The sequence below is a fragment of the Aulostomus chinensis genome, chromosome 2, assembly GCF_037954235.1.
Source record: "Aulostomus chinensis isolate RoL2024-O1b breed Wild chromosome 2, RoL_Achi_v1.0, whole genome shotgun sequence".
Lineage (NCBI taxonomy): Eukaryota > Metazoa > Chordata > Actinopteri > Syngnathiformes > Aulostomidae > Aulostomus > Aulostomus chinensis.
The window spans coordinates 11280516-11424694 of record NC_141321.1 but is presented as its reverse complement, the minus strand read 5'-3'; the positions used below and the strand labels follow the sequence as shown (position 1 = coordinate 11424694).

At 42.2% G+C, this 144179-nt stretch overlaps 6 protein-coding genes across 7 annotated transcripts in view; 2 read left to right on the top strand and 4 right to left on the bottom strand.

Moving 5' to 3' along the window:
- Positions 1–6829, bottom strand: part of hsd17b12b (hydroxysteroid (17-beta) dehydrogenase 12b) — a 13973-nt gene extending 7144 nt beyond the window's left edge. Inside the window, exons 1-3 of the mRNA XM_086179258.1 lie at positions 6495–6829; positions 1321–1367; positions 1123–1198 (exon numbers count right to left, since the gene is read on the bottom strand). Of these exons, the coding sequence (XP_086035384.1) occupies positions 1123–1198; positions 1321–1367; positions 6495–6672 (301 nt within the window). The 5' untranslated portion in view covers positions 6673–6829. The remainder of the gene's footprint in view (positions 1–1122; positions 1199–1320; positions 1368–6494) is intronic.
- Positions 6830–23199: 16370 nt separating this feature from the next.
- Positions 23200–36975, bottom strand: ttc17 (tetratricopeptide repeat domain 17). The gene is made up of 25 exons (XM_086179248.1): positions 36765–36975; positions 36133–36222; positions 35632–35801; positions 35211–35322; positions 34867–34998; positions 33730–33839; positions 33488–33635; positions 32791–32930; positions 32018–32178; positions 30804–30916; positions 30483–30635; positions 29995–30110; positions 29674–29830; positions 29438–29509; positions 28971–29195; positions 28498–28717; positions 27046–27162; positions 26378–26676; positions 26133–26286; positions 25921–26041; positions 25639–25798; positions 25436–25519; positions 24521–24640; positions 24276–24419; positions 23200–24144 (listed from the first exon to the last, which is right to left on the bottom strand). The coding sequence occupies exons 1-25, from the start codon at positions 36933–36935 to the stop codon at positions 24013–24015; spliced, it is 3621 nt and encodes a 1206-aa protein (XP_086035374.1). The 5' UTR covers positions 36936–36975; the 3' UTR covers positions 23200–24012.
- A 47-nt stretch (positions 36976–37022) lies between these two features.
- traf6 (TNF receptor-associated factor 6) lies at positions 37023–43458 on the top strand. Of its 2 annotated transcripts, none has more exons than XM_086193744.1 (8): positions 37023–37099; positions 38290–38618; positions 39147–39297; positions 39943–40101; positions 40200–40271; positions 40588–40665; positions 40750–41064; positions 41377–43458. In XM_086193744.1, exons 1-8 carry the CDS (start codon positions 37037–37039, stop codon positions 41980–41982), a joined length of 1773 nt encoding a protein of 590 aa, XP_086049870.1. In that variant the 5' UTR covers positions 37023–37036; the 3' UTR covers positions 41983–43458. The 2 variants fall into 2 exon arrangements, with proteins under 2 accessions (XP_086049870.1, XP_086049880.1); XM_086193754.1 differs by having other exon boundaries at positions 37064–37195.
- A 1709-nt stretch (positions 43459–45167) lies between these two features.
- trpm5 (transient receptor potential cation channel, subfamily M, member 5) lies at positions 45168–65508 on the bottom strand. The gene is made up of 26 exons (XM_086192432.1): positions 65338–65508; positions 61490–61557; positions 60720–60876; positions 60359–60539; positions 59628–59794; positions 59333–59510; positions 59115–59179; positions 58608–58793; positions 58225–58324; positions 58000–58118; positions 57273–57614; positions 56366–56509; positions 52200–52323; positions 51897–52042; positions 50765–50877; positions 50591–50692; positions 49683–49941; positions 48496–48614; positions 48169–48301; positions 47913–48087; positions 47610–47778; positions 46615–46793; positions 46359–46491; positions 45871–45943; positions 45669–45759; positions 45168–45538 (listed from the first exon to the last, which is right to left on the bottom strand). Exons 1-26 carry the CDS (start codon positions 65506–65508, stop codon positions 45402–45404), a joined length of 3831 nt encoding a protein of 1276 aa, XP_086048558.1. The 3' UTR covers positions 45168–45401.
- A 1135-nt stretch (positions 65509–66643) lies between these two features.
- Positions 66644–67637, top strand: LOC147269063 (uncharacterized). Its single transcript, XM_086193734.1, has 2 exons — positions 66644–67099; positions 67206–67637. The coding sequence occupies exons 1-2, from the start codon at positions 66694–66696 to the stop codon at positions 67304–67306; spliced, it is 507 nt and encodes a 168-aa protein (XP_086049860.1). The 5' UTR covers positions 66644–66693; the 3' UTR covers positions 67307–67637.
- Positions 67638–74274: 6637 nt separating this feature from the next.
- kcnq1.1 (potassium voltage-gated channel, KQT-like subfamily, member 1.1) lies at positions 74275–121258 on the bottom strand. The gene is made up of 17 exons (XM_086179238.1): positions 120612–121258; positions 113105–113195; positions 104927–105053; positions 104390–104468; positions 103762–103858; positions 99057–99197; positions 95849–95959; positions 93870–93965; positions 93605–93721; positions 91011–91149; positions 85166–85222; positions 83902–84025; positions 77907–77982; positions 76035–76129; positions 75846–75892; positions 75355–75416; positions 74275–74831 (listed from the first exon to the last, which is right to left on the bottom strand). The coding sequence occupies exons 1-17, from the start codon at positions 120971–120973 to the stop codon at positions 74562–74564; spliced, it is 2091 nt and encodes a 696-aa protein (XP_086035364.1). The 5' UTR covers positions 120974–121258; the 3' UTR covers positions 74275–74561.
- Positions 121259–144179: the final 22921 nt, after the last annotated feature.

Genomic DNA, 144179 nt, shown 5'->3' with positions numbered 1-144179 from the left:
GGAATACACACAGCCGTCAGCTCTGGCTTGGGTTTACTGTATACATCATGAATTATAGCATTTCTGACTAAACAAACCTGAAATAATCCCTCTAAAATGCACAGAAAAAAAGGTCAAAAAGGACATCATCTCAGTTTTCCCATTGGATTTAAAATTCCATGGAGGGATTACCATAGAGTTGCAAGAAGGTCTGTGTACCTCACCAACTGATACGCACATCTGATACACATCTAGATACATCTTTTTACATTCTAAAAAGCCGACAGTTGAGCGACATGCTTCAGTCCTGCCTCAGACCGTCGTGACCCATGTATTCAACCTAGTAATGAGAGAATATTTACAGTGGTGTTGATGAGGAATCCCATTTGTAGCTTCATGAGCTTCTGGAACTTCAAAAGTGTGTGTTTTTCTTTAGATGAAGTGATGCCCAGTTTCAGAGGAAGCATGCTGTGGTGTCGAGGAAGATGTCTGGATGGGGGTCGGGGGATCGGTGACGCTGCAGTTCACTGCTTCACACTTTGCCACGTTTTTCTTTGTCTTCCTTAAAAACTAAGTTTAATCCAACCTTTATGAATATTTACTAGCGTGAAGTCAAATCTTCAAAAAAAAAAATGCACGTATGTCATATTGAGACATATTAGGTTCAGTGCATGGCCGAGTAATTCATCCAGCTTGACTCACCTGGGCTGTCTGAAACCAACCCAGAGGTAAAAGGTTTTAAAAATAAAGGTTGAGGAGGGGAAGAAGCACCCCCCCCCCCCCACACACACACACACACACACCCATCCCCACACACACCCACAAAACACAAGAGCTCTGCTGAATTTCCATTTAATAATGGATCACTTGTGTTACACATGCAATTCAACTGCAACGTCTCATTCAGTCCTATTGGACTGCTGGACGGCACACCAGTGAAATAGGAAGGCAACATTTCACACTCAGCACGAAAGATAGAGCGGTTAATCTGCTGACTGCCTGGCTAAAAAGTTTGGGATTATTTGGAATTTATTTGTTAATTCTTCCATGCAGTGAACATTTTCATGCATTAGACAAATACATTTGGCTTAAATGTAAACTATTTTCAAACCCGTACGCCATTTTATTGAGTGTTCCACTTACCAATGGCTTTGGCCACATCATCCAGCTTCTCCTGAGACCGACTGATCAACACGATGGCAAAGCCTCTGCGTGCCAGCTACAAAGACAGAGCACATTACTCTGGCCTGTGGTTATGATTAACCTCTTCTAATTAAACACTCCCAGTAGAAATGACCTGTACGTAGAATTAAATAGAAGTGTGTGTGGACGTAAACGTACCTCCTCTGCATAGGCTTTGCCAATCCCATCTGTGGCTCCCGTCACAACTAAAGGGATAAAAATGACACACTGATTTTGGAAAGGTCAGGTACACATTGTCACGGTCACAAGAAACTTCTCCAAAATTTTTCAGACCCTAACTTGGAGGTCCCAGATAGCGACACATCTGGGTTCTTTCAGTTTGCTGGACCATTCATCTGAGAAAAGGCAGGGAAACCAGGTTTGTGTATTTCTATTATATTTACTTGTGTCATTTCAAAGATCCTCGAAATGTCTGGGTTTTTTTTGTTGTTGTTGTTGTTGTTGTTTTTTTCTTGATGTGAAATCAAGATGAAGACGGACGATGGGAAATATTTCAGCAGTGGAAGATCAGTGTAGAAAACTGCAGTCAATACTAAGAAGGATCGTTGCTACGGACAAAGAGCGCCACCAACAGACACACAGGAAAAAGATATATGACGTGAAATACACACTCCCAGACACAGACACACACACCCACACCATCAGAGGGGTTGAATGTGAGGCAGAGGTGTTGGGAGCAGCTGAGATGGGGGGGGGGAGTGGCAAGGGGAAAGTGAGGTCCTCTCTGTCATCTGTGGCAGCTGAGCAGATGCCCTGGAATTGCCTGGCACAAACAGCAGCGGCGGCAGCAGCAGCAGGCTATTTTTAGCACGTCCCATCTTTCAGAACAAACCATTCATCATACCTCTGGCTAAATTTAACAAAAAAAAAAAAAAAAGAGGATGAGGAGTACCACGGAGAATAGCAGAGGTACTACAAGTCCCTGCGTTACCTCCAAGACTGGCTTAATGAGCGACATTCCTCCTGGTTTTGTGTGTGAAGCACTTTCTTGTTTGCCTTTGTTTTTAGCGTGTGTTCTAAAAATGTCGGAGGCCGACAATCAGCCAGCAAGAATGCAATGAACGAGGCAGCCTCAAGGGGTCTGCTAGTGGGGCTTTCAGCATCTTGAGCTCTTTTATTACCTAACAAAAGGTGCATCGACGTGATGAAATTACCAGAGACAAGTTGGTCTTAAGATACACCGTGACACGATACACAACATTTCTGTCAGAAGATTCGGGGTTTTATCATCTCAGCTGAAAGGAGTAGTCAAATATGCCTCGAGCACTGGTTCAAAAACCACAATTTGGACAATTTCAGACAACTTTGGGAGGTTCTGCTGTGGCGTGTTGAGCTGATTGTGGTGACCTGAGTATTCTGGGGTTGGCGGACGTGATTTTTTGTACCATGGAAGCTAAATTCTTGCTATGTATTCAAATATCCCTCCAAATGAGTAAAACAGTACATTAACAGATGGCTGTTAATGTACTGTTTTTTGGGTTTTTTTTGTTTGCTTTTTCCAATATTGTTTACTTATGTTGATCTTTATTCACCCTTTTATGGCTGGTTAACAAAAAAAACCTTTTAGTTTGTAATTTAGCCCTTTATCAAAATTACCTTTACATTTATAATAAGCTCTCAACACATAAACGCTGACCTCTGCTACCTATTGTATGAATGCTTATTAGCCGCTGGAAGGCAGCCTGACAAACATCCTACCACTGCTGTGATATGGCGACGCCGTTATTAGCGTCCTGCCTCTGCTGCTTGTACGTAGCTGTGTTTTTGTTGTCATCTTGGCACGCTGATTATGTAATTGGTGCAGTAATGTCAATATCTCAATTCATCCCCTCTCTTATTCATCCATCCATGTACTCTTAGCTGTACCCATCTGCCCGCCGCATCTCCCTGAGTGCAGATGATGCTGAGGTGCCGAGCATCCTCTAGGGCTGCAGCCCAGCCAAACCAACCAGAGTGAGGGGGGGGGGGGGGGGGGGGGGGGCGCAACACGAACATGGGGGATCCTAGGGGCAGCTAAAAATAGCACAGAGAAGAGGAGTGGGAGAGAGTCTGCGGGCACAACGATGAGGGAACCATAAGCTGGGTTATTTTTAGTTGTTTTAAGAATGAACTGTTTGGCTTTTACAGCTGAGTGCATGTTCCCTTCACTCAAATAAAACAAGGTCTATTTTAGGAGCCGCCGTGTTTTGTAAATGTAGGTTAGACTGGCAAGGAAGCGCCGAGCAACACACCACCGTTTGGCTGCTGGATTTTTAAAAACGAAATTGTTAGGAACTATGACAGGACTGAGAATAAATCCCACTTTAAAAACATCTCTCATTGTTATATATTCCAGTTTACATTAAATGTAGCAACACACACACACACACACAGATTTAGATGATCAACATGACATGCACAAGTACGCGTATGACTGCTCTCCACCATTCAGCTCTGCCCTAAAAACTGCTCAGCGACGTAAAATCATACAAGACCCGGCCAACCTCCACACGCAGGTATCTGATACAGATATCCTCATTGGGGGGGAGATAATGATGATAACCCACAAGGAATTATTCTTAATTTTGCAAAATAGGACATTTTTGACATTTTCAGGAAACCCTTTCAGTTGGTTTTTTTGTTTGTTATTTCTTCGAAAGCATATTTAAAAGGTAAACAATTCCGTTTTGGGAAAAATATCCCCACGTGATGATGTTTGTGGCTTGAAATAACTGAGGAGTGGGCTACTGGCCTTGATGGATTTAGTAACTGTAAAGTTACAAAGAGCCGATTGCATCAGTTTGCATGAGTATGACATCATTACATAATCATAGAGAGGATTAAAAAGGAATGACGACTTTTGAAGGAGGGGGGGGGGGACTCACCAGAGGCTCCACCATCAGATCACCACCACAGAAATCTTGCAGAAACACACGATTGGCGAAACTCTCAATATTGACATACACACCAGTTTGGTTTGGTTTTGCCTTTTATGCAACTGAAAACTGTGTCAACAACATCCGTTGTTTGTTCAACAAAGGAAGGCTCTCAGTCTTCTCACCTCACTTCAGTCTTTGTTTTCCTGCAGCAGCCAAGACCGAACAAAAAACAACAGGGTGAATCTGCACCACCTAGTGGACTGAAAAAGCAACTGACTATCATTCTGGGACCTGAGGTTGTAGATTTGGGTACTGTATATAATGAAATACTGATGCTAGGCGGCCATTTATTGATGTAAACTTGCCCCCCACCCCCCATCCAATATTAAACATTATAAACATTCAATTTACATAGCAGTTACTGTCTGCATAACCAGCTGCTTCATTGTAGTGTAAAAATAATACAGCAGATGAATAACTAATGATAGAAGCACTGCCTCAGATAGAAAGAGGCCATTTGGATACAACTACAATGTTGTTATATAAGTGTCACAGTCACTCTAACACACACACACACACACACACACACACATATACAAGTGTGACGTGGGAACCAGTGATCCAGAATCACGAGGATCAGGCGTCTCATGTGAAACTCATTCATGAATGGCTCTGGTCCTGTTACATAATCAGGCCGTCCGCTCAATCAAGTCCACTTCAGTCAGGCAAAGTTTGTGAATGAACGAAGCAAACAAGGCCAACGGGTTCCTTCGTCTCACTGCATAGTTTGTATCATTTTGCATGTGTAATCCAAAACTAAAAAAAGCTCTGACGCGCTTCCATTTATAGCTGCACACAAAGACATCAAAGGCAACTTCAACAACTCGCATCCTCCAAACATGCAGGTTTCTAAGGCAGACTAAGGGGACTGCAGCTGTTCAGGTGGGAAAAGACCACTCAGATTTCATAATTCATTTAAAAACTAATAAAAGCCCTTCTTCTAAGCGACTAGATGAAATGGAACAAGAGCCAAATGCCAAGTGTCAACCTGGCTGACACACATGTAATCTAAAATAAGACTAGTTCTTGATGACGACTGTAACCCAGAGAGCTTCTTCTGCCTTTCATGTGACGGCAAAGGTTCTCAAACTTCTCCCTTTTTTATACCAGATGTCACTAACAACCTTTTAGTGTCACGTGAACCTTGAACGCTGAACCTGACAAACGACAAGGCAACCGGTGGACAGGGTGGACAGATGGACAAGTACTCCATCTGATTTGATAATCCCCTCGTGCCATAATCCCGTCACAAGGTTTACTACGGTTTACGCCCGCAGACAACACACTGACAGTGACCATTCTCTGCCCATTCCACAGCTGACGCTGGAGGAGCGGAGCTGGAGCACACGTGTGCCGCAGCGACAAGCAGGGCGTGGAGGCTCCACTATCAGCAGGTCTGACCCGTGGAATGACAGCTCACTAGTGCTGGTTCAGGTTCACACTTCACTTCACACACCTTCAGGAATGACAGACAATGAGACCGTAGGACTGACTGCACCTACGTAGAGTATTTGTTTTTAGAACTCGCACACTCCCGACTTCTCTCTGTGTGCTACGTATGTCACCCACTGGGACGAAGTCAAAATTGTGTCTTCCTGCCAGAGGAGGTCAGTCAGCAATGGCACTGTGCGTTACAATACAATATAAATGAACCAATATTTGGAAATGTGACTAAGAGTAGCCACAAAATATAAGATGTGTAAAATAGAGAGATTTCTGAATAGTTTGTTTTTATATTGGATATTTGTATAAAAACAACAGAACACGTAGGAAGATGATTATCCTGCTCCATCAAAGGTCAGGAAACTCCGAAATTGTCTTGAACAATTGGAGTTTGGATTCACACTCTTATAACTGCAATGCGACTCCTTCTTCTTTCCTTTTGTTAATGTTATACATATTGTATAAGACAAAAATTAAATCTTAATCAATATAATTCAAATCAATACAACATTACCAGAGATGATTAGACTCGGATAATATCACCTGCCCTTTGTGTCAGTATAGATTTCTATCAGCTGATTAAACAACTTAAGTCATGTTGCGCTTCACTGGGCGGCAGTTCTGACTGACTCATGATTTTCTAGTGAATGGTAATTGTTGCAATTTCATAATCTCTTCAAATTGATTTTAAAATGATGGTTATGTGACGTCTAGCTAAGGTCTGTAAATAAGGGTGAGAATAGGCGAGGTAATGACCTTTGGAACGCCACACTGCTTCACGCGTAACGCGTTTCTAGAGAAACAGTCCGTAATGCCCACGGCACCTGTCAACATTTGAAGTCCTAACGTCTCTCTTTATTCGTGACATTATATTGATCCTATATGCTACATGGCGGAGAAACACTTGCTTACTGACGTTGGTAGGACAGCCAGCCGTCTCTACACACTCACCTGCCCACTTCCCAAGTTTAGCGGGTGACACGAGCCGTCCGTTGCCCAGCACCCACACCCTGATCCCGGACAGCAGCCGGCACACGGAGCACACTGACAGCCAGGCCGCGGTCAGAGCACCGAGCCAAAACAGCGGCGTCTCCACGGCCCGAAGAGCTGCTTCTCCGCTGGACGACATACCTGGCCCGACACACCTTCGTCCGTGGTACCAGATAAGGCTTCGACTAGGACTTCAACTCTCTTAATTACTGAAACCAGTAAAGAACAATAAGCAAGTGCATGCGTCAGTGTTTTGGAGACTACTTCCGGGTTGGCTGCTTAGCCGTTTGTGATTGGTTCCTCTTCTTCTTCTTCTTCTTCCCGTTTATAGTAGCATAATTCAATAAACCAGGACATTAACGCTGCCTGCTGTTGTATCGCATTCATCCCTGACATCGGTCTCGTATTTTGTCTAAAATCCGTTATAGAAATAAAATGTTTCTGTGACTGTTACGCATTTATATTCGTCGTTTTTGTTTTATTTTGTGTGTCCTTTAATTATCAATTTAGACTCTGTTTTTCAAAACAAAGCGCTGTGGCAGACAACGCAGGAAGCAGTCTGAGTCCTGTATCAGAAGTAAGCAGTGGTGGAAGGCATCTTAGAAATACATTCATCCTCAGGTTTGTTGTTTTTGAGTCTCTTAATTGATTATTTAGCAGGTGATGTATCCGCCTCATTTGCCTCAGATTGTGTTGCAAACTATCATTCACTCTTCATTAAGTATTTTTCATGTTCAAAAAGGTATGCCAGAATATGAATAAATGAAATTTGGAAATTAAATGATTTCCCTTGCTTTGTCAGTCATGATCAGTCATGTTTCATGCCATTCATACGTAAAATGGATTATGTCCAATTATGACTTTGACTCAGATTAATTATATAATGAAGATGCACTGCAAAACTGTTCACTGAAGTTAGTGGACAAGGAGACTTCCCTCGTGTTTGGTATTCCATCCATCCCGGGAAAACAGACATTTTCTGGATCGTTGCTTCATGTGCCTCTTAAATTCATCTGACAGCCGTGTAATATTGTACTTCCCATTTTCAAGCTTTCTCCTTTGCATTCATCATCTAAGATATCTGTATTTTCATATATATACAAAAACATTTTGGAACTCTGTTTCAAAATTTTACATTCAACTCAAACAACCCGTTGACTTACTGAATGTTTGAAAATGTGTTTGTGTTTTATCCTGGAGAGCGTGAGCGCTTGTTATTCCAGGCTGGTTCTTCCTCTTCTGCTGATAGTTCCTATCATAAAACACACTTTGTGATTTCTTGCAATGAGGTTCACATGTCACAGTGACAGGCGGAATTTAAAGTGCTCTGTGGAAAAGACTTGTCCGTACTCAACGACGGCTGCGCTTGCTTGAGTTTAAGATTGTTTTCATAATTTGACAATTTGACTTTCTTCATTTGAGCGCTTTCTCCAGGGTCTATTGACTGACAACCGTTACGATCACGGTGATCTGTTTTCAGATTTAAATTGACATGTCAGCAATTCAAAATGATATACTTGATGGATGAATTATCACCCCATTTTGGGTAAATTAATTTAAAAAAAACTTTCTTATCGTGCAAAAGTCCTGTTTCACTTTGCACCCCCTTTTTTAATGAAAACAGGAACCACAGAATGAAACTCAGCTAAACTTCCTTTCCTTTAATTATTACCTATTTAATGTAAACACTATATTTAAGATGAACATTTTGCAGGCAATCAAATGAGGTGTTAGTGACAGGCTTGATCTACAAACACAGCAGTAGTGTAAATATTCAACAAAAACAGACTTAGCAATTTCAATTGAAAAATGTAATAAATAACACACAGAAGACTCTTATATGACATTTTGCCGAGAATTTTATTTTTGTGAAATGTTTCATTTCAGATTTTTCTCCTTTTATTCATTCTTTTATTTTGATCTATGGAAACTACAGCACACAAGACATAATTGAATTTAACATAGTGTGTGTGTGTGTGTGTGTGTGTGTGTCACACACACACACACACACACACACACACACACACACACACACACACACACACACACACACACACACACACAGATTCAGCCAAGTGGAGCAGACAGCAGTGGTCCATAATGTGAGAGTGAGCGTTACGTAAGAGCTTTGCATCTAAAAATAGAAATGCAGCAATGGTAAACAGGAGTCTCAACTGTTGGCTCGGAGCTTTCAAAGGAACCTGAATGAAATCTAGATTAAAGCGTCATCTCGGACATGAACGGGCCAGCTGCTGATCGTGTCTGCGTACGCTGATCCTGGTGAACGTGGAGGTCCAGAGCTCAAACTGAAGCAAAGAGAAGTTCTCTCGCAGGACAGACATGACAGTAGTTGATACACTTGTGTTCCTTGAAGCAAGTGAACATCCTTCAGTCAGATCTGGCATGATTGACAGCTAACGGTCTGGATGTTTTGTCTCCACTATTTTTGAAATTGGACCAGATATAGATGTGAGTGGAAGCACCTTATCACTGAAACTAGACGCGAGCTTCACAAGTCACTTTTATTAGAAAACTAAGCATACAGTGAAAAGCACATCGTCACCTTCTTAAAAATAATTGCCTGTCATTTTTTTGACAATTTTCTTTTGCTTAAATCAACTCCTCATGATGTCTTGTCTCCAGTTTTTTGTGTTTTCTGAAAAAAACTTGAAAAAAATGACTCGTGATTATTTTAAGAAGGCGACGATATATAATCAGCAGAACGTTTGACTATAGGGTCCATCAAAAAGAGTCAGATGAGCAAACAACATGGACATCTTATCATAGATCTGTTTCTTTTATATAGTAATGGATTGAACATCTTCAACAAAAGCTGGTGTGTACTATAAAGGAGAAGGCGTTCAAAAGAATAGAGGGTGAAATAAAAATTCGAATTTGATTCGACAGAAGGACACGGGAGCACTCGCCAGCAGCAAATGAAGGTGTAAAGTAAAAGTGAAACTGAGGATAAAACGTAGAAGTGTAACTACATTTAAATTACCTTTAAATTAGTTTAAGATTTTACCCAAATTTTTGTCTTGTTTTTCTCTCGAATTCAAGGTAATTTAAGGTAGGGTGAGAAGAAAAGGTTGGAGATCTATTCAGTGGCGTATACGTCTCAAATCTAGAGATGGATTTCGATGGTACGAGACAAGTTTATCCAAAATAGATCCGTTAAGCAAGTCATCAGCATCTAAGAGCTTGTGTGGATAAAACACACCTTAAATTTCAAAGTTCGACAGAGTGCATGTGGAGGGAGAGTTGTCTGGATCGGTGGGAGTGTATTCATGCTGTTCTGTTCTACGAATTGTATTTTATTTCTGCATTTTCATGTTGCAGATCTCCCTAAAAAGGAGCAGGAGGTTTTTCTTTCAAATCAAATGTAAATTATTTGATCATTATTATTCAATTCAGGGAAAACAAACCCATTATATAGCTTTAACAGTCATTTACTGCTGCTCAACAACTTGCAGGATTTCACTGTACGAGTAAAACATGAATTAACACGCACACGCACTCAAACACACGTATACACACACAGGGCTCTCAGTGTCATGACCTTTCAAATTAAAATATCTTGTCACACATGAAAATGTAAAACACAGGTAAAAAAAATGTTTTTTTAAAAAGGACCAAATGAACGCAACATTCCAGTAAATCACAGGGTGTTGAGTCTTTAGTTGTTAACCATCTGCAGCAGGGTCGTCCTTGTATGAAGGAGTCTGCTTCTTACCATATGGCCGGCTGTGGTTTCCCCCCCGTTTGGGGACCTTCATTGTGCGTCACACCACCTCACTCCCTCGTCATCCTCCTGGCTGTCAGCTGGCCAATCACAGAAAACATGCAGAAGAAAAAAAGAAAGACTTCCATCACCAAAAAAAAAAAAACCTCAAATCACTTCTTCATGTACATGACAACTATGGGAAGTATGAAATGAAAATGGTCTTAAAATAAACCATCACACTCACACACTGTGGATAAAAAAAAAAAGACCAGAATCATTTTGGAGAAATTCCTGTAACTCAAGCGAATCCTTCACCCTGCACATTCAATCATCATGTTGTCGTCATTGCCACACCTCACAGGACAAAAACCTTCTCGCCGGTGTGTGTGTGTGTGTGTGTGTGTGTGTGTGTGTGTGTGTGTGTGTGTGTGTGTGTGTGTGTGTGTGTTCTGTTCTAACTTCTCCGTCATGTAGTTGCACTGAAGATGACCATGAGAGTAAATTCTCTTTTATGTTTCTCTGTGATGAAGAGGGGTCCCTACCCGAGAGGCGAGGGGCCCCTGGGTGAAGTACAGATCAACTTCTGTAGCTTTCCCGAGAGACGTTCAGGTTTCTGCATCTTTGTGGATGCTCCGCAACTCTGACATCACCCAAGCAGAAAACTTTGGTCCGGACACAGCAGCGTGTGCAGGTTCTGAAGGTGCTGTGTTTCCATCTATGTAGTTTGATAAGAGTGAAGTGTGTGTGTGTGTGTGTGTGTGTGTGTGTGTGTGTGTGTGTGTGTGTGTGTGTGTGTGTGTGTGTGTGTGTGAGAGAGAAAGAGAGAGAGAGAGACACCTGCTGAGCTCCAATTAAAGAAAAACCAAACGTTAAATGTGACCTCAGAGAAGAGGGAGCTGGTTGGCCCTCCAGCTTCTTGTGGTAAAAATAAGGTTCCTGGAAAAACTGACTCACGTTATCAGGACTAAAGCAGCAAAAAACTGGGCTAAATGGATTGAACCTGAGCCAAGAGATGAGTTCTGGTCTCAGCTGATGTGACGCACGGAGAACGGTGGTCCTTATATACATCTGTATAAATATTACTGCCATTTATCTGGTTTTATAGTCTTAATGAACGATTTTCTTTCACTTTGTTTTTGAAGTTGTGTTTGTTTTGTGCGTTCTCTTGGTTTGACTGATGCAAAAATGAATAAATAATTTTTAAAAAATCCAATTAGCAAATGCGACATGACTTCTGCGAAAAGCTAGTTAAGAAAAAACACACACACACATTCCTTTCAACACGTTGACAAGTTGTCTGTGTACACGATGGAAAAGTGTTGCTTTTTTTCCATCTCACACACACACACACACACACACACACACACAGAGTCGCTGTCCTTCTTCATGTGATGTGGCCAACCTGTGAGTTTGGAAAACACAAAAAATTAAAAGTCTAAACTTCTTTTTGGTATATTTTGTAGGATGATGTCCATAGAAATATCCATAAATGCTGTTCATGAATTTGCTCGTCACAAACAAGAATGGGACCTGAAGGTGTAGTGACGTAGGCGGCATCAGCACACCTCTCTGAGAAACACTACCATGTCAAACAGAAACTCACTCTAAGGATTAAAACCCTGAAATTCCTAATTATGAAACAATCCATGACGTGGTTGAGAGCCTTTAAATGCAAAAAAAAAAAAAAAAATTGCAATTCAAAGCCTACACCTGCTTCATCTCTTCCCCGCTCACACCTGGATGTGTCCTACATCCATTCCAGATGTTTCCCTCATCACAGAGAGACTTGATGCTGCGCAAAATAAGACATTCTACTACAACCTGGAACTGCCTGTGTGTGTGTGTGTATGTGTGTGTGTGTGTGTGTGTGTGTGTGTGTGTGTGTGTGTGTGTGTGGTGATGTAATTTTGATGCTGAATAATAGATGAGACTTGAAAATGCACTATTTTCTGCTGCGTGATGAACAGTCCTCCGCATCTGTTCTCCTAACAAACATGTTTATTTATAGCACAGAAGAAACAAACATTGTGGATAATGATATCACAGCTGGACCATGAGAGCTGAGGACAGACGGGTGTGTGAGGAGGCGGGAGATGGTGGTCAATAGTGGCCTGAACACACTCCTTCCTTTGTGTGTGTGTGTGTGTGTGTGTGTGTGTGTGTGTGTGTGTGTGTGTGTGTGTGTGTGTGTTTTCCTCTCAGACCTGTGGCCCTCTGTGACATTGTGTTGCACCACAGCTGGAGACGCAAATGATAATCTACATCTGTGTGCGTGCGTGCGTGCGTGCGTGCGTGCGTGTGTGTGTGTGTGTGTGTGTGTGTGTGTGTGTGTGTGTGTGTGTGTGTGTGTGTGTCAGACTTGTAGTGAGACCAGACATGAGCGACGTTCTTGTCCTCCACAAATGCTTTTTGGGGTAAGGGCTTCCCACTTTCATATATGCACAGCAAGCCCAGACCGCAAAAAGATTCGTGACGGACACCACATCCCCAAATCCACATCATCCGCTCCGGCTCCTCGGGGTCTTCTTCACCATCAAAGTGTGTTCAGCTCACACACTCATGCATGTGCAGAGAGGTGCATTGCTGGTAAAAGCTGGATTGCTTTGCAGCAACACGCAGCCTTGTTATTAAAAAAGAGCGGCGGTGAGGAGAGGCGGCATCTCATCGCCGTTACAGACTTTAACGCGCAGCAGAGGGATCGCCGCGATCTCATTGGACGGGAGGCTCGTCGTCCTCCAATAGCAGCGCGAGGAAAAGGCTACCTAAGCAGGAGGCTGAAGCACCTGACTTGCTTCACTCCCCCTTACATACTCGGACACAAGTGTGACTTCACTGTAAACTATCTGATTTTAGATTTTTTTTTTAAACACACGCACACACGCACGCACACACACACACACACACACACAGACACACACTGACACACACAGTGTCCCAAGTTTTCTTCCATCTCAAAGGGTTAATCTGGCTCTAAAAGCTCCACGCAGAGCGCGCAGGGCTCCACCCTCGCTCCGCTTCCACTGGGCCGTCCAGTCTTTCATGCGTGGACGCGTCTCCCAGCCGGTCACGATTCCTCCCCATCTGTCTCGAGCGCAACCGAGCCAGACGCCACTGACGCAGCACGCGCCTTACTCACTTTGAGCAGTCACGACTCAAGACTCGCCGTCGTGCACAAAAGAGAAAGGGGGGGAGAAAAAAACGGCGAATCGTAGCTGCGATTTGGCTGTAAATTCAGTTGAGGTACAGAAATTTATACCTACAAAAGAGAGAAAATCAACGACATCTGAGTCGCTGCGCGCGTTTGGCTCTTCATCCATAAATCTTACAAATATGAGAGGAGGTTCCGCGTAAAGAGCAGTCACAGTAAAGCTTTTCAGCACCACGGCAGGTGGACAGCTCCCCTCTCTGCAGCCGATAAGTCCCGATTTTATTCGAACATCAGCAGCTGCAGCGCCCCTCTGATGAAGCACACATCCACCCTTTTTAACCACAACCGAGGGAGATTCCCTGATAGCCGCACACATCACACATCATCTCCTGCCTCCATCAATCCGTCACATCTGCCGCTGCCGCCCGACGCTGCGCACTGGCGTGAATATCAAACACACAAATGTAGCAAATACCGTTTGAATAAGAGGTGCAGCGAGACAGAGGAAGCTTTCCACAACTCACCCTCCGCGGAGCGTCAGTTCCAAGCGACAAGGAAAAAAATCAAAAAAAGAAGTGCCACACACACCAAAATATGGTAAAAATATAAAGACGGCGTCTGCATTTCGGTGCTTCAAACTGTGCACACACTGTACTCTTGAATGGTGAGCCTTTTATAGGAGTGATGCCCCCTATCTATTTCTGGATCACGATCCAACCCCGTTTCTATTTTTAGCTCGCGCGTGATGAAAAAAGAAAAAGCTCGCAGAGGTTCCTTGGAGGAATGTCGAGCGTGCGGCGTTTCACTCCGCTTCACCCCCCCCCCCCATTCCGTGTGCACGGTACATGCGCGCGTGCACGCTCGCAGCATCTCCCCGATAATGATGCTGTGGGAGCTCATATTTAAACTCAGTGATCGGCGTGTCTGTGTGTGTGTGTGTGTGTGCTTGCGTGCGTGCGTGTGTGTGTGTGTGCAAGTGCAAGCTTTTTTATATTATCAATTCATGCTTCTGAACGCGCGCACCCAATAACCAATCAAATTATAAAATTGATTTTAAGTGCACACACACACACACAAACACTCTCTTTCTCTCTCTCTCTGACACACACACACACACACACACACAAACACACACACACACACACACACACACACACACACACCTCCATTCTGAAGCTCATATTGAACGCCAAAGAACTGGAAAAATAAAACTAGACCAGGGGGCTGCGTCAGTATTGACGTCAGGCAGGAGAATCTCCCACTTTGAAGGTGGAAGCAGGAGCGTCCATTGCTCCTTCTATGATGGCAGCAGTAGCGAGGAAAGATGGCTGATGTGGGGAGGAGGACGGGAGCCTCCTCCTCTGCTCTGGAAAGCCCTTCATGTGGCTCGCTCTCTGATAGTGATGGATAACCGGGAGGACAAACCATTTAATTGACGCTTCCCTGTAAGCTGTGGGTTTCCCCTCCAGCAGGGCTCCAGAAGTGGCCCCTCGATCAGCGTGATGATGCAGAGCTACACCCTCATGAGGGGCGGAAGGCTCGTTCTCCGTCCTGCAGACTCTCCCTGCCTGCACAGGGCAGAATGCTGAAACGCGTAGTAACGGAGCGGCGCTCGGCCGACTCATGATGCTATTTTTAACTCCCGTATTCAACACGCCTGCATGGCGCTGCATGCGGGTCGCTCTGCTCAAGGTGGCCTACTACTGTAGCACACAACATAAACACAGGCCAGCTTCAGGTGCGACAACCGCCGTGGATTCGGTTGCACGGAATAATAAATAATAATTAAAAAAAAATGAAACTTCCGTTTTTCTCGATCCCCTCAAGAGTGCGACCCTCCTTCATTAAAGCTGCCACTTGTAGGATTTTCGAGCAAGTAGGGATGGTTTCGTGATGCGGACTTTTGTATGTTTTACTTTTATTTTTCATTCATGATCCATATATAATAAATCTTTGACAGGTTATTTCAAATAAAGGCTCAAACATCAGCGTGATTCTTGGCCTGTTGTGTAAAACATGTCGGATGTTATCTGCAGGAGGAAAAAGAAGGACACAGACTGCTGCATTTATCTTAGTTGCTTTGTTGACACGTGAACTACTTAATCACACATATGATCTCACTCCTACTGGAGTTTTGGCAGCATTTTTTGCGACATGCACATCGGTCGGACTGCTGTGTGATGATCCAGCTTTCAGCCAGTGCTACCCACTTAGCTCCAAGGACATTCTTTCAGCATTATTGGCAAGAAAACATTCAAAATGCACCAACTTGACAGAAGTGGTTTCAGGTCATGCGGGTGTAGATCGGGGTCATGGTATCATGAGTGCTGTGTCATAGTCACAGGTCATAGCTCACACTCCACAAGGACATTCCAGCGTAGGACGCGGTGATGTAATGCAGGCAGGCGTCTTCAGTCATTAGTCAGACTTTTCTTTTGTAGTATGTTGATGGGGGTACGACAGGAACACTGTAAAAACAAAACCTCATATGAACACCATAGTGTGGTCAGCAGTGGAGTTGGATTTTGGGTCACTGTGTAAAATGAGCGCTGTGCTTGACCAAAAATTATGAGACGAGTTTAGCGCTTCTTGTGTTTTTGCCTATTTCATTCACTCGATATCAACTAATACTCTCAACCCTAGAACAGCGACGTCAGGTGATTCTCACCCGCACGCTGCTTGTCATGTCACTTTCTAGGCTCCCCCCGTGGTTCCGTTTTTTTCTTTTCACGTGACATTGCATTTTGGGAAATTACAGTCGAGTCCTTCAATTTGGCACGCAGTGTTGTACTTTAATACGTTTTGATGGAAACTGTGTTTTATCAGGAGCATTATATCAGGTGAAATATACCCAACGCCAGTGACGGCGTTACTAATTTTAACGTAAGTGTTGTAAGGTTAAGACCCATTAACGCTTTAAAATTCTAAACTTTGTCTTGAACTGCTCTACTTTAGGTTTTAAAACAAAATCTTAAACTTAATCACAGGGTTTGTTTCTGGTCCAAGAGAGCTGGGTCGTGGAGCTGTCCACGGTACCAGAGAGGGAGGGTCCCTGTAACAGGGACCATCCAACCAATATGAAACAGGAAGTGACCAATTCAGATCGCACATTTCTCACAGGAAGCAAATGGTGTTGGTGCACAGCTGAGTAAAATATTAAGAAAATCCATCAAGGTTGAAAACAGATATTTAAAGTTGTGTAAAAACAAAACAAAAATCGAATATGGCTGCCACAGGAAGTTAGCAAAAGAGACCTGCGTTGATTAAAATGCTGCTTATAACATATTGAAAACTTAAACTTGTAAGGTTTCTACTCTCCTTCCTCACTAATGGAAGGTAAGGTGAAGGTTTTTAGTCCGCAAAACATCGCTGGGGTCTCACAAGAAGAGGCGCCGCAGTAATCTACCAAACAAAGAAAAGGAAAAGACATTTTTTTCAAGCATAAAAAAAGGAAATAAACCCAGAAAATGCTTCAAAACTGAAGTTATCCAAGGAAAAACATCCCTGATGCTACTTGACGTTAGCACATCCAGGAGCTAACTATGAGATTCACGCTACACCTTTGCTCTAAACTCAGGATTTAAATGAATTCAACTCAAAATAGAAATGGAAGAAACCATAATTCACTGTTTATGTAGGATGGTCACTAACAGCCGACTGCACCAGTTTGCCTGTAAATCGGTTGACCACTGTATTGGCCTGGAAAGAAAGAAAGAAAGAAAGAAAGAAAGAAAGAAAGAAAGAAAGAAAGAAAGAAAGAAAATAGTAAACACACTACAGAAGCAAACTAATGCAAGCTGAGGGGAAGTACAACAGTAAAATAGGGACATGGAGACAAGAAGAATGGATAATGGTGCTAATAGCAGTGAAAACTACTGTCCCCACAGGACCAGTACATTATTATGTCACTGAACTGGGAAGAAAAGCCCAGAAAGGCCCTGGAGGACTCGGCGTAGCGACACATAATGCGTGCTGTGTGAATGTCCATGTATTTAGATGAAACGGGAGAAAAAAGGGTTTCTGCCGTCACATTAGTTTAGTGCACAGTGTGGACGACCTGCATGTGTAGACTCTCGTGAATTGTTGGGTCAATATATGATCTGCTGCTTTCCAGAGTTTTCTAACTGAAGCAATGAACCAACAGGAGAATTCAGCGTACACTCTGAAATCAGGTCCAGTATTATTTTGCTGCAGCAACTAAAAAGTCACTAACACTCACTTATGTAATATCTTGCAGTAACATCCATTCAGTGTTACTATATTCAGCTGTGGTGAGCTAAATATATCTCGATATTGGGATGTGAAATAATTCATTGTAGCACAAGATGGGAGACATGGAAACAGTTTAGCTTCAGAACAAATGCAAACTTCAGGTCATCTGCCTTTTTTCTTGCTGCCATCACTACAAGTTTATCCAGCATTTGAAGGACATTTGCAAATAAACCCCAGCAATAAAGACAGTAATTTAGTTTAGATTCTCACTCTACATGTAGACCTCTGTGGCAAGTGAGCCAAAGAAAGGTAAAAATGTGGCACTTTAGGAAAGTAACCTGGATGGTCTGAGCCTTGGACATGTGACTAATTGATGTGACCCTTAAAGAAGCATTCCAAATATCCCATTGCTAAATTTTGAGAAATTCGCTTATTGCCGATCCTCTCCAGGGTCTGTGCTGCATTTGAGAGCTTATATCCACAGGGACAGGCTGACGGATAATTAGCTTAGCACAATGAATGGTGGTGGATGGGAAGTGTTAGCATTACTCTGTCAAAAGTCAACAAATAGATCAGGTTCAGGATCTTGGTTTGTCCAGCAGAAACCCTCCTCATCCTCTCATACAAACTAGACCATAGTAGCAGCAGTCGCTCTTCTAGACGCCAACATTTGGTTGGCCGAAGTTACAACAGGTCTTTTGAGTCATTTTAAATTATTTCATAGCAAATATTGTGCACATCGCTTGTTATATAAAAGCCTTTTGGAGAAAAGTGCATGGGAAGACTTTTGACAGAGATACGCTAACTTGCTCATCCGCTTCTATTCATTGTGCTACGCTAACTGGCACCCAGCAGGTCTCTGAGGCTCTCGGCTCCTTAATACAGAAATTTCTCATGTTCCACATCCAAAAAAAGTTTTAAATTTTTTTTTTTAAAAAGTAAAAAAAGATATCTTTTGTAATGGTCATGATTTTCTCCAAGAAGTCAACTGACATCAACAGTGTTTTGTTTGACCTGCAGTTCAAGATCCTAAAATTCTGATACACGAGACAAGAAGGCTCATCTCCTACTGGAGAATTTTCGGATTGGTTATAGCAGAGACTTTTATTGACTCCTGATGCTGATCCAGATTTGTGTGGGACAACAACAACTGGAGCTCCACGTTATTATTCAGGCCCATAAGATCTCCATCCATATTGGCTGAGCTAGAACACTGCTATGCATTCTTACTTCAAATGTATCTGAATGTGTGTGTGAGCAGCTGATTTTTAAGCCAAATGTTGATTTCATCAGTGTCCAATACTGCGATTCATTTATGCATGTAGACATGCAATGAGTAAAATCAGTGGAGTACACAATGAGCTGCATAAACGCTACATGCAAGTTCGTGTACTCGATAACAAAAATTAGCTGCCTCAGCTGCAGCAGACTTAACAAAGGACTCCCAGTGAGTATACTATCACTCTGAAAACACTCAATGGGTACAGATTCTCACACACGCTCATTCAATGCAGTGTCTCTGTGGTGTGCCAAGTCACATGCCTATTACATAACAAGGCTCCTACTCCCAGGCCTAACGTCCCTGACAAATCCATGCACGCTTTGCTGCACATGAGCTATTTATATACTGCACCCAAGACGGGGCTGGTCAAAAATACCCCTCCATTCAATTATTCATTGAGAAATCTTCTAAAACAGAGCGGGCAGTGCACAGGAATAGACGCAGCTGCTAACAATAAATAAAGCCCATTAGCAATGCAGCAGTGTGTTTGCCCTCAGTGGGTTCTGAAGGCGAAGGACGGGAAACATGTTGCTGCAAATTTGCCCGCTATTCGTATTTATAGGACTGTGTGCATACACTTCAGCTTCTCTGCAACCGTCTTGTTCCTTTACAGGAGTCTAAAAATAGCAGGCAGCACTGTGCTTGTGCAATTTTTAGGTCTTGCGATTTGGGGGGCGGCATTAAAAGTGCTGTTTCACACTGATGCTATGCGGATCCACTTGAGCGTGTGAATGAATACACTGTTCTAAGATGCATCACATTCAAGTTTTGAAACGCCAGACTTCAAGTGCCCAAATATTTACTGTTTGAATTATTGCATCAATGCAAACACAAAAGTCCCAAAAGTTTAATACTATGCTATTAAATTCTTTCAGTGTTGATACTGTATGTATTTTCCTTTTTCGTGCCTGAATGAGAAGAGGAGATTTGTTGCATGGATACTCATGTGACGTCCAGTTGTGACGTAAGCCGCGTTAAAACGATGAGCGTTGTGCTGCAACAAAAGAACATCTCACAAAAGCAGTTGCATCATTTTTGCCAAATTTAAGGCTAAACATATCCCCTCTAGAACAAAAGCTAGACCCTGTTTTTTTGGTCCCAAAGAATGTCTACCAGAAATTGCGGCATCATAATTTTGCAGCAGTGAAATCAAAGCAAAAGAAAATTCTATAATGAACCTTTCTCGTTACAGTGAGCGCGGGTGAACATGTAGATATCCTCACACTTAAATGAGTGTACACCAAAAAAAAAAAAGGAAGGTTCTGTTTTATTGATTTTAAGACAACTTTTCAGTTTTTCTACAAACGAGTTCATGAAGAAATAACATCTGGTTAAAATAATGTTTGTTAGGGAACAGAGAGCAGCAGAGATGACGTATTCTTGGAAGCTAAAGTTAGCATCACCGTGGGTTCTCTCAACCAAAAGAAAATGGGATTTTTACATTGGATTTAAAATAATCGCTGAAAATAATCTGTGCTGAACAAAAGTGACACACATTTGGTTGAGCAAGAAAATCTCTACTGATGAACTCGTTTATGATTTAGTGATGTAAATAAAGCGTGATGCTAACGTGAGGCTAACGAACAGCTCAGCCGATGCCCAACTTCAATATCACCACGGTGATGTTAAATGTCCACAACAGCGTCTGCAGTCTCACGTTCGCCACCTCCATTTTAAGACACCATGAGCTTTGAATTCAACAAGCATGCAACTTACTGTGTATTTTATTCATCAGACTTTATTTCAGGCATTTCACGGAGCACCCGTTAACTTGGTAGATGAAAGAATCAGACTTCAATCATGCTATTTCATTTCCAGGTTTTAAGATTCATCCTGTGCCCCTCTGGTGTACTTTTAAATGACTCAGCCCCCCCACCACACACACACACACACACACAACATCCCTGCAAAAACACTAGAATGAATAACGAAAACTATCGTGTTTGTGTGATTTTTTTTTTCCGGGAAAAAATATATTAAAATTAGAATCAATGCGTAACGATCCTTAAAAAGCACGTACATCTTCTCCCACATTAAAGGTCACAGGATATATGATTGGACAAAACATGTTATCAAATGGTGGCCACAAGATTTCTCCTACTTCAGTTTTCATTTTCTTCTGAGCCTCAAACCAGGTCTTCATATTTTCCTGGTGTCTGTAATTCAGTGTAATATTTGGATAATGTCGCCAGTGTTCAACTCAAGCGCCACACAATTCCCCCAGTTTTGTCTTTTTTTTTTCCTCTCCTAGTTGTGTGGTAGGCACTGAGAGCATTACAGAGAGAGCTACGGATAGCAAGAGCCTTGTAGCTGACCGGTAGTAGCTTGTTAGCTTGTTTTAGCAGGAATATTGTTTATGGTGTATTGGAAATCCACTGCAAAAGTTCAGTTTTGAGAATCTAAGCATTTCAATTGTTTATAAAATGAGAAAACAAAAGGAAATCTGGAAGTTATTTTAAAATGAATTTAATTTACTTTTATGTCAAACATCGTCTAAAGTGTCAGTTTTGATTTCCAAGCAAATTATTCTTTTACTTTGTGTATTCAGATTCAGATTCAGATTCAGATGACTTTATTTATACCCGAGGGACAATTAAAGTACGGTACAACTGAGCAGCATGACATTAAAAAAACAATAGAAAAAAAAAACAGGGACATGACAGTGGGAATAAATAAGAGAATAAAAATAAGATTAAAGATAAAAATACAATAAATATACTACATACAGTATGTACACAATGTAAAATGAAGAGTAAGGTGACTGGAGTGAGTGAATAAAGTGCAGACAATGTAAACAGTATAAACAGTGTAACAGTGAAGACAGGATATTGAGTAGTCCGGGGAGAGTATGTAGGTGTGTGTGTGTGTGTGTAGGGTGTTGGTGTGGGGAAGCTGTTAACAGCTGGAGTTAAAGAAAAGTTGTCGAAAATGTTGTAGGTCCAAATTCAAGACTTTGATGAGATCACGTTTATTTTAGTTAGTCATTAGTGTCAGTGGTAAATAGTAAATAGTAAATAGTGGTAAATAGCTACATGCTGTCATCATAAGAATTTCTCCCCAAGATGAGTATGTAGATACAGGTAGGGGTTGGGACACATTTTATTTCCATCCAAATTTCCATGATGTTTCCAAACCTTTCAGGAAACATTTCACAACTTTACACTCTCTGAAACAGCAGTATACAGGCCAAAATTTACCACAGCATATTTAACTGAAACCAATAACAAGCTGCTCATTTCCATCCATCCATCCATTTTCTACCGCTTGTCCTGTTAAGGGTCGGGGGGGGGGGGGTGGAGTCTATCCCAGCAGTCTTCAGGCGAGAGGCAGGGTTCACCCTGGACAGGTCACCAGTCCATCACAGGACCAACACATAGAGACAGACAACCATTCACACTCACAGTCACACCTACGGTCAATTTAGAGTATCAATCAGCCTCGTCCCCTCTTGATGTCTTTGGACTGTGGAGGAAGCTGGAGTACCAGAGAGAACCCACACAGGGACAGGGAGAACATGCAGACTCCAACCATGATGATTGTCTTGCTCAATTTTTTTTTTTTTCATAAAACCATTCCAGGATTTTTATAACCGTACGAACCCTGACGGGATTGTGGGTGACTTAGTACTGCAGTGGATACACAGATGCATCCTTGAAAATTCTCTGGAAGAAGGACCAAGACTCAGACGAGTTCCCCGGCAGGATTAAATAACATAGCACCCTTGAAATGAAGCAAGTTAGGATCCATCGCGGGCATTTAAAAATACTGCATGTCTCAGTTATAGGAGACAATAATATAATTAATAATGAATGATTGATTACAGAATGACACCGAATTTGGGAGACCAACTTTCTTTGGAGCATAGGTGACAAGTGGTACTGTCATCAAGTGTGTATCACCAAAGACATAAATATTGCCTTTCCACTCAATACAGGGGAAAACCTCAACCTGGCCTGACTCAAACTAAATTCCCACCTGACCTAACCTTTCAAAGTAAAAGTATCTGTTATCTGAGCTAAGAAAAGGATCTGATTTGACAAATGACAATGACAAAATTCCCTACAAGTGCCCATAAATTACACCCCTGAAGAAAGGAGCCTAAAAAGGGTGGACAGTGCCACCATTAGGTCAGTTGTAAAATGTAAATGTCGTTTTCCAAGCATGTTTTTAAAATATATTTTTAGTGGAAATATAGATTAATTACTGTTATTAATGGTCATAATACTACAGTTCTACTGTTAGACAAGGACTCCAAGAGGAAAAGAACTGACACAGACAAACAAATGGAAGACATTCACACACTGCCTTTAATACTGTACATTTAATACAGATTCCACTTTTGAGTTTTCTTTTTATGGATGGTCATTGGCAAATTCCTTTTTCTGCCTGATGATTTCCATAAGTTAAGAAGCAAATGTTACATAACATTTCTCTATTTTTGTCATTAAATTAGCTTGGAGCAAAATCAAACAGTTTGCAGGTCCCATATAAATAGGAATGATATAGAAACAAAGTGCAAAAAAACTAAGAATTCCCATCCATTTTATGAAGCGGAAATAATGAGGGCATACATTGTTTAATTCAAACTTATTCAGCCACTGAGTAGAGCAGCTCATTCCTTAACATCTTAAGAAATTATGTATTATTGTATGGCAACACTTTCAATTAAAAGTTCTGATTAAGTTAAATTAAAACACCGCACCGTCTCCAGGCCCCCTACATGATATTATCCATGAGAACAATTGTACACAATATAGGAATTCCCTTTATTTCAGGTGCGACTTGTTCTTACCAAAAAGCTGAAGTGTCTTCAAGGACAGTGTTTTGTAAGTCAAGCAAACCTTCTTTTTCTTCTTGACTATTAGGACAACAAGAGTTCCTGCATCCGCCAGAAAAATTGTTGAGTAAAAATATCTACAGTTGTACTTGTGACGTTTCAAGTATAATTCTTTGGGCAGTTAAAACAAAGCCAGGTTCTACGGGATACCTTTTTTACACTTTTTCTGTGGTCTACAAATGAGTGGGTGTTTGTGTGTGCGTGCATGTGTTTGCGTTGTTTATCCGTTGTGTACATGACTGCGGGCTACTCCAGGGGTCCAACTGGTTCAGTGCTTTAGGGCTGACGGCGCTCCCTCTTGGTAAGCAGGTAACACTGGATGGTTCTTAACCGGTCTTTGGCAGGGGCGAACTCCGGCTGCAGCTTCAAAGTGGACTCGTACCAGCGCATAGCTTTCTCAAACTCCTCCTGTTCCCAAAGAGCACAGACACCATGTGAGCGTTAGCACCCATGAGCTGCACCCTTGTTTCTGTTGCAGCACTGCTTGTGTCTCATGCAAGTAAACAAATGACCATAAAAGATCTGATTGTTGTCATCACCATTGCGATGTAGACGTTGGCCAAAGTGAAGTGGTTCACCACAAAGTGCGGGGCAATTTCGACGGCCATACGAGCGACCGTTAGAGCGTCCTCCCACAGCCGAGCATTCTGGAAGATGTTGGCCAGGCTGATGAGGGGCACATCCTAGTTCACAGGCGAGAAGGAAAAACAACATATTTCACTGCGCTGAAGGCAAATTTTACCTGAAAGATGAGATCTGGTGGTGTCCTGGTGTGGATACTTGCCTTCATGTGATGGGGGGCGTAGTTGAGGGCCTGTCGCAGGCAATCAATGGCTCTCTTGCCTTGACCTTTCACTCGCCAGTAGAGTGCAGCCATGCTAGAAAGAACCCACGATGTCTGATTCTGCATATTCAAGGAGGAGAAAACTGGAATCACGGTCTTATCCACCACCAGTCACGAATGGTGACATGGAGGCAGAAAAATACGCTTAACTATCCTTTACTGTTCAGAAAACCATCAAGTCAATATTGACATCGAGGGCTTGACAGCATGACACTTCTGGAGCAGCCTTGACAAACAAGAGGTCTGTTTCACAAGTTAAGAGTTGTCACCGGTTTTCCCCTCGTGGAGTTCATTTTTTTGAGAGCTCTGGGCTGTCCAAGCTTTCAGTGTTCAGGTTCTGACTGCATTACTATTCTAATGGGGTTGGTCTACTTTACTGTCAGAGAGCTGGGGCTTATGAGCCTGCTATTGGGGGACGATTTCGGTCAACATTCTCTGCTTCTTTTACTTTTTAAGCTGCCCTGTTCAAAGTCCCCCTGACAACCGTCATCAAACCCAGACCTAACAAGCTCGTAGCAACCTACACACTGGAAATAAGGCAGGGCTGTTTGGTTTTCTCAATGAATATTTCTCAAAACGTACATAAATACGAATATATAAACAAGTAACAACATGACAATTAAGATTAACTTACAGAAATACAATCATGCCAGAAATAGTTTTCCACTGTACTTTTCTGACACAATGAAGGGATGTTTGACTAAACTGCAAGATTAAATGGTGAATAACTGCAGAAGGATGCCTGATAATATAGAAAGGCTTGAAAAACAAAAGATCTCCGCAAATGTTTGTGTATGTATTTGAAAGTGATTTGCCTTTTTAAATTGAAATCTGTCAAACACCCTGAATCGTTACCTTCTCCAATACTTTGGCAATGCGAGTGCCCACTTGTTCAAAGGACTGGGGGGAGAATTTCTCCTTGCCAAGGTTTTGCAAGACCTGAGAGATGACAAAAGGGAGGAGATGTTTTGCAATTTAGAAACAAGTTTAGCGATGATGATTGTAGATTATGATCATAGTTCCTGCCATTGTTAGGTCTGGCCTGTGCCTCCGCCCACCTCACGTAGTTGGCTCTCTCCTGTGTAGTGGATAGCGGCTCGGTTGGCCACCCCTGCAAGGTGGTCTAGGGTGTGCATACTTGCAGCCAAGTTAGCGTTGCATAAAGGCTCAGCGGCTGGCTCCTGGAGCGGAGTGGCAAAGTCTATGTGCTCTGTAATGCTGAAGTGGGCAGTGAGGGGAAAATGTCACTGTCTCAGGACCAATTCCATAAATTAAGAATCCACTTCTCTGTTACATCCTATGAAAATTTCACTACGATCAAAGGACAGAGTGAGACTTACTCAATGTTCTTGGCAGAGACGGCCAACCAGGTGCTGGCTACAGTGGTGAGGTCTACCCTTCGTGTCCGCTGGCACTCCTCTGGCCCAGGCCAGCCAAGACTTGTGTAATCCCTCCAACGACCTGCACAAAGCAAAAACAAGATACAAACATCTTTAGTGCCTCATTAAGGTTTTATTTCATTCATCAAGTGCTAGTAAACCTAATATGGTACCTGAAGGTCCTGGCGATGGGATAGTTGGTCCACTGATCTCTAAGACTGAATGTCCTCCAGGTAATGCGTCCCCATTCTGGCTGTCATCACCAACAGCCACAGTCTCTGTCCCGTCCACCTTTGCCTTCCTGACACGCTTTACTTGGAAGGTGATCTGATGATTAACAACAAATATACTCACACCTTCAGATCAGCAGGGGACACACACCAGATATTGTTTTTACTGTCTTAATTTATATTGTTACCCATTCTGCTCCCTCGTCATCCTCACAGTTTCCAAAGCAGGGCCCTCCGCCAGCACGTGCCCCCATGACACGGTCATTCTTTAGCACCCGGATACCTCTCAGATCACCCCGTTTGCCTCCGACATCCAGGGCCCCTTCAAAAGCTCCCATCAGGTCTTCCTTCAGCTGCCACTCCTCTTCCTCCCCTTCAACTCCTCCACCTCCAAATGGAGTGGCCATTTTAGTTGTTCCTGCGGAAGAGTGGGAAGCTCGCTGTTGTCCTGCTGCCTCACCGGACCCATTAGTATCCAAGACGACCTCTGGATCGGTACAAGAGAGTAGATTAAAATAGTGATGCTGAAAACGCACTTTACTGATTGAGACATACAATTAAGAGTCTGATCTATTTCCTCAAACTGCGACTGATAAAGTCAGAGACACTCATACGGCAGCCATGTTCCTCTGATGTCATGCTCAGGGTTGGTAGCTGGTATGCTGGATAATGTCATACCCGATATGTTTCAGGCTGCAACTACTACTCAGAATTTGCTATTTATATTTTCAGTGATTACATCACTCAGTCTGTATACTACAAAGTTGAGTGCTTTCTTGTTTTCAGGTTACTGCAGGGGAGATCACCTTCTCTGATTCACACAGTCACTGAAGGTGTCACTCAGTGATATTCTTACTTTCAAAGAGCAACGAGTCGTCCATGGCGGAGATGGCTGGGGGGTCCTGCTTCTCCTCGCTGCCCTCCCATGCCTCCAGCTGTATACCGAGGTCCTCAGCAATGCAGGCTGCACCCTCTACATTAACACATGTTCAAGCACACACATCAGACAACTTCACTTAGAACAAATGTCTGAAGGTAGTAATTGTACGCCTAATAATAGCTAGAATCGGAGGAATTGCTGTTTTCTTAAAAGTTCAGTTCATGAGCCTTTGAATATAGACTTCATGTATAACACAGCCTTCTGCCTTACCAAAGATGTGTGAGTGGGGGGGTTTATTTGTTTGTGTTCGCACATGTAGTCACTTTGGTTTATGGGAAGAATATTTAGCTTGGGAGAGTAAAATAAAGACCCCTCTAAATTTGGCATCAGCTATTTTCTGCAGCTTAAATTATTGAGTGGCAAAATTTCTCCACTTCAAAGCACTTTTCACTTCACTCCCACGGATATGAATAAAGAAGTAGGTGCACTGTCTCCGTTCACATCAGAAGTGCAACCTACTACTTGTTCCCCACAGCCACTCTTGCAGCTTCAAGGGACAACATTGGCAGGGGGGGGTTCTCATTTAAAGACAAGCACTGTCTCTGCCAATTGAGTCCATGTATAAAAAGAACACTGCTAATAATAATTACATAGCGTAAACCATTAACTACATACTTAAGAGGACAAGATAGAGCCTTACTCTAAATGCCATTATATTGCACAAACCAGCACAAACAGTTTGCCATTGAATACCATAAATAACTTTTAGTAATATTTTAAAATAGTGGAATAAAGTTCAGTGACAACATTTTCTGATTCTGCCAGTGGCTGTAGAGAAGCTCAGTATGTTGTGACCAGTGCTGAGCTCTTTAAATCAATCAGCCCATCGCACACACTCTCTTAATAAGCCCATGGTTAGCTGGCTCCCCTGAGTAGGGCATTACTCTGCTGCAGCTTGACATGTAAACAATAATCATAAGGATGTTCTTTGAAACACATGGATCAGATAATGATGATTGAGCCAAAGTTTCATGATGAAAGCATTGTAATTTTGAGACAAACTGAGTGTTGGTGGTAGCATTCCACGAAAAAGGCTGTATTAAGATCCTGCTAATGCAAACCTAGCATTTCCTACTGCTGCAGCTTCACATTCACATCCTTCACCTTCACTCACAGGAAATTACATGTAATCATTATCATTCATCAGAAAGTCTGAACATACAAAGCTGTTTTTTTTTGTTTTTACTTCCCAACAGTACATCTGTATCTTGAAACATTCCTTTGGGTCACTGCTGATGTTTTGACCCTGAACCACAGTTGAGGTCTTTGGAGTGTGGCTCTCTAGAAGGTATATTCTAAGAAGTACAATCAAAATCCATTCAACATAGGAGACACATTAATATACTTCTGAGTATGTTAGTTACTCACGAGAGCAGGGCTGTCGGTGTGAAAGATTGTACAGAAAGGGGTAGAACTGCAGGCAGCGCAGCAAAGGTATGCCATTACGACATTGTTCACAGCCGGAAAAGGATGCGATGGAAGCGCTTGAGGAAACGGCCGTAACCAGGATGTGGCGGAACAAGGCCAAGGCACCTGTCACATTTCCCTGGGCCAACTGCAAGCTCACCAGGCTCAGCAGGGTGTGGGGCTATGGAAAGACAAGGCAAAAACCAGGGAAAGATCGATGGATTGACCATACAGCAGCTGTTTTGAGACTGCATTCTATGGGGTGAAATACACCGTGTAGTGTGCTGTAGGTGAACAAAAGCTAAATCTGCAGTGTGCAAAAAAAAAAACAAAATATTGTACTAGTCTGGAAAACTCACATTTCTGACATACAGAATAAGACTGAAACTGGCTGGAATCTCACCCCAGCAGTGGATATACAGATGTGCCTTTACCTCTGATGCATTAAGAGCCAAAGACTGTTCCATGAGGGTCTGTGCGTGGGTGGTCAAGCCATGGTGTAGAAGCAGATTAGCAGCATTGGTGAGGGGCAGCTGGCGGTAGGCAGGAGGAGCTGAGATCAACACTTGGCGCAGGCACTGCAGGGCACAGCTTCCATTGCCTTTGGCCCGCCAGAAAAGAGATGCCTCATTGTGGAGCTGCCAGCTGGGAATAGTGGCCTACATATACAAATAAAACTTCTGTTAATTCAGGAGATGAGTAAGAATGGGTAACTATCCCATAATTTACCACAAACATGCTAAGACACCAATCTGTGGATTCAAACTTCCGAGGAAGCCACAGTTCTGGGAATGCGACCAACGATAAATAGAGCTGCACAGAGTAGAGCAACCATAGTTTTCTGTTCTTAATGATCCAGAATGGATGGATGTGCATACTGCAACTATGAGGAAAAACTCACTTGTTTCATAGCTTGAGCTATTCTGGAACCAATTTGCTCCAATGTCCATCCTCCGCTCCGGAACTGCAATACCTGTAATAAGAAATGCTCATATAAATAACAATTTTTGGATATGCTAATGCACCACTGCTATCACTATAGGAAACACTAGCATACTTGACACAGATTACTACTTGTTTCACATCTTCTTTGTTATTCCAAAACACACACACATTAACAAAAAAGTGGACAAGTACCTGGGAGGCAAAGGGATCTGGCAGCTCCTTTTCCTCCAGGGGCCAGTCTAGTGAAGTTGGCAGGAGGGCTGGGTGTGGTTGGGGGACAGGACCACAGTCTGGCACAGAAACCATCTGAGGAGGACTACTACTCCCATAGAGGAGAGCTGCCACTGGGCTGAATACACACAACCAGACATGTAATTTTTCATCTCAGTTCTTGGGTGTTTGCCACAGTTCTTGAGTGTTTGCCACAGTTCTTGAGACTGCTGAGCAGAAAGCATTTAAACTGCTACAATACACACACCTACAAATTAACCCCCACCAGGAATGTGTACTTACCTGAGACCCTGTGTTTCAGGTGGAAGGTAGTATGTTGGTAACAGGTGAGCAGGGGGAACACTTGGGTACTCATGAGCGCAGTCAGTCCTCTGAGGCCACAGCATTCTCTGCACATCCTACAGCAGAACAGCAGCAAATCAGAAATTCTTGTACTGGAATTATGTCAAAGTTTAATCATGAAAATACTGGAATGAATTTGTGATTCTTTGATTGCAAATCAATGCCCGAAGCATCTTCAAAATGCTGAAATGTTCTCATGAACATGTTTTTAAATATTTTTTCACTGTCTTTATAACCAGGAGACAAAAAGTAATAAAGTATTTTTCTCAAGAAGAATTACTCCTGAAGGGTATATAGTGTGCATAAGGACAGCAGAGGTACTTTCTCCTGCTGTTTTCAATTCAAGTGTGTGCCCTGTGGTCACCAAGGTAATTTTAAAGTAAAAAAAAAAAGGATTAACTACAGTCAACAGTACGTCTCTGTCTTGCCTGTGTGTAATCATGATGGCCACCCCAGAGTGCAGTGACGGGGTCCTGGTCTCCAGACACTGAGGGATGGAGCTGAGGACTGGCTGTAGTCTGGTTTGAGTTGCGCTCTGAAACAAGTGCGACACTGGATGCCACAGATACCTCTTCTCCAAACTAAGAACCGAGAGGAAAACAAAAAGGCCCATGAAACCTTTTTCCTGAATTATTTCTCAAAAGAAAAACTGTTGGTGTGACAGTGAGAATAAATTCACTGGTATATTGTTGAGGCCTTTACATTTTTTAAAAATATTAAGTGCAGTAACCCAGAATTAGAAGACTTACTTGGACATAGTGGACGTGTTCAAACAGATCGCCACGGTGATAACGCACAGGCAGATCAAAGGGGCAGAAGAGGCTGCGCTGCTGCTGGCCCAGTCGACACATCTGATGGTTCCCTGAGGTTGAAGAGGTACACAACACACAGCTGTTGTTTAATAACTCATGATCAGAGGATGTGCAAAAAAGGGATGTGCATGACTATGAAAGACAGATTAATGAGTCAACATTTTTCAAGTCATACAGTAACCTTACTAAATCTTACATTTTTGTTTTAGTGTTGTGTTACAGCACCCACACTTTTTACTGAAAATGCTATGTTGTTAATTTATACTGTCACTTCCTTAAAACTGTTCTTATGATAAGTGCTGCTGACCTCTTGGCCAGGTCACCCTTGGGAAAGAGATCTTGATCTCAATGGGTTCTTTTCTGGTTAAAGAAAATAAAATTAAAAAGAAAATAGTTGCATTTACTGTACCACAGAATAGACAAGCCCACATATTAGACATTTGGCTTTAGCTCCTGTTCATTTCATTGTAATCCTTTTTTTAAAAAAATTTCACTTCTGCCAACATTAAATCACAGAAAAATCTAAAGTTGGAAGCAGTGGCTGATGAATGCAGACTGCTGTGAAACCTGCAGAGCCGCATGCCTCTGTGGAGACTTTATGTACCCAGACAAACAGTGTTTTGTTTTGTTTTGGCCACATCTAAAGCAACGTCATGTGGTCATTTCTGACATGGTTGATGAGGGAAACATCTGTAGAAAGAGGAAGTGTATGTTCATGGAGGTAAAACCTGCTCATCACTTATTTCTGCTTTCCTAAATGTTTATCAGTCTGATCAGACAATTTTTAACAACAGGAGATCATATGTGAATTGTCCTGCTGCCTACTGTAGATGATCTTCACTGATAGTCAAGGCAAGAAATTCTCAATTCAACTGCGAGATGTCAATAAATCTTCTACACATTTCAAAACTTCATTACTTTCTGTCACCCTGGGTGCTCACTGCAGGATTTGCCTAATTAAATGGCATGTTTTTTCTAAATCACCCGCAACTTTTATCCAATGTAGAACATGCATAATCAATGGCAAGGAGACTGGCAAGTCAGATTCATCATCATAGCAATACGCTATATGCACAAGCCAAATTTATTTCATGTTTTAAGTATACTCAGGGCTATTATGGCCTAGTCTAGTCCCTGTACGAGCATCTTACCAATCTGAGCTTCTTTGGCCATCTGCGTCTCATGGATGATGTTGCGGAGTATCTGCTCTTCCTGCAGAAGCTTGTGTTTGTCCAGTGCTTCCTGCTGGCGAAGGTAGTGGTCATGCTGCTTCTGGTACTCCTTCAGCTCATTCAGGGTTCGCTGTAGAGATCTAACAGAAAGAGAAAAGAAAAAAAAAGAAAAGTGAGACAGTGGAAAAAAACGACAGTTTGGGGTAAAGGATGCACAGGTAACACAGCGGGTCATATGATCTTATGACTACACCAATGATGGACTCTCTTTAAAAAAGTTTAATTCTACCACTTCCGGCTGGAGATTTTGTATCACTTGAAGTCATAAGATGTGGTACTAAAATGAACTGTGCAAGACAGAAAACTAAAAGGGAGGAGGAAAGCTCTTAGAAGTCTGTCTTTGACAACCACGTATGATACAATGTATCCCAGAACCAAACATTTAGTCATCTGATCATGTGATAAATTAGTGATTTGTTTGAGTCTTTGATGGTGTTTTCTGCAGTTATTTAATAATTACAAAGAGTTATTTACAAGCAGATAAAAAGAAATTCTAACACATGTAAACAAAACCAAATTCATACAGACACTTTTATATGGTAATTATTTTTGTTTTATCTTTTAAGAATTGATTATCAATTTTAACAATGGCTTTAATCCATTTTTGAAGATTAACTCTGACCTCTTCTTCAGTAACATTCAATTGTATGTATATTTTTTAGACTATAACTTGTGCGTAACTGCTTGTCTACCTGTGCTGGGCTTCTAGGCGCTGTTCGAGCTTTTGCTGACAGAGCACAGCATGCTTCCTCCTCAGGGCCTGTTCAAAGCCTGGCTGGGCTTGCAGAGCCTGCTCATAACACAGCACAGAGTGGTTGTATTCCCCAAGCATCTGGCCAGGTAGAGACAAGAGGAGGGAGACAATCAGACATCAGAGGACAAAGCACTTTTTTTGTACAATGTAAAAACCACACTGTAAAAATATTAGCTGCTACACTTCCACAAATGTTTGATTCAAATGAAATCATCAGTAAGATATTGAGAATTTAAAAATGAAATTACAAAGTTCACTACATGGCAAAAATGTTGCAACAGCAGCAGTTCAGTGCCAACTTCTGCCAAATATCTATGTTTGTTTATTGCATTAATGCTGTTATAGTAACTCCAGTCAGAACTCTATCAGTCAGTATGGTTACACCAAAATCCAGATTGTGGGCAAATGTATCTCTGACCCTGGAGTTAGTCAGTTACTGTGTCAAAGGCAGACAGCAGTATGTGGATGCTCCTGCTTCATTACGTTTTAAGACCCACACAGACATAATGACAAACCAAATGGGGGTATAGCATAGTAACAGTGAAAACAATGTTCCAAAAGTTGACGATGTTACCTTTTTGGGGACATCATATTGCATGTTTTAACAGATGGGTCTTGTCTTCTTTGTGACTTACTGCATAAATGTTGCCCAATGTGTAGTGGCTGGTAAAGAGATCTGAGGTAAGGTCCAGGGCAGCATGGGCTAGAATAGCCGCATCTGCTGAGAAATGGGCGCGGTGCAGGATGTTGGCCATGTTAACCAGGGCAACATCCTTGTGTGGCCTAGTAGTAAAACACACATAAAACATGTGAGAATGAGCACATCTGTGTAGAGGACAACACTACCACAATAACCTTGTGATTAGCCTGACTGTACCTCGGAGAGAAGTGCAAGGCACGCACCACACAGTCTACTGCCCTCTGAGGTTCGTTCTTCATACGCCAATAGAATGAAGCCATGTTGTACAGCACCCAGGACGATGAATTCTGCAACACACAATCACACATGTGCATATGGCTGATTCCCTTTGAAGGACAAACTCCAAACTGTTAACATCTCAGATGGGTCGTGCCATACACCTCACTGGACTGAAGTCAAGAATTTGTGTTATTTTCCATTTTATGTCCAAGTTCAACCAATCAGTGTAAAATAATTGTGTTAAATAAGTGTGATCTCAATATGAACCAAAATTAAAATGATTAGGATTTTTGCTATATTCAAGCAGCTCCAGAGATGCCATTCGGCTCGGAGGTTGTGTGGAAGGTTTATTAAATCATACCACCCATGGCCCACCCATCAAGCAAGAGGCGCTGCCCTACATAGAGTGGTGGGATACGGACCCTCAAACTAAGGGCACTGCACTAAGTATAAACATAATATTTGAGAAGAGAACATTGGTTGAGAAACTACATGAGGGAGCGCTGGGCCCATATCAGTCCGATATGACACGAACACAGCGGCCTCCTGAAAAAGGTGAAACAAATGACAAGGATTCGCCGGTCATTAATTCCAACATTACATATACAAACACTCTAAAATATTTGTATTCATTTGTTATTGACACTAAATAGAATAATTGCTGACTATTTCACAGAGTACAGGTATCCTGCTGCTTGTCTTAAACTGCATTCGGATGGTTAGTTTGAAGTCAAGAAGAAGACAAGAATGTCAATAAAGAATAACGAGAATATCTTTCAACAACCACAACTACATGTATGTGCATGAGGTCCCCAAAAAAATTCTTCCCAGATAGCTGATATTTTTTACTATGAGTCAATAGGCCACTAAAAATATATCATTTTATGCAATTTGCAAAACACATTCCATTCCTTTAAATTCAACCCTTTTAAAGATTTCCCAAGTAGTTCCTATGTTTAACTATTCATTCTTCTAAAAAAGACTTATCTATTATTTGTACGCAATTTTCAAAAGATGTACCATGCTTTCATTTAAAATCAGAGGACCAAAACTGTTTTTGAATAGTTCTAGCAAAGTTGTAGAGGCGGAACTTACCCTCAATAAACCCTGATGGATGCGATGGCCCACCACATCAACACTGCGGCCCAGTTTGTGAGACAAAGAACTAAAGATGGGGTCCTCCTTAGACAGCAGTGGGGAGGTAAGGTTGGCCCTTTCTTGCACACCCTAAAACAGATTAAAGAAAAATCAAGATGCCAATTTCTGCTTTAGACTAACTAAACCTACCAGCTAACAACAGAGATGATTCTAAGATTCAGACTGCATATTAGAAATAATTTATGAAGCACAGATTAAAATGTGTATCTAATGGCCTGATGCTTAGGGTGGCCACCTGCTTGTCACACACATTTTCATTAAAAAGTTCCACCACTACATACCCTGAGATGCTGAAAAGCATGGATACTATAAGGTAGTTCAAACACGCTGGTACAATCTGGCTTTTCTAGATCTGGGGGCAGAGCCGAGAGAGAATCCACGTAGTCTTCAGGACTACAAAAAAAAAGGAAGGGGAGAAATAGATCACAAAGTAAGAAAAAAATGCCATGTAAATACAAGTGTTTTAAACACTGATGCCACCAATCAACCTGGAATTCCTACTTTGACTTTACCAAAAATTAACCGAATGACTATGTTTGAACACGACTTTGTCACCAATGTTTATCAAAGCATGAGAAGAGAACACAGTTTTTTGCGTGTTCCTGCAAACACAGAAGTAGACGCCACTGGAAAAATCCCATTACATCATTGGTGGAGGTAATACCATGTTTTCTCATTGACTTTCTGCTTACTGACACTTACCTGATGTCTTTGCTCTCTAAGGAGATGTAAGTGCCATCGTACAGGTCCAGGTCCCCAAGGGGTACCTTAGCCATGACACAATCTGCATCCTCTTTGTAGTGTCGCTGCTCCAGCCCTGTGTCCCTATCCTCATTCTCCTCAATGTGTATCTTCTGTGCCACCAACTGCTTCTGCTCAACAGCAGAGGACAATGAGTCAGCGAGGATGTGTAAGCACAAGAAATGATAATTAACACTAAGTCATCACGGAGGTAATGGAGTTTTCCCAAGCTGGATAATAGATAATCAAAAGTACAAGAAAACACTCCTCTGCTTCACGTAATTGAGATAGTCACGTATTTGATAAGGAACAAACGAAAATGACTGTGAATACAAGAAATCTGAAAGTGAACCTGACAGAGATGAACACTTAACAGACCAAAAATAATGTCCCAAAGTGCAACCATCATGTACATACACAGTAATTGTACTTAATAACACTGGCAAAGTTAAAGTGGCACACCTCTAGTTTCTTGAGGTAGTTTACACGAGTCTCTTGCCTCATGAAGATCACTACGTCATGGGGATGCTTCAGATTTAATGGTGAATCGACCTGAAACACAGAGTGACCGTTACGCAAAACCATACACAGACAGACGGCAGAGCAATTTTAACACAACAGTAACTTACGACGTTACACGTGTTATCACTAACTTTAGTAGACGATTGTTACATTTCGTCCCAGACGTTCTAACTCAGTAGCCACACACGGCCCGTCACTTGAACACAGACACGTAGGAAGGTAGCAGTGTGCTACCATTTGGCAACAACTCGGCTACCTCTGCCTTCTGATAAGGACCAGTCACACGGGCCCAAGTGTTTTGGTCATCTTGACCTCGAGCACCTAGCGTTGACGCTTGCTTTGAGGTAACGTTAGCTGGCGTAAGCTAACAGTCCTAGCGATACCTTAAACGAACGTTCTCGCTGAATATCACTTTGCCAGAAAAAAGAGACGCTTCTGGTGCTCAAGCGACCAACCAAAATCTCACTGGAAAAACATTAGAGTGAAATGTTACAATTACTGCTAGCAAAAATAGCAATAGAGGCTAGCCACCTAATGTAAATGTTAGCGACTCAGTGAGCGAACTGTCATACTTGTTGTTGAATTTTTCCGTCCTCTGTGACAACCCAATGGGTTGTAGCTCCCCCGGAGTCCACTATAAGAATGCAGAGAAGGATGAAAAGCTTTCCTTGAGAAGACGTTTTACGTGAACAGTTGACACGACAGGGCAAAGACTCCGGACATATTTTCCTGAGGTCCGCCATGTTTCCTGTCTTTTTTGCTGTGTGGCAGCGAAATGCAGCCTCCGACCAGGCGGGGGCGCTCATGTCCGCACCAGAGGACGAGAGTTCACAGGTTGTATTTGATGACGTTTGGAAAAGATACAGGAAATTTTGTGTCGAAACGAAAAGTTCGGGACATTTTGAAGGTAATTGTTAGCATCGTTTATAAATTTCATTGCAGGATCAGTCAGCAATTAAATGCTGTTATTAGGGATGAAGAGCGACTGCCTCCTGCTGTTTTGGTCAGTGTATTTTCTTCAAACATGTTAAGCACATTCAGGTATGAAGTTGCAGTTCCGCATCCAGGGCATGACTAACTTGTCAGTAATTAATGTGGTAACATTGTCGATATCTTTTAAAGAGATCAGCCCTAGTTTAATGACCGAATTTTGCAGTAGTTTGCGTCAGTTCCCTCAGTGAAAATTGGGACTACTTTAGTTAGGAACTCGTTGACGGACGCTTATTTTGAAAGCTAACATAACTTTTTCGCAATGTAACTTTTCGTCTCTTAAACTGTGGACTTGTAAAACTCACATGATCTGGTGTCCATCTAACTTTTTTTCAGTCACAGTATGATCAGTATTGATCGGATTGTACATATGCAAAGTTTCCTATCACATTCATTCACAAAAAAATTACTCTGTAATACCCAAGAAATTTATTTTCGCAGCTCTTCTCTAAAATTAGTTTCATTAAGTAGACAGGAACCCACAAATTTATGAATCGTTTATAGTAATTAATATTTTCAAACAAAACCAGAAACTAAATCAGTCAAATACACAACGCAGTCAGGTAAGACTATAAGTAGACCAGTAACAGACATCAGGATAGGAACAAGGAGTAAAACGAGAAGTTAGAAAAACAGGAAAATAATGAATAATAAGACAGTATAGACAAAATGAAAAGGTGGTCAATACAAATACAGACGCATTCCGGTAGAGGTTTCAGGGGAAAGGGTGTTATAGCATTTGTTGTGTATTACTTCTTGATTGTTTTTACAAAACGGAGTGATTTAATTTGTATTTGAGAGAAGTTTGCCATGATATCATGTTATACTATTTAAAACCAAAACATGACAAAAGTCTCCAAAGGTACTAGCAGAGAAATACTAGCAGAAAAACACTTTGGAATAATTCGATGCATTTTTTTAACTGATTTTTCAAGTAACATGCAAATTTTATTGCTTCAGGTTCATAATTTATGTAACCAATAATTTTGGTATAATTTACTGATAAACATTGCATTACTATCTCACATTTAAAAGGAACCAGTTTCTAATGCCAATATAACAGAAGTTTATATGTGTAATTCCCCTTTTTTGGCCCTCTTTCCTCAGATGGCTTGCTTTGACAGTAACAAGGGGAGTGTGGAGGAGGACAGTTATGAGGGCTTTGCTGGTGGAGAGCTGTCCAGCTGTGCTTTGGCAATGCTGGAAAAGGAACGAGAATCCATGCTCAGTCCTTCTGAGAACCCTGGGACTTCAATCAGCAGTGGCACCTCCACTAGCCTTCAGTCTGCTGCCCCCGTCCAGGGCTACGATGTGGAGTTTGACCCGCCCCTGGAGAGAAAATATGAGTGTCCTATCTGCCTCATGGCTCTGAGGAACGCCATTCAAACACCCTGTGGACACCGTTTCTGCAAAAACTGCATTGAGAAATCCATCCGGTATGTGTCACTTCTTCAATCGCAACAGGCCATTCATGAAATGTTCTTACTTTATGTAGGCATTGTTAGTCCCTTAATTAGCCTTACAGGCAGGAAGCTATTCCTGACACATTTTCGTAACTCCTCCTAATAATCTTTTTTTTTTTTATATACCTCCTGTGTTTTCAGTCAATCATTCAGGCTTGTGAAAACCTCAGTATTACAAAAGGTGCACAATAGATGGCAGGAGCAAGGAGGTACAGATAACCATCAGGTTTGGATTCTTGTCGAGAAGACTAAATCGAGGGCTAAAACGGTCTTTTAGTGTGGAAGAGAAAACGTTGGCTCCAAAAACTTTTATGTGTGAGACCCAACAAGCACGAATTTAGTTTTAGGCACATCAATATGCCATATTGCCAATTAAAGCAGATTGATGTCTGCTGAATAAATGAGTTAATTATGTCGTATTTTGACAGAGCACTTGCTGTTCTACTCCTGTATAAGTTAAGGGTCATGATGACACTTGCTTTTCTGCCTCTTGTGTATCAGGGATACAGGACAGAAGTGTCCAGTGGACAATGAAATGCTCTTGATGGACCAGCTGTTTCCTGATAATTTTGCCAAAAGGGAGATTCTTTCCCTCACTGTTCGCTGTCCAAACGCTGGCTGTGTTGAGAAAATGGAGCTGCGTCATTTGGAGGTGAGAATTTTTAGGGCTACATTCACAAAATGTTCAAGTCTGCCTGAAACAAATGTCTCTCACTGTAAAATGATTCATTTGCTGCCCCAACAACACAGAGCTGGTCTAGCTCTCAAACAGACTCCAAAGTTCATGCGAAGTGAAAATATGGCTTAAGCAGTTTGCTTTGATCAAATCAACTCAGTGTTTTGAACTTTTAGTCTTTTGCTCAATTCCTTCATGTTATTGTTCATTTTATTGTAGCACAGGTTGCTAAAGTCAGTTAGCCATTTTTATGTGTCAGTGCTGGCAAACGCCATGCAGAGGCATCGTGTTTTCGGATTGTCCGCACGTATGGCCCATTCTTGTCAATGCAGTATCCCTGGAATGCCTCAAGCGAATTTCTTCAAATCTAGCTCAGCTCTCCAGTCACATCTCAGAGGCTTACAACTGCAATGCAGTATTTCTAGTTTAACTTGCTGAAGCGTGTTTGAAGTATTTTGAGGCCTCACTGATCTGTCTTGGTGACTCTCCCTCTGTCGGTAATGAGCACAGTTATAGTTGACTTGGTAAATGATGTCTCTTTTTCTGCTGTAGACAGTAAAAAGTTACATGTAACATGTTTCTGTCTACTGAAGGAAATAAACCATATTCTTTTCCCTCCAGAATCATTCAGCGCAGTGTCCCTTTGCCACGGAGCCCTGCCCACAGTGCCAACAGTCCGTGAGAAAAAGCTACCTGGAGAAACACAAAATGGCAGAGTGCAAACGGAGACCTGTGTCATGTCCAGATTGTGTGGCATCTTTTGTTTATGAAGAGATAGAGGTACTGCCCACAAAATACAGCACAATGGCTTGGTTTCACCATGTGTCCTATCGGTGAGGATTCGTCCCCTGACGCTCTGATTTCGGTGGCTCTTTCAGCTCCATGAGCAGCTGTGCCCGTTCGCCAGCATCAAGTGCCAGTACTGTGAGATGGATCTGATCAGAGACCAGGTGAGCAGGAGGAACGGCTGCATGTAGCTGCCCCCCTCACATTGTGTCAGTAGCATTAGTGAACTAACTGATTCAAATAAAATATACTTTTTTTTTTGTACTTCAAAACTGGCCACTTCTCTTTTGTTTGACCAACAGGGATCACTTTCACAGTGCATGTCACAGCTGTTATCATGTCCGCAAATGCTCTCGGTAGAATCGGAGGGTTCTCCTCATGACATTTGCTGAGAAGGAAACTGTAGTGACTGACCTTTGAAATGAAGACTTATTTGAGAAAATGTGAATGAAGCTAATCAGGTTATTGTTCTTGTTTCAGATGGTGTCTCACTGTGAAACAGATTGTCCTAAAGCACCCATTGCCTGTAACTTCAGCACCTTTGGATGTAAGGAACGGGTAGGTGATCACATCCAAAGCAACTTGTTTTGGAGAACTTGTTTGTGGCACACCAGCTGTTTAAAAAGAATGTGTCCCTTATAGATGCAGCGCCACAACCTGGCTCAGCACATGCAGGAGTTCACACAGATGCACATGCGCTACATGGCGGACTTCCTGCGTGCTCTCACCGTGAACGGCACCGCACCCAAGTCCCTCTTGGCGCTCAGACCTTCAGTTTCCTATGAGGATCAGGGAGCGGCGGCACCCGTCCCTTCTTTCAGAGGAGCTATGAGCTGCAGCAACACCCCCGCCCCATGTCAGCCCCGCGAGGAGATGCAGATGCTCCGTGAGATGGATGGGCGACTGGTGAAGCAGGATCACCAGCTGCGTGAGCTCATCATCTTAAAAGATACACGGGTACGGGACATCTCTTTGGCTCTGAGTACTGTTATGTCCTTGTAGCGTTCACTTCCATATGTAGCAGACATGCAGTGGAACAGGAAAGAGGCATTTATAGACACACCTTAATCATGTCATATTTTCCTTTTTATTTTATTGGAAACCATATTTTTGGAAGGATGTATCACAAACAAAGGAAATGAATGGAGGTGAAAAAGTTAAAAGAAATAAAGATAAGAAGAACATTAAAAAGAGCACTATCGAAGCCATCAGGTCATATTATTTTGAAATGAAGATGTGATTGGTTGTGTTGTCCCATCCCCCCCTCAGGCAGGTCAGATTGCAGAGCTGCAGCAAAGAGTGTCTGTACTGGAGGAGACTGTGAAGGAGCTGGAGGCTCAGCAGTGTCACGGTGTCTTCATCTGGCGCCTCAAAGTTTTCTCTTCCCACCTTCGGAACCAAGAAGCAGGGTTTCCTGTGGTGGAGCACAGCCCAGGCTTCTACACCGGCCGTCCAGGCTACAAACTGTGCCTACGCCTACATCTGCAGACCCCCAATGCCCCACGCTGCTCCAACTACATCTCCCTTTTCGTCCACACCATGCAAGGAGCTTATGACGGGCAGCTGAGCTGGCCCTTCCAGGGGACTATCCGACTCGCCATCTTAGACCAGGGCCCTGAGGGTCAGCACCACATGGAGGTGATGGAGACTAAACCAGACCTGCAAGCCTTCCAGAGGCCCACTATACAGCGCAACCCCAAGGGCTTCGGCTATGTGACCTTTCTGCACCTAAATCAGCTGAATCAGAGAGCATTTGTGAAAGATGACACCCTTCTTATCCGATGTGAGGTCACACCACGCTTTGACAATATGCTCCACCGTGAGGGACCAACAGTGCAGCCTAGAGGTCTTGAGGCCTCCGTTGTACGGGACTAGACTTAAACTCATTTTATTTATGGGATCGTAAAGTAAAAACCTTGGGCAGTCATGCTGAGATGTCAGTACATTGCATCTCCCACTGTTTTAGTACTGCTCGATTGATTTTAACCATTGACCTTGAGGAGGAGGAGAGCTGGCGTTCACACCCATTTCATATTTGACAGTGCAACTATGCTAGTATTTATGACTGTACAGGCTTTTATGTCAGTGTGGCTTTTGTTTTAAACGACACATGCAGTCATTTTATTTCAGTCAACATATATATATATATATATATATATATATATATATATATATATATTCACAGCTGCACGGTACTACTTATAAGCACTATTATTAACATTAACATTCATGCTTACCATAGTAGGCAGAAACTAGTCGTTGTATACAAGCCATAGTTAAGTGAATCCAAGCCACCCCCAGAGTAGCACTGGGCTCTGGTGGCCAAATGTTAGTGGGGTGGGTTGGATAGCAGGTCATGTGCATTTTTCTCCATACACAACAATAGCATGTTACACAATAAATGTCTGTAAAGCACTGATGAAAACTTAAGATTGTAGAGTTAAGTATTGGTAACGTGCAGGGTGCCCAGTCGAGTGGTGCTTGTTTGCCTCAGAGATTATATTCTGGAATAATCCGAAAAGTACAACTCCCTTTATAGTTTTTGGTTCGAGGGAATCCATCTATCCATCCATCCATTTTCTACTGCTTATCCTGTTAAGGATCATGGGGGGGGTGGAGCCTATCCCAGCAGCCTTCAGGTGAGAGGCAGGGTTCACCCTGGACAGGTCACCAGTCCATCACAGGACCAACACATAGAGACAGACAACCATTCACACTCAGTCACACCTACAGTCAATTTAGAGTATCAATCAGCCTCGTCCCCTCTTGATGTCTTTGGACTGTGGGAGGAAGCTGGAGTACCAGAGAGAACCCACACAGGAACAGGGAGAACATGGAGACTCACACAGAAAGATCCTGTGATGGAGCCAGGACTCAAACCTGGAACCTTCTTCTTTAAATGTGCATTTTGGTGAGCGACACTGTCAACACAACTATTCGGACACAAGAAAACTCTACAGGGTGCCTCATCAGCAGGAACTAAAAACGAATGTGCTTTTTCATCACTTGATGACACGTCTTTGGCCAACATCATCAGCATAGAGAAAGAGCAGCCCCACATAGCGAGGTTTCTCTTTACTGCGGTTTGTCACAGCTGAGGCCATTGGATGAGCATGCAGATTTGTCTAGAATGTTGGGTTGAACCTCTCAGAACCGTTGTAAGAAGCTCCTAGCAAATGTGATATTTAGAGAAATGCAGTACGTCAAAGCCTTACACAATAGGCTGCCTGTTTAGCCTTTACTGCTGTAAGTAATGGGCCAATTTTTGTCTTTGATATTGCCTTGCTATGTCATTTATTGTGAATCTTGTTAATAATTCGAATGATTGCCTAATTGTAAGGGATCAACACAATACTGAATAAAAATTTACAATTTTAAACAGCTGTTTTAGTTTCAATTTGATAACATAAGGACAAAAACTCATCAGTAGAATATTTAAGCACGAAGGAACTCTGCTTGAGTACCTCTGTCCAGGTGAACTCTGACAAACACAACACTTCCAACGACGGGGGGCTTCAAATGGGTAACAGGTATTTGTGCTAGACTTTAATTTTGTTTTATTTCATCTTGTCAATTATTTGAAAAATGTAATGCAAAATTAGTTTTTTTTTTTCTCATACTCAAGAAAGATTTTGCATTTTGTTTTATTTAAACATCTTCCAAGTTATGTGTACAAGGCATTCAGAATCAATATCAGATATTAATACTAGTATTAATATTTAAAATGACGAGAAATTGAAGACATACTACTTTTTAAAAATTTCATTTCAGCTGAACAACTCATGGTCTTAAGTATTTATTGCAGACCAGAGCACTGTTAGGGTTTGGTGTCCAGGCTCTGACATCGTCACTCCCTGCATGTGCCCACATAAAGAAATTAAGGAGAGATGAGCAGGTGCATGCTGGGACATGTATTTTGATTGCATTTTAACCCCTTAATTTTTTTTTTTTGGATGAATATTTTAGAGTGACATTAATTGGTTTTATCAAATATATCAAAAATCTCTTCTTTTTTTTTTAAACCAGCTTCCAACTTCCGTGACCCAGGGACTCCAAATCAGACTGGAAATATAAGACACACCTCTATTAACTGAATTTTATTGAACCCTGTCTTTCTATGATTAGAGAAAATGTTTGGTTTTTTTTTCATATATGTTGCAAAAATTCAACATTTTCCAATCAGTACCCAATGTCAGTAAAAGACTGTAAAAAGCGAACACACCTGCATTTATTGTATTTTACTGCCGTATAAATTTATATGAATATTTTAGCGGACAAGTCACATGAATCGCGGGTCCAGAGCTTTCTCAGCAGCATCACACCACCACTGCAGGCTCATCTTCTTCCCATACTGCATCTTGGTGCCATCACTTCTCCTGGTAAGCCCCGCCCACACACCTGCCCATACTACTTCCATTGCTCCGTGGCCCAGCTGTGATGCTCACATGCCCACTGGACACTTTGGTGTTGGACAGGGGTCAGTATGGGTACTCTGACTAGTCTTTGGCTACGCAGCTGCCATGACCTGTTATGTCACATTTGTAGCAGAACCAACATGACGTCTTTCAGCAGATTGTGCTGCGGTAGCTCTTCTGTGGGACTGGACAACACGGTCTCAGCCTCGTGCGCATAAATGAGCCGTGGGCACCCATGACCCTGTCATCAGTTCACAGGTTTTCCTTCCTTTGACCTCATTCGGTGGGTCCTGAAAACCGCAGTCCGGCAACAGCTAACATGGAGATGCTCCACTTGTTTCTCCATCACAGTTTGACTCTGGTCAAATTCGCTCACCTCCTTTAATTCAGATACAGCAGAAACTCAGCTTTTTAAAATTTTCAGTAGCTTCCGATTGATTTTTCCAAACAGACTGGGACTAAGATGTTTTTATTTCTGTGCATCCTGTATTTTATACAAATATTTCATTGCAATAATCAAATTTTTTTTTCATATATAGCAAAAATTCAGCATTTTCCTTTTTCAGAGTTTTTTTCAGAATGGCACCCGATATTAGACTGCAAATATAGGGCACACCTAGCATTATTGTATTTTATTTTCTTATATGTTTCATAGAAGTATTTTTGTGAAAACATGTTTTTTTTTCTATGGACAGAAAAAAAAATCAGCATTTTCTTTTATCAAATAGCCTCCAAGTTATGTGACCAAAGGACAACAAATCTCTATATTGACCAAAGGATTCACTGATTATGAAAATAACAGATGATAAATAATATCTAGCTGTAGCCCTGGAATATCAATTTTAATGATAATGTCATCACCTTGCTACCACGCTACTTTTATTCATCACCAGTCTTCTTGTTGGTTCCACATGGATGACATGACCTTCCTTCTGCTCCTCCTGGTGTCACCTCCCTCTCTGCTTTACTCTGAGGTGCATCGGCGAAGCTACTTGACTTGAATCCTGCCAACGATGCTGCCACATTGTGGCACATGAATAATTATTAATCAAAACTCAATTGTGCAATCATGCAAGTTTACGATCTAGTTATTTCAAGTATGATTTTCCTTTTCTTCACTTATGCTATGGTTTCCATTTGTCTCACTTGGAACTTGTGGAGCCTCTTTCCCGCACTTTAATGTGCTCCGAGCGAAGCACTCGGCCATCCAGGACAGCACCTCTCCACAGTATCGGACCTGCACACACATTCACAGATGACTGCAGCTGATAGGAGTTTACTTAAAATCAATATAATCTGATCATAAACCAAATAAAGAGGCGTTTGCATCCTCTCCAGACATAATTACTTGAGCTTCTGTGGAGGCCAGACGTTTCTCTTGGTCCTTGAATCCACCAACAATTCTCAGCAGGCTCTGGACCCTTGAGAACAAATAATCATTGATAAATACTGAATCACTTCCAGGAATATGAAATTATGTTCAAGAGTAAAACCCTATCTAAAATCTACCAAAAGATTTTCTGTGTCCTCTAGTTGTCTTTGGCCCCCTGGTCGACTTCAAACTTACTACAGTGACACCACCCTAGCCAAATTCACTACATTTTCTTTAGTTAAGTTTGAAATTACCATTCCAATGATTTATTTAGTATTTAATTACACAGTGTAAGCCGGGCTACAGGCTGAACATTTCTCTGTTCACACAATACATTTCCCATATTTGTTGACAAATTGTGCCCGTAGGCCCACACTCACATGGAAGTTTTTGGGTTTATGAAACAGGGAATGGATGTTTTCTGACTGCTCGGCAGGAAACCCAATTAGCAGAATAACAATTACTTTGAGGATGTACTCTTGAGTCGCTCCTCGCTGCTCTCCCAGTGCTGGCGCTCAACTTTGGCCAGGTAGTTCTCCTTCTGTACCGTCTCCCATGTTATCAGCCTCTGGTCGAGGCCCGCCGGCAGCTCTCTCTCTGGTAGAACACAACCAATTTACTGGCAGGTAATTAAAGTAGGTGAAGGACAGAGATAAGCAAACGGTGTGTTTCAGTCAGATAGAAACAGAACTAAATAGCTACATAAGCTCAACGTCATACCCAGGTGCTCCTGCTTGGACTCGGGCTGTTTGACAAAGCTGAGCAGGACTTGAGAGAGGTGACTGATGATGATGAAGGGCGGAGCAAGAGCCGGACGGCTGTGGTACTCCACTATTAGATTGTATCTTTGGAACTTCCAGAAAATATCTGTGTTGCCCTGCACAACCTGGAAGGTGTAGCTTCAAACAGGAAAAGAGAAAGAAAAAGAAAACGTTTCCTTGCAGCGATAAAGTAGAGAAGCATACGGTACTTTTGTCGCTGCATAGACGTTCCTGGTTTTAGTTTTTAAAGAGTTCAGATCAGCTTGTCAGGTTGCAGGAAATGATGTAATAACTACAAATAAATGTAAATAGCATTTTTGTAGTTGATATGATACAACTGACCGCAATTTTACCTCATTGGCTGGTTGTTACCTTTTTATTGTAAGTAAAATCCCAATAATGTAATATAATTTCAGAAATAATACTAGTAATAATTTTTTGATAGTTTGCCTCTCTCGCTGCATCAATACAGCATGGAATTTTTATTAAAAAATATTCTTAGATTTGGGTCCAAGTGGCTAAACCTCATCAAATTGTGGTCAATGGCTCTAATGTAGATTAAATTAATTGCCTTGATATGAAAAAGGTTGTGAACAACAGTTCCACAGTTTAGAATGTTGAAATTAAGAGGTTGAAAGCTGAGCAGAACCTAAGCTTGCAAGGTTTTGAGTTATATAATCACATTACTTAATGTTTTCATAGTACAGTCATAGATATTTTTTGTTTCAATTGACCTTCATTTAGTGAAACCCTGCATCCTTCACATCCCTGTTACCTGGCAGGCAATGGAAGAACTTATTAAATCATGCAAAAAATATCATTATGGTATTGATCTATAAATTTGTCTTTTCTTGCGTAATCCTGTATTATAATGTTGATACTTTGGAAAAATATTGTAGACTCCAGCCAGACAGACAAATATATGAACGGTTTTGTGGACTTTTGGGTGCTGACCTGAACATGGCGATGAGCAGGTTGAGCAGCAGGACATTGGTGACAAGCAGGAAGATGACCAGCAGCAGGATGACCAGCCAGTTGGCATAGACATTTGGACACGGTGGCCGCAGGCCCTTAATAATCTCCTCTGAGTCATTGGTACAGTTAATTTCAGGCATCCGAGCAGCTGTTTTAATGAAAAAATGTAGTCAAATAGTGAGACAATGATTAAAACGATACATGAACGATCATGCTATGTTGTTTTTATGTTAAATCAATATCTGATGCTCTTAATGACAGTTAAAAACTGCTGTGATGCACCATCGATTTCCTCCAGGGGGATCTGGCCAAATATGTGAAGGTAGGGGCGATACAAAGCCCTGCGAAACACCCAGTCAATCCTGGGGTCATTAGGGTGGAGGAGTGCCTGGGTGGCCACACCATACGCAATGAGCCACACACTCAGGAAGAAGAGGAAGAAGAAGACATCCTTCATCTGGGAAGGAAAAAAAAAACCCACATTTTCGTTATCTTTCCTGAATAGACAAAGAAGGCGATTCGCATCTTGTTCTGTTACCATTCTCTCCACAATGATGATCTTTGGCCCCAGCTGTTTGTGAATGGCAAAGATGTGGATCAGACGGAGAGTGAAAACCATGAAGTCTATTGCCAGAACTGTCCTTCCTGCTTCATAGGTGTCATCGACCATCCTGCAAAACCAAAGACTCCACACCATCTGCTGCATGTTTGATCCACTTCTGCTCTTTTCCTGCTCCCTGATGACTGTTACTTGTGTACTTCAATATTCAAGTCTTACATCCAAATCATCAAACCAATTCACTTATCATTCTCCAAACTAAACTGTAGTTTCATCCTCAAAAAAGTGGCATGAGGTGTAATTTACCTGCATGATACTCCCACAACAAAGAGTAAGATAGCAACCATGTCACACTTGTTCCAGTTGTCCTCCACATAGAGCTTGAACTTCTTCAAGATGTTCATCTCTTCATCTGAAAAGAAGCTCTGTGCCATGGCAGATGATAATATGTAAGTGTTAGTGATTTATTTGGACCTTAAATAACAGGTTAATTGGAAAACATAGCTCAGTGGAGGAGGTGAGGTGGGGTGGAGGCACTTTCCTCCAGGAGGCAGGGTGACCAGTTCATGGATTGTGAGGCAAAGGCAGAAAGTCTATTCTTCCCACCCTGGACTTGCTATGGTTAGAGAGCATGTTTGGTTCCACATGGATCTGGGTTCAAGACCAGGGTGGCTGACTCTGCCTTCACTACATATGGGGTGTGACCTTCTGGTTTGGTTGTGTGATGGGGGAAACACCAGGTATGCTGGGATTGGAGAGGTGCAGTGGAGGAGGTGTGAAAGATGCGTGCGGGTGTGTGTGTGTGTGTGTGTGTGTGTGTGTGTGTGTGTGTGTGTGTGTGTGTGTGTGTGTGTGTGTGTGTGAAGGGCATGAGAATGCTTGAATATGCACTTGGCTGCGATGTCAACAAGCTTGGCTCTTTAGTGTCATGGTCAGTGACTATGTTTGAAACCTCATGGTCCATGAGTCATGGACCCGGGTTCAAGAGCAGGGACAGGAGCCTACCCTCTGCCTTCACTGCACATCCTTGAAGGTGCTATATGTGAGTTTGAGAAGCAGCTATCAAACCAGCTCCAGTAATACTCTACACTCTAACCAACAGGGGCAGCACAGGAAATGTAGGGTCTCCGATCCTTTTTTAAGGAGTAAAAAAGCTGTCAGAAAGTTAGCAATCAAGCTCAGCTATCAAGTTAAGGATTGCTCTCTGGGCTCTGATTATGAATGAAAGTCAGGTGAGTGTGAATGCAGGTGCTGCAGGGATGAGAGTGAGGGCTGTTGAGGTGAGGAAGAAGCACAGCTAGAAGAAAACCTTGTGACTAGTTTGAGTACCATCTGAACATTGCTGATACAAGCAGTAGAAATGTCAGGTGGGTTTAGTCTCTGACACCACGGAGATACTGTTTGCTATGTAAGTTTATATCATATTAATCTAAAAACTCAGAACATCTGTGGCAGTATGAAAATGGAATTTGTTTCACTGAATGCTGTCAGACCTGTCGAAGTTCCTCCAGGACCAAGGTGAAGACCCAGAAGTAGAGCATTATCTCCGGGACTCCAGGACCAGAGGGAGGCGGTGGACCGAAGTCCAACAGGAGCACGTAGGTGAAGAGGCAGAGGAAGGCAAAGTACATGATGACATTACCCAGGAACACAGTCACGGGAGCACTCCAGAAGCGACGCCAGCGACGGAGCAAGAAACGCCACCACACTGATGCACAGCTCTGGTCCGCTGGGCCTCCAGGTGGAGAGTTCCTGGACGACAGGCACCAGAAAGCCTCCCCATTTTATTCTAGATAACTAACAGCAACATCTATAATGTGTTCTCCTCATCAACAAGGTGATGAAATATTAACCTTTCGTTCATACTGAAAAAACACACATAAACAAGTTAAATTCGGAGGAGAATATTTGAAAAAAACAATTGGTATTTGTTCATTATTTTGGTGACAACAATGAGCAAAATGAAGAAAATGATATCAGTCATCAGATCAATGCCAGTATATCTAAAAAGTTACAAATTTCTCCGGGTACCGAAGATGTGCCGATGTTGTCCTGCATGCGCGATTATTATGTTTTGTGCTGAGAAACTTTTTTTTTTTTTTTTTTTTAACTTTGAGCACAACAAAAATATAGTAAAGTTGAGGTTAAACCTGCCTTTAACGCTTTAGGTACGTTAAGGCTAAAGACCTGACCAGCAAGGATATAAATAAACATTAGAGGACAATAACAGGCTCGTTATTTAAAAAAAAAAATTGAAATAGTGAAAAAAAAAAGAAATGTTGTGCCAACAAACATAAACGTATTTCTATATTTCTGTCTACCCCCTAACAAACTGGATTCATATTACACTTCTTGTTTGACAAAGACGACTGTGTGTTATTTAAACGACCAACAAACGCACAGAGGGTCGTCGTCATCTGTCAGCAGCAGAGCCTTTTCTGTATCCAGACTGTCCAGTTCCACAAACTGCTCCCCACCATCACGGTTGTCCAGCTCCTCGTCACTGGAGAACATGCAGGACAGTGTTAGAACCCACCACAGCGGAACATACGCCCCTATAGACAAAGGGGATCACCTGAACTTTATGAGGTTGGTCCAGATGAGAGGAGGACAGAAGAAAGACACCACGAGCTTGGAGATGGCCGTGTCTGTTGTCATGGCTCCCCACCAGATCTTTGTCAGGAGGGCCTGATGTGACCACAAGATGGCACCGTCTGCTTTGCAATATTCTTAACGCTGGTCATGACATCATTGAATGTACATTCTGCAGAGTTATCCTAACTGTTAAAAATCCCAATTCCCCCACTTGATTAATTCACATCACGAGGTGTGTAGGTCACTTCCTTCTTCACGCCTCTTTGGATGCACTGAGGTCATTTAAATGAACTAAATAATGCTTAGTCATGGGCTCATCCATCTTTTATAACAGAGCAGTAAAATCCACAGTATCTCAAAACATCAAACATGTCCTGAATTATAATTAACAGCTACCTACTTTAAGGGCTATACTTCAACTGTACACTGTAAATAAATCATGACTTGACTTGCTAACTTTTCCCGCTGACACTGAAAACTAACGAACAATCACTGATGACTTTGTGAAGGCAAAGACTAACGATGGAGGGAGAACACTGAGGAAAACCAAACTGAGTGTTCTCTGAAAAACATAAGAAATCTTCTACTAAAAAAAAAAGATTCCTCTCCTTCTGGAGCAAACAAAACCACAGAAAGAAGAGTAAATGTATTGATCCCACCAAGTGAGACGACTTGCCTCCGCCCTACTGTTCATTACCCACCAGGGAGGTCATGTTTTTATGAATATGCAAAAATTTCCCTTGGTTTAAGAGCAGGGAGTAGCGTGGGCCCTGGAAGGACCGATTCAGATCTGTGTATCATAATGAAGCCCCGAACCAGGTCTGGATCTGATGATGCCATATCATCCTTTTAAAATATCCAATACACAAATATGATATTGATTTTGCATCAGGTTTACACTGTCCAGCATAATAATGTGCCCCAGCCAAATAAACACCTAATGACCCTCAGTATTGTTCAAATGGCTGCAGGGCCATATTGTTCATATGCATAGTATTTCAGAATCAAATGAGAATTTTCAAAGACCCCACACTTTTTAACTAATGGAGGTGTGGTTGAATAAATCTGGCTCATCAGGGTCAACCAACCGTATAAACGCGCCCCCTTGTCACCTGAACTCCATCGTGTGCAAAGAAGGATTTGGCGTCCGCCTCGGTTGCCAGGTTCAGGACTGTAGATTTGCTCCAGCAGTGTGTTCTCCTCACCAACAGCGCGTACGCTCTGTCCTCACTGTTGGAGTAACATTCTCCGAAGACATCTGTCATCATTACACAGGTAGTCAAACACAGCCCCTTCCCACTGTGCTTGTTAGGGGAACTTTTGAGGTCAGTGAATAGAATACATCTGCATCTTCAGCAATGTACGACCTTTACTTTTTCTTCATCACACTGTCATCTGGCAGTTTAAGTACTCACCAAGGGCAAACTGCTCATACTTGGCCTCCTTCATGCTACGTGCAGACTCAGCCTCAGATTCCAGTCGTGCCATCTCTTTCAGAATCTTACAACCCGCCAGCGCCGCTGCTACGGCCTCCGGGCCCTGAAGGATTAAAAGAAAGCCAGATCCATGAAATGGGTCGGAGAAATCTAGTTGTTGGGTTTTAGAGAAGTCCATGTTTTGCATCTAAATGGGGTGTGCTGTCTGCATCTGGCAGCAATAAACGCATTTCCTGATCCCTAATTTGCCTTTTCTTCCTTTACCCCCTCGTGTAAGGTGATGTGTCCATATGATGGCTTGTTTGAGGATTCAGAAACTGTGAGTTTTGATTAGATATGGTAGAAAGATACATAATATTACAAGCAGTAAACTCAAACTGATGATCCTCATGACTGCACTAGAAACTGTGCTAGCCAACCGGTAGGATGAAGTTATTAGTGGTATTGAATTCATATGAAATCACTGGAAAAGAATGTTCAGCTTCATCGTGTTCAGGGCTGGTGATCCGGCAGGCCTGTCTTAGCTGGACTGGATAAGAACAGCTTGATATTCTGCGTCTCTGATGCTTCCTTGGCGGAGGTACGTGATCTCTGAATGCTTTCTAGTTTGCTTTTAACTCTGCAATTTCAGTACAGATTATAACACTCAGAGTGAAAGTACTCACAGTACACATCACTTCTACTTTGTAAATTACATATTTTTCCACTTCCTCCAATTCACCGTCTTCATTACTTTTTGAGAAATTCTGCTGAAAAAAAACTCATAAAAAATAAAAGGGATTAAAAAAAGTCCTGGATTCGACTCTTTACTCAGATCTGCTCTAATAAATGGATTCTTCTTTAGTCCCTCTGAGGGTCAAGAAAATAATGAACAGCTTTTTCTTAATCCTGCTAAGAGACAAACAGCACTGTGAATATGACTTCCATGGTAGTGAGCGTTAGTCTTTTCCTGCTTGTTTCCAGTCTTAATGCTGAACTACACGCAACTTCTCCATGATCTGCTCTAATGTCTGTCAACTGTATACCATTTTTCCACTTTTATTTTGTACGTTTTTTTTCCCCTCCAGTGTTCACATTAGTTTTTGTTCAGTTTAGTTCCACCCTCAGTCCTCAGCCAGATTGTCGTCGTCTAGTTTTTCTCGTGCGTACATTCTGTCCAGCTGTCTCCTTGTGTTTGCTTCAATTTTTTTTACTCTCCCCATTTTTTGTGCTCTTTTGTGCTTTGGTCTTGCCTGGTTTTGTTCACCTTCGATGACTGCCTTTTCATGTGTGACCTCTTTTACAGTTTCCAGGAGTCTTTTCTCTGTGTCTGAGTCCCGCTTTTGTACTCACTTGTTACATCCAGCTTCATATTGAGAAGCCACATAAAGTATGAGGTATATTGATTTTCTCACCTAATACACAGCATGAATAAAAACAATTGTAAAAACTGAAGTATTTCTTTAAAGAACTGCTTTAGTACCACATTGATTCCCTGTCAGTTACATATAAATATGAGGAGAGAAGCAGGAGGATGACGACGAGTGATTCCTTTTGCTCTCTTTTACAAGTTAACACACCTGTAGTCGGTCCTCTGTGGTGAGAGTTTGATAATGTTAAGGACCGGTGCCAGTTTCCTGTCTATTGTCAGGAATAGATCGAAAACTATCAGATTCATTGTCATGAAACCTGATGGAAGTGTCAGGCTGTGTGGAGGAAGGACCCAAATGCATAAAAAAAAAAACAAGGAAGGCACAGTTGCGGAACTAAAGATGAAAAACAAAACTTGCAAACCAGCAGAGCGAAAGCTGAGGAACCTGAGAAGAGTGAACGGGTTGGAAAACTAACAAGGACGCTGTGAGAAGCACAAAAATCCAACAATGACAAGACAGAACCAAACTGAGAGACAGTCCGAGCTACTGGCAAGATGAGGAAGAGTTGGGCGAAGTGAGGGGAGGGAGGAGAAACCCTGGGAGCACAGCTGTGACTGATGAAGACTGATGAACTGACAAGACACAGGCGAGTCACTGAAAGGGTGGGAAAACAGACAGAAAGGAAGTGAACTCAAAGCCAAGCACAGGAGGTGACAGGATTCCAAAATAAAACAGATTCAAGCAAATGAGGAATCAGAAAAAACAGAGGGCATAAAACATGCCTGTTCCAATCTAAGAGGCCAAGGAGTGACGCATTCAGTGAGGAGAAAGAGGAAGGACAGAGCCTCCTTCCAGTGAAAAGCTCCATGCAACAGAAGTCAGAGAGATATTTGTTTCTGCACATTACAGTCTGAGTTACTATTGATGTTGACTGGCATTTACCCTATCTGTAGCATAAAATGTGCATATACTCTTGTATCATAGAGCATGTACACCAGAGACTTACTGCCTGCCAAACTGCTACTTCCAGTTAGCTCTCCGCTAACTTGAATGTGGATAAATAATTTAACTTGCAGCTCTAACAGACTTTTCTAATGTTATACGACCAAACTGATTAGATTGTCTTAATAAGACAAGTCATTTTATGGGAACTGCCCATCCATCCATTTTCTACCGCTTATCCTGTTAAGGGTCGTGGGGGGTGGAGCCTATCCCAGCAGCCTTCAGGTGAGAGGCGGGGTTCACCCTGGACAGGTCACCAGTCCATCACAGGACCAACACATAGAGACAAACAACCATTCACACTCACAGTCACACCTACGGTCAATTTAGAGTATCAATCAGCCTCGTCCCCTCTTGATGTCTTTGGACTGTGGGAGGAAGCTGGAGTACCAGAGAGAACCCACACAGGAACAGGGAGAACATGGAGACTCCACACAGAAAGATCCTGTGCTGGAACCTGGAACCTTCTTGCTGTGAGGGGACAGTGCTGACCACTGCACCACCGTGCCACCCTTTTATGGGAATTGTGTGACACTAAATAATGAATCCTCTATTTTACAGCTGAAACCTTGGTTTGTTATGGAGCCACATCGTACTGAGCTGCTTGCAGTTAGCACTCCGCGAACATGAAAGTGAGCAAATATTCTAATCATTTAGATTTAGGGGCTGGATTCGTCATGTGATGGACAGGCGGGAGGCGTTAACCACAGAAAGCATCGCCATTGGATATAAATTTTGGATTTTAGTGAAAAGATACAGAACAAAGTGAAGGGAGCTTTAATGTATAATATTACCATGGCGCAGTATATAACCAACAGGTAATAGCAGTATATGAGGGTATTTACTTTGTGGCTGAATAATTTGTAGAAAAATGAGAACTGCGTGTGTGAGGAGAGAGATAACAAACCCCCGTTTGAAGTTACGCTCAGTATTGTAGACATATAGAGAGGAATGTGTAATGCTGCTCCTGGTTCATGTGTACATACTGGGTATGAGCTATTTCACCAGCGTGAGCATAGCTGCAAGGGTAAATGTGACGACGCCTGCACCATGAGAGATACTTCAAACAATCAAATTATGAATGCAGATATCCCCGCCAGTGTCTGAATAAAAGAACGATTTGCAGTGTGTGTGTGTGTGTGTGTGTGTGTGTGTGTGTGGGGGGGGGATGTACATACAGTGAATGCAATTACCATAATTTCAGATAATGTTTGGAATAAGACGCAGGCAAGGAGCACATCAGGGTGACCGCTTGAGAGATTACAGTAATTGGTTCCCTTAGTGCAGGAAGGGCAACACCAAAATGAAAGGTGCTTTGAAAAGATGTTGAAAACAGACAGCAATTACCTTTGATTGGTGTCATTTAAACTATTCATGAATCATCAGTGACATGTCGGGGTGTATTTCTCATTAACTTCATTAACACTTTAGATATGCCTGAATTACATCTTCGCAGGATGAAACCGCAGCCCAACCAAGGCCTTGATATGAATAATCTATTTGGAGATGAGACACTTTTTTTTTTTTTTAATTTCACCTCAGTTCTTGATAAATGTGCAGTTTTCTCAGCACTTTTATCTGGAGTGACATTTTCATACGGCAGGAGTGACTCGCACTTGCACTATGCTGGTCCACATCACTCTTGTTCACCCTGACAACAAAATACAAAGGGAAGCAGCTCACTTTGGTGTGGTCTGTGAGTTTTTTTTGCCAATGTCAGACACATTCAGTCTTTTATTGATTGAGCTACATAGTATTGCTTTCACGACTAAAGAAGCAGACCAGACTGACCATGGCCCAGAAGTAGTTCGCCATCTGCTGTCGGTTCTGAAGGACCGCCCAGAGGAAAAGATCCCTCCAAGGATGCTCGCAGCGCTCCTCTAACTCGGCCAGGTTCTTCTGGTTGTGGAACAGTCGACCCTTCGAGGGCTTCTCCTGGTGTGCACAGGTGCACGCAGACACACACAAACACACACACACACACACACACACACACACACACACACCACATAGAATAAATATTTGTTGTGAGTGTAACTATTCATAGTTTACTTTCAGGGTCTACTGGGAAGTGTGGAACTGATGACTTAAATATCTCCCTGAAGCTTTTTTAGATCAATAAAACTAACAAAACTTGAATTTGTTATCAAAATTGAAACAAAATTTGTATTCCTGATTCAGCAGAAGCTAAAAATGAAGAGAGGAAGCTGCAGAGCCAAAGTTGCACATATTATATTTATTAGTTTTCTGATTTTTTTTTTTCTCAAATATCAATTTAACCTGGACTGGTCTGCTGAAGTGGGCTGGCTTGGACCAGCTGATGATCAGCTGACTCAGAAGGATGGTGAGCTGAGCTTGATTGGCCTGAGCAAACGTTCTGCTCCGTGCTGTTCCTGACTCTCATCTTTGGCCTCTTGACTGAGTATCATTTCGTTTCTGTTGTGAAGATTTCGGTGTCTGTTGTCTATTTCTGTGCATCTTCAAGGCCTCTATCACTTCCTCAAATAAAACAATCTGAGATGATTGGAAGAGAAAAATCAACCAGTTTTCTAAAATTTCACTTTCAAGAGTCCAAAAAAAAGAAAAAAAGGCCACAAGCCAGAGTACCGGTTCCAGGAGCAATATCAAATACTTCATTAGTCTAAGTATTGCCTATAGTGCAGTAATCCAGCTTTATTGGACAATGGGAATCACTCACTGTGGGAAGCTTTTGGTAAAAGCCTTTGCAGGAATCATGAAGAAAGTCTTTCAGCACTTTGGCCACCTCATACAGGGTGAAGCGAGGTTTCCCCTGCTCTGAAGGGTGGTGCCCGGGGGGGCCGGGGGTCCTGGCAGCACCCAACAGAAGCTGCTTCTCCTCGTACTTTTTGAGGAGCAGGTTGTGGAGGAGGCTCTTCTCTGACACGGACCAGTAAAGCTCCTGCAGCCGACCGTAGGTGAGGAAGTCGCCCAGGTTCACGCCGTTGTCCACAAAGAGGCGCACAAAATCAGGTTTGTCGTTGATCAGCGCGTCCATCATCACTTCCTCAAGGTTGCACGCCTGCAGAAATCATACATTCCATGTAAGAGGGACTAATCTCCTCCATTTTAGGGTTTGTATTTTACCTTATTCAAATATCTCAACAAGTACAGGAACTATGAAGTGACACGTTAAATATGTGTGAACCCTCGGCCTGTAGTCAGTTAGTTTCTCAGTTTCTGTGTTGTGTCTGTCTCTTTCTGTTTTCCATTTCAAACATCTTCAGGCATAAGATTATGATTATTACCTCCCCCAACCTGTACCTGGCTTTACCATTGTTACTGTAATGAATCAAGATTGCTGCCACTGGCCGCTGGCGTTGAACCAAGAGACAGTCAGTAATCAGGGGAATTGTCACTAGAAACGAGCAGAATGAGGCAAACAGCCAATTTGACCTCTCTCTCACCTTCCACTCAACGTCTCCATTAAAGATGTCACTCTTGGCTATGTCCACCCTGTTCCAGGCCACAGCCAGCTTCAGTTCATCAAGGAAGTCCTGAGCTTCCTGGCTTTGACTCTTACAAGCTGATACACACACAAACACACTTATAAATCATTGACCGTGTCAAAAAGGCTCCCGTGTCACGGATTCCTGTCCATGTGACCATCAGTTTCGAAAACCTTTCCCTACCCTTGACGAGAGCTTTGAGGATGACCGTGTCCAGCTCAGAGCTCTCCTGTTCTGGGTCATGCACGGTCAGCAGATATTCGTGGTCCAGTATCTTGTGGATCTGATTTGCAGACATATTGACATTTAATTTGCAGAAAGCTTTTCAATTGCAAACAAATTGTTTTCTGAATCCCCTCACTGTGTGTGACAGCTTAAAAAAAGACATTATTTTTATCTTCCCCTTCTTATTCATATTCTTAATTAGGCCATCACATACAAATTTTCATGATAATGATGAAAATCCCACTTTAGCTTCTCTCTGAATCTTCCCAGTGTGCCCCATTTTTCTGGCACCATCCCAGTCACGTGATGTGGGTATCTGCGTATGTGCACGTCGCTCTCACCAGCTTGACCCAGTTACTGATGTCTGTGCTGTGGTGGGCACTTGGAAAGGTGTCCAGCAGCAGCTCATGAACACTGTCTGTGTCCCAGCAGCCCCGATTCATCAGCGTGACCAGGATGTCCGCAACACCTCCGGAGCCCGCTAGGATCAGCCACGGTGTTGAATTACATATGCCCTTGTGCATCCGCTGCAGGACAGGACACAACGTTCGGACTTTTAGCCAAACTTTCAGAGAATTACATTGATCTTTGATGTCAAGTCGATAATCTCCTATGGCTGTTTTCATGGAAATAAACTGATGTTTTTGACGGTTTTGTCAGCCATAGAGATTATGTCGGAGGAACAGAGAGAAATCATGTGTCTCTCAGTCTGACCTTCTTTGATTCAGAGTCCTCATTTTGAATTCGTAGCCACTATTCAGCACAATTATTTGGCCACTTTCAAAAGGTCTCTTTGCGGTCATGGTTTTAAAGTTCTTGCAAAATAAGTGCAATGAAATGAGACCAACCTTTAAGATCTTGGGTTCCCCGTGGACCAGCAGGCACAGGACTGGAATCTCAAAACTTCCTGCACCTGCGATCAACAAAGTAAAATTACATCTGTACAACTTGCCACGCCAACAGGCCCAAACGGGTGTAGACCAGGTCAGACCAGGACACACTCAACGATGCAGGAATTTAACAGGTCATGCTCAACATCCCCAGCAGTGGTCTATAAGGACTTTACCTCCGTGACCAGTGCGCTGAAGAGAGATGTGTTTGAGCAGCTTCACCCTCATCTCACTGGTGGCTCCTGGTCTGTTTGGATCCTCCTCCACCAACACAAAGTGAGAGTGGTGGCTGTCCAGGGAGTACACTGACCCATGGGGCAGGTCCTGGGGCTTGTATACAGCCGGCTCATCCACCTAAAGAAGATGAATACACAGCCGACAGCTCCAGCACATTACACATGTCAATATTTGCTGGTAGATGCTGCTGCCAGTATCTATTAGCTGTATGCTTTTTTGTGTATGTGCAGAAACCTTGGCAGCAAGGAGAGCCTCTCGGTTGTGGATCATGTTCCAGGGGGCGATGCCAATGGCCACTACACGAACTTTAGAGGAGGTGCTGGCAAGAGAGTGATCTCTCACCGCCTGGCCCAAGTGTTTGGTGATACCAAAGCGAAGGCCATTAGTTAAAATCCAAGCCCCTGGTGAACATAGAAGCACTTATGGGTGTGTTGATGAGTCTAAATGAGTTTTTTGCGCTCATGCTAAAGAGGACGAGCTGCTATTATCTGTATGTATCAAAATACAAATTTGTCTTGGTCTGAGAGTTTTAGCAAGAAGGTCATGTGATCACCGGTGTTGGTTTGTTTGCAGGATGACTCAAAAAGTTGTGTATGGCTTTTGATTAAATCTGGAAAGATGGTTGAGAAACAAATGATTAGATTGTGCAATTGATTTGATGATGTCATATCACCCTGGTGGTACTATCCACTCACCAAGCGTTGTCTGGTTGTCATGAAACAGGATGCATTCATTAAAATTGGAGGATTTTTTTTTTTTTTTACCAATAATGCGGTTACATTCACCAACCATCTATGAGGAGGTTTTTACTACACACACTGTAGAAAATAAACTCAATCCAGGGAAAACACAGGATTTTTAGACCCTGTGATGTGATTTCAGTGACCATCTACCAGCGCACATACAACCTGTCTTGAATCACTGCTTACACGAGCCAAAACCTGTCCTGGTGCAACATTTCTCACCTGTGCTCTGTGCCGCCTTCACAAGTCCTTTTCTCAGCGTGTCCCTGAGCCAAGGCTTCATCTGAGCCAGCTCGTCTCCTCCCACCAGCGCCACTACCAGGTGAGGAGCAGCGAGTCCCCACTCCTCCGTCAGCATCTGGAAGATCTGCCCCGGCTCTGTACTGCTGCTCACCCTCACAAACTGGGTTGAGGTAGTGACAATTATACAGTACAGCACAATTATACAGTACAGCACAATTATACAGTACAGCACAATTATACAGTACACACAGTACAGTACAATTATATTTTCGTCTTCCTCCTTGTGGTGTTACATAACCGTCTGGGTGTCATCTGGTGAACACCATGATGTCACATCTACCTTTCCTCTTGTCTTGGTCGAGCCGATGAAGTCGATGTCTCCCACTCTTCCAGCTGACCAGTGACTCTTCTCCTGCTTGAGTCTGCTGGCCAGACACCGGGCTACGTTCTCCAGAGTCTCGTCCTCTGTGGAGCAGCAGGAACAGCCTAGGAGAACACTGAGAATCCAGGACAGTGTGTTGCTGTTGTTATATGCTCTCCCTGACAAACACAACTGAGGAAATTTGGTTGTAATTTAGTCATATTTGCAAGATCTTAGAATATCAATATTGTTTTATTGACAGGTCATTTGGATAAGACTTTTAGTCTCATTTCATTTTTATACAAAGGCAAGTCCACAAATCCATGTGTAGATTCATTTAGATCAGTTTACCAAGTTCAAGGTCACGTCTGCTCAGAAGGTGGGATTCTGTTGTGTGTTTTCCTCAGTGTTTTACATTAGATTAGGTATTCTACTCTCCAGCAATGAAATGAATAATTTAAATAGAAAACTACAGTGGCCTAAACTTGAAATTAGCTCGGGCTTGTTAGTCTTGTACACATATTTGCTTTCCTCTGCGCTTTTTCCACTCAGCAGATAATCACTGGGCTGATCCGCATGAGAGCAAATGTCTTTTGTTTCCAGCACATTTTAAACATGAATACTTTGTTTCACAAGGAAGCTTCTGTCAAATGTACTGTATGAATGTGTGTGTGTGTGTGTGTGTGTGTGTTTGTCTGTGCGTTGTCTTTGACAGTCTCACACGTATATATCAACAGACACTCACACACCTGTGCTCCTCCGACCACTCCAGTACTTCACCGCATCTCAGGCATCGGGTCTGTGGCTGCAGCCTCGCCTGTTAACACAAAATGCAAGATCCACTTCCCTCCATTATGACTCACTCCTTTCACACACTGGAAGGTGCTTAGAAGTACTTGTGGTCAATGCAAAACTGGCAGAATTTCCATCCTCGCTTCATATGCAAAGTGCTTCCTGACTGATGTTTGGACTAGAAAGGCACAAAGCACTGCCACTCATACATGAAGCCGAGCAAACTGGGCTGCAATGCTAGGAGCTCGCAGCAGAATGTCTCAACTTAATCCCTCTGATACTTCATCAGTTGTTTTTTTATGAGGCAGTCTGCATTGAAAAAAATCTGTTTATGACTTGGTTCATATGAAGTTATTGTTTCACAAAACAATCAAATGGTCTATTCATCTTTGAAAGCTTCTTTAATAAATAACAGAGTTCAGAAAGGAAGCTCATTCATTATTGATAAGATTATCCATTTTACTGCGTAAACACCAACTTTTATCTGCCAGTCTTATTTGCATGGGAACTCAGGCTGCTGGTGAAAGTTGATTAAAAGACAAATGCTCGCTGGGTGCCTGGAATTAAGGAATGAGCTGATAGAGCTGTGGTTCAGTGGCTGATGTACAGACTGGGAGTCAATTTGTGTTTAACCATCTGTTTTAAAAGCAGCGCGATGTGGAAAGCTTTATTTGACTACAGGTCTGAGTTGGGGTTGGGGGGGGGGGGGGGGCACCATCCAGCACGCAAACAGGAATATTTGCACGCAAAGGTAAAGAGGATACCCAGCTGTGTGTGTGTGTGTGTGTGTGTGTGTGTGTGTGTGTGTGTGTGTGTGTGTGTGTGTGTGTGTTGTGGGGGTGGGGGGAGACAAACGCTTAGTTAAATTACCATCCATTTTCTACCTCTTATCCTGTTAAGGGTCACGGGGGGGTGGAGCCTATCCCAGCAGCCTCCAGGTGAGAGGTGGGGTTCACCCTGGACAGGTCTCCAGTCCATCACAGGACCAACACATAGAGACAGACAACCATTCACACTCACAGCCACACCTACGGTCAATTTAGAGTATCAATCAGCCTCGTCCCCTCTTGATGTCTTTGGACTGTGGAGGAAGCTGGAGTACCAGAGAGAACCCACACAGGAACAGGGAGAACATGGAGACTCACACAGAAAGATCCTGTGCTGGAGCCAGGACTGGAACCTGGAACCTTCTTGCTGAGAGGCAACAGTGCTGACCACTGCACCACCGTGCTGCCTCTTAGTTAAGTTACTTACTTAAACCAGGCTCAGTATTTCTGTCAGAGGAGGAAGTGAATGTGGAAAACAGCAGCTCAGCCCACTGTCTCATGTTGAGTTGTCAGTTAAAAACAACCCATGAACTTGCCAAGTTGATGCAGCTGATAAAGAGCCTGGTCAGGTTTCTAATGTTGTGTTTTTTTATGCAATAATTAAACAAATGGAACGTGTGTTTGGGAGCTGCTCTGTTACAGTTACTGCACATCTGCAGCCATTTACCAGCAATAAATGGAGAGAAATCGTAGCAGCTAGCGTTGGACAGTTTGGGAAAACACCTGAAGAAGACGGCCACAGGAGTTAGATTCACTTCATCTGAGCCTATTTAAATTAATGTTTTCTACACCACATCTCTGGGGTCTGCGTGTTCAAACACATCAACAAAAGCACATACTGTATGTCCATTGTAGGGCAATTAGTACTCTTCAGGAGTACACAGGTATGACCTTGTAGCAACCATCGGTGGTGACATGGGGTGGCAACCACTTGAAGTCATGCTCAAGGCAAATATGGTTTTGTCAGCTGGACTAATTTCCCAAAAGACGGAATTATGAGCAAAATCTTCTCGTGGGATGTCTCAATAGGAGGTGCACGGGCGTCAGAAATGTTTTGGAACGTCAAAATGTTTGTCCTTGGGAACATGGACACGAACACTTGTGTATCCTCAGACTCAGGCTGGATGTAAAGATGTTCAGAGAACTTGCTGTAATGAAGGACAACAACTGGGAGAGGAACTCAGGACATGTCTGTGGGATAAAATATGAATGTGAAAAACATTGTGTGACACTGCGGTAGCTCTATCAAAGTCAGTAGTGTGAGCTTAGAGAGTAAAACACACTTATTACTGTATTTTCATGACCTGAGAATACAGTTGAAAAAGCACCAGCACATGTCGGCATTACCCAGGATTCCCAGGTAGTGACCTAATCTAATGGCTGTTTAATAACCTCGTATTGATCTGACTGCCCTGCGCTTGCTAGTCGGCTCTCAGGCCTCTTTTTATCTGCTTATGCTCAAGAGCAGGCTAGAAAAAACACAGTTTTTCCAGCCTGCTCACTCTGACTTCCACAGAGGGAGCTAACAGCCACACGGATTTTCCAGGTTTTCTAACAACGTGTATTCAGGTCTCACTGCAGACTCTTAGCTGGTCTGCTTCGTTGAGAATATTCGGCCTGGAAAATTCCTAGAAGGTTTCAAGGTTTTTCATGTTTTTGTACTGTGATGACGAGGTTGTTAGCATGCTTGGTCAAAAAATGGCAACGTGATACTCTCTCAGTATGTCCAACATATGACCTTTGAACTGTCACAGAATATTTAGATATCCTCTCATGGTTAAATCACATCATTGCCAGCCTGTCATTTGAGTGAGCAACAATCAATTTGAGGCCTTTAGCGGCCCTCTGTTGATAGTTTAAAGGCAGAACAGACTCGTTGTAGTCATCGGTATGGAGATTTATGAACATTATGAAGGGGCCCAGCCCAGGGCAGCCTCTGGGGCCGTATTTATGTGTATTTTATGTCTATTGGTGTATGTGTGTGTATGGGTTGTTGTTTTTGTTTTGTTTTGTCTCCGTGATGGGACTACAAAATGTGTGTGTATTATTATTCATTCTATTCATGCACCATCAGCATTATATCAATTGGTAAAACAATGTTTTAACTGCTCTTCAGTCTGGTTTGTCTCTCTCTTTCTCTCTCTCTCTCTCTCTCTCTCACAACCACACACACACACACACACACACACACACACACTTCATTGTACATTTTAAGGATGAGGACTTTGTGTGATCTCCAGAAGAAGAAGAAGAAGAGGAGAGGATTATCTGTCTTAATCTATGTGTGTAGATTATTTCCGTCAACAAACAGAAGCGGAATCTATAAGTATAAAACAACACGGCCTCCGCAATCCCTCTTAGACACACACACACACACACACACACACACACACACACACACATACATACACACAGCTGTAATTCTTAACATCAATATTTGTATTTAAATCTCACTTCATACTAAATCCAAGCAACTGGGAAAGCATTATCACTGAATCTGAGTATCTGGTAATACCTCATCCTCCTATGAGAGCATATGACACGGGTTTATATCCAAGAAGGCTGGACCTTCTGAGTAACAGAGGCTTTTCTTGTGGAAAAGAAATGTTTAACCCCCCCCCCCCCAAAAAAAAAGAGAGAACAGTAAGATGTCACAAGTGAGAAGTGCTGGTGTATAATGTGAGTGTGTGTGTGTGTGTGGTAGAGAAGTACTTCAGGCCCAGTGGAAACACTCGATATGATGTCCTAACACATCTCCCCGCCTCCCTCCTCACACACACAACACCCCTGAATGTGAGAATTGATTGTGTTTAGGGAAGGAAAGACGTCTAAATGAATCAGAGCTGGAATTTGACCAAAGTTCAAATTAAATTGACTGATGGAAACTTGTTTTTCACAATTCTTCCTGACATTCTTTTTAAAGCATCAACCCTGTCCCACACTGACAGAACAAATACATCTATCTTGTGCACACTCACCAGCGGTGTTCCTAGCGGCCCCTGCATGGCTCTGACGAAGCCTCCTCTCCTCCTGCTTACCTGTGAGGGATCAGCTGCTCCACAAGCACCAGGCGAGGCACCTGGACCATCCGGAGGTGGCACGCGGCCCAGCAATTCCTCCCCCAACCAATCCCAGACTCTGCTGTGCATCATTAATTTGCATGTTGGTCAGCCAGTGCACATTACTCTCATCATTACCTCTTCCTGCGTGATGAAACACATTCACTTGCCCTGCTATGAAAGTGGAAATTTCTGCTGACGTTTGTGGATCGAGCTTTCACGGCCTTTAGCATTCCTCGACACAGGTTTGCAATAACTGATCTGATTTGCACTGAGAAATCGGATTTATTAAAATAATTGGTTGAACGTTACAACTTAAGTAGATGAAAATGTTTTAAGAATCTGCTGAAGGGGTGGAGCTTGTGTTTTTGATGAATGTGATAGCTCACGCAGGAACAAAGGGAGGGAATTCATTCAAATGTTGCACAAATGTCCTCCTGGACGAAGAGACGTTTCTCTGGGTTATTTATCTTATTCCTAGTGTGCCTCAGTAGCCTCTGCAATCCACTGTGTTACACTAGGTTTAATAAACATGCTTACCACCAAATTATTTTTTACACGCCATGTTGGGAGAAGTATTCAGCAACTTATTATATCACAAGGTACAACTTGTTTCCACTGATTTAATTTATTTGTAGCCATAAAATGTTTCTTGTTTAAAAAAAAAATCAATTAAGTTTAAGGGGAATAAGTTCTATCTTGCGGCCACTAATTAAGGGAGCTCGTTTCATCTTTTGTCCTGAAAATGACTAATTTTGTTAATAACAAGTTATTAATTGGGCCTTGAAACCAAACCAAACTGAGGGAACAGATTCCATCGTGTGGCCAAAACAGGGATTGTTTCGATGTATGGCCACTCCAGGCATTTGTAACGTGGAGCTAAAGATCAAAATATCCCCCAAAAACTGACAGATGATACAAAATATCCTTAAAATACCAGGTGAAGTAGAAAGATATCATGATAATAAAGTTAAAGTGTGAGTTAGAGTCCAGCTCAGATGACCGTGTTGTGTTGCTCGAATTTACTACTGTGCAGCTCACCGGTTTAGGGAGGGATGGGGATGGGAACGGTGTCAGTGGGGCGTCTTAGCCTACACAATGCACCCCCCCCCCCCCAGCCAATTCAGAGAGCAGCAGCCAATCAGCAGCCTCCTCTCATTGTGTACAAACACAACAGCGTGCGCCCTGCAGCCTTTAAATTTCTCCGCCGCTGCGCGATGAGCAGTGCTGAAGGAGACACGCTTCCCCTCTAAAACTTCCCCAGAAACCGCAAAGATGAACCCCGTCACCAGGCGCAGAGAGTCGGTCTGCAGGAGTCTTTTTGGCCCGGTGGACCACGATCAGCTGCGTCGAGACTTTAAGCAGAAGCTGCGGGAGATCGCTCAGCAGGACAGCAGCCGCTGGAATTTCAACTTCCAGACCGAGACGCCACTCCCCGGCTGCTTTCAGTGGGAGGAAATCCCCGCGGACTGCGCCGCGGCTGTCTACCGGGAGTCCGCACAGTCAGAGACCGAGGGTGAAGACCGGCTGGGCAGCTGTGAGGAAAGCTGCGCCACCGATCAGGAGAACTGCTCCAGCGTCTCCAACACGCACAAGAGTCCGGCTGAAGTAACGCCCGTCCGGCGGAAGAGGACGCAGCCCAAGTCCGCAGAGAAGCCCCGAACTACCGCGAGAATCACAGGTGGGACCAGAGCAACGCATCCACAAAGTTTGTTCACGACTCATTGGGGATTAAAAAAAAAGCTCACTGATTAACTTCTACTTCCTATTTCTTTTTTTTTTGGCAGATTTCTTTGTAAAGAGGAGAAGGACGTCAGACACCAAACGCGCCATGACTTCTTTTCCCGCAAGTTCCAGCGAAGCAGCTCTGTGCAAAACGATAAGATGAACCTGCCCCTGAATGTAGACTCTTTAAATACCCGCACACTCACCTCCAAGGACTTGACCTCCGTCTGTTTGGTGCACCAAATAGATTTATTTTATTTTATTTTATTGAATCACCCATTCAGTTATCTGTCGCTGGGTTGAATTTCTGACATGTTGAGTTATTTATTCTATTTATGGACATTTTTATTTAATGTGATTTATTTCATCACTGTGGTTTTCTTTGTTTCTCATTGCCAGTTGTTTGATTCATTGCATTGAAAACTGAGCTGCTTCTGTGTAGGAAAGCACTATTCTGTTGAAAATGAATTGAGATGCAGATCGGTTGACACTTCCAGAAGTTTTAATAAACTGTTTTGACAATGACATTAATTCTACTCTTGATTGAGTGATTTGTGAGGAAAATTCTGCTTGTAAAATGTTCTGTAAAGTCTAAAAATTAACTTTTGTTTCCAGCACTAGCGATATATAACTAGTAATAATGAATAACGACGGTCCGGCTCAAGCGATTCCCCTTGGTTTTTCCTTGAAGGTACCAACATGACGTCGGTGCCTTGAGAACATTCAGCACCTTCAGTAGGCTTCTGAACAAAGACCCAAAACACATTCATAAATAACGGAGTCAACAGAACTGAGAATGACCTTCTCTTTCTTGCTGACAATGTATTTGAGTGACGGTAGGAAGGTTCCGCCCTCGCTCGACCTTCAGGAGGCTCACTGTGTAGCAGAGAAAACCTGGAGGCACGAATGTGTGTTTTAACTGACCATATTAGGAATTTCAGATGAGGAATTATACTTTATGTTAACATTGAACTTAAAAGTTACACCAAACGCTGGATTCCTGAGAGATCCTAAGTGCAGTATTTGATGGGGAGGTGTAGGAGCGGGGCCACGCTACAATCTTTATTCAGTCTTCTGCTTATTCAAGCTTTTCATTATGTATATTCAGATGGGAGTTGGCATGAGACACTTGGCTTGATAATATGATGTATCATACAGATTATTTCCATGCATATTTTTGCATGAAATGTACAACAGAATTAAAAGGCTTGACGTGGTGGAGAGGGACACCTAAATTACATTATGTAAATCAAAAACAATGTTTTCATTTCCCATTCCTTCAGTTATGTGAATGTCTGTCCCCTCGATCTTGAGCCAATTATGAAAATAACATCAATCTGCAAGCAGGGCCTCGTGAAATTGTACGGATTCCCGAGCAAATAGTCCAGGTTTGTCATAAATACCTTAACATAATAACATCTCTCTGGCTATATTCCTGTTTCTTTAAAATTTTTATGCAGAAAGCAGAGGTTTGTAACCCTGTGCAGGCAGAGCGCACATTAGCTCGGCCTTCAACGCTGCAACTGTCTTTCTCTTCGTTCTAAGTATTCATGCGCCATTGAAACTCCACCTGAACACAGTTGTGTCATTGCGATTGCTTCGAACAACTCACCCCGGAGCTCTGCGGCTCTACTTTAATGAGAACAGGCTTCCAAATGATTCCGTTTCTAATAAGACTCATGAAAAGAGCACATCTTCAAATTTTCTGCTTACTATAGAGCAACAACAGATTACGAATAACTATCCAGCTAAAGTCTACTGAAAAAAAAAATCAATTAAAGTTGGCAATCAGGGAAGCAAAATGGGTTTTAAGTAATTGCATTTTATGGCTTGTATTATGAGATGTTTCATAATCACAATCATAAGAGACTGTGCTGTCATGCTTAAAATTATATCCCTTAGTAAGAGCTGTAGCTGCCAAATGAGTCCATTAGAAAGGCCAAGTCCCAGAGAGGCGCAGGCACTCCCACAGTGTTGAGTTTTCAGCTCTAAAGGATTTCTAGAGGCCATCTGGCCGCAGCGCAGGACAATGGCCACAAAGCAGAGTGTGCCGTCTATTTCACCTGCAAATCAGGCTTTGGAGCTGCGCGACCCCCCAGGTCTTCCCTCAACTTCCCTCCTTTCACTGGAACCCTTTTCATAGTCAAAGCATCCATTATCATTGACATGTGCCCAAACCTTTTCAACTAATGTTTATTCTCTGTCCGGCCCACATTTACTTGTATGCCTCAGTTACAAGCGGAGTGCGTTCATACTTACATAAAAGACAGGGAAAACATGACATTTACATCTCAACTCTCTTAATATGACGGTTTTGTTTTTTTTGTTTTTTTTTTTGCAATGTAAAAACTGTTGGAAATGGATTTAAATAAAGATCAATAATCAAAGCGTCCCAGGGGTTCAAATGGTCCCCAGGGTTCCCAGTTCACCACCCACTACCACCATTACATTCTCCTAAAGGTGTAGACTACAAACAGCAGTGAATACAGTTGATATTGTCCCGCATGCATGAATGTGTGAGTGTAGCTTCATGTTCCACACGTGGACGTTTGTCCACCCAACAGTCAAAATTAGCCAGAATCTACAACCAACATTTCTGGCACATTCAGAATCTTAATATGTATTTTCATGCGCTATGACAGTTATACATGCACTGAAATTAGATGGGTCTATTCTATTATGTCAGAAAGCTACTGAGAATACCTCGTAACAACGCCAAGGCGAACTCAGCCAAGCTCAGTGTGATGTAATCCTGCTAAAAAAAAAAACAAAGAGCATCACACTTTACCTCCTTGCTGGAGGTGATTCCTGTAAAGTTGTATTTCATGAATTGCGATGCATTAATTTTTACTGTTACTTGTAACAAGCGGACAGAGAGGCTAGTTTGTGTTGTTTCTCTGGGAGGATCCTCGTCACTGTTTAACGGTTTATGACTGTTTGTGACTACTGATTTCCTGTCCCAGTAGCCCCGAGCACACTAATTACGAAGTCTTCGTACCTCCACACCCCCGTCCCCTCCTGGGTCAGCACAAAGGCCAGCCACACTCAGCACACTTTGGGAGGGTGGAGTCCATTGTTGTGGACACCAGAGGCAGATGGTCACTTGGGCCTTTTCTCCACATGGACACTTGTGTGAAGGAATGCCTGGACACCCCATGGATGGCCAGCGGGGAAAAGGTCACCATCTGCTGCCCAAAGGTCACCTGTCTAAAGAGCGTGGTATTAGCCATGCTTTTGCTCACTTCTATAAGTCAGTGAGGATATATATGCCCCCCCCCCCCCGTGACAAAGAGGATTCTACTGCTGACACTGGTGACATCTGATTCTTAGGAAAATTGTCACTTGAATGCTGTCAGTCAAACTGAAGTGACAGATCACTTTGGTGACCGAGGGGGGAAATAACTGAGTGCAAATATTCACCTATCAACCAATAAAAACAAAACAAAAAAACAACTGTAATCGTAGCAGCTGGTGGCCAAAAGAGAGAATGAAGCAAGTTTAGGGATTAGAGGGAGGTCCTTCAGACAAGGGGTCTGACAGATGACGGAGACAGGGAGCAGGAACTCCCTTAGACCAGGAATATCTTCAAAAGTGGATGCACAAGGTTTCAGAGGTGAAGTGAATGTGTTTTTGCTGTTGTTTTTTTTTTATAAAGGTATTTTCTTTTCAAATAATGCATTGTGCATCACTGTTTTTGGGATATTAGTAAGCTGGGGACTGTAGAGGCTCTCGGCCAATCAGGTAACCGGGGTCCTCGTCATTTGCACAGCAGCAATAGGGGCGGGTCCTCCTCTTTGTGTACAGGCAGCTTGAGGGACAGGTCCATGCTGGAGTGCTTGTGATCCAGTGCCCAGCCTGAGCTGCGCCAGAGCAGGCTGGGCACTGGATCCATGCTCATGTCTATTTAAAGACAAACTTTGTGGAAAGAAGTTTGGGAAAAAAGTTATCAAGCAAAAATTTTGTGCCACACCTTAACGAGAGGTTTTGGCTGAAGACGACATCCAGCAACGAGCAAGTGTAGAGCTAAGTCATGTCAGCAGAATAATTTGCCCGGAAACAACAACGGTTAAAAAGCTGTCAATCATCCTCTGGTGAAAGCACAACAAGCCAATGGGGGGAACCATAAACCTGCCATGTTTCTCCTAGCCAGCAGGGGGCAACCTCAACAACTTCTGGAATAAAATGGAGCAATCAGAATCAGAATCAGAATACTTTATTAATCCCCGGGGGGAAATTCTGTTGTTACAGTTTTAAACTTGCTCTTGAAAGTACTATAAAAATAAGGAATTACAAATTACAATAATTAATAAAGTGCAGACTTTAAGAAATAAGAAATAAGATAAGTTTAACAATATTGCACAGCTTAGTAATGACATGTTATTATCGTGTTTCTGATTTGGGTTATGATTTGATCAATTTGTCCATTATTGCAGAGTTGAATGGAGTTATAGACACTGAAGAAAGTGTGTATCACTCAGAGGGAGGAGTTAAAGAGTTTGATGGCCACAGGTAAGAATGACTTCCTGTGGCGCTCTGTGGTGCATTTAGGTGGGATGAGTCTAGCACTGAATGTGCTCCCGTGTTTGACCAGGACTTTATGGAGGGGGTGGTGGATGCTGTCCAAGATTGTGTGGAGTTTAGACAACATCCTCCTCTCTGTCACCACCGTCAGAGAGTCCAGCTTTACTCCTACAATGTCCTGCAATATTTGTTTAGTCTGTTGGCATCTGCTACCTTCAGTCTGCTGCCCCAGCACCCAACAGCAAACAGGATGGCACCAAGGTTATTATCGTAAACGAAAACGAACGAAATAACGAAAACTAGAATTGAAAAAACATTGTCGTTAACTGAAATAAATAAAACATATAATTAAAAGAAAAAAACGATAACTCACTGATACTATTTTGTGTGTTCACACTACTAACTAAAACGTACTGAAATTAAAGATAAAATTCCCTTCGTTCTCGTCTTTGCCAATTTCGGGTTGGTATGAAATCGATTTATTTTCGCTCGAGCGATTTTACGTGAGCTGGTGGCGCCATACGGCACCTCACGGCCCGCCACGGCCCGTCACTTCTCGTCACTTCTCGTTTAGAGTCGGCTTCTCATTGCCACTCCGCCACTTTACCTGGAAAAATGGCGACAAAATGTGGGCGAAAGCGGCAAAGCCCTATATGGGATTTTTTCCAATATGACAGCGAGAAAGACAAAAGCAAGTGCATTGTCTTGGAAACAGGTGATAAAATATGTGGAATACTTCTTGAGGGAAAAAACCCCACGAATCTGAAGGTCCATTTGAGAAGCGCGCACAAGAAAGCTAATTGTGAGTACCTTGATAAAATGGCCTGAATGAGTAGCTGCACTGAAAGAGAAGCAACATCGCGGCCAAGTAGCACCGGGAAGGAGGAGACAACCATAATGGACTGCTTTCACCAACCACCAAGTAGCTGCTGGTTAGTTAACACACATGAACACTACAAGCGGGAAGATGCACTCGTAAATATGTTTATTGAGACTGCTATGTCAACAAGGCTGTGTGACTCGATTGCCTTCAAAAAGTTTTGCTTTTCACTCGAGCCAAAATTCAAATCACCCGGTGCTGCACGTGTGAATAACCTAATTGGAGCTAAGTTGGAAAAGGCAAAGCACAAATTGAAAGGGATCATAATGGACGCCAGGAGGCTGACCCTGTGTGTGGATGGTTGGAGCAAGAGAGGATTAACAGCATCTTATAAAGAATACATTCTTTAAAATGGTATCTTTTGTTGGGTTTTATTGCACAATACTTAGTCTGATCTTTTTTAATCCTGCACCTGACAAATAACCCCAAGTATGAAAAAACTAAAACTACTACTAAAACTAATAAAAACTAAACTAATGAAAACTAACCATTTAGAAAAAAACTAAAACTAACAAAAACTAACAAACTCGCTCTATAAACTAATGAAAACTAACTAAATTAGAGGAAAAAAAATTAAAAACTAAATAAAACTAAACTATAATGAAAAATCCAAAACTATTATAACCTTGGATGGCACTGGCCACCACAGACTCATAGAACATCCTCAGCATGGTCCTGCAGATGTTAAAGGACCTCAGCCTCCTGAGGAAGTAGAGACGGCTGAGGCCCTTCTTGTAGACAGCTTCAGAGTTCTTAGAAAAGTCCAGTTTGTTGTCCAAGTACACCCCCAGGTACTTGTAGTCCTCAACAATGTCCACTGACCCCCTGGATGGAAACAGGGGTCACTGGTGTCTTTGTCCTTCTGGGGTCCACAATCAGTTCCTTTGTCTTTGTCACATTGAGCAAGAGATGGTTCTTCTCACACCATGTGACAAAGTTCTCCAGCACAGTCCTGCATTCAGTCTCATCACCCTTCCTGATGCATCCAACTACTGCAGAATCGTCAGAGAATTTCTGAAGGTGGCAGGAATCAGTGGAGTTGAAGTCAGTGGTGTAGAGGGTGAAGAGGAAGGGAGACAGGACTGTCCCCTGTGGAGCCCCAGTGTTGCTCACCACTCTGTCTGACACACAGTGTTGTAAGCGTACAAACTGTGGTCTTCCAGTCAGGTAGTCAACGATCCAGGACACCAGAGGAGCCTCCACCTGTGTGCCTGTCAGCTTCTCACCCAGCAGCACCGGTCTGATGGTGTCAAAAGCACTGGAGAAGTCAAAGAACATGACCCTCACAGTGGTCTCCAGTTTGTCCAGGTGAGCGTAGACATGGTTGAGCATGAAGATGATGGCGTCCTCTACTCCAAGGCGGGGCTGGTAGGCGAACTGCAGGGGATCCCGCAGGTGTTGGACTGATGGCCTCAGCTGTTCCAGCTGTTCTCTCAAGTACTCTACATGTATTAGTACTTAGTGCCTTTGGAGGTGTACAGTGAGATAGATCTATGGTGTATTTTTCTAGAGGACTGTGGGTACTCCTGGGGGTTCATGTACCACAGACCCTCAAGTATCTTTCTGTCATACTGAGAGGAAACAGTTCACTCTCTCAACATCCACTCTTTTCTGTGATAAAAAGGTTTTTCCTTTATTTTGCATCACACAGAGATTTGATAACAATCAATCTTTTATTGTTGAATATTTCTAAACATTTATATCAAAGTGAAACAAAATTACAACAGCATTTCTATGAGTTCTCAATTTAAGAGTTATTCAATTGAATTCAATGTTACTTAAGAAAAATGTAACATTTAATCACAGTTTCGATGTCTTTTAAATAAACCTGAAAGAAAAAAACTAATCGTCATTTTAAAATCTGAACCTGACAAGAGATTTATTCTCAGAAGCAATTTACACACACACAAATGATCAAACCAGATCAGTAGTGAAATATCAATAACAACTTCGTGAAATATTTCACATAAATATCACGCTGGCCTATAAATGTTTGATCGACAGACAGTTTCAGTCCTCAGCAGCTGTCTTCCTGACTGGCGGAGGGGTTGGGAGCGTCGCTGCTGGGGCAGGCTGCGGTGCTGGCGGCGTTGGATGAGAAGGATGAGGGCGACGAGGACAGCTGCTCGTAGCTGGGGAGGCTGTCCTGGCTGGGGAGGACATTGGAGGTGCGTCCCAGTTGTGGTCTCAGCCTCCCCCCGCTGTCGCCCCCACTGACGTCCCTCTGGTCGAGCAGAAAAACCAGGGAATCTGCGATGCGACTCAACATCTGGTCCATATGTGTTATCTATGAGAATTGAATGAAATATTCATGAAAAGAAAGACTTCAAAATGATATAGTGACCCAGATTTGGAATCACGACCAATTTTCCGCACTCAAAACAAATAAGGTAGACTAAAACCACGGGTTCAAACACGGGTGAACAGAACTATTATAAATTTCTTCTATTGCTGCACGGTGCAGACTTAATGGTTTAAAGTTATAAAATCTTAACCATCACAATCAAGCTTGTATTTGAGGGCAACACATGAAGAAGAGAACGATAACATGGCAGAGATGGAATTCACACTCAGGGTTTTGCTTATCTTTGTTTAGAGAGAGAGAAATGATTGATATTTGATGTTCCTCACTGCGGAGGTCACACTGTTACAATTTTATATTAGACTTGACAACAACAGTGCAACTGATATGTCGTGTTTCATATCAAAGTAAGCATCGTTATCATTTTTCTTGATGAGATAAGCTCCTGCACTTCCTACTGTCCTCAGGGTGAACCACCGTAGCAGTCGGACGAAAGTAGAAATCCCACCTTGTCCTCCATCCTGTTGAGTCTGGATCCGATAGAGTTGGTACCCTTATCTTTGCTTCGGTCTTCAAAAAAAGACAATGAAACATGAGGATGAGGATAATAATTTGTTTCATTGATTTTTAGAAGGATGGATTATTATTTTCTCAACATCTCTAGTCTCAGCGTGATCTCAGTTCTTCTCCCCAGTTTTATATCAGCTGTTCACCGCACTAAGCCAAAACCCCAGGCCAGTCGAGGGTCTGCTGTTCCCCCAGCCCACCCTGACCAGGCTCCCTGACCCACCACAGGCGGCGCTAGTGCAGCAACCAGGAGACACACCCTCATCTGTCCTCTCACTTACAGACGGGGTCACTTGTGTGTGTACGGACACCAAACCAAGCCACAGGTAATAAGGGGAACCGAAGTGGTGACCAGCGTGTTGGTAGGAAATAGACCACTGCACCACCTGAGCGCCTGATTTTTTTTTCAAAAAGCAGTGAAGTAATCATTACCTGTGCCCGTCTGGAACAAGGTTATCTTCCCTAAAGACTGGTCCAATCTAGGAGACACAGCGAGAGCCTCCAGTCAGACAACAAGGTTTTTACGCACTTTCTCCTTTCACTTTAATGAGATTTTTCTTGCACACGGACATCAGCAGCCTTCATTCATGCATTCATCAGTGAATCTACCTAAGAGTTTACCTCCTCTGCAGCTCCTTGATCCGCACCATGAGGTTGAGGTGACCCTGGGAGTACTGCTCAATCACATCCCGAACGTCATAAGGCTTACGAGCTTGCTATTTAAAAAAAAAAACACAAAAAACTCAAAAAATAAAAGTTCAAGTTAGAACCTCTCCGGCTGCAGGTAACTTTTGACACAGTGTCAGTGAAGAAACATAACTAGCAAAACCCCATTGTAATTTTTCTCTTTTGCATGTTTCAGAAGGACACCATATTTCCTCTTTGGTGATGTTCATTTTCAGCTGAATGTTGTACTCAGAAACCTCATGAGTCTCTTCCCCGTTTCACATGTTGCTGCTTTTTGGAGCGGGGAGAGAGAGCTCGGGCCATCGGTCATTACTGGAGCCGGCTCTGTCTCCACCCGCTGTTTCTGTGCTCTCCCTACTTATCATGTATTCAGACACTCTTTCATGTTGCGACGTGCTGTGAAAGGTTTGCGCCAGCATCTGGGTTCATTAATATTTGAAAAAATGTGCTGGTCACACTGTTTACAACGGGAGATTTTCCTTTAGTTTGCATTTCCACTCTGCTTCCGAAAAATGCTGCTTCCGTTGGATCTTGTACAGAGAGAGATATGTCATATGCCCATCTTCTTCTTTTTTCCAACATTTTTTGTTTGTAGTTGATTATAGGTGCTGAGATTGGTGCGTGGAAGCAGCACTGGGGACGCCACAGCCTCAATGCCAAACATCAACTTTGTTCTCACTTAATGCATCTGTTGAAGGTCACTAAGCTGACTGAGCAGATTGAAGCCTGGTGACCAACAGTCTCCCTACGCTGCCAATGGTTCAGTCCCATTTGGCTCATTTATGGTTCTGCTGGACGTCTGGGCAGACACCCGTAACCTCACATTGGCCCCGCAGGGTGTCTCAGACAGGATGAAGGGGTGTGTGCAAAGTTTGCTGCTGGGTACAGAGCAGATCAGCATGTAAACATGCCAATTGTGCACGTGAGCTGCTACACCACCGTAGCAGAGGGTAGGTTTCTCCTGCTTCTTTCCACTGGCAGCATGTAACTTGGAGGTATCTGGTTTTAGTTCCTCTCCAGAGAGAAGAGCAGGAGCAGCGAAGCAGATGTGCATCTTCAGGGCAAGACAGGCTGTGAGGATGTATGTGGGCTCGTAGGGGAACTGCGGGTTAATTTTGACCACTTCCAGGTCTACAGTCCTGGTAAAGTTGAGTTGAAAACCTGAAGGAACTGGGACATCACTGAGGTGTTGTCACAAGGAGGGAACATAAACACATCCTTTCTGAACAGCCTCACATCCCAGAACCTGGGTGTTTACCTCCAGGGGAGAAGTCTAGATGCTGTATAACATGAGACATGGGGGGCTGGAGCCTATCTCAGCAGCTTTCAGGTGAGAGGCGGGGTTCACCCTGGACAGGTCACCAGTCCATCACAGGACCAACACATCGAGACAGACAACCATTCACACTCACAGTCACACCTACGGTCAGTTTAGAGTATCAATCAGCCTCGTCCCCTCTTGATGTCTTTGGACTGTGGGAGGAAGCTGGAGTACCAGAGAGAACCCACGCAGGAACAGGGAGAACATGCAGACTCACACAGAAAGATCCTGTGATGGAGCCGGGACTGGAACCTGGAACCTTCTTGTTGTGAGGCGACAGTGCTGACCACTGCACCACCGTGCCAATGTATTTATTTAATTGTAAATTAATTCAACATCATAATAAGATGGTGACAAGACAGATATAGATTCTATAATTATAGAAAAATGGGTGTAATTTGGTTTTACAAGAACACAAATGGGTTTGTCAATGTCAGCTTCATGTTTGTGGGTGTGTTTTCCAACACTTACAGTGCCATACTGACCTGGAAATTTCTTTTAGCCACAAAGTAGCGCATCCTCTGGATCACCCGGATGGCTCGTCGATGAGACTCGGTCAGTCTGTGAAAGGGTTTCATATGCAGACTCAGTGCACCATGTACCTGCTCTAAAACTCCAAAATGATCCCAACAGTGTTTGTAAAAGGTTGATTTTAGCCTTTACAAGCTAGACACTTTCCATCTTGAGTTATGCTGCTCCATCATGGCTTCCACCTGGTAGTCTCTCTCGAACAGAAATATTATCACACGTAGAGGAATGTCTGGATGATTATAACAACACTGCATTAACTCTGCATCACACAAAGAAATGCATAAAAATCAAATCTTTCAATGACAAGTGACTTTTTGTTCTCCTCAAATATAACAGGAGAAAGACACATTCAGACTCATTTACAGTGGCTCAGTGGACGACTCCTCCTGCTCTCAGGAACATGGATCTGGTAGTTTTTGTGTGATCCTCCAGAATATCAGACAGACAGATGATGTAAAACCAAATGAGTCTTTTATCATAGCCTCCTAGGGACTGGGAGATTTTTACACTCGTATTTACTGCAAGCCAAACTGTGTGACGCCGTTCTAATAATCAGTAAGACGCGTGTACGGCAAGTAGGCAAGTCAACACGCAGCGTCATCAGGGTGTGTTCAGCTGCTTCGCTAAGAAGGACAAGAGCCCCTGCAATTGTGGCGTTCATAGACATGGATAGAATAGAACAGAAAAACACAGACACCATCCGGGCCGTGGCAGGGAAGAGAGGCCAAATTTGGATGCTAATCATGCAAGGAGAGCTGGAGCTAAGTCCTGTTGCTGTTAGCGTGGCCATGTGATCGTACTGATCGGAGCGTAAATATACTGCATTTAGTTAGTTGGTTGGTTGAAGATGGTCATGGCAGCAGTCACGCTGTGAGATGATCATCCTAAACGAAGGACGCTGTGTGACATTTGTCACAGGCCATCTTGAGCTTCGGGAGCCATACGCGGCCATCTTTGAAACCCCCACTGATCAACGTAGCACCTCTGTCCTGGAGTCTAGACCAAAGAAATCGGCACTTTCACTTTGTTCTACCATCACTTGAGTTTTCTTGTTGAACGTCTGCATCACTGCAGGACTAGGAATATCTGACCTTCATATTTCAATTAAAATGCTACACATTTGTGTGATTACCGTTCCATCTAGACTCGAAGCTCCTCACTTATCTCTCCCTTTAACTGTGATCAAGGTGAGCTGCTGTAAGAACAAAAGCTGGGAGCTTTTTGGGGATCTGTTAGTTTCTGAGAAAATCATTAGTTAAAGCCCTGAGTGATTGTAACATATTTAGCCCGCGGTATTATGTTGTGGGAATTATTAAGAAGCTATTACTCATCATGCTTCATTACCCAGCAAAAGCAGTGAATGAGCCGGTGAGGTGCAGAGCAGTGAGCTCTGGTTCAGAGGGAGGCAGGCTCGAGGTCTGTGCCTCATAATGGACCCATTGATTTGTCTCAAAATGCTTTCAGGTAATTTGCAGCTTTCATAACGTTTTGTCAAATTAGCTCTGGGCTCTTACCTTGAATCATAAATACAGTGCTCTCTCAGATTTTTTTTTTTTTTTTAACCACAAAAGGATCATGGCGCGTGATGATGTAAGCAGAACCAGACATCACCATGAATGATTCACAGATTTCTGTTGGGAAGAAAGAGAGGACGGAGTTGTGTCAGGGCTTCTTATCTTTACCCTAACGTCTAACATTCACAACGGTGTGTGTCGTTCTCGTCCATCTCATCACTCTCAGCGTTACGTCTCTGGAAAGCTTCCAGGGAATTCCTTCAGATTAAATTATTTATCTACATTTCTTGTTGTATAGTATTTTCTCTACCTTGTATAATATTTCTTTTAATTGGTACTGTATTTTTTAACTTATTCATCGATGTTTATACCCCAGTTTCATTGTATCTGACCATACAATGACAATAAAGGCACTCTATTTCATTCTATTTGGCTCAAATGTCCACTAGGACTCAAGGATGAATTAAAAAGATTTGGAGGTTGAAGGTCAGTGTCACAGCAAGTGAACATGATATCTTATTAACACCTTGGAGAAATGTCTTTAAATGTACAGAAGCTCAAACACCCACTGGGACTCAAGGATGACCTGAAAACATTTTGGTGATCAGAGGCATGCGAACGCTATGCCGCCGCCGCCGTGCTCTCGCAGGGGTTGAATGATTTGTCACTTTTTATTTTTGCCATCATGGCTTGGCTCTGTACAGATAGATAGAATTCCATCAATGATAAAATATATGATATACTTTATTTTCCACACAGGTAAGTTTGCCCTGGGTTCTAATGCTTTTGCATATAAGTGCCTCCACATTTCATAAACAAAACAACATATGTACAGCACCAGCTGAACCAATCACAACAGCAAAATACACATAGTGAACAAGACATAATAAACAGACCCAGTGGAAAAACACCAGGAAAAAAACACACATGCACAATCCCTGCAGCCTCCAGCAACATCACACTCGTGCAAGTGCTTTTAAAGCTCAAGAATGAACATGTTCTATGTTTCTGCTCTCGTGTGAGAGAGAGAGAGAGCAATGTGGAAGTCAACGTAAGTCTTATATATATATATATATATATATATATATATATATATATATATATATTTATATATATAATTCACCTTGTCTTTTATGAGGATAAGTAGATGAATCCTCTCAGCACTAACAACTGTCATCTTCAGTCATCACACCACAGTTACTGGAGCTGTGTGGATGACTCATGAGGCAAAGCACGTGAATAACAAATTGTGCTTCACCGTATTCAATAAAGTCCTTTTCCCTATCAAAGAAAGGTACTTTGTTAGCTGCACTCTCATGCATGCACTCACCTGATTAGTAAAGGCCGTTACCATCACACACACCAGCTGCATATATGAGCCAGTAGCTAAACCTCATCAGACGTTGTCCACCTTATTCAAAGTAGGTTACAGAAACTGTCCTGAACCTTTTAGGAGCATTTCCTAAATTTCAAACAGCCACAGGAGAGATAGTGTTACAAATTGTCCGCAGCTCCAAATATGAAATGGGACAACCTGATCTCACAGAAAAACACGAGAGGACCTTGACCTTTTAAGCACCACATTATCTGGTGGTAGTGGTGAGGAAAGTTCTCATTTCAAAGATCCTATGTCGGTGGAGTGACAGATCACTATCCAGCCTCTGTGTTGATTTTCCAGCCTCAGTGTGACAATAAAGTTGTCACGTCTCAGTTACATCTGAGAGGAATAATGCATTTAACTGTACTGTAGCTGCACAGCCCCATGCTGGGCTAAAGTTGCATAGCAGTGGCAGCATGCAATTCAAGCAGCCAAAGATTTCAAAGGCATGTGGGCATATTTAGCATTGCAGGTGGGAAGCCTTCACTGGGGAAGATACCCAATGAGTTTAAAATTCACCACACTAGTTAACGTTAGCCGTTTTCCACCTGAGGAGCTAGCATAAGCCAAGCGGCGCTGTCAGCTTTGCCGTCCAGCTCTGAGAGAAAGAAGCCACTCAGCTGGTCTGAGATGGAGCGGGATAATGGAGTCAGTGAGTAGAGCAGGTCAGCAGCCGCTGCGTATGATTCCTGGACTTCTGTCACGACGGACTGGGATGTAACAGTAACAGCAGGTTTCATTAGCGAGGGCTGGCAGAATTGATTGCAGGCGCTGTAAACTCGAGTTGTTTTTCAGTCAAACCTTGACATTTGTAAGCACATTCTGTTGCTAAGGAATTGATGTTTGTTCTTGTTTCTACATGGACTGATTCAAGGTGAGAACCGCTTGAGAAAAGCATGCAGCCCAGAGTACATAATCAGTAGAAGGTGACAGGTTCACTCAATGAAGGTTCTGAGAGCAAGGGTGAGCAGTTTTTAGTGAGAGAGGAAGAACTAAAAAAAACAGTAAAGTAAAACACTTTCAGAATAAAGAGAATTCACATTCATCTGCTTGTATTAAGTCATGTTTAAATGGGGATTCGACGCATCGAGATGCATCCTACTGTGTAATCACATCAGAGACAGGTGATAAGTGAAGGATCCGTGACCCCAGTGAAGATTCACACCGCTAACTGGCGGTAGCATGACAGTCCCTCGCATGTCATCACCATGTAAACAAAGCCAAAGGAAAGTCAGTTGGGATCTAAGTGCTGGAGACAAGAACTCTCTGGAGGCAGAGGTTCGTGCAGGGTTCGTGTTTAGTGGACTAGAAGACTTCACTAGATTCACTCATTCAACAACAGCTCCTTACACTGAAATGAATTGCTGGGTTGTAATAATTTAGGATCTGTAAATACAGTTCATGTGTAATTAGATACAACAATGCATGGTGTGGATTTTCGTTGTTATTCTAACCCCTGTAAGCACTGACTATCACATGAGGGAGATGAACCAGGAAATCTGTGTCAGCAACAGAAATGAAGCCTTACTGATTCCCACTGCCACATTATTTGATCTGCAGCATGTTGAGAGATGGCACTTCATGTATAAAATGTATTTATGTGAGATGGTCATGAATGGGAATAACTTCAGGTACAAAATCAACTTGGTTAGGAAAAACATCCTGGCTCAGGTCAACTGTTTGCTTCTGTTTTTGGAACTTGGGCTCCAAGGAACATTTTCAGTCCTGTTGCTGAAGGGTGCTGTTCATGATGAGGACGTGGAAGCACGGGTCAGCAAGATAGGCGCCTGCTCGCCCACACATACGTGTCTGATGTGAGTGCAGCGCAGGGCCGTGTCTGTCGTCGGAATGGCAGGGGCATTTGGCGGGTTGTGTGATGATGTCACATGGTATCAAAGCGACCCACAATCCTGACCGTTATCTCAGTCATTCTGACTGCGTTTGCATGGCTTTGTGATAAGATCAGAATTAGATCTGACAGAAGGAAAACAACTTTTGGCAGCCAAAAATGAGAACCACTCATCCAAACAATTTCAAACTTTCTTGAGGCACAAGAAAAAAACTCGGCAAGTTAGATGTCAGCCGGCTGAACGGTTGTTGAGATAATCCCGGGAAAGGCAGACATGCACACATCAGACTCCATGCTTTATTAGATGGATGACAGCAGAAAAGTGGGTGATATTTTGCATAAAAAGCTTATCTACTGATTGTTTTCTGCTTCACACTACAACATAAGTGTAAAAATATGTACTTTCACCCTGTCAACTTCTACTTTGACTTTAAAGGTCATTTCCATGTGTTCCTAATGGTGTCATTTGTGTGGGATTCTTATTTATTTATTTTTTTAAGCACACCGCACTAAAATCAATTCAAGGAAACATCAGCAATCAGGTATGTATTCTGTGCAATTTAGACTATTACTGTACCAATGTGATCTTTCCTCGCTTTCTTCACTGCACAAATTGGTATTCAGTTTAAAACTGACGGATTTTCACAGAACTTTGGGGAAACGGGGGAAGAGGAACACGCCATCTCACTTGCTGCTCTCATGTCATCAATCAGACAAGCAGAGGTATTTCACAATGACCTAATTTAGCATGGGATTTAATATGGCATTGCTCCATGAGAACAGCTGGCTACGTATTTTGGAGTCAGCAGAGCACAGAGTGATCTTTGCCAACAACGCTGCTGCATGCAATTCCCACTCTGCATCATTACCCCACTGTTTAGAAAGGAAGTCCCACGGGTCAAAACCATCGCTCCATTTGTTTCACTTACTGTGCACTTCTATTACACTGCAGTGACTTAACACTCATTTCCTCATATCAGTCTGTGTCTCTGTCTGTGCCTCAGCCAGCACAAGAGCTGCTCGTTCCTAATAGAGAATCATTTAACAGCAAGATACAGGAACGCTCGGGGGTTTGGAAGATTACAAAGGTTAATTACAAATAGCAGAAAAATAAATCCAAGCCTCCCCTCGCACGCTCATTAAAAGAGCAGCCCTCACTCAGGAGCACTGCATTATTATAATGGCAGAGTGGCGGTGATTGAACTCACTGTGACACGGAGGTGGCTGGAGCGAGCTCACTGTCGCGCTCAGATTCCTGCTCCAGGTCATCGGCAAAACTGCAGTTCCTCCTGAGGGGGCTGGGAGAGTGGACGTCCAGAAGGCTTCTTTTCACTGTACGTTGATAGGAACACACACAGTCAGTGTTTAGTGATCAGTGTACAGTGTATGTGCAGCAGAAACGTTCAGGAAAAAGTGCATTTTTAGACTTGTAAATCGTTGTCTTGAGCTCACTAAAACATCTTCCCTCCTGCAGCTCTTCTTTGTGACTCTAGAGTGCTGAAAGAGCCAGCCATGCACATTTAGATAGAAGGGATTGGTGACTGACAGCTGAAAGCAGCTCAAAGCAAAAAAACAAAACAACAGCAAAAATGTCTGAACACATTTGTTTCCAAACTCTTCAAGTGCATCATCCGGTATAATCCTACAATTCTATAGACGCTTTTGTCCAAGGCGACATACAGCACGAGCATGAATTTAGACTGGAGGGAAAGCCTTGGAAAGTACAACAAAGTTGTCTTCTTTATCCAAACATGTGCTCAATAACCAGCACACCATTTGATCTGAGCTGAAAACAAACAACAGCACTTAAAGTTTGGCGCTGCCATGATTGAGCGCCAAACCAGAGGTGATGTAGTTAGCTCAAACCAAAGCGTTTGTGGATTAATGAGCGTAAATATGGATGAAGAAGACATGAATTATACCGGACGATGGTTAAAAGGGGAGGGGACACGAGGCATAACCAGTGTGTAAGCTCGGTTGTGATGAGGCTGAGGAACATCAGTTGATGGAGGAGCAGTTATAAACAAGGGAAGGTCCTACTTTGTCTCAGTGGCACTGATATTTAAGAACAGCTTTACTGCTGTAGCTGTTGTCAGCGATCAGTCAGGGCTAGCTTCTATCTAAATATACGTGGCTGACTCTGTCTGCATTCCTGGGTCACACAGAAGTGACGCAGGAGGGAAAAATGTTTAGAACAAAGTCATTTTTGGGCGAAGGAACAATTTAAGGTTAAGTATATTCAAACGTAAAAGTAGTGAATAGGTTTTAATGTATGTACAACCACAGCTGATTCTTGTACACATAGGATAAGTCAAGTTTATATTCAAGCCATCAACAGCACGTAAATCTTATCCAGAATTTTAGCAGTCACCTTTAAACTGTCGCTGTGCTGAAACCTGCCTGGTGAGATGCTGTCATCCACGTCTGCAGCATCAAATCAACCAACAAACACTCAGCAACCAACCAACTCACCTGGAGGCGGAGAGCTGAACTGAAGGGAAGACAAAGACGTGTAGGACTGCTCTCCAACTATAACACACAAGATGACAAACACACAACAAAGTCTGTTTTCTACAGGGAAACACAAAGGACGGGACAAGCTGTACTTTCTGAGGTGGAAGAAGAAGAAGAAGCAGGAGGAAGTGGAGGTAAAAGAAAAAAATAGGAATAAGAGAAGGACAAGTGAGAAGTAGAAGGTGAGTCAATAAAAGTGTCTGGATGAACGCTTGAGTTTGTGTCTCTCATCCACACAGCACAACGCCTGAGGAGGAATTTGCATATTTATTTTGCATCCCACCGGGGGCAAATTATTAGAAATATGACTCATGAACTGAAGGCAACATGAACGTTTATTACAAAATTGAATACAAATAACCCTAACAGCTTTAATCAGGAAAAGTGACTTCATTGAAGACACAAACAAAATCTCAGAGGGAAGGAGGGAGCGGTGACGGATGAAATGAGGATCTGAAGATTAGTTTTTGAAAGAACATCTGAAGATGTAATTGGCAAGTTGGGTGTCAAGTTTTTGAAAGCATATTTTACAGTTTGTGAGGAAAAAGTGAGAGATTTTAAAATTGCTACAAGCTCAAAGGATATTTTGTCTCACTTGGTCCTACAATTTGGTGGCTTTTGGAAAGTTGTAACTCATTTTTGTATGAATTTTCAAAGTTTCGAACTCCAGATGGTTGCTGTAGCGCCACCATCAGGACTACAGGCATAATTATGGTTTGGCATCAGATTGAACCTCAGAAAAAAATCTGGTTTATTTTCATGCAAGATGTGTTTGAAAGAAGACAGAAGAAGAAGAGGAAAGTGAGATCAGCTGCTTGGCCTCCAAAGATTTAAGTCATAGAGCTGATGTTCTGATGAGCACCGCACTGATGGGGGGGGGGGAGCTGTTATAAAGGACAGTAACACCTGAAACACACGGGTTTGTCTGTGATACGTGACGTGAGCGTAAAGATGGCCGCTGCGTTCAATGATCGTTACTAGACACCACATCTCATCTCTTTGAAATAACCGCATCTCCACAGAAAGGGCTCTGTTCTGCAGAGGGGCAGAACCAGGTCAATTAAAAACCCTGCGCCACACCGCTAACGGAACGCAACCCACACATCCCCAGTGTGCTCCGGGTGTAGGAGAGGACAGTGATTGTACTGAGGACATGTGCAAGACATGGACACTAACAGCAGCTCACCACATCCTCCCAGAGTGACAGATCCCACTAAACCAGGGAGACAGAGAGCACAGAGAGAAGAAAAGATCCCAGAGAGGAAATGAACCGTGAGGTTACAGGAAAATGGATTTACAAGCTTTACAGGCATTGAAAATGAAAAGGTAGCGACTGAGAAGACATAAAGTTGCAAAAAGACATGAAATGGTTAAAAACAGTTGTTTCACCAAACCTATGCTGTCCTCATTCGCTTAGACATGAGCTTCGAGGGCCTGTGCTCACGAGTTTAAAGTTAAAGTCTAAAGTCTCGTGTTTAGATGGATGATTTGTTACATCACCGAGTGCGATGTCGGAAACTGAAGCTCTAGAACACACACATAAAGTCGGCTTTGTAGGGAAGTGGGACACGTCTTGTTGAATAGCAATATTGTTTTGAAACGTTACACTTTTCAATGAGGGAGGACAAAAATCATAATATGAGGAAAGCTGTTGTGATTTTAGTGGAAAACCGTAAACCATGCATGAAATGACTGGGATAATAATGTTAGCATGACAACTCTGTAAAGCCGCTGAGCGCCTCAGCCACCAACACTTAACGCATCCCGTCAATACAGCTACACGGCAGATGGCAACATGGAAATGGAGTTAAATGATTCATAGTTAAAGCAGCATGGTGTAGAAAGATGTAGAGGAGCAGCAGAATCATTTAAGCTTTAAGTAGAAGACACAGATTTCCACTGAACTTGAAGAGAGCAGTACATGTGTACCACCAGGCAGATGGAAGAGTGCTGTTGTACTGAGAGCAGGGGGCTAAGCAAAGCTATTTGCAGTGACATGGAGGACAAAAGGCACATTATGTCTGTGTTTTTATCATAGACGTTAACTTGTTTGGGGCTTTTAAGGAACGAGCGTCCCTCAGGTTGCAACGTCCGTATCTGCTGTCTCTGTTGAACCCTCACTTGTATCGGGAGCTTGACCCTCAGCAGGTTTCAGTTTGACGCTCTGCTCAGGGTAGATGGTGTTATATTTAAAGATATTTAAAGTTTCCTTCAAAAAGATCCAGTACAGGACAACAAATCCTCTACACAACACTCCCAACAAGCTGCCTGTTTTAAAAATACATTTTTTCTCACAAATAGTAACAAACTAAAAAAAACACACATTTCTCAAGCCTGTATTTACACATGTACTGTACGTGCACAGTAAACATAGTACACATACACACCTACCTAATGACAACCCATCCCTGTAGCTATACAAAATATCCCTGTATCTATTTTTGACTGACATCCTCTGGAAGTTTATTCCAAGCTTTTACCTCACAAAGTGTGAAGAAGTTTTTTTGTCCTTTCTGAGGTGTTATAATTCTTAAGGAATTCCTTCTTAACTCACACCCGTTGTTCCAAAAATGGATGACAGTTTAAGCTGCATTTTTTTATCTCAGTTTTTTTTATACTTTATTTTACAAGGACACCGGATAGAGCTTCCAAACTCAAGATGTGATCTCATTAGAGCTTAGTGGTAAAAATATTTCCTTACATACATTTATAAAAGTTCTTGTTATGATCGCCGAAGTAGAATTTGCTTTCAAATACGCACCTTACTGAGGATCAGCAGCATAAATTAATGTCATGCAAATGTGTGCTCCTGAGTAAATCTGGTCCTCAAGCTCTCACATCTTTACTGTACCCAAAAATCCTTCTAAGCAATTGTTTTAGTGTGTGTGCGCGTGTGTGTGTGTGTGTGTGAGTGTGAGTAGGCTTGAGTGAGATTGTGTTTCACCCTTGTCTCTGGAAAATGAACAGAAGCTTGCAAGGTCAACCACGTACGACCCCACACTTCCCAACATTGTTAGCCAGCACCAGCAACCACTTAGTCTGAGACAGAAAAACTGACTCAGACTAAGGTCAGATTATTTTAAACTTTATGTGTTTATTTAGTAAAATAGAATGAGGGAAAAAAAAAAGTTTTCTTAAAAGGAGCCAGAAACCCTCTCACACACACACACACACACACACACACACACACACACACACACACACACACACACACACACACACACACACAAACACACACACACACACACGGGGTGTCTTCATATATCATTCATAGGCTGGTTTAGACTAGAGTTTATTCAGTATTTTTATGGCTGTGGAGCAATAAAAGAGATTTCCACAATCTTTTCTCAAAAAAAAAACCCTTGACCTTATATGTCAACAACGTGAAACAAGAAGTTGGACCTGAGGCTTCATCTAACTTTTACATTTCTTTTCAGGAAATGTTTGCATATTTAATTTGATCATTTGCATATGTAAACATAACATTTTGGAAATTTATTCTCCCTCTCTGGCATGAATCTCGTCCCTTAACATGCTCAGAAACTCAGGAAACCCAGCACAGACAAACTCAGGCCTGCTGGAAATGTACAGAGTTTATGGGTCGTAGAAATGATCAAACCATTCTCACTGTCCTCGGGTCCCATTTCCACACTGCACACTCAGAAGGCCCAGTAGACCAACACCCCCCAAAAAACAACCTTCAAAACTTCAAACGTCAAATTTTGACACAAACACTAAAACACGATGGATTTGACATCAAAATTCGCATTGTGCCGTCTTCACCTGATGTGCAGCAACATGATGACAGTTACTGTGTTCTCTAGCGCCACCTAGTTGATGCACTTAGTGACATTTGCACCACATACTTAGTCAGCTCCTTCATGCACAATCCAGTTTATATCAGGGTTCCTGACCTTCTGTGCATCTGAGAAGGAGGGAAGATCATCATATCATTCCTAATATGCAAGGAAAGTTTATTGCTATTTCTGGTATTTAATAACCACTATTAAATATATTTCCTTAGGGCGAGTACAGAAAAGTGTCATGATGTCAGTAATTAGAAATCTGAACCGAGGGAAGCCTGGGGGTGTCTGAATGTTGTAGTAGCTGCTTGAGCAGCAAGAACAGCTGCTAATAAACCCACACCCCTTACATTTATTCATGAACACACCTTACCTGAAATCATGCTCAACCCCAATATGACTGCTGCTTAATCCTCATAAAAACCAATGTGGCGTGATGATGCATCATGTGACTGACTATTCCTGGATTCTTGTTACCGTACAGTAACTCCGGGGCAAAGCAACAGGGAAGACGTATTTTTGTAGGCAAACCCAGAAGTTAGCATCGCCATGGAGTCCCTTGACCAGCAGCCAATGGAATTTTGACATTGTTTTGTTGTTCACCGAGCTCTGTGGCGAGCTAACATTTATGAGACTCACTAGTTTTGTTTTGAAAGATAAACGTCACAAATGAACTCCACTTTTATGCTTTTCGAAGCAAAGTTAGAAGCACAAAGCTGTCGTTATGCTATGAAGGAAATGTGCAGAAGACTTTAACATCTCTACAATTAGCTTCGGGCTTCTTCTGCTCTCATCACGATGACATTCGTACAGGCTAGCAACCGCCATCATAAAGACACATGCATCCTTTTACCAGTGCAGTTTTAAGTGATGCTTTTCATTATGTGAAAAACAAAATATTATTTCAGACATTTAACCAAAACCTAGTGAAAAAATGACAGACTTTGAGATGAGGGGCCCAGGAGTTCAACAATGCAAACAGACTTCCAGGTTCAAGGACTCGCTCTTGTGCCCCTCTGTTGCCCTTTGTAGGGACCCAAACTGGAGACAGAGACAGAGAGTCTGACCCGCCAGTTCAGCATTGATTTCCATGGCGACAGAAAAAAACTTTGAAGCTCTGAAGCATTCAGGTCAGGAAAACAACAGTTGCATTTGTTTTAACTGATAAATATATTTAACCAAAAGTGACAAGACAGTGTTCACAGTTGCACGACTTCTGCATGTCACCGCCCCAACTTGAACAATTACCATAATAGACTCTGGATTACAGTGCAGTGTTCATTTTTAAACTATTAGTTGTTTTAACCCACTTTTAGCAACAAAACCTGAGAGATTGTCCTCAGTCCCTATGAAGGAAAGGTTCTGTCTCGGACATGTACGGATGGTACCGAGGAGCTGGCTCAGATTTGTTCAGCGAATGTGAAAACATTTGTAGAATGAAACACGGATCCTCTTCGATTTGTTTTCTATTTGTTAATCCAATACGCTGAGCTCTCCCGGCATGTTTTACGGCATAAGAAAATAATCTGCCTTGAATAATAATGTCTGTTTATCGTCTTTTTTTTTTCCCAACAAAATAATATAGTGTGTATTTTTCCTCTCTCAATGACAAACCCAGGATGTATATGAGAAAACACTTAAATATAAATGTCTACTCTATGCATGTGTGCTGGGCCTTTCTTCACATCCCGCTTGAGCAGGGTGGGTATTTGGCTGTCAGACTATACACTAACTGGGTTGTAAGGTGACGACCTCTCCTTCTTCAGGAGACGAATGTAGGAGCAGCTCTGCAGCTGAGCACAAACATCCCTATGAGAAATCAAAACACATTTTTGAACAGCAATTCTTCTTTTCTCATGAACCGGGGGAACTTTAAGCTGACCTGATCAGTGGAGGTCTTGACACACACACACACACACACACACACACACACACACACACACACACACACACACACACACACACACACACACACTTAGCGGGGAATAAGGTTTAGGTACCTGTGCCCACAGTGCTGTATACATCAGAGCTCATCTCCCTTCCACTGTCAAACACAGAGTCGAAGGTGATGCTGGGAATTCTGGGAGATGTTGCGGTGCTCTCCTTGTCATTGCTCTTCAACTTCTTCCTTATCTTAACCTGTCCAAGAAAGGCAAACATCAGAGCTAAAGAGAGTGTCTCAGAGGAACAGCAGGCTGGCACACGTGACTGGCTCATGTTCTAACATGTTGTGAGTTATTTCAGGTTAAACTTGAGCTTTTGATCCTAAAAGTCTGACTATAAATGTCCAAGTGCAGCCGATAACACAATCCAGGGCTCGCTGTTTTCAACATTTGTGGTCAGTGCCTGAGCAGAAAAAACTAGAACTAAATAAGTACATTTTAAACTTCAAGAGAATCCCTCTGACATGTACTGTGTGTGCATTAGAGTGGGCATGGACTGGTACCAGTGATCAACATGGCATCGTGTTGCCTTGTTTACACATGTTTTTGTGCTTCGCTTTTGACAGTCTCTCAAGAGCCTTTATCAAATTTCAAACTCAGGACCAACACTGCTACACCATTAAAGGTGAAGTACATGATTTTAGAATCTAGGCCCTATTGCGTCATATGTTTGGATCCACCACTGTAAGGACAAACATTTCCGTCCTATATTGAGAAACAATAAGAAGCAATGGAGCTGCACAGGAGATGAGTCAACATCGCAGTTTTGGAACCAAAGTCTTTCTTTTTGCCACTGACCAGCTCAGACTGCGATTAAATACCTGACTTTATGGAATATCCACCATGTCAGAGCATTCAGATTCTTCATGCAGATGTACAGGATAAAGAAAGCCGCTGATTACACTCTTTTTATTTGCAAAAACTTCAAGAGAAGAGCTGGGAAGGCCAGTGTGTGTTGGTGATACAGGTCATTGTTGGGCCGACGAGCATGTGTGTGGACGGGCAGGTACCAGGCCTTTGTGCTGCCAGTTCATTCATCTCATTGCGCTAACACGAGGGATTTTTTTTTCCAGATTTGCTTTAACTGTCCACTGGGTCTCAAGGATGAGTTGAAAATTCACTGGTGGTCAAAGGTCAAAGGTCACCGTCACCACACGGGTGAGCAATATCAACCCCGTTCCCCATAACGTGATATTTCAAGAGCGTCCTGTGTGGAATTTCTCTAAATGTCGCTCAAACATCCACTAAGACTTGATGATGAACTGAAAAGGTTTTAGTGGTCAAGGGTCAAAGGTCAATGATTGCTCACATGAATTAATCATCCTAGGAATGCCTTGAGGAAATGCAGTTAAATCTAGTTGACACATCCATTGGGACCCGGGACATTTTTGGCGACCAAAGGTCAAAGGTCAGCTTGCATCTGTCCCCCTCAGCGTTAAGTCATAGGTGTCACTTTTTTGCCACAATTCTGAAATACAGGAAACTGTTTATTTTTGGAACTTCTTAGACGACACCCAGGTATATCCTCACAGCACCTTTTAACTCCACTCCTCCCTGGGTGGCTCTCGCCTGCTCTCACTCACATTCACACCGTTGTCTCCCAACAACAACTCATCTCCAGTGAGACATCAGAGCGAGCCTGCTCCTATATGTTAGACACACATCCGTCTCTGTAGGGATTCTTCTCACAATGTTCTCAGACTCTACCTATAACAATCTCCAACCGACAACGGCAAAAACCAGCACTTTTTACTCTGAAGGGTAAAATAGTCTGTTACAGCTGATTCCAAAATCCTTCTTAATCACTGAAAAAAGATTTTGGAATATTCAAAATACTAAAATAAGTCTTTAGAATGCACAGAGAAATGAAAACCAAAACTTTACAATATTTTCTGATATGTTTTGTTAATGCATATCAACGTCTGGTTTTCCATCCTTTCACTAAACTTTAAAATAATGAATTCTTGATGAAAGTATCATCCTCTCTGACAGCGAGTGAGAGCATGCGCAGCTGCAACAGCTACTAGCATAAACAAACCCAGCATGGAGGGAGGAGAGGAATACAGTACATGCTCATTAGTTGGAAGTACAGTCAGTATTTTTCTCTCAGCCAAAGACAAAAACGCTCTTGTCTGTTGTCAACTATGTAGCACCAAAACATCTTCATCTGTGAAAAACTCCACATACAATTTGCTAAAACATCTGAAAGGGCAACACAGGAGGGTAAAACTTGTTCAGGAAATACCAGGCCCCGACTTCTACTGTTGGGTCCAGCGCCGGTGGATGCGCTCCAGCACGACGGCCCAAACTGGATTCCTGCCGTCCAACACCACCCAGACATGGAGGTCTGATGAGGCTGGTTGCTGGGTGGGCTGTAGGGTGGAGGAGATGCTCCCTAGCTGCACTGTTCACTGGCCCTCACCTAAGTAACGAGCACGTTGCTACGAATCCAACTGATTATTTTTTTAAAATCAAGTCATCAGTCCAGTAATTTGATTACTTTTTAAAGGAATAATTGTTAATTCGATCACATTTCCAAAGTAACCTGCCCAATGCTGCAATGCTTATGCACAACTAACCGCAGCAACACTTTGAGGACATGCTAGCAGCGTGAACATGTAGCGGTGAAATCGAAGAAAGTGATTACCAACCGATCTCTTGCTCTTCGGGGTGGACAGAGAGGAGGCGGGGATGTTGGATCTCTTTCTCAAAAACATCTTTAATGTAGCTGAATCAAAGTTTTCCACCGCGTAACATCTCCATGATGTCTGGAGGGGCGGAAAGAAGAAATGTTTTGGTTGTACAGGTTTCATGACACAAAAGTTAAGGGTTACAAGAAAGGATGTTGTGGACAATAGGACTGAGGCTCCAGAAGGCTGTGTTGTAGTTTGGTTTCTCTATTTCTTGGTCAAATACCTGGATGAGACAGGCAGCTGCGGGGATCTGTCTGTTGAAATGTTTCTGTCTTTGTTTCTGCTGCACCTTCAGAGCAAAGCCTGAGCCTAAGATTCCCTGAGAATAAAAGCACCGCACGTGAATTCAGCGACAAAAAACAGAACAAAACAGCACAGACACAATAATCACAAAACCACATAAGAAGGAAGTGCAAATTTATTTTGTTTATCAAAAAATTACCTTTTCATGAGAGAAATGTAATTTCCTAATCAAATATATACATAATTTACTGGTGTTTGCTTGCTTTTCTTTGTTTTTTTATGCCAGAGTGATTTCAAACGTACAGTAAGCAAGGACTTCTGGTAACAATGTGTCCTGTTTCATACTCTACACAATTGACAAATCAAACCAAGGAATAAAATCATAGCTGATTCTGTTACATGAAACCTAAAACACACCCGTGCGTGTTAGAGGTCGGTCTGTCCTCTGCTGGCTTGTGTATGAGAGAGAATAGATCAAGCAAGCACATCAACATCATCTCCAGGCGGATCAGAAAACTGATATCTGATGAAAGGGAGGCTAAAGCAAAAGGAAATGTAACACTGCAAGCTGCACTGGGTCTTCATCAATACACCGACCTGGCCAGGAATTACAAACTGAAACCTTTACACTGCTGGTCAAGGTCTCTGCAGCAGCCCAGGCACATTAGAAATGCATAAAGCTCCCAGCGCTCCTCAACAACTCGGTGCAGCAGATCAAATATTCACTTACTCTCTTTCTATTTAATAGTCACGTGAATTTTAGGTAAACTGAGAAAAGGATACAAAAACATAAAATTTTCATCATGTTGTTTTCCTATGATGGACTTGTAGTTTTCATTATGCACTTTGAGGGAAAAAAAAGTAAAAACGTAGAGAATAAAAACAAAAGTGAGAAGTTTTCTTTCTCATCATGCACTTGGAGAAAAAAGTGGAAATGTCGAAAATAAATATGAACTGACACAGAGGAAGATATTTTTTAAACATTTCGATAATAAAGACGTAATTATAAAGATAAACTTGACATTTCGAGATTAAAGTCGACCTTTTGAGACTATCAAGCAGTGAAAATGCCTTGCGTAGATGAATCCGGTTTTATGTAGCAAGAGAAATTCTTCTTCTGCGGCACGGTGGTGCTGGGATAGGCTCCACCCCCCCGTGACCCTCAACAGGATAAGCGGAAGAAAAATGATGGAATTCCTCCTCTTTTAGCCGTAGTTGTTGGAGGCTCCCCTCAAGGAACACCTGCACGCACGGGAGTGGACTTTCTACTCCACATACTCCACATTTCTACTTTTTTCTCTAAATGCAAAATAATGAAAAATCCCTCTTTTTCTGATTTACTTCGACTTTACTCTCTACATTTTAACTTTTTAAGTGCGAAAGGAAGGAAAATCCCTCCTCTCATTTCCTCCTTCCTCCCAGGCCCTTATACTCCTTTACAGTTTCCAGTTTGGCACAAAATAAAATAAGCTACAATGTTTCCATTCACCTTTTCTGATGCAAGACCTCAAAATGTGCATTGAAATATGCTGATGAAAACCTTACAAGCGAAATATTTTTTAATAGTTTTAAATGTATATTTTCTGAAATAGCGGAAATAACTTGTAAATCATCTGTAAAAACTGATATGATGTTGATGTGACGTGATGTCATGATGGCAGCTCTGTGACTTTTGAATCACCTTGGTGTGCTGTAAGGCCGGTAAGGGCACTTCTAGTGAACCTCTAGGCTCTGTCAATTATTTTTATGGTGAGGTTTGACTTTTTATCACCACATGTGGTCCTAGCGGAGGCTCAGACGGTAGTAAAACATGACAGAACCACATTTGTCATGTGATTATTACACCAAAATCCCTTGAAAGCCCATTAGGAACAGTATTAATACAACTATTCTGTTAGGGCTTGTCTCTGAGAATACAGGGCAGATGTTTTTACTTCAGCAGTGTCTCTCCTCACTTACTGCAGGCAGGGCGAAGAAGGATATGGCAAAGACTGAGAAACAGGACGCAATTGTTTTCCCAATCCAGGTCTGAGGCACTTTGTCTCCATAACCGATGGTTGTCACAGTCACCTTGGAAAGGAACAAGGAATGAAAGAAAAAAAAAGGTTTTAGTGGTTTAGATGCGATCTTGGGACTGATGGAACTTTAAAAAAAATATATTTTCAGAAATTCCTTTAAAGCTACATAGAGATTTTCTTGTATGAGTCTTTCTTAGGTTGACCTTAAGTGAAGGAAATTAGGTGTGAAATTTCCACCAGCCCAAAAAAAGAGTCAATGAAAAATAAAACAAGTGCAGTGAGACCAGAGCGATGCGCCTGAACAAGAACGCTGTGTTAAAAGAAAATGCAGGATCACACATCAAGACAAAAAGACATTTGCTTTGCTTTCAACATAGTACTATTATATTTCTTATACATATATATATATATATGTGTGTGTGTGTGTGTGTGTGTGTGTGCGTGTGTATATATATATAAATATCCAAAGTCCAAAAAGCTCAACTCAACTTTTCCATAATTGCTGGCATGATTCACTTCCAGTTTGTGTAAGAAGATGGTTGAATTTATTTTGATTTTAGCCAGTAAACATAAAAATAGTTCTGATTTACTGGAACTACTGAGAGTTTGTTTTGCACATAAAAGCCTCCATTTACAGAAGAAAAATTCCTTTGACCCCTGTGTGTTTGTTGTTTTTTTAATAACCACAACCACCCGAGGTTCCCGGGAAGCAGAGTGGGTGGTGACTTATTATCTGAAAATACATTTTCATTCAGGTTTGTCTTTCACTGCTAGTTTTGCTACTTGCAATAGAAGCCCGTTGAATGTGCCCAAGGCTTGTCACTAAACTCCTACTGAAACAACAGTAGTCCACATTATAAAACAGGCTATATTTGGCCCTTCACTTGCCAAAATACTGTTCACAGGAAGTCAGCCTCTGCTGCAATATTGGCTCTTTGGCAACGAGGGAAAAGCACTAAAACAACATGCTGAAGAAGAGGCAGAGGAACCAAGTAGAGTTAATATTTATGTCACTAATAAACTGATATTAGTTCTGATCTAAATGTTAGCATCACCACCAGAATTAGGCAAACTGAAATGGGAGTTGACACAAGGAGTAGTTTTAGTTGGTTTTATATAGACTGCAGCCTCCAGGAAATGTCATGGCAACCCATCTTCTTGTTATCAAAAGACTGTGACACCAGAAGGAAAGTCACTGGGATCAACAGAGCATGTGAAAGGGATTTTAGATCTTTTTAAAAAATTTAAAAATTCCCCCCATAGTTGTTGAGATACTATTGTCAAAGGCAAAGTGTTGGTGCTAAATTGTAATACAGTGATAACGAGAGAGGGAGTCGCACCATTTTGTGTGTAGTGCAGCACGACATGGCTGCCTCCACGACATGTGCAGCAGCTGGAGACCGATCTGAGGTGGGAGGCTGGCTCTGGCTGACTCGCTGGCTAACAGCAGTCTGCTGCTCCTATCAGGCTCATATCTTGTCAAGACGCATGCAGCTGAGGATCGGGACTTTTCTGCTCTACCGGTGCTGAAAATGAATATTAAACCGGACGCCTTTTGATCTAATTAGTCCAAGCATCTGGTAGTGGCAGTCCTTAGCTGTACGGGGTAACCCCTATTTTATACATCATTACTACAGCCTTGCAGGAGCTGCAGGCCTTCTATTTTGATTTATTTGACATAGTTTTAACCAGGTTAGACCCACTGAGATCAACAATCACAGCCATGCGAGACAAGACAAGAATAAATTACTCATGCATTGATTAACTGGCTAACACACTGCTTCCATTCAGCAGTTTGAAAAAAATAAAGAGAAAAGGATAATAGATTTGGGTTTTTGGCTTTATAACATGGAGTGGACCCTTTGCTCCAAATAATAAAATTGCTCAAATATAAGAAAGGCAGGAAAGCCATATGTTGAAACCAAGTTTCAACATATATTTTCTTTTATTGATTCACAGTTGCAGTGGACACTTCATCCAGAATAAGTCACATTTCCATTTTTTCCATTTTCTATATAACCGAACACCCATCCCGGAGACCTTTGCATCCAAGCCCCCCCCCCCCCCCCCCCCCAAAAAAAAAGGGAACACAACAATAGCAATAATAAATAATAAGAAAAAGAAAAATTTGTATAAGAAATGCAGATAGTTACCTTCAGATAAGTGGGAAAAAAAGTCACATAAGTTGTTTGTTGTTTGTTGTTTGCTGCCTGTGTCTCTGCATGTCAGGTTAGCCAGTTAGCTGATCTACGAGCTAATCTACGTGTAAGGAATCATCTCTAAGGAGAGGGGGAGGGTCAGTGGATCAGCAAGGTGAGAACGTAATGTCAGGGGGACATTTCAGTGGCAGGTAGTTTGTCGACATAATCGAGTAGTGGTTTCCAGTGTGAATAAAACCTCTCGGGACAGCCTCTAAGATTGAATTAGATTTTCTCCAATTTCAGTAAAAATAATAAATCATGTAACCAGGATTTAAAGGAAGGTGGCTGGGAGGATTTCCATAAGAAAAGACTCTTTCTGCCTGCAATCAAAGACGCAAAGGCTACAACATTATCCTGCAAAGATGTGGTTACAAGTTCATCAGGAGCCACTCCAAAAATGGTTATCCGTGGCGCGAAGGAATCCCGGATATTCCAAGGATGTCAGAAATAGTTTTAAAGAATGATTTCCAATAGTAAGATAATTTAATAATGTCCAGAATCTGTGTGCCAGGTTGCAGGGTGTCTGAGAACATTTATCACAAGCTTCAGTAGTCTTGTCTGGGTAAGCTTGAAGCGTTTGTCTCTGCTATAGTGCAGCCTAAAGAGTACTTTAAATTGGATTGGATAGCCGAGAGTCTCGCACAACTAGAGGAGGAGTTCAACATATTTTTAATTCAAAAGAAGGTAACGGTCAATTCAAATTTATCAAGCGAATTGCTAAAAGTAAAATCCGACGTAATTAAAAAAGGTTAGAGTGAATAAAATGCTCATGTTTTATTCCTCCAAGGAAATTTTATTTGTAACATAAAAAAATGCATTTATATTTGAGAGAGGTCGCTTACATTGACCAATCAGGAATTTCTGAATAGATCCACGCAGGAATGAAAGTATTTGCCTAGAAGGCCAACACACACACACACACACACACACACACACACAAATTCTTACCACTCCCCACCAAAGAGCATCAGCGTAGTTCCCAAACTCGATGGAGCCGCTGCTGTCGACGGCGTCTTTCTCTGCCAGGTAGACAAAGTATGAGGAGAAGATCAGGCTTAGGAAGCCGATGTACAAGGTTGTGATCAGCTCCTGAAAGACACAGACATGTGCGCTTTTGGTAAGACGTGAAACCAAGCTGATATATTTATGTTGTATGAGCCTGCATGGATCTTTAAAATACCTCTCACATGAATGAAGGCCTCCTGATTGTTGGCTTGCCTGAATCTATGGGGGATGCGTTTGCTAATAATATGACATATGGATGTGAATATTCATGCAAATGTGCCATGAACATGATGATGAAAATGTTTTTGGTTTATTTTTCTTTTTTCACTTTTACTGGCTGTGCTTGCTTGTGTTACTCATGAACTAATCTGTGGATTCATGTTAAGCTACTTGTTGTCCTGAGTTGTGCTGTTGAAAGGATGATACTGTACTTTGTGGATTAAGAACAAATTAGTCTGGATTTTTATTTTATTTTATTTTTATAATCAGCAAATACCAGAAAAGTAACTTATCTGAACAAATTAGACAAACTTTATTCAACTAAGAGAAAGAGAGAGAGGGAGGGAGAACCCACGCAGGCACAGGGAGAACATGCAACCTCCACCCAGAAACCCCCGGGCTCAAACCCCAAAGCGTCCTGCTGTGAGGCGACAGTGCTGACCACTGCACCACTGTGTATATACAGTGGCTTCCAAAAGTAATCATACCCCTTGAACTTTTCCACATTTTTGTCACGTTACAACCACAAAGATAAATACATTTCATTGGAATTTGATGTGAAAGACCAACACAAAGGGGCACGCAAATATGAAGTAGAGAGAAAATTATACGTGACTTAATTGGGGGGACAGCAAACATGTGGAAAAAGGAGCTCTAATCCTTTTTCTATACCACTTATCTGTTAATGGTTGGGTGGGTGGGTGGGGGGGTGGGGTGGGGTGGGGCTGAAGCCTATCCCAGCTGACATTGGGTGAGAGGCAGGGTTCACCCTGGATGGGGTACCAGTCCTTCAAAGGGTGCTCTAGATAGATGAGACCGAAATTCAACTTTTTGGCTGAAATGCAAAATGCTATGTGTGGCGGAAAGCGAACACGACACATCACTGTGAACACAGCATCCCAACTGTCAGACATGGTGGCGGCAGCATCAGGCTCTGGGGGTGCTGCTCTTCAGCAGGGACAGGGAAGATGGTCAGAGTTGATGGGAAGATGGACGGAGCCAAATACAGGAAGAAAACCTGTTAGAGTCTACAAAAGACTTGAGACTTGGGCGAAGGTTCACCTTCCAGCAGTCTTTCACGTAAAATTCCAATAAAATTTGTGTTTGTGGTGAGTACTTTTGCAAGCCACTGTATATATGTGCGATATAAAATTAGACATAAATCATAAGACAAAAAAAACCTCTATCGTTTCTACTGTAATAGTCAAAAAGAAGCTGCAGAACTGCTTTCCAGCACTATTTTATATTGGAATAAATGTTTCCTTTTTTTGTATTTCATATTTTATATTTGGCAGGCAGCACGGTGGTGCAGTGGTCAGCACTGTGGCCTCACAGCAAGAAGGTTCCAGGTTCCAGTCCTGGCTCCATCACAGGATCTTTCTGTGTGAGTCTCCATGTTCTCCCTGTTCCTGTGTGGGTTCTCTCTGGTACTCCAGCTTCCTCCTACAGTCCAAAGACATGCAATTTGGGGACGAGGCTGATTGATACTCTAAATTGACCGTAGGTATGAATGTGAGTGTTCAGTGAGTCAGCCCTCTCTCAAGAGTCATCTTGCTAAATCTCCTCCCACAGTTTCAGAATATTGTGTTGTGTTCTTGGCCTCATCACCCCCTCCAGATGATGAAAATTGCTCAGGAAATGGGCCAGTGAAATTGGTAGACACTGGTGTATCCCTGGCTTCCAGCTCCTGACAGAAATTACACCCTGTTTCTGTAGCTACGGTAACCCAGGACATCACCGTATTCTTGGTGGGTTTTTTTTGTTTTTTTTTTAGCTCACTTTCTTCCCACTGTTAGCAAGATATAGTTAGCATTTTTTTTCATTTTGCTTGCCAGTTCATAGCACAAAAGAGAAATGTAACATAAACACAAACTCACACGAGCCAATTATCTAACAGAACCCGAGAGATCTCACAGAGTTCTACAGAAGCACGGATAGTATTACAATTACACAGTGCTACCACAGAAACAATAGGATCAAAAAAGAATGTTTCTTTATGGTGGACAGACAAATTCTTTGGTTTGAATTAAATCAAAGAGTCCACATCCGAGAGCAGGTTGAGGGCGGGAATAACTGAAACTGGTTTCTGAGTCCTGTACAGCAGCACACACTGTTTTGACCCATCATAGATATTATTTTCCAACAGATAATATCATTTCAAAAGCTGCTGTCAGCAAGTTTTGTCAGAATAACATTGACTTGCATTACATTGTAGAACCAGGGATTTCAAAAAGATCCCAACAGTCATAGACTTTGTGCTGGCACTGATTCTCTGTCGGTATGTAATCGAAACAAGTGCTGCGCCACCACACGAGGTCGCGCTCACGTCTATAGCGGAGACAAACCCATCTGTATCATGTCGCTTTTTGCAGCTTTAAAAGTGTTTTAAATGCAACGCGTCACTTTTAGAGCTGCAGATGATTTAATTCCAATGATCCCAAAAATCATTATAAATGACTGAATCAAAGACAGTTGATCTCCCCAGCTGTTTCTCTCTCCTTTTTTTCACTGATTCATTAAGGTGCTGCGTGTGAATTGCTCGGGAGGTCTAATTGGGCTCGGCTCCTATCTGACTATAATTGGAACGCTGCTTTGTGTAAGAGCTCTTTAAGCAAATGTTCTCTGTGCACTCACCTACTACATGATTTAAACAGTGTTTAATCAGTCAGAGTGTCACAGCGCTTGGTTCACTGAATTAAACTCAAGTCTTGACGAGTGAAAATCTTACAAGGCCCCAAACTCTTTAACTCACATTTTTCTTAAGGGTGTCACGAGGGAGCAGAAGGAGATCATAAGAAAATGATTCTGGTGCTGGCTTTTTGCCTCTGCTGAAATAAACCTGAGGAGGCCATAAGGCTTACATAGCTTTTATCTAATGACAGCCTCGGTTTCTTTATTTCTTCATATGGCTACTCTACTGTCTCTCTATTGTTAGTCTATCTGAGAGCCTTTAACACCTACAGTTCTATCTGTAGCAACAACTCCTGCATGTAGGTAAATGTTCCTTGAGTCCCTTCCAGAAGTTCAGTAGATCTGGCAACAATATTCACGTGTCAGAGCGACCCATCTGCTGCTGAGCCAGTGAGGAGCGACTGTGCAAATTGTGTTTACAAGCCACAGGCAGTGGAACGCCACTTAGTGTGTATTTAAATGTTGTTATAACGCTAAGACCGGATACTGATTGGAGTAAATGAAACTCCACTGACTTTAAAAACTCCAGATGTTAAGACAGAAGGGTTCCAGTTGTTCATGTTTAACTCTTGTGTTTACTGAAGCATCCGGCTTGGAAAATTGTCAAAGTGAGAAACACTGCGCACCTGTGTCTCCAGAGCTGAGCAGTCAGGGCTGGGTGGCAGAACATATCATGAGTGTCCAGCTGAGATAAATGCTACACATTGATGGAGAGAAATCGTTCTCTCCCAACACACTGCACAGTAACAGAAATGCCTTAAAATTCCAATCATATCTGAATGTATTCGAGAACCATCACTATATCCCCCCCCATTCCTGTATTTTAGTTGTTTCCCTTTAATCCTCGAGTGAATTTGAGGCAAACAGTGTTGCAAAAGAACGTAAATTATGTGTCCATCAACTGGCTCTGGGAACTGGGAGAGTTTATGTGATGATGTCAGATGGCGCTGCAGGCAATATCACAATTACCTGTGGCTGTAAAAAGAAGTGGAAAGAAGAAGCAATCAGTAGAACACAGTGAGGTCCTGAGCTGTTATCTGCAGTTGGACATGTTGTAACTGTTATTAAGGGTTGGCTAATACAGCCCATAGTCACACGGCGGCCATGTTCCTCTGAATCATCTGACACTGCTGCATCTTGTATGGACGTACACAAACTGACGGATGATTGTCTCACTGTTTCCCATATAATGAGGGGTATACATGTCCGTTCATTTCCCCTGGCGTGCCCTCCATAGCTGTGAGAGTGACACTGTAGAGAGAACTGGCTGGCAGGGACCGACAGGAGAATGGGTCCCGATATATCACTCCACTAAGCAGCTCAACACTTTCTTTTACTTACACCTGAGGTCAGTGGAGGTCGATGATCATCCTCGGCCAGGAGCAATGTGGTCATCAGCCAAGGTCAGCACAAGAAGGCCCAGCATGCGGTGCTGGATGAGCAACATCCCTGATGTGCTGCTCACCTTCATCACTGTTGTTACAGATGACGGCTAGAAGATGGCTGCTGTGGCCCGTGGAGATAATAACGGCCACCTCTAAACCACCTCTGTCGCTCAGCTGAAAGAGATCCCTGCTAGATGATGCGGCCCTGGATTACGTACTGTGCAGCGGCTTTTTTCTTCTTCTTTGCTTGAATTTATCCTCCCATGTTGAAAATCTATCTGCAAGTCTACCACCAATGATAATTATGAGGCCATGTTTTAGACCTGAGACGCGATGTGCCGTGATTTGTGTACCTGCCGATGGATGAAAACAACCGAGCCCAGGAGACGCCAGGTTCCTCCCTGCCGGTCGACATGGAGCATTCGCAGGATCTGCAGGAAGCGAATCCCCCTGGAAAAAAATGCAGTGGGGATTGCTGACATTACGTTTCAATTAAATGCACGTTCATGTGGAAGCACTCAGTGTGAGGCCAATTACGCAGACCCTGAAATTATTATACTTCTGCTACACAGGCATATTGTTGCCAAACCAGACGAAGAAAAACAACACAAAGCAGATTTACTCTCTTTAATATTAGCTTAAAAAGTTACAACTTAGTAGAAACCAACTACTCTAGATGAATCATACATTCGTTATTGCCTTTAAATGCTATCAACATTTATCTGTGAAGACTGATACTAACACTGAATCCCGAGACCTTTAGTGAGGTTTGCAAATGATTTTTCTGCTCTATGACCTGGCTGATAAGAGTTCACGCTTCTGTGCTTCCGCTGCAAACTCTGGACGCTTTACTTTCTTTGTAGAACTGATTTTGTGTACATGGGGAGTTGAAATCTTTTGTTTTGACACTAAGATTTCCTAGAAAATGGAAGAAGCTGAGTCCACACCAAGAAGAACAACGTCTGGACTGCACGGTCTTACCTGACAGCTGAGGCGGCAAACACCTGGCCTTTGGAGCCAATCGATAGCACAATTACCGAAGCAACGACCACAATCAGGTCTGTATCGAAAGAGAATGAGAGATTTTTAATGCAAACCTCGCAAAAAATGTACAGTTTCAATTTCGAAAGATGCAAAACAATTAAATATCTGGTTTGAAATGTCAAAAGAGAACAACATCCCTTCATAAATAAACACTATCATAAAATCAACATTTAAATCAGTTAATGGTGGAGGGATAAGAAATAATTCAAACTCTAAAATACAGGGCTAAATATTCAGAAAAACACCTGGAGGCTCAGTTTTAGGAAGGAAAAGCTGAAGGTAGAGAAGCAAATCGCAGTGGCAGTTTTAATTTCATGCTGAATTTTGTGAAGCTCAGGATAAATTACAGATATTGTTTTAATATTGTCTGTGTGGGTGAGGAGTGATAGGTCTTTTGTGTGTGTATAGACATGTGTGCGTGTGTTTATGTGTGTGTGTGTGTGTGTGTGTGTGTGTGTGTGTGGGCTCTCTCACCTATTATAGATATTGGCTTCCTGGCAAAGCGTAGTCGGCCCCAGATGCCAACATATTTACTGCGGCAGCCTGCTGACCAGAGACGAACAAAATATTCCACACCGAAGAACACCACAAGGACAATCTCCTGGGAGATAAATGAGGCCATAGACAGGTGGAAAAACACAGACGTTGTTTCAGGTTACTCAGCAAACCAACAACACCTGAACAGCTGCTCAGACTCCAGCACAGTGAGCTTTTACAGGAGTCGTGATGCTTTTCTTTATTTCCTCTCAGACAATGTTGCAATGTTGAATGTTCACATTACGGTAATAGGGGTTACATGTATTTCTACTTGATGATTTGAAACTTTGGCCTCTGTGAGCAAAAACCTCAATCTGCTTGTTTTCTTATGTTTTCACATTTCATACAATTATTCTCATATTAGTCTGGCAAAACAGACGTCAAACTGTCATGGATTGTGACGGGAAGGAGGCACAGGTTGCCTAGCAACCTGAAAGCTTGACTTGAAGATGTAATAGACTGCAGGAAGCGCTGCTATCCACGTGTTGGGCGTCACAGACAGACCCGGGGTATCTCGAGCTTGACACTGAGAGTTTCCATCAAATTTTACAGCCAGCAATAAGAAATGGATGACTGGCGAGTAAAAAGAGAGATCCAAGCTACTGCTCAAATCATTTATTTGATCTTATCAACACAAGCGATGCAGGAACGGTTGTAAAACAATTATTTTTCAAAAGGTGGTCTGTAGAGAAAATGTTCGGGAAGCAGCACATAATAAATAAATAAATAATACAATAATAAATATGACTTTGACGGATTAATGGAGAAACTTTTTTTGTTTTTTTTTTAAAAAAGCATCAAAAATAAAGTAAAACTCCATTTTCCTTAATTGTTGACTTTACGGGGCTTTAACTCAGATCCAAGTCTTCAATGGTCCCAAAGGGTTAACTTCTCTGTTTGGTGCAGCTTGATGTAATAACCCAAGTGTGTCTCCACAATTCATTAAGGATTATTGATTGTCATTAAACAGATACACCATTTGTCACGGTTTAATTTGCTCCATGACATTGATTCATTCTTTCATGCAGATTCTTAATGTACATTGACCTGATAGATTAAAAAGTTACTCTAACAAATAGATATTTAACTTTGCTGCGTTCATATTCACCCAAGGAAAAGCTCAGAAAAAAATGTAGAGTCAAATAAACCATGCTATCTGTTCGGTAAGATGTGAAGCCACCAACGGTTAACCTTTTGTACAGAGATTGGAACATTCGCCATCTACATTAAATCTCACTAAATTAATGTGTTTTTGTTACATTTGAGGCTATAGAGTTGTGAAGGAATGAGAATGAAAACCTGGAATTTTGCTAGCGTTTTTTTTTAAGCCAATGGAATTTTTAATGTTTTCAGTTGAGTTTAAAATATGTGAACATTTTTTTTTTCCCTCAAAGTTAAAAAGCATGTCAGGAAATGCAACACTTGTTAACTTGGACGCATTTACTGTATGCGTCTCAAAATGATGGTTGCTAAGTGACTAATAGAGACGAGATGTCACAGCTTGTCGGAAACATTCAAGGTCTTCAAGAAATGTAGGACTTGGTTGTGGTGATGGTGAAGTCACGTGTGGTTTGTTCGTAGCGTAACGTTAGCTTTGTACTGTAGACCTCAACAATCATAAAAATCGAGTACATTTGTTACGATTAAAATGTGTACATCTCAGGGACTTCTGCTCACCACAGAGCTCATTTTCAGCAGTAATACAACATACGTTGTAAAAATCCTATTGGCTTTTGCTTGGGTTAACTCAAAGTGATGCTAACTTCTAGCTTGAACATGTCCTCCCTGTGGCCTTCTACTTCTTGACACAAGAAGTGTGGAGTACCAGAGAGAACCCACACAGGAACATGGAGAACATGCAGACTCACACAGAAAGATCCTGTGCTGGAGCCGGGACTTGAACCCAGAACCGTCTTGCTGCGAGGCGACAGTGCTGACCACTGCACCGCCGTGCCACAAAACCTGAATGCTACACAGTTACGAATTAATTTTAGCTCATTGCTCATTACTTGAAGGATGTTTTGTCCTTCTATTTTTTGAGACGACACCGAGCCAACCGACAAATTGTAAATATCTGACATTTTTCTAAAGATAGTAACAGTAAAGAAAATAAACAATGAACATTCATCCTAAGACTTACAATAATGTAATGTATGGTCCAACAGTACAACAGCAACAGTTAGAACTCCTGAAATTGATGCCATCTGCAGAAAACAAGATGATTCAGTTGCCTTTGTTGTATTTCGCGGCCATAGAAGCAGGAGTCCACACACCCGAGGGCATTTTTTTTTTTAAACAAAAATCCAGGAATAGTCAGTCACTTAATGTAAAACCAAACATGCACTTTGTATCTGTACAGATTAAGCAAATCATGCTAGCACAAGAGCCTAACTGTCTCTAGTCTTTTAGCTAAGACGCAAAACTAGCAAAGCTTCCACTTCACCCCATCACATTGTGGATATTGTGAAATATTTCTCCTGCTCTTCTTCTCCTTTTTCATTCACGTGACAAAAACTAAAACAAGCTACAACACGACTACATCCTGTGCTGAACACGAAGCTCATTCAACCCAAAGTTACTCTGCTTCCATTATAAGTTTTCTTCCGGTGTTCCTTGACAACAAATGGATTTGCAAAAAATCAATTACGGCACACAATTACACCACCATGTGGAAATTAATGAACTGGTGTGAATGAGAATGAAATCACCTCCACAAGTCATTTAATCTTTGAAAGCATTTCAGTAAAGCAGGGTGAAAGAGAATCAATAGGCTTACAAAGAATTTGAATGGTAGCATGAACCTTTAGCAGCAGCTGATGGAGAGAAAGTGGTGGAATCAGACAGAAGAGGTTTTTATTTTATTCACTGGAGATGGTTTTTTTTTTTGCTTTTGCTTTTTGTCTTCTTCACTGCTAAAGACTGAAAACCACTGAGTACAAACTAACACATCTTGCAAATATAAAAAAAAAACGGACTAATAATATGTTAAATTGTGTACTCAAATGTAAAATGTTGTATTTTGATAAAATATTCACTGAGGACTTCTACTTCAAGGTTGGAAATGAATGAAAAAGCAGTGAGGCTACATTAACAAGCAGAGAGAGATGCTTGATGTTTTTTTGTTTTTTTTTTACATCGAAAAAGCAGCTGACGAACAAAACTCAAGGTCCTCTTACTCGCTTGTTTATTAGCTTTCAGTTGCATAACACAATATTCATAAAGAAAACGCATTTGATCAGTTGGCATCCAGATGTAATGTTTCTCTGAGGGATGAGCTGGAGAATTCTTTATCAATCATAATTAAGTGATTCAAATGGCCAAGGGGCGCATCCTTTTGGCCAAAGCAGGTTTGTCACTCGGTAGCCTGGTGATCAAGGTGTTCTGACTTTTTAACACGTGTCACATGCAGGAGACATGTTTTGTTTTGTTTTTTTGGTAAAGCTTCTGTGGCCAAGCAAGTCTGCAGTTAATTACAATTCACATTTCTGGACATTCCCTACTTTGAGCGAGGTTTAAGTCGTAAAACATCGCAGTGTGAACGGATCAGATGATTTCTCCTGTGTCTCTCTGCGTCTGCTCAGACCCAACTTGGAGCCTCCTGTCCAGGGGGCCCATCAGTACCTGGAACCTGCTGCCCTGCTGCTTGTCTCTGGTGATCTACAGCGGGGAACCAGCAGAGCGGTGAGGCAAAACTCTCCTCATACCTGGAAAATGAACTCCAGGTCCAGGCGACCTGCCTCTGCTCCGACTGCAGGCCGAAAGCGACAGTGAGGGCTGATTTGAGTGAATTTGTTTGTCCACGGCAGGCTGGTCACTACTTTTTAATCGCCGCAGGTACGGTGTGGTCGCCATTGCATCAGCTTGTCCAGTCAGTGTGACGAGAACAAAGCACGGCTGGTAAAGTAGTTAATTGTCATGCAGCGACGACTCCTGAGACGATGTACGCTTAACAGCTACTGCTACTGGACGGCGAGGGATGTCAGCGCTTAATATTCAGGAACTCCCATTACATGGTGTGAGAAGATATAAAAATGAGGGCTGAGGTCAAAGATACAACCATGAGAATAACACAGCAATGACTGAGTACTCGTAGGAACGTAGGTGAGTATTCACATGTTGTTCAGTGTGGCGGCTGCTGTGTTCCATCATGAAGCACCAGCTTCAGAGCACCATGTCTAACTCCTGAGCTTCCTGCGACTGCACCTTCTGTCCTATCTCGGTCAGTCCCCTCGGTTTCTTCCTCACACTCGTTCATCCATCCCTTCAAATTTAAACCCCTTTCTAGTTTTCAAATCAAATGTGCCATTCCTGAAGGGGAATCTGCATTTTGAAAGGCGGCTCTATTTGATGATTTTCTTTGCAGCGTTATACAAACATAATTAAAACAAATCCAAAACAAACAAGAATGCGAATCCTCGGGAGAAAGTACCAAACACACCACCGCAAACACTGTGGTCCTGGGCTGCCTGTCCAAGGCAGAACAAGGGGCTCTTTGCTAGACTTGAGCGTGGCGGAGGAACAAATCAAGACAAAGAAGAGGACACGATGTGGGGTGGGGGGCAGTCATAATATTGCAGTTGACCATAAACTATAGAACATAATAATTTGGATTATATCAAAGGAAAAATTAAATGTAAGGTTTCCCCTCTAGGGTTAATAAAGCACTGCTTTGTCTTATGTTATCTTATCTTCTATAAAAAAATATAGAAATATAATAAACTGTAATTAAATACTTGATTGCTCACCGACATTTCCTTCTGTATTTTACTGTGTGGAACTGCTAGACTATAAATTCAAATACTATAGAAACAAGCCATATGTGTTATCATTAAGGCAAATTATAATGATCGAACTCACTGTTTCTTAATTTCATATTTATGACAATGGTACATGGTCAAATAATGAAAATTATATTAAAATATTCAAGTCCCTTTCGGACTAATAAAAAGTGTGTGTGATTTTCAGTACGTGAGAGCAAAAATGATTGAAGAGGTACAATGAATAAATACCACAAAACCATTTTTCTTAAATCTGTTGCATCCACACAGTTATTTCCCATTTAAGAGATCAGATTTGTTTTTTGTTTTTTCTCCAGATAAGACAAACTTAAGAAGGCATACTCTACACCCGTGGAAATCCTATCAGTGTCCAGGCTGAGACGCAGAAATCTGATCGTAATCAGATTTTGTGTTTTTTTTTTTTTGCTGTCATGAATCGATCTGAAAACGCAAAAAAATAATAATAATATTTGAGCTGAACAAGGCCTAAAATACCTGCTTGTACTTGAACGTCTGACGCATTTTCAAGCTCGTGGCCTTGTGTCTCTGTCAGGATGAGTCATGACAAGGTCACGAAGAACCACGCAATGGAGAGTAGTTCGGGTTTTCAAGTGTGTGTGTGTGTGTGTGTAACTTGTCCACAATCAGTTCGGCTCTATCCCAGTTTCATAAAATCAGAAGTCAGAACAAAAAACAAGCGCAAAAAATCAGAGCAGCAGCAACTCAAAGGTGAGTCTGATTATTTAGTAATGAGGCATTTTTCATTAGAGCAAAACCAAAGTGTGTTGTTATTAAAAAACAATTTGACCAATATTTAAAAGTATGTAATTCACGTTGGTATTTAAAAGAATGTTCTACAAAGCCTCAGTAATTCTGAAGGTTGCAAATGTAAACTATATTTTAGCTTAAACTGATGGAAGTTGTTTTTTCCCTCATACTTTGCTACACCACAAATAGAAACCACTGTATCGTGATATTCATGCTGTTACTTTTCAGGCGTGTGTCAAACAAAGGAGACAGAATCTGTATGAACCTGCAGGATTTAAAATCCTGATGTGCCAGAAACACTGTGACCATTTTATCCCATTATCCTCAGGCCAAGGTGAACTTGTCACATGTGGTACACTCTGAATCCTAAAAGAAAATCCCTGAGTCCTATTAATCCTTTCAAAGGTTTTCTTTTGTCTGAGCTTGAGTGATTCACCCATCATCCAAACACTTTCTTTACTCAGCAGCTGGGCTCTCAGGGTTAGTTTAGTACTGATTTTAAAAGAGTAACCTTTGCACCCTGAGGCCAGTAGGACACCCTGAAATTGTCTGCTGGAAAAAAAAAGTGCTAGCAGTTCCAAAGTTAAGTGTCCCTAAATTGTTTTTTTTAGTGAGTCAACCCATGAAATAGCTTTTCAAACAACAGAGAGTTGACACCTTCACAATCCTGGCGCTGATTGATGCAGCCCAACAAACACATCTAACCGCCGAAAAAGCTGTGATAGCGATGAATTAAATATATCTTCTATTTATTTTGTGCTCCTGTCAATAAGGTTTCCAACCCATGAGTCACTCCAGTGAGTTCTGTAATGATTTAATGTCAGGTTATTATGTTGTTTGGCTTTATGAGCATCATTATCACTTCTTAATGTATTCAAATGCGTTGTTTGACTTGGAGAGAGCACAAAACTATCTCTTAACTGCTTAATACATCAGAATTAAGCCTGTATCTAAATGCCCGCCAACGAAAACAGAAGAGACAGAAGTGCTGAACAGATGGAAAGAAACAGCAGAGGGAGAGAAGGCTACAGGCTGCGACTACAATTTAAATGGGGGAGAAAAAAAGTGCTTCTTTTTTCTGAGAATCTTCAAAAGCTCAATCAATCTTCTCCCAGACACATCTGGTTCACCGATTAGAATCTGAGTCAGTATTTCTTCCAACAGTCAGGCCTAACAAACACATGGACTACCGCATAAAATATCAGGCTGACTTTTAGATGGCTTCATGTTTTGAAACCTGCATTATTTACATTAGCCTCCTGTCTCATTTTTCTTTTGGTACCTGAGCATTGTCATGTATTATGGAGTTGAGCTACCTTCAGGAGCAAACAGGCCATTCACTGACAAAAACTGTGGGGGCGCTGAGCTTGGACTTCCCTGTGTCCCCTCAAACAAACATAGAGTCTGCCATCATAATGAAATCGCCTCTTAACGATGGCACAAAGAACTAAAGGTGAGCTATTTCATCCGTGTAACTGTCAAGAATTGTGACGAGCTAACGTAACAGGAGCCAGCAACACCATTTCCCTAGCCTCAGTTAGCCTGCTAGCATGCTATACATTCTTCATCTCTGGTTTTGCTCAATCATGTCATGCAGGAAACAGTTTCTACAGAAATACCAGGAAGGGAAAGACAGACTGAGACCCCAGTGACAGAAATATGATAATGACAAATGGCAAGTCAGTGCAAGGAATACAAAGATAAACGAGAGGACACTCGGAGACCTCCCCTCAGCCAACCTCTACGAGGAAAAAAAATGCTGCTTGTTTGGTGAAAATCTCTGGTAGTTTTTGTGAATCCTGCAAACCGCAAAAGGCAGCGAAATAAATGACTTTCTTGTTAATAATGCTACTAATACAGTAGGCCCACTAATCACAGTATTCTCTATTTAGAGGCTTTTTTGTGCGCGAGTACTGTATCCTGAACAACTACAACTGTTAAAAGCTTGAAAACTGCTGAGTGGATCTATCTATCTAGACGTATAAGTATGCAAGCCAATACCTAATCTTCTGTTTTAACCTGCTTCCGTTAGTTCTTGTAAATATGCATATGCAGACGCAATGCTGGAACTCCGTAAAAAAAAGGAAAGCAGACATTGTTAAGATGTTAACATGGCAGGCAGCAATGCAAAACCACTTTTTTTTTGCTTATCTCGCTGACTGAAGTGAATAATAGGACTGTACCACCTAGACTGGAGAAAAACATACAGTCTGTGACATATTTTATAAAAAAAAAAAAGAAATAAAATGTAAATGAAAAAAATGGCAGAGGCAGGCTTTACAAGAAATGTCAAACAAATACAAATAATAACAGGCTGATATAGTACTACATATTCTCGGAGGAAAATCACACGACTGAATGTAAAACCGTTTTTGTTTTGTTTTTTCAAGTAGTGCATTATTAAAGTGCATGTGAGCACGTCAAATCAGATTGTTTCCACATATCAGATTACTGTGTGCATAAACACACTCGGTGTCCTTGTGTCTTGAGCCAGGGTCGATAAAACAACTGGCCTAAAACCTCAACTGGACAAAGCAGTCTTTTCTATTCCATCCAGGTAAACACTCACCACCCAGAAGAGAGTGGTGTGAGCCAGAGCCTGGTACTGGTCGATGGTCGACAGCACGCTGAGAATCAAACAGGCAAGAACTATGAGGAACCTGGAAGAAAAGAAAAGCCTGTTATGCAATAGTCTTAATCATGAAGTCAGATCATGTTTTATGTTGGTGTTATTCTTATTTACGCCTTTGGCTGGTGATGCTGAACTGGCTCTTGGTTACTAATAAGCTTCATCAAATCAAAGCTTCATATAACTTGTCATCAGTCGAGTCACGAAAACCACAGATCCCTCCCTCCACCTCCCACATCATATTTATATCAGCTTTTCAGACTTTGATTTTTAACAGCTAATCTGCTATCGAATTTCGTGTCTGGTTAAAGTCTGAGCTTCTGAGCAACTTTCCAAATAAACTTTCCAGACAGCACATTATCACTTGATATTTTTGTCATGAGGAGTATCTAACTGGGTTTCAGCAAACATTTAAGGACAGCCCTCGGGAGGAAATACTGTGAACCTTTTGAACTCAACTACTTGAATGCAACGCGCATGATAAACTCGTCAAATAATGAGCAGTGTGCGTGAGTCTGAGGACTGAATACATACACACACACACACACACACACACACACACAAACAGGATCAACAAACATTAAATTGCTCCTTAAAGTTCTCCTCATTTCCCCTCAAGGTCACAAGTGTTTCAGCCGCAGCGACAATGACACAACCACAGTTGCTTAAGATATTTTATTTTATTTTATTTATAATGTAATTTTGCCTTGATTTAAAGCTTTGAGCTGCCACCACAAACAGAAAAAAAACCCTCATTTGTGTGGCCTTGTCTTTTTCTGGAGGTTTAAACATCAATTCTGCAGTACAAATGACATTTTGTAGAACAGCAGCAGTACTTTATGACCACGTTATCTGAAGACAGCCCACCCTTATTCCCACGGCTCCTGTTTTCATGTCGATTACTGCGGCATTGCCTCGGCAATCCGAAGGTGGAGCTGAGGTTTTCATTTCACTGCGTTCTGTATCTGATTGTGTTTTTGTGTTAACGGGGTAAATAAAAGCTAGATTTGCATGAAAGGCTGGTGCCGGGCCAAGAATGATCAGATATCGTTTTTAGGGTTGGGGTTCAATCAAAACAACATTGTGGAGCAAATTATTGGGTTTGATTTTATTTCATTGCACCTTTTTGAAATTTAGGACATAAATGAGCAGTTTTGATACAAATTAAACCAAAAAAAGAGTTGAACTAAGTCGATTTGATATTTGTACTGTGGTCAAAAGCAGCCAGCAACCCTCTTTTGCGATAAACAGGTCACAGACATGTTTTTTTTGCTATGAAATATTCATAATTTCTAAACAGCACTTGAAAAATCATATTTGGAGTCATACACACAGCCTGAACTACTTTCCTGACTGGGCACAGTGATTTGACACAGAACCACAATCTTTCAGTGAGCAAAACCCGATGTTTGTTGATGACTGGAGGAGCAACTGCTACTACAAACCAAGATCCTGAACTTGTGATCTTTAATGAATTTATCCTAACACTTCTCTCCCGCTACCATCGGTTGTGCTAAGCTAACTAGCGGTCAGCAGGTCTCTGTGGGTCTCAGCATCCCAATACATGCATGGAGGAGAGAAGGGTCTCTCTCTACTTGTCTTGCTCTGCAGAGGATGGAATATAAACCAATTTCCCAAAACATGTTGTGCTCCTTTTAGAGTTACTGTCCTGTTTGTATATAAGAAGACTTGATGGAAACTATGTGTAGGGGGAGTTACAGTTTCCACTCAGTGTTTGCACCACGAAGACTCTTATCACCTCATTCTACAGCCTGAGTTTATTGAGGACTGGCCAGGAATCCTAATACACAGGCTTTGCATGCTCGCCACACGTCAACACAGATAAAAACCAACGGGAGATCATCTCAGGGATGATGGGCTGGTGTGTGGGACAGCTAGCAAAGCAGCTGGTGCTGTCTGACACAACACAAAACAAGAGGACAATATAACTAAATGACTCAGAGTTTTAGGTACCTGAATATTCTGCACGCTGCCGGAGATGCACCAGTCTATAATAAAAGCAGGGAAAATGTTTTGGAGGCGGCAAGGCATTTATCAAATCTTACATTCAAATGTGACAGAGGCGGTTATAAAGAGGATCAAAAGAAACACAAATGAATACCAAACTTTCCCAACCAAACACTCCGGTATGCTAATGGCTGTAATTTGTCAGTGAAGTGCTGCTTAAATTATTTCAAAGCTTTGAAAATTCCAGTAAACATACACATGCGCTATGCTGAGTATACATTTTGTTTCACTATATTTTCCATGGGGGACGCTCCACGAACTGCACCATGATATTTCACCTCCTTTACCACGAGGCCTATCGATAGTACTGGCTCTGTGTCACAAGCACCCATGAGCTTTGTAGAGCAACAGACAAAATAATATATTGACTCCGCGACACAGGCACCACCAAACTCTCGAGAAAAGCTCAAAGCATTCCTCCCATCTATTATTGATGGACAGATTCACTTGGAGTCTCTGGCGCTGTGAGGTGAGGAACACAGCAGAAACAGAAATAATGGCGCTGCTGACCGTGCCGCTCGCTCTAACTGTCAGCTGCTCGGTTTGGAACAACAATCCTACTTTTTTTCTATCAATTATGAAGGACTTTAGTGAGATAAAGTTTGCAATCATGACTACAGTGCGCCTTATACTTTTGCTTATTTCAATATCTTAAGCAATCATAATGATTTATGTTGCTCATTATCAAGTACGTTTCTGTGATACGCACTGATGCCGAACTGTTACTTAGAAGAACTGCACCTATATTATTTTCTCATTGTTATTTACGGCCCTATATTTATCATCCATTTATATATTTAATTAGGAAAGCTCTCCTTTTTTTTTTTTCATGTGTCCTTGATTAAGAGTCATGTTGGTTCCTACCTGCCATTGTTTGACAGGGATTATTGTGATTGCAACAACAGGGGGCCAACTCGTGTAAGGGAAAATAAAAAAAGGGTGATCCTAACAGATCTTTTGTGCTGGTGTGGTGGTGTAAATTACAAAGTACAATGTCATTTTTCTTCTCAGCCGAGAAAGATTAAAGAATAGTATCAAAAACAAAATAACAGAAACCTGTTGTAGGCCGACCTAGAAGTTAGCATCACCACGGGTTCCCTCCACCAAAAACCAGTTGGACTTTTTACCTGGATTTTTGGATTCTGCAGAAAATAAACTCTGTGAAAAACAAAGATTTATGATATTTATTTCTTTTTGTTCAGCAAGATAATCGGCACCAGTGGACTCCACTTTAAAAGATTTTTGAAGCGTAAGTATGCTCGCTAGAAGTACAAAGCCAACGTTATGCCACTAACCAACTATACCACGGCTAATAACTTTAACCTCACCACCACTAGTTTTGTGCTTCTTCTGTTTTCAGCGTTTTTAGTGTCCGACACGACCTCTGCAGTCTCTTTAGGCACTTCTTAGCAACCGCTGTTTTTGAGACACGTGGGGAAAAAAAAAACAGTTCTTAGTGTGGTAGCAATTGGCATATCTTATACTGTAGGACAAAATGTTGAAATATCTAAAGCTAGGTGAGCAACTCACCAAAAATCACGCAAATTTTGAGACCAAGGCTGGCTTCCATATCCATTCACATGATACGATTATGGTTAAAATGATGTGTATGAAGCACAATTACAATTCTGAGTGATCAAATATGATTTTAAAGATGTGACTAAGAATATATAAAGAAAATCTGCCCCTATGTTTCAAAAAGCCAGCTGAAAAAAAGCTGCTTTAGTGGGGCATGAGTGGCAAAATGCTTGTTTGTAAAGACAAAAGGAGCGTGAGTGTCTCCGACTTAAATATCGGATAAGACATAAAGAGCTGCGGTCAACACAGTGGCTCAAATTAAAAAGAATAACAACTCTCAGCATGTTTGTTAAATACTTTGCATTTGGCTCTGAATTGACTTCCTCCATCTTAATAGTGTTAGCAGCAGAATTTATAGCTCACTTTAATGGTGCTGAGCCTGAAAAAAGGCTGTCCTTTCTTTTAATTTGCCTGGTTGACTTGTCTAGAACTGATGTGCATAGTGGCTTCCTGCTGCCTCAGACCAAAATACTATTTCATAATGTTTGACCAACACTGAGGAAATTATCTGCTGCAAACGCTATGAATGAAACATAGAGAAAGAACTTTTTTACCAAGCGAACATGGAACATACTTCCCTAAATGCTTATGTTAAATACGCCACTGTCCTTAGCCCTTGGATGCAAACTGTATAACCCCTTACACTCCAACTGACATGCATACGCATGTGCAAACACACACACACACACACACACACACACACACACACACACACACCAGGTTGATGATAAGGACTGACGTAGTTCTGGCTGAGCGATAAGGCCATGTGTGTTTGTAACTGCCTTTCTCCCACTCAAACACTTACAAAACAGGGGAACAAACTGACCCCTGGTCAGATGTGCCACCAAACACAGGCCTGTGTTCAAGAACTCAACAGTGCAGCTTCAGCAGTGGAAAGAGCATCATCAGTAAAAACAATCAACACTGAACATTTTCCTGAGACTTGCTTTTGATTTACAACCAATTGGGGGAGGCAGATAAATCAGTCTGTGGCTACATCTCAGCCAATCACAGATGCATAGTTTTGGTGTATATTTATTTATCTCCTGATATGAAAAAAAAAACTTCAATTACAGCATATAAAAAATAGAAAACAACGGTTACGGTGATTTCAAAAGGGTGTAACGTGCGACCCACAGAGCGCGCTCCAAAGCCTCGTCCGTGTAAATTTAACTATTTGTTTTGCTGTTAATTTATTATTAATATGACAACGTCTTTTTTTTTTTTTTTTTAAACAGCATGTCATTGGTTTCAGAAATTAGCCTCCTACTTTCACAGCCACATTGGGACAACATTGGTGTGTAATGACCATAGAAAGGGGGGTCATGTGATTGGAGCCACACGGTCTTGGAAACCATAAGACTGACTTTCACCCAGCTTCAAAACTCAGTACATGCAACTGCAGACCAGTTTAACATGCTTGAAACATTTACGACAGCAGCAGAAGCAAACAGTAGTTATCGCCAGCACGTGGATGCAGGGGTGGCGGGGCTGAGTGGTGATGGGGGCAGCAGTTTGAATAAACCGCCTCATCTGGTGTCACAGGTGGCACCTGAGCCAGCTGGCAGGTGTAGTTCCATTAGCTGGCGCACCTGAACCGATCCATGACCAACAACCAATTATTGGCTTCCTCATCTAATGATAGAGGTGAAAAAAGGAGTAACAGTTCCCATTGATCTCTAGCGACACTACACGTGATGAGTAATAGAATCGCTTGGCTGTTGTTTTCCTACACACTCAAAATGGAGCTACAAGTAGTGTTCTACACTTACAGGTACAGAGAATGTTCCCACAGAGGGATATTTGTTACCTCCAAGGCACAATATTGCTCTCTAAGAGGTCAGGAGTGTAACATTTCTGGAACATAAATGATGATGATGATGATGGCCGCAGGGCCAATTCTGTGTTACTCTGTAATCACAATTGCTGCAGGAAAATCAATGCATAGCAAAATCTCATCATTTGAAAAATAGGGACATGAACTTGAAGTGGACATGAGCTAAATCTGATCCCAAAGGTAACTCGGCTGTTTATCTTTGTTTCCTAGAAGGCATTTGATGGTGTTTCCCTCCTCTTTGCCGCTTTTAAGGATGTCATACTGGGAAGAAAAAAAAGAAAGAAGATGAACCGTTTAATACACAGACCAAGGTTCAATACATGTGAACTTTCAGTTCCACAGGGAAACTGCAGTTATATCAGACCCTGTGTCTCACATGGAAGTTGAATAGTTCTTACTGAATGTAGTTTTTCTGCAAGATAGTGAATGTTTAAGTTCTTAATAGTATTTATGACATCCTTAGACTCCATATATCTAAATTTTAGGCAATATATGGTATTTGTTTGAGTGTTAAAAAAAACCAACAGCGACAAAAACTTAAACTGAACATAAAACGATGACCCTAACAACCATGACAAGAGTCAAACTGTGGTTTGAGTGTTTTAGTGAGCCCTTGGACCCCTAAGCACCATCCTCTCCGCCTGACCTCTCGTATCCTCTGCAGGCAGCTGAAACTTTATCAAGACAAACACCACCACCACCGTCAGGGTGACTGCTCCTCATTACCACCAGGACACATAGCAGAGAAAATGAAATGAGTAACTGATGCGTGTGTAAGATAATTGATTATATTCTTTTTCCACGAGACACTTCATGTACAGTTGCTTAACGTTTTAATTGTTGATTTTAAGGCTGAAGTTTGCCCATAATCATAGCAGCCGCTGGCCTCCCTGTTGTCGTCTTGTGCAGTGATGCTTTAATGTGTGTGAGCTGCACTGTGTAACGCTTCCTTTGACTCACGGAGACTCTAACCTGCTCCGACAGGCTGCCTTCCCCTGCGTCCCCTCCGACACTGCAGGGTCACAGGGTGGCAGTGCCAGACGGGGCTGCTGCCTCCTCCACAGCGCATGCACACACGCACTCACATACACACACACACACACAGCCAAGTTTAGCTATCCTACTATCAGTGCCAGCAAGTGGGGACAGACAGCACACATATGGGGGTGAGCTAGAGGATAATGTCCCACATTCCTTAAACGGTGCTTGAACACTCTGGTTTGAACTGTCAACTTTCCTAAAGCGGGTGATACCATGAAAAATAAATAAATGAATAAATGGTACGCACCAGTGGATATGGAGCCAGTTGTCACTTGTAATCACATTGCAATTGTACCAAAGACACATCTTCAAGCTACCTGACTGAAGTGTCACATTGATTTTAGATGGTGAAACAACATCTGACATCCTCCGGACCAATAAATTATATTATGCAACACTTTATAATAAATTTAATATAAAATAATGCAACGCACACTGAACCAATTTCTCCAACTATTGTTCTCAATAAAAGCTGTATCATTTTGTTCCAAACCTGTCAAATTAGTCTAAGGGAACATTAAAACACTCAGTCTAAGGTTGAACAGCTCACAAATTGTCTCTGACAAACTCACTGAATTAGAAAACACCCCTGTGTTGCAGCACGAACTATGCAAATATTGATGAAAATAGCCTCCCAAATGAAAATGATGCATAATATTTCTTTAGTAGTGATCCCAAGAGAGCAAATCATTCTTTCCTCAGTGATTAATCGTATAGTATTTGTTTTAATCCGCGCTGGCTCGACTGAAATATCCTTGTAGTATTTCTAGAAGGACCTCCAGTTGTGCTGAGCTATCTGCCAGGATCTTCCTCAAATTCGCAGGATTAATGCCTCTTTGTAGTGAGGGTTTTCCAAGGCTCCACATGCGCATTTAACTCCCTGTTTAATTAGAGTCTTAGAGTTGCAATTATACCCCTGAATGCCCCAAGGACTTGGCTGATTATGAAAATAAAAACACTCACACTGTGAAGTGATACACGAAGCATTTCCAGCCAGACGGCCTTTCCAAAAAGTTGTACACGCGTCCTTGGATGTAGGCGCGCGTGATGACCGGCCGCACTCCGGTGCTGTACACCGACATCCGCACAGACATCCGGGGGTGAGATAGGTACGGGTGCGGGTGAACGTGGGGTACATCCGTGGTTGTGTTACCATCCAGTGGCATTTTGTCTCTCTCAGAAACCGTATTGTTGTTGCCCAAAGGTGTCCCGGGGTCAGGCGCACTAAAGGTGGTCTCTGCCAGCTCCAGATCCGGTGGTCTATTTCCACGTGCCAAACCAGAGGGCCTCCGCGTGGCCCCCTGATAGAGAGCGGAATCAGACATTTTGTGTTCGCAGCTTTCTTCTGTCGCTTGGTTAACTTTTTCACAGTTTTTTTTTTCGGTCACTGACTCAAATGGACAAATGTTCAGCCAAGTGCAATCACCTTCTGTTGCGCAGCTGATCGCACCAGGAAAAGTGCAACATCAACGGGGTTATTAATGCTCCAAATCACCAAGGCGGATTCTTTAATTCAGCTCTCCGAGTAGATGAGGATATGGCGAGTCTCACCCGGAATGTGAGTTCTCTCCCCCTGCCTCCGTCAGAGCACTTATCAGCTTGGAGAGCAGTGAGCGCCAGGCGGTGCGCCGCCACTGGCCAGCTACTCGGATATTTGACTGTCAAAAATGCATATCAGCGGTGAGCAACTAATGAGCTCCTTCCTCGGATATGCGTTTGGCCGCAATGCTCACACAGTCTGCAAGCTTTAAATATCTGATAGAACCGGTCAGTTATACAAAGAATTTCTTCCAAGCACGTGATACGTTGATTTTAGGAATAATCCAATCTTAACATGCATGCATTCAACATTTACGCACATTTTAAAATGCACAAAACAATACATCCTATAAACTGCGATTGTGTCTCACTCAGGTAATCATACACTAAAGGTGCAGCCCTCAATGAATGTTATCTATAAGGTGACCCCCAACTAACAAGCTTCCACACACCAGAGTGGGAGCTGATATCATTCCTGCGCTGATAAACAAGTGTGTCAACAGGACTCCGTTTGAGTTGTGTTGTTTTTCAATGCTGTCTGCTTCCATATCAGGTCTTTCATGAAAAAATAAAAATCATGAGGACAATGTTTGCAGCCAGTGCTGGACCCCACAGCCATTTTTAGGGACATATACCAGACTGAAGACAAATTAATTCAGGATAGATTTGGCGCAGTTTTGTCCCCAATTTGTGAAAATAATACAAGAACAAGTGAGGTTTCTTGTTGGAATATATTATAATTTTAAATACTGTGCACTTAAAAAAAAAAGAAAAGAAAATGTGAAGTTTTAAGTTTGAATACATGGCAATTTTATAATAAATGCCACTTCACAAATTTAAGGTATTTAGTTTAAATATTCTTATGTAATTGGTTTCCATAACAGCTTTGAGTATTCCAGGCTTACTGGGCTTTACCACGAGTCAATGGAAGTGTCAAGATTATAGTTAGCCAAGTAGTATTTCTAGTAAAACCTGATTAATACTATTTGTAGTTCCTCTGACGCATTTCCACATATTCATATTTATCTCAGTTAATATAGCTGCTGTTCAACATCAATGAGCGCCAACTCCAAATTCTTCTATTTCAGCAACGAAATATGTGAAGAAACTCAAGCGGTATGGAAGAACCACTGCCACCCAGTGTTTGGGTGGTGTAATAGCAAGGCCACGCATCCCAAGCCCAAGTATTCAGGAAATGGTTGTGTGTCGATAAATTTCACTGTTTTTTTTTTATGACAAAATAAATGACAATGTCTTGTTTGTACCCTGAATGGGATTTTTTTTTTTGCATTCAATGACTTGCAGATACTATGCACCCATTTAACTCTGAAACACATTTCTAATTTGCAATGCCTTTTACGTATGTGAAGGAAACATGTTGATTGGCTGAAGTCATCAGTGCATGCATGTGTTGACTGGGCTCTCACTCTTCGACGACGACTCACTCTGAGTCATCGTCGAACTCTGCTGTGTAAGTCGCCTCTGGCATATCTGTCACCAACACCACCATACGTTCATTTGAGTGGCTTTTGTTTGTATTATTTTTACATACTTTATCCTTTTAAAACTATGACCTATTAGAAACTGACAAATGGATGGTTACGTGATATTATATATGATATAAATCTTGCATTTTATTCGACCTACGTGCAACTTACTACAGCTGGTAAGTACCATCACCCGCCCTGGTAAACCAGGAACCTCTCGGGACGCGTGCAGCGCGGCTTGACAAGGTCACCCTGCAGGATTTAGTTGGGGTGATCTTGACTCAAGGAATGAGGAGACGTGTACGCTGTGGCAGATTTAATAAGAGTCGAGTTGCATCTGTGTGATGACAGGTTCTGTTGTCAAGTAGATATTAAACACAGCCCCTGCTTCCTGTTATTAGATGTCGATCTGCATTAACGTTTATTAGTAAAGAAAGAAAGTCCAGCTATGCTGAAGGTCACCCTTATTCTCACATGTGGGCTTCTGAAAGAAACTCAGTGCCTTGTTTCTGATTTTTATCATATGGAATAGTCAGAAATATGTAATTAGTGTATTTTTAAAAAGAGTTGATGGGTTGGAATCCAAGTGAGCTTCCAGTACATGCACAGGTGCAGTCGAGTACCATGTCAGCATGAAAAGAATGTTTACATGTATTTTAAAAATCCAGTTTTTGCAGGATTAACACAATAATTCTGTATTTTTATACTGAACAACGGTATGAACATATAAAGCTTTCAAATCGTCTCATCATTTACACATTCTCCCACCAGTGAACACTGTCATTTTAACACATTTCCAAGTAGCTGTAAGGAAACTGACTTTTACCTCAAGAGGAAAAAGCTCAATACTACATTTGACACCAGTGGGCAGTGAGAAAGATTTCAGTCTGGTGACATTTAACGTATTCTTAATAAGGGAAAACTCCTATCTCCTCTCCTCTGAAGAGAATGGCCAGTATTTTATTAACAATATTTATAAGTATTTTTGATGAACACAGACTGATGCAGAAGTTCTTTAACACAACTGCAGCTCATAATTTCTTAGCAGGGAGAAACAAATGTTCCCCATCCCCAGCTTGTTCTAGGGCTTGAATACTGTGGTGCTGTTACTGTTAAAATGGAGCTAATGGAACTAATGGGAGATGGAAAAAGGGGGGATAGGGTATTTGAAAGCACCACATGTAGAAGGGACGGACAGAATGATGAGACAGCAATGAAAAGACAGACGATGTTGAATTGACAAGTCGCTCCTTTGTTGTGAAATCCTAGAATCCATCCATTCATTTCCCACCGCTGAGTTTTAGTGGCAGCCGACCAAGCAAGGTAACCCGATGTCCCGCCTCTTAGCAGCGTACTCAAGCTGGAGGACTGCAACATTTTCCCAAGCCAAATGAGATATATAGTCCCTCTGCTGTGTTCTGGGTCGACCACAAGGCCTCTTACCAGTTGGAAGCCCAGAATTTGTCCAGTGGGAGGAACTCAGGCTCATGACCAGATGCTTGAATCCGCTCAACTGTCTCCTGACATGAAGGGGCAGCAGCTCTACTCTGACCGAGCTTCCTCCAGATATCTGACTCCCCCCTAACCTCATTTCTTTTATCCACAACCTTCTTCTTTTGGTCATTACCTTAGAAACAATCCGTAGTTATCCTGCAGAACCATGGTTCTCCAACTCTCAGACCTTCATTTTCACCACATTACATTCAGTCGCAAAATGCCCCTGGACCCTCTAGAGGCCACAGTCTGACAGAGCCAGCAAAACAACATCACTCTCCTCCCCTGCGGCTTCGCTTTGAGAACCAGCCTATGAATCGTAGTAACAGCGTCAGTAACAGGAGACAGCCCTGGTAGAGCACTCGAATGCTATATAGCATAAAATCCATTCCGCCATAAAACAAACAAGGTGTGTTAATGGTCAGGCTGTTTTTATGGTGCCATTGCAGAATCTTGTTTATGCAGATGCAAACAACACCAGCTTTGTGCTGCCCCCAATTTGGGATTTCATTCAGCGTTTCGGTACTCCACAACAGACATCAGACGTGTTCGCTCAGCTGTGTTGTGGAGCAGTCCGGCGCCGTTACAACCTTCGCTGCAGCCTCAGGAGCAGTGCGTTTGGTCCTCCGTTCTGGTACTTTCATACAGATGAAGAGGCCTAACAGTGGTGCCACATTCCTGTGTGCATGTCGCTACTAGAGGATTCCTGTAAAAGCAAATTCAGCACAAATAATTGATAACTGAAATGTCAACTGCTCAGATAAATTAACAACACATTTGTGAGTAAATGCTTTGAACTCAAGTCACTTTTGCAGTACTGAAATGTATCTGCAGGGAGGCCCACGGACAGCCCCTCCAGACGGGGGCTCTGCGAGCATTCAGGCCGGTTACTAGAAATTAGTCATGGGATCTCAGACAGTTTTGTCCTCCATATTTATGAGTAGTAGAGAGACATAAGGGAATGAGAGCTATCCCTTGATGGCCGCAAAAACAAATTATCAGTGACTAAGCCTATTCAAGTGAAGACATGGTGGATCAAACCATTGCTTTTAATCTGTAAAGATGGGTGAGGGTGTTGCATTTTGTGATATAACCCAATTAACAATGACTCTCTGGGGGCTCAGTGACACACATCACGGACAACATGTGTGTCACTGAGTCGATGCCATTGTACACATATTCACTGTGGCCCAATTCAGGCACTGCATGCTTTGAAGTCTGCGTTTCTAGACCAAATATGACAAGGCTGTCCCTTTCTAATGCAGCCTCTGAATGCAGCCTGAAAAATCGGGACACAACTAGTGCAGCCTTTATCCCACGTGTAGATCCTTGAGGCCGGAATATACAGCACACTCCAAGAGTCACTGACTTCCACTGAAAGTACGAATAAAGCATTTTTACACAGCACAGCTATTTGGAACTGTCTTCTCCTCCTTCAGTGTTGTGTTTATGTTGCTGTTTTTTCAGTATCATACAGTAGAAATAAAACCTTTGCATGAATGGTGATTCATCTGAAAACTGATTGTGCACCAACCCCATGAATTGAGCACTAAAAGCAACTGCACAGTATTATTCCCTTCCTATTAATTAAGAGTGGCCTGAGCCCAGACCTCTGAATTACTAAAATAAAGTCCATTTTCATGTCATGTAACAGAGAGAGACCAAACAAACTCCATTAAAGACATGCGTCATCCGTTCACGGCTTCACAGCTCTTCATCTGCTCGACATCCTCTTATATCACTATAAATAAAGAAGACACAGAGAACCTTTTCTGTCTCACTGGCTGGCAGCAATGACTATTCACAGAGTGAGTACGGTACATGCTCTGAACATGTGTAGAATCAGTGAATGGTATTGAGAAAAGCACCAGCTGTGCAGGGAGTTAGGAAGAGTTGGGAAACATCAGCAATCTGTGAAAGAGACAAATGTGAGTGATGCAGGAGAAAACAACAGAAATGCATTGTGGGAACTAAAGCAATTATCGTAACCACACGTCGGTATAATTATTTTGAACGGAGAAATGTATTAAGGACAAATTTATTGTTCATTCAAAGTCACGTAAAATCTCTGAGTTGAAAACACAAACAAGCCTAATGCAATATCTTCGGTATAAGTGAGAGTTCTGTTTTCATTTAATTATCTGGTGAGTTTTTGAAATGTCACCCAAAATGGAAATATGACTTTGGAAGATTTCCATCAAATGGTTTGGAACAAACAAGCAAGGCTGTTTGTGAGAAAGAAGGGTGAAAGTAGGCCGGTGCAGTTCGGTACTGAGCACCACCAAAAGATGCAGAGGTGGTACGCAGTGCTGTTGAGATGGGAGAGGAGCTGCTGTCAAATCCACATGCAAAACCAGTCACGGTGGTACTTTCAACAAGAAAACATACCTGCTAATGTCATGTCATCTTAAACACAGACATATCAACTCTATCAAAGTTTCTGGTGAGTTGTTGCTGTGTTCTGACGAGCTGGAAAGAGCCCAGTTGCCTTTCATACCTTAACATGACTGCTATTTGGCTTTAGCACGAGCTACGGCTAACTGGTTGCAGCTAACTGATATCCAATGTTGCAGTGTTTTGGCATTGAGGCACTTGTTGCAAAATGTCCCAAGTAAAACCTTTAGCTGCAGAATTTGTGATGTTTTATGATATTTTGTTTTATTCCACCTAGACAGACAGCAGCTCAGACAAGCTGTGTGACGATAAACGCAACCGTACTCTACTGTGCCTCTAGCTTACTTCCTCGACAGTGTTGACGCAAGTGTGAATTTAATTCATTGTTCCATTTTTAATAATACAGAGAACAATTACTCAAATGTTTAGGAGGAGGACTGAGATGCTAAAATTCAGAGATAAGTCAAAAAATATGAAGTGAAGTTTGGGAATATCCATAAAGAGCACAAAAAGCTACCTGGGTGGAAGATTCGCAAAAAACAAACAAAACATAAAATACACCTCAAGGAGTATAAAAACATTTTTGCAAAAATTGTGAGAATTTTTTTTTGAATTAATTTTGCAGCTTCTACCAAACTGATGTAGAGCAATACTTCAAAATGAGAAAATAAACCGATGCAAACACGATTATGTTTCGTACGTACTTCTATCTGCAGTGCTTAATCTTTGTCACGTTGGACAGTGACTACAAGCACATGCACATCTGTTCCTCCAGGATGGATATGATACGTCTCCCAAATGCCGTTATTAGCATTAATGATAATTTTGTTTAGAGAGTTCAAATAAATTAGCATAGAAATGTGACAATAAAGCACAAAAACATCTATGGGGCCCAAGTACCCGATTAAGCCGTAGAGCAAAAAATCCTTTTGAAGGGTGACTCCAACATCCTGCCCTTGAAATCAAACTTGAAGAAGCAGTGGTAAACCCATAGTCCACGCTGATATATTGCCTCATCTAGTTAGCATGCTACGCCTCAGAAAGCAGGGACCTTTTATGTTGAGCCCTCTGCTCTGAAATGCAATTTCTGTTGAAAATAGTAACTCCACTTTGTTGTGTTGGCCCGGTTCCCTGATATCCCCCTCAGGCAACCATTTTGGCACTTAACAACGTTCTGTGCTACAGGTTATTTCTGAATCTGTTTCGTTGTCACTCAAACACCAAGAGTTAAGTGAAATTCTTACTGTTGTGTCCTCGGGGGTGTTAGTGCTCCCCATGCAAACCGTACTGTGTGGCTTACAGAGAGGAACAAGGGCGGTCTGGCTTTATACTGTAGTTCTGTCAGGAGACAGAAATCAGCTGTACAAGCATATTGTTACAGCTGATCTGACTTTGTGTCACACTAAACAAACTGCAGGATACTGTTGCTGGGATTTGCACTAAGACTGCCTTTGCTCATTATTTTCTCTGGTTCAGTACAAATTTGCAAAATTGAAGCCACCCTGTAAACCAGACAATGCAATTTTTACAGAGAAAGTGTGGGGATGGCTGGTTTCTGGAGGAGCCGCTACCAGACTGAGAGCTAATCTCCAGTTTTGGCACGCATTTGTCGGAAGGAATGAAATATCATATGAGCTGAATGTATCCATATGCATTCATACACTGCATTTGTCTTCCATTTTGCTTCATTTACTGCCAGTCGCTACATTATAATTGTTTTACTACTTATACTACTACTACTGTTATTCAAGCAATTATCTTTGACTGAACCGGAACCCTTCTAGCACTGCAGTCTGCATAATTCAAAGCTTTTCACCTTTACTTACATGTCACACGTAATGCAAAGTAGAATTTTGTTAGAATTAGTTTTGATACACTTCAACTAAAATATATTATATATACACATGTAAGCACAGTCAGTCATTCTGTGCTTCAAGGAAAAATGAAAGCGGCACCATTTGCTTTTTTGAAGAGGAACTATTGTGCACACGTCCAAAAATATACACAGGTGCAGGACAAAATAATGATCTACCACAGAAACAAAGAAACCATTTTCCTTATTCACCAGTTACTTTGAGGTAGAAATGCTTTAGAGGAACACTAACAAACACTGTTTAAGCTGAAATCTTTATCTCAAAAAAGTCCTCAAGAACAAGAAAAGAATCTGTAAAAAGAGCCGGACACAGAGAACAGAAGCCTGATAGGATTTATTATTTGGTGTATTTCAGACCCTTAGGACCTTCAAAAAATGTCAGTAAAAACTCCTCTTCAAAAGCTCCACACATCCCAGGTTCCAAAAATGAACATTAAAATTAATCAACTTCTCTACAAAAACAGATGGTTTAAAAATTTTGTCATTAAAAGAGTTTATGGAAAAATGAATAAATGCACACAGGTAAAAGATTAATCCTAATATTTTATTTCCCACAATAACTTGTTGTTTAAAACGGATGAATGGATCAATATCAATAGAGATCTTCTGCTGAAAACTCAGTTTAATGGGTTATTTCATGTGTGAATCCTCCTTCGAGTGCGCAAAAGCCTAAAAGGCTCTGAACGTCTCCCCCATCATCGTTTCAACCTATAACTGGCACCATGCAGTTAGGATGATAACACACAGCGGTGAGCAAATACTTGTGTTCTAGAGGGAGGACGAATCCCGCAGAAATGGGCCATATAAACAGATAAAAGAGGAAGTATAAAGTACAACAGGGCCATGCATAGCAGTATTTGTGTACACGAGACAACAATATTTTGATAGATACTGTGTGCATTACTTGCAGTACTACAGTGTCTGATTACCACTGTGCTATGCAATGATGACTCATCCAATTAAAAGAACACTGTCTGGGGATTTCAGGCTACAGACAAACTCCTGTGCAGAACCTGACTGATGCAGAGATGAAGAGAGGATAATCATGGCAGCCGAATCACTTCAAGCTGTAAAAGTGATCAGTCACATATTGCAGTCAAATCTAAACCTAATAAGCAGTAATTGGGAGTGATATTACTAGTATTGTACCATTACCTACATGCTGGGAGGATGAATCGGATGTCATGGAAGCTAACTAATCAATGCCATGATTGGAATGGAATGGATGGAATAGTCAGTATGTTGGTCAAAGTAAAACATGAATAAGTTAAGGATAGGCAGTGAGGTGAAGGTTTACAAGAACCTCATGCTGGGGTTCTATGTAGGGTTCTAAGTGCTGCATAGACTCTCCTCTCCTCTTCCAGGCCACGGTTGTCCAGGGAGGCTTGAATCAAGGGCAGCTACACTTGGTTGTTGATATTTGAATACATTTTTGGGGGGGCGGCATGGCTCAGGGGTAGAGTGGCCGTCTAGCAACCAAAGGGTCGACCCCGGTGACCATGTCGAAGTGTCCTTGAGCAAGATACTGAACCCATAATTGCTCCTGATGAGTAGGTTGGTGACTTGCATGGTAGCCTCCACCATCAGTGTGTGAGTGTGTGTGTGAATGGGTGAATGAGACGACACTGTAAAGCGCTTTGAGTGCCGCTAAGGCAGAAAAGCGCAATGTAAAATTGAGTCCATTTACCATTTCGCCTCTTTAGCATCTGTGGGGTTGTTATCAGTGTCATTTGTCATCAGTGTTGATATAAGGACACCTGCAACCAAGTGAGCCAAATGTGCATTGTTGCTGAGGATGAAAGCTTGCATTGTGTATCGTGTACATACAGTAGAGTAAACAATATGATACTGTATATATAGTGTCTCTCGACACGTTTGAGAGGACTGAGTTACTATAGTTAAAAAAAAGAAGATTCTATAGTGCATTCAGCCATTTGAAAACATCCCACCAGTTATAACAATCTGCTCTTTTGCTGCTGTCAGAACACAGAACAGCGAGAACCTTGTTCACCCCCACAAGAACCACACATGCAACTCAAGCGGTCAATATTTCAAAAGACTTCCATCTGTCAATAAAACTCTGAAATTGCTGTGCAAAATGCATGCAGTCACGAACATAGTTGTATGACAAGCATATCAGAGGGAAAACGCTCTGCTAGCTTGTTGGAGGGAGCATAGCTGTACGCTAGCTGCTGTGGGGTTGCTGGCGTAGGAATGAGTCCTGCTCTTTGGCCCTGAAGTCAGTGGTTTTGGTGGGTTTTTTTTGAATGGGTTTTGGTTAAATTCCAGCAGTGAACACAAATGTAAGATATTTAAATGTTTTTTCTAAAATATGTCAGTACGCATAGCACCTGTGCGTCTTCAAACGTGACAGTTGCTAGCATGGAGTTTGTACCAGCCTTGTACTTCCTCTAAAATCATAAATGTGGTGTTCATTTGTGCTTATCTTGCAGAACAAAATGTGTTAAGTATCATAAATATATACCAGAGCTTATTTCTGCAATCAATAAAAATCCAAAATATGGCTTTTGAAGGAATTCATGGCAATTTTTTTTTCATTAATTTTTAAACCAACACTTTTTCTATAACATCCATGCAACATTAAACTTTACTGCCCTCGCTATCCAGTGTGTGCTTGACGTCATGGGATTGTAACGTCAACCCGATTTTCATTTTCAGAGACCGTACATCTGTCCAACATCAGCTCCAACATCTTCCTGACGCGAATTGATGTCCGATGCCAGTTATGTTTACTGCAGCAGCAGCCGGGTTGGAATCCAGCCCAGACCCTCTACTGCACGTCATCCTCTTTCTCTCCCCTGCGTTTGCTGTCAGTATTGGGCAGCAAAAACTAAAAACCTTTTATCATTTGTAGTTCACATTTATTCCGTACATGAGGATAAAATACATCTCTCTTACATCTGTTCATGTGCACAGCATCGGGTAACTCCTGGGTTTGGTTGCATACAAAAGGCTTTCCATGACTATTTTGGTCAGCGACTCAGAAAAAGCCAATCATGGCTTTTCTCTTCTGCTTTATGCATTCGTTCATGTTTTAAACATGTCTCCAGGCGTGGTGTCCGTTCTCAGTATGACACAGATTTCAGTTCATTGTCTGTTTGCAAGACTGAAATTGAGGGAAACAATGCCTCAGCTGCCTGGCAGAGCAATTTGTAAGACTCAGTGCCTTTGCCCAGTGAAAGCCAAGTCAACATGCTCAGCACTGTGAGATGTGCATTGTGTGGGTTTTCATCTTGTCTTGTGCTATGGAGCAGAAGTACTCCTTTCCTATCCCGACAACACACAGCACTGTCCTGTCTGGGGTGGGAGATGACGAGCAACTGTGGGGAAGAGAGTGAGAACCAGAGAGAAGAGGAACGAAATGACAACTAAGAAATGGGAGAGTGGTGTATAATGAATGGTGTGAAAAAAAAATGAAGCAGGATTTTTTTTTTTTAAACAGAAGCCAGGGAAAAGGGAAGTGCAGTGATTGTTTGTGTGAGATAGCTACAGGGAGAAACCGCAGTCGGCGAACAAGAGACTGAGTGAGGCAGCGTGACTCACTGTGTTTTTATTGAGATCCCTTTATTCTGAGCTGCTACACTAATTGGATCACGTCTGTAAGTGGATCACAGGCCAAACCTTGATAAAAATCTCTGATAATCTCAGGCACTGCTGTAACACTTTAGAATATTTCCAAGCAAGTGGGCACCCTTGAATTTTAATAACTTAAAGATGTGACATATAGCATTCATTGTTGATTTTCAGGGAGGGATCATTTGCTTTGGTTTTAATGAATGTCGGAAAATGCACATTATATTTTAAAGTGCTCTCCAAAGTGGGGATTAATACAGGAGAAGCATGTTTCAAATGAAGTTCAGACATTTCTGCTGTGGTTCCACAAATGGAGAAATATCAACTAATCTCTTGCTCTTTTCACTTCTTGCACATGATTAAAAACAATAGCGACGGCATTCTTGTTAGTGGCACTTCCGAGGTGAAATCTACCACTGGAATATTTCCTCGTACCACATTTGTTAGACTGTAGTTTTGTCACGTTCCAAGATGTAAAACTAAAATAGTCTGCTGGGGCATATTATGATTGAATTTAAATAAAAGCAGACTTACTGAGTTAGGTTGTGTTAGACCTGAATACACACATCATTACATAGAATTACTTAAATATTTTTCAACACAAATACAGAACCAACAAAGGCCAAAATCCTGCTTGATGCTGCTCCCGAAGACGCCCTTCTACCCCGGACTACACAAGACATTCACAATTTTCAGACTTGAGCGCCCTTAAAATAATGCCATTATGTCGACATAATCAAGTGTCAAAAGTTGAACATTCACATGACCCGGCTACGCGGGATTCTGTGAGGATTAAAGTCAATTCCGTCCTTTTGTCAGCTGTCACAAGCTATTTGAGAAAGCATTCAGTGTTGCTTTTAGAAGTGACTTGCCTCGGAGTTTAAAAGGTCATTTAATGGAAATTAAAAATTGTCCTAAACTTTAAGCTTTGAACCCTCGATCGTTCTGCCCTCTCTGCCACTGCGTGACTTGATAAGAAAACCCACCAGGGAGTCAGTGGGGTGTGATTGAGGCTTGTATTTCACTCTAAAATTTGATTTGAAGGCAACAAAGGTTTTTGCAATTAAAAAAAACAACTCTTGTTTATCCTTTTCATGTCGACTGCAACATTTCTGCACAAAAACAAATTCTTACTTTATGATGGAATTGATATTCGTCAACTGTGTGATAAGCCCAAAACAATTCATGTGATTTAAGTGTGAGATTTGACACTTGTCATTTTGCTTTAAACAATAAAAGAAACTAATCATAAGCACTGTATTTAATTTGGCACGTCTGAGGAAATCACGCTTCAGTTAGGTGGCTCTTTCAAAGGTTTTAGTGCTGATGTTTGTAATGTGTTGCTCCTTCTTCTCCTGGTGTGATTCCTCCTGGGGGGGGGGACCACGCAATTCCGCAATAACAGAACGTGACATTTTGAGGTCTAAGATCTTTTTCTCATGGAATACACTGTAAAGTCAGAGAGGTTAGGAGCTGTTTCCATTGCGATACGTCCAGATGGCTGACCCTCCTCCCCTGGACCCGTGGTTGATTACGAGGTAACATGGGTGACCTGACCAGGATCTCATCCAGGTCCGCTCTCCCACTGCTCCCGGCTCACGTCTTCCTCCTCTTCTTTTTTTTGTCCTTCTTCGCCCCTCATCTTCACCTAACTCTCACTGACATCTGTTTTTGTGCACACCAAAGAGTGAACCTCAATTGTAGTTATAAGTTCAAGATGGGTTTGAGCCCCGGCTCCAGCACAGGATCTTTCTGTGTGGAGTCTCCATGTTCTCCCTGTTCCTGTGTGGGTTCTCTCTGGTACTCCAGCTTCCTCCCACAGTCCAAAGACATCAAGAGGGGACGAGGCTGATTGATACTCTAAATTGACTGTAGGTGTGACTGTGAGTGTGAATGGTTGTCTGTCTCAATGTGTTGGTCCTGTGATGGACTGGTGACCTGTCCAGGGTGAACCCTGCCTCTCACCTGAAGGCTGCTGGGATAGGCTCCAGCCCCCGCGACCCTTAATCAGGATAGAAAATGGATGGATGGATGGAGTTCAAGATGTGGTTTATAAGTTATCGTATTGGTTTCAGCTGTTTTCAAATGTGCGTTCTTGGTGAAAGCGACTGATAGTTGAGTAGTTCGTGGAAATGTATCATTTGTAATGTGGAGAACCATGAGCAGTAAACTGCAACAACACTTTTCTTTGTGGAAAGCAGACAGTCTTCTTATGGTTTAGCATGCCAGGTCACTGCAGGGCTGTAATAGAAAGAGGTTTCAATTGTTGCTCCACAATTACAAGATTCTTAAAACAAAACATTCCAAACAACATTTTTTCAGTTGTTAAGTTTCTCTTTCAGAATTGCACTGAGCTGCTTGATGCAAAGGTGATTCCTATTTAGTGCACAAACAGTTTCTGTCAGTCATGATGTACTGTTGCAACTGTCATGGAAGTATCCTTTGTTTGCTCTTCCTGCTCTGAGAGGAACAGCTGTCTTCTTCCTCAACTAGTAAATATTTTTCTGAAATACTGCAGTGCTGTGAGTTCATGATGTACAGTAGCTGATTCGTTCTGAACTAAAGCTCTCCAGACCATACTAGCTACACTCCTTGTCCTCTCTTTTGTCCATTGCTAGTTTAAATGTTGGGGCATTTGTTTTTTTTTCTCCATACATTGTTAAATGTACTCGTTACAATGAATCAAGTAATAATATTCAAACGTATTCTTTCATGTTAAGGTCTCCTTAATTTCCTAGTCGTACAGTTGTGATCCATCATAAAATTACATTGAATCGATCTACTTTATGAAGTAATGATGGAGTACTAGTCATAGTAGGAATCGCTACAGTAAGTGAACATTTGTCTAGAGTGGTGATGCAGTTGGAAGCTAATGGACGGGTAATGATGGAGTAATGTACGTAGTCAGCCGCCAGTGTGCTGCACCGCTATCGCTTGCTAATGTTAAAGTAATTAGTCCTGAATGAGTCAGTCATTACTGAGCTACTGAGAGGACCTTTTGTAAGCTGATGGAAAGATATTCAGCTGCTTTCAGCCAGTCACTAAATGTGCTCGTCTCCATCAGCTGTAATTTACTTCCTGGTAAAGTGACAAAATAAAGAGAATGAGATGAAAGTAGGGCATGTGATATCAAACCTTGCTGGAATAAGCACGAGGCGGAAACGTGCAAATGCAAATTTTAAATATGCACTTAGATTTGATAAAAGGAATGAGAACTCGATGAGGTCTGTAATGAGTTCTGGAAGGAGGTAAGAGCCATGAACAATTACAAAAGTCTTTCCCTTCAAATATTGAGGGAGCCAGTGGCTCGGATGAAAACTGTGACGGTCCCAGCAGGACAGTTGTGAACATTTAGCGATGGACTTTGAGTGGCATCTGTTATTCTCATGAGTGTCTCTCCAGTTTGGGTTTCTTGTGTTTTGTTTGGTCAGTTCCTGTTTTATTTTGAAAGCTTTTCCTTCCTGTCTTGGACATTTCCTTTCTTTGTCTGCTTGCCATCTTTTTTCAGTCCCCCACCTGTGTCTTGTCTGTCAGTCAGTCCTGTCAGTCCCAGAGTCTCTTGTACTATCAGCTCCTGCCCTCAGATTCTCATCCTGTCTCTTCTTGTGTTATTGTATACGTAGAGTGAGGAATTTAGCTCAGTCTTGTGTCAGCCTTTGTCACATCCATGTCTCCACATCACCTTGTTGTTTGTTGGTCCAGTGTTGTTTGCCTCCTGGAGTTCTTGTATCAATATGTTAATAAAGTATGCGGCATTGACAAAATAACAACTGATCATCTAAAATATGCTAGCGGGGAAACTCAAACCTCCACTTGCTGTCTGGTGTCTTAGTCCATGGAAGTCTGCCTGACTCTGTCCTGCCTGTGCTATTAGTGCCTGTCATTAAAGTTAAGGCTGGGAAAATTAACAGCATGGAGAACTGTAGGCCGACAGCATTAGCAACCAGTAGCTACCACTCTGTCTCAAGTGTTGGTGAGAATCCTCCATGACAGGTTGCAACCGTATATTCTTCCCACTGACAACCAATTTGGATTTAAACATCAACACAGTGTACTTTAAAGGAAATTTTAGACAAATATAATCACCAGGATGGCGGGACGGTGGTGCAGTGGTCAGCACTGTCCCCTCACAACAAGAAGGTTCCAGGTTCCAGTCCCGGCTCCATCACAGGATCTTTCTGTGTGGAGTCTCCATGTTCTCCCTGTTCCTGTGTGGGTTCTCTCTGGTACTCCAGCTTCCTCCCACAGTCCAAAGACATCAAGAGGGGACGAGGCTGATTGATACTCTAAATTGACTGTAGGTGTGACTGTGAGTGTGAATGGTTGTCTGTCTCTATGTCTTGGTCCCGTGATGGACTGGCGACCTGTCCAGGGTGAACCCCGTCTCTCATCTGAAGGCTGCTGGGATAGGAATGATGGATGTATGGATGCCGCTAAGGCTTTCGATCACATAAATAATGAAAAATATTTAAGTTGCATCATAGAGGATTCCTTTAAGTGAAAGAACTCTAGTCTACTGGTATGCACATCAGTCTATGCAGATTAAATTAAAAGGGTTTTCTGTATCGGAACCATTTTAAATCAGTAATGGAGTTTTTTTTGTCTGAGTTCGCTCTCAGTGTGTATGTGGGTGAATTGTCAGAACAAATGAATGTAATCCAGGGTGAATGGTTGGAAGTGTTCTCATAAATCACCTTATCTATGCAGATGATTTAGTCATCCTTTGCCCCACATAGTGCTGGTCTACAACCACTTCTGAGGGTTTGTTCTCAATATGTTAGCGAATCTGACATAAAATTTAACGCAAAGGAGAACAAAATTATGACTTTTGGAAGTAAAGAAGACAGAAAATCTGTTTTTCCTGATTCCTTTTTATCTGGTACTGCTCTTAAAGTGTGTGAGGAGATTGAATATCTCAGTGGTCATATTGTGGACAACCTAAAAGATGATTATGACATCAGCGAACAGCGCTGTAAAATTTATGCTCGACCTAAATATGCCTGCAATTAAATTTTGAGTGTGCTCTGTTAATGTGAGGGTAGCTGATTTGCGGCATTCTTTGTATACTGCCCCCTTGTGGCATCAATATCGAAAATGCAACATGCAGAGATTTAATGTGGTAATAATGATAGCATAGCCTCTTACACTGCCAAGATGGTGTAGTGCTGCTCAAACGTTGGGAGCGTTGGTTTGCTCACCTGCTCTGCAGCAGTAGCGTCAGGTGACAGTCTTGTTCAGTCCACTCTGGGTTAAGCTCCGTCAGGTTGTCATCCGAACTATGGAGACATTTGCGCTGTGTTCTCTGTGTCTTTCAAAATCTTTCTTAATGTTTTGTGTATTGTTGTTTCCGTTGAACAATGGACCTTTTAAGGCCTAAAAACCCCCCGGGAACCTCGATTCATGATCAAAGAGATTTCATGGAGGTTATGGTTCATCTTGCTGACTGACCGACTCCCCTCGCCAACCCAGACCAGACAGGCGTGCTCATATAATGGGCATCAGAGTCTGTGCCAGAGAGCCGAGCACGATAGATGTGTGCTATGGAGATTAATCTGGTTACTAGACTACATACTATGTAGGATTTAATTTGGGACTCTGTGTGTGTGTGTGTGTGTGTGTGTGTGTGTGTGTGTGTGTGTGTGTGTGTGTGTGTGTGTGTGTGTAAGCCCTCAGCAGTGGGACAATTTGCAGTCGTATATCTCTCTGTGGCGAGACATTTCCAGGTATCTTAGTTCCTGTCAAACCATCTCTTTTTTGTCCCTGTGAAGGTGCGCATATGGCGGGACACACTGTGTGCACACCTGCTGAGACAGTGATGGAAGTATTTTTCACATTCCTCGGCTTTCTCAGAACCTTTAATTACTCTACTACCATCTCTAAATAGTATGTGTTTCAGCTGATCTATTTCAGGACCTCATGTAGGGAGGAGAGGGAGGGGGGGGGAGTCAGAGAGAACACGTATGTGCATCCTCTTTGTGGCATTTGCAAGGTTCTTGAGCCAGACCTGGAATCTGTCTACATCACCCAGTGAACCCAGAGGTAAAGAGATGGCGTCAGGCATGTCTGATGTTGACTCAGATGCAGCGCTGCTTGATCTTGACATCAGTAGATTCATCACAGTACTTGGTTAGTTGGGTCATTTGATGATTCATGTTTTCCAGAAGTGTGAGCATGTGGAGGTCGGCAGTGACAAAAGAACATCCATATTGTGGATTCACATACAGGTCATGATCCGGTTACCAAACAAAGACAGAGCAGGGAACACCGCCTAATGTTAGAAGATAGATTGGCATCATCATGCTGTTTGAACAATAGACAAAATCACCTCCATCACCCCAATCAGTTACCTTACACTGCAGCCTGGGTGGTCCAAGGACACTCAGCAGCTAAAGAATTCCTCACGGCTCAGGTGGGCAAAACTCCAGAGGGGAAGGTACATTTCTACATCTGAGCATCAGTTGAGCTGAGTAGGAGAATGAAAGAAAACAAGGACTAGTGTTAAGACTGTGGTGAAGGGGGTTAGAGGAGAGGAGAGGAAAGTCAGTCGTGTTCTTTGTGTTGGTGCGAGCAGGGTGTGTCCCAGCTGCTGTTGTTTTGAATTGCACTGTGAGCAGGATTTTAAAATGTCATTGTGTCTCGCCTTGTTTCATTTGGACCTCGACTTTTCTGGCTGAGAGGGGAACAAGGAAAAAATACATTGAACTTATCTCATGATGTAGCACACTTTTAATCAAACTGGACATTGCCTGGCCACCTGATGTCTAAATTAAAGTAGAGACATTTCCGAGCCCTGGCATTTCAATGATATATCATTATGTTAAGTAATTTTTGTTTAAATATTTAACAAAATGAAATTTGTCTTCATAATCACATTCTCGGGATTATTAACTCTTCCCACCAGTTCTACCACATTTTAAGATTGGGGGCCTAATTATTTTGTATCTGATAATGAAAACTGACAGAAAATATTAAATAGAGATGCAGCCAGCAACAGGCTGGTGCTTGGTCAGGCTGGTGTAATGCCAGAAACCTCTTAAACCCCTTTAATCTGGGTCAAAGACTCATTCCTGCACAAAGCTTACATTTATGTCTTTGGTAATAAAGAAATCTATTTCTTTATTTTTTTTATGAGAAAAATATCTCTCACCCCCAACATGCTTGACATAGCTTGACGATATAGGATTGTTTTAAATGCACGTTATTGTGTTGGATATCCTATATTATCCTATATTCCTATATTTAGAAACTAGCACGTGACAGACACAATTAACGAATCGGTACGATACAGAGTAAAGGTATAAATACCTTTTAAGATAGCAGAAGTAAACTTTGAGAAATTTCAAGTTTAAGGCCAACGCATCAGAATTTCCTGGCCAAATTCCTGGTTTCAACAAGAACGGATAAATTCACGTCAGTAAGCACATCCTGTGCCGTGTCATGCCAGAATGCCGACAGACTGTCCTCTAATAGTGACCAGACATGTGTGTAATAATCTGAATACGCACATGCTGTCAGCACACTGATGAGATTTTTCGTTTTTATTTAAAGAGAAGAACTTAAACACATTTATGAACAAAATTCATGAGGCAGAAACATTTTGTGTGCACATGAGAATTTTGAGATCTTGAACTCCTGAAAAAAGGAATGAAAAGAAATGTTGCTTCAATAGTGTTGTTCCATGTTGTACATTCACAGTAACACCGCAAGAGGTTAAATCTTGTTGATGTGGCTGAGCTATTGTTGCTGCATGAAAGCCTTTTTTATTTTAATATCTGGCATTCAGGGCGCGACAGACAACAAGAACTGATTCACACATGGATGCTTGAGTGACACAGGAGTGCTTGGATATGTACAACATCAGCGGGAAACTGAAAGCCTTCATCAAGAACTCAATGGTGCTATTGAAAACAAGTTTGGAGGCCAACTCAAAGCCAACTGCACAAATTAACGTCATATACCAAAGTGATGCGGTATCCTGTGAGACTTCCAGATCCAGACTGACAAACAGGTGATGGACAAACCACAGAAGAAGGTGATGGTGATTGATGTTGAGATCCCAAGCAACAGCAACAGTTGAAGAAGGAACACGAGAAGCTCAATAAATACCAAAAACTGACAGAGGGCCTAGAAAAGATGTGGGGGGTAAAGGCAGCAGTGGTGCCAGTAGTCATCGGAGCACTGGGAGCTGTAACCCCCAGACTGTGAGAGTAGCTCCAGCAGATTCCACGTACAACATCTGAGCACTGAATTCGAGGCTGGGGATGAAGAGCAATGAGAAGTCGGCCTGCTTTCTGCCAGACAGCTAGGTGACAAACACTGGCCATTTGCTTGTACTAGCCCCCCTTTAGCGAGTCATAGTCAGTTTTAGTCTTGTGCCATTTTGCAGTTAGCTCATCCTAGCTGGTGTTTATCTTGTGCTAGCCTGAGGTTAGTTTATGTTAACTGGCAATCCGCTTGTCCTTGCCAGAATTTAACTTGGACTAACTGACAGTTAGCATGCGCTAGCCAGATGGGTCACGTATGGCTGGGTGAGTGTGTTCAAGTTGTTATCATGTTGTTTGCAGGACATTGTATATAGAAGTTGCAAAGAACCATAGACTGGTCTACCTTTAAGAATACTGATAAAACTCCCCCATTTTAACATGTAACATCTGTGGTGTTCTCCATGGCCAACAAGACAATTTTGGCCATCATCTTTGGTGAAGTGTTCGCCCCACTGACACCAGGAGGACATGTTGTAAAAGACCAACCACCATGATGGAGTGAAGCTGCCCTGTAATGGTGGGTCAATAACGTAGACCTCATGACTCAGCAAGTCTTCAATCTGCTCCAACACTCTTCTATATGAACCCTCTTCTTGTAACACCACAATGGTCCCCTCTCTCCTTCTCATGCTTCATACCCTTCTTATACTGCCCATGCTTCTCCTCAACTGAAACCACACAGTGCAAAACACTCTCAACACATTCAAGGCACGCACAAGCCTCACAATACACTCTTAACACTCGAGTCACACATCGTTGCCTAAGTCATTTTTTCTTGTTTTTCAGAAAACACAAAAAACTGGAGACAAAACATCATAAGGAGTTGATTTAAGGAAAAAACAACAACAACAACAACAAAACGTTGTCAAACAATGACTGAGGCAATTATTTTAAGAAGGTGACGACGTACTCCCCTGACACACCAGTCTCACCTTCAAGTCACAAATATCTCTTGCCATTTTGCAAACCCTCTCTGTCTGGCTTTGAATCTCCTAACAACCTCCATCAATGTAGACACAGCTTAATTTTGACATCCCATTATGTTGCAATGACCTCAAGGTACGTTCATAGGTTGTGCCCTCAATCTGGAGTGAGTTTTCTATGTCGTTGGACATCATGTCGTGCATTTATTTTTCACCTGCTGAGAGAGATTTTTAGAAAGATTGAATGGTCTTTGAGGGCTTGGTTTCAAAACAAGGTCCCTCATAAACCTATTTGAGTTCTCTGCAGTGATTGTGTAAGATACGTCAACTGGGTCGTGTATACTCATACGTTGCTGCTTTTTTTTTCTTTTCTTACAGCACTTCCCACATCTCTTACATTTGTGTATTCAGGAGTTGATAACTGATGAAATGCTCCTAATTGACTTGGGCCTCCATTTACCTGACAAGAGTGAGTTCAGTGTCCCAAATCAGACTATTGTTCAGTGATTGTCTCACATAATTCACTGGTGGTGTTTATGCTGGCAAGGTCTTAAACACCAGCTGTAAAACTCTCACCACTAGGCTGTGTGAGTGGGACTATTAGCCTTCCCGCTAACAATAGACATTCAAGACTCATGCTGCTGCAGCCCAGTCATCAGTGCTGCCGCCTGTGACGTTGTTGGATGTTCTGATAAGTTTTGAATTTCAGCCTGTCTGGTGTGCAAAGCCACCGTAATCAGCCCTGCATTTATCTTCACAATTGTCAATTGAGGGTTCCACACCACTTTAGTTGCAAAGCTGCAGCTTTGAGAGTGTACTTATATGCTAATTTGATGACTTGTGGGCAGATCCGATAGTGTTGTTTTCCAATTTGCAATTTATATTTTGTGAGTTGTTGCCATCGACTTTTGTGATTTGCTGTGATTTCCTTTTTGTCATTGTGATTTCCTCATATATCTGTTGTGTTTTGCTGTTTGTTGCACTGATTCGACTTTATTCAATGTGATGAGGCGGCACGGTGGTGCAGTGGTCAGCACTGTGGCCTCACAGCAAGAAGGTTCCAGGTTCCAGTCCAGGCTCCAGCACAGGATCTTTCTGTGTGGAGTCTCCATGTTCTCCCTGTTCCTGTGTGGGTTCTCTCTGGTACTCCAGCTTCCTTCCACAGTCCAAAGACATCAAGAGGGGACGAGGCTGATTGATACTCTAAATTGACCGTAGGTGTGACTGTGAGTGTGAATGGTTGTCTGTCTCTATGTGTTGGTCCTGTGACGGACTGGTGACCTGTCCAGGGTGAACCCCGCCTCTCGCCTGAAGGCTGCTGGGATAGGCTCCACCCCCCACCACCCTTAATAGGAATAAGCGGAAGAAAATGGATGGATGGTCAATGTGATCTTTTTCTACTGTTTATCAATCCAACACAGCATTTCATTTGAGGAAGATGATCTTCTGCCAGCCGTGCATGGTTGTTGATATACTTCAGTTAGTTTGTTTTTAACTGGTGGATTCAGGTTTTAAATTTTTGAATCGGACCTAATGATCACATCTCTCCCACATTCAATGTGCTTGACACTTGAACGAATGTTATTTCCATTCAGTAATTGCCACATACCAGCAGTTACATTTAATACAAATAACCGCACTGTTATATTCACAAAAAGTTGATACAAATTTATGCAAGGTTGTCTTCACTACCACCAGATTTTCACAATTTTTCTAAAGGCAGTTATGAAAAATTAGAGTGACTCAACCTTCACCGGCCTTGCAGTAGGGCTGGTGAAGTAGATATCAGCTCCTTAATAAAATTCACAATTTCTGTCAGGAATAAACTTTGGCTGAAATCATGTTCAAAACATATTTTTAAGACGTTGAAGATAATCGTCTACACTGACAAAAGCGAAAGTTGACATATGAACATGGCTTCCTGTGTCATCAGAATTTGATATCCACATTTTCATAACCGATGTAATCATACATGTGGGAAGAGGGAATTATCTCCCGCCTAACATCACTTTTTTCCCACATGCTTGGGAATCTCACTCGTGCTCCTCTGACTTGACTGGGGTTTTCCGAGTGCGATGGAATGATATGTTAAGATTATACTGTACACGGAAAAAATCCTGACAGGACAAGACCGAAGTCACCAGTCAATCCCCCCTGTGCATGACAGCCAGCAGTAATAACATGTCTGGAATTACAGCGCAGGAAGCTACGCTCATGCTGCCAACAAGATTTTCTCACAAAAACACATTAAAAAAGCAGCGTGTTGTGAGAGAGTGAATAAATTTATGATGGAACCATGGATGTGCCATGTAATGTAAATGATTAACTTTGACAACCTTTTATCAGGCAGTTTGTTATCCTGAAGCACGTCCCCCAAAGGGTTCCACACAGATTCTCTTATCACACATCATTGACCTCAGACAGAGAGAAACATATGCAGGAAAGTAGCTGAATGTAAACAGAGGCAAAGCTGTAGCTCGCTGCGCTGTGTGTGGCCATGTTCTTATTGTTTCCAGCAGACTACTGGAACAGGTGCTCTTGATGGGTCCTTTGTTAACTGAGCTCAAACCTGAATGCTCCATTTTCCATTTTCTACTGCTTATCCTGTTAAGGGTCACGGGGGGGTGGAGCCTATCCCAGCGGCTTTCGGGCGAGAGGCGGGGTTCACCCTGGACGGGTCACCATTCCAACACATAGAGACAGACAATCATTCCTAGCCTTGTTTAGCCTCGTCCCCATTTGCACGTCTTTGGACTGTGGGAGGAAGCTGGAGTACCAGAGAGAACCCACACAGGAACATGGAGAACATGCAGACTCACACAGAAAGATCCTGTGCTGGAGCCGGGACTTGAACCCAGAACCGTCTTGCTGCGAGGCGACAGTGCTGACCATTGCACCGCCGTGCCACAAAACCTGAATGCTACACAGTTACGAATTAATTTTAGCTCATTGCTCATTACTTG

What these genes read in the sequence shown, in the direction of transcription:
- kcnq1.1 (XM_086179238.1), bottom strand. Translation starts at nt 120,973, where the DNA reads ATGTCTGATTCCGCTCTCTATCAGGGGGCCACGCGGAGGCCCTCTGGT. An exon ending in TTCGTGTATCACTTCACAGT is followed by an intron (nt 113,196 to 120,611) that starts GTGAGTGTTTTT and finishes CTTTTCTTCCAG; the next exon opens with GTTCCTCATAGTTCTTGCCT. An exon ending in GTTCAGCTCTCCGCCTCCAG is followed by an intron (nt 84,026 to 85,165) that starts GTGAGTTGGTTG and finishes ATCAACGTACAG; the next exon opens with TGAAAAGAAGCCTTCTGGAC.
- LOC147269063 (XM_086193734.1), top strand. Translation starts at nt 66,694, where the DNA reads ATGAACCCCGTCACCAGGCGCAGAGAGTCGGTCTGCAGGAGTCTTTTT. An exon ending in AACTACCGCGAGAATCACAG is followed by an intron (nt 67,100 to 67,205) that starts GTGGGACCAGAG and finishes TTTTTTTGGCAG; the next exon opens with ATTTCTTTGTAAAGAGGAGA.
- trpm5 (XM_086192432.1), bottom strand. Translation starts at nt 65,508, where the DNA reads ATGCACAGCAGAGTCTGGGATTGGTTGGGGGAGGAATTGCTGGGCCGC. An exon ending in GAGTGGTCGGAGGAGCACAG is followed by an intron (nt 60,877 to 61,489) that starts GTGTGTGAGTGT and finishes CTGGATTCTCAG; the next exon opens with TGTTCTCCTAGGCTGTTCCT. An exon ending in TCCTGGAGGAACTTCGACAG is followed by an intron (nt 48,615 to 49,682) that starts GTCTGACAGCAT and finishes GCCATGGCACAG; the next exon opens with AGCTTCTTTTCAGATGAAGA.
- ttc17 (XM_086179248.1), bottom strand. Translation starts at nt 36,935, where the DNA reads ATGGCGGACCTCAGGAAAATATGTCCGGAGTCTTTGCCCTGTCGTGTC. An exon ending in GCCTTGCACTTCTCTCCGAG is followed by an intron (nt 33,636 to 33,729) that starts GTACAGTCAGGC and finishes TTTTACTACTAG; the next exon opens with GCCACACAAGGATGTTGCCC. An exon ending in ATGACGAGGGAGCAGAATGG is followed by an intron (nt 26,287 to 26,377) that starts GTAACAATATAA and finishes GTTAATCATCAG; the next exon opens with ATCACCTTCCAAGTAAAGCG.
- traf6 (XM_086193744.1), top strand. Translation starts at nt 37,037, where the DNA reads ATGACGTTTGGAAAAGATACAGGAAATTTTGTGTCGAAACGAAAAGTT. An exon ending in TTGTTTATGAAGAGATAGAG is followed by an intron (nt 40,102 to 40,199) that starts GTACTGCCCACA and finishes TGGCTCTTTCAG; the next exon opens with CTCCATGAGCAGCTGTGCCC. An exon ending in CCTTTGGATGTAAGGAACGG is followed by an intron (nt 40,666 to 40,749) that starts GTAGGTGATCAC and finishes TGTCCCTTATAG; the next exon opens with ATGCAGCGCCACAACCTGGC.